The 144,179-nt window shown below is 40.3% G+C and overlaps 3 protein-coding genes and 1 pseudogene across 3 annotated transcripts; 1 reads left to right on the forward strand and 3 right to left on the reverse strand.

Annotated features, from left to right (window-relative positions):
- Positions 1-48,081: 48,081 nt before the first annotated feature.
- On the forward strand, positions 48,082-50,008 carry LOC121993652 (protein indeterminate-domain 16-like). Its single transcript, XM_042548017.1, has 3 exons — positions 48,082-48,497; positions 48,577-48,991; positions 49,098-50,008. The coding sequence occupies exons 1-3, from the start codon at positions 48,398-48,400 to the stop codon at positions 49,810-49,812; spliced, it is 1,230 nt and encodes a 409-aa protein (XP_042403951.1). The 5' UTR covers positions 48,082-48,397; the 3' UTR covers positions 49,813-50,008.
- A 2,046-nt stretch (positions 50,009-52,054) lies between these two features.
- Positions 52,055-67,185, reverse strand: LOC121995558 (formate--tetrahydrofolate ligase-like). The gene is made up of 5 exons (XM_042549279.1): positions 66,757-67,185; positions 66,517-66,666; positions 53,535-54,710; positions 52,757-52,903; positions 52,055-52,508 (listed from the first exon to the last, which is right to left on the reverse strand). The coding sequence occupies exons 1-5, from the start codon at positions 67,042-67,044 to the stop codon at positions 52,233-52,235; spliced, it is 2,037 nt and encodes a 678-aa protein (XP_042405213.1). The 5' UTR covers positions 67,045-67,185; the 3' UTR covers positions 52,055-52,232.
- Positions 67,186-78,831: 11,646 nt separating this feature from the next.
- On the reverse strand, positions 78,832-94,457 carry LOC121995559 (eukaryotic peptide chain release factor GTP-binding subunit ERF3A-like). The gene is made up of 16 exons (XM_042549280.1): positions 94,148-94,457; positions 92,879-92,932; positions 92,278-92,379; positions 92,039-92,150; positions 88,526-88,571; positions 88,278-88,349; positions 84,375-84,437; positions 84,138-84,292; positions 83,999-84,063; positions 82,191-82,341; positions 81,391-81,496; positions 81,169-81,304; positions 79,867-79,931; positions 79,600-79,788; positions 79,455-79,527; positions 78,832-79,375 (listed from the first exon to the last, which is right to left on the reverse strand). Exons 1-16 carry the CDS (start codon positions 94,302-94,304, stop codon positions 79,311-79,313), a joined length of 1,611 nt encoding a protein of 536 aa, XP_042405214.1. The 5' UTR covers positions 94,305-94,457; the 3' UTR covers positions 78,832-79,310.
- A 583-nt stretch (positions 94,458-95,040) lies between these two features.
- On the reverse strand, positions 95,041-97,963 carry LOC121995560 (annotated as a pseudogene).
- Between the last annotated feature and the right edge of the window lie 46,216 nt (positions 97,964-144,179).

Genomic DNA, 144,179 nt, shown 5'->3' on the forward strand with positions numbered 1-144,179 from the left:
TCCTGGTGAGTGAAGCCAGGCAGTGAGAAAGTCCTAACTGGGATGTTAGGCAGTGTGGAAAGTCCTGGTGAGTGAAGCCAGGCAGTCGGGAAATCCTGGTGAGTGAAGCCAGGTGAAAATCCTAGTGAGTGAAGCTAGGTGAAAGTGAAAGTCCTGGTGAGTGAAGCCAGGCAGTGATGGAAATCCTGGTGAGTGAAGCCAGGTGAAAACCCTAGTGAGTGAAGCTAGGTGAAAGTCCTGGTGAGTGAAGCCGGGCAAGGGAAAATCCAGATGGATCAAGGGTGATCGGACATCTGGTGTTGAGAAGGTCAAGTAGGTCAAGGGAGTGACCGGATACTTGACACGAAGAGAAAAGTCCAAGTGGGTCAAAGGGATTGACCGGACACTTGGTGGGAAGTCTTAGCAGGTCAATGGAGTGACCGGATGCTAAGTATGATATACCAACAGGTCAAGGTTGACCGGATGTTGGTTTGAAAGGTTTGGGACTTGGTTTGGGCAAAAACCAAGCTCTGGATCGATCGATGGATCGATCCTGATACATCGGTTATCTCGATCGGCCGGTGACCGATCAAGAACAAACAAGATGCTATCAGATGTTATCTCGATCGGCCCGCACCGATCGAATGTAAGGCAAAGAGAAGGAGAGGATCGGCGTGGACCGATCCATACCTCGATCGGTCCACACCGATCAGAGACAACAGAACTTGGGCGAGTTCTGCGTGAAGAGTGCCGATCGGTCCGGGACCGATCGAACAGTCCCGATCGGTCCGCATCGATCGAGGATTCGACCGATCACCGATCGGTCCACGCACCAGCCGACACAACGACTAGATTACGTGTCTTCTTTATCTTCTTCGCAGGTGCAGGTGGGTCCGGGGCTTCGTTGCTGGGACTTAATCTCTTCCTCTAGAACTTCTGTTCTTCTGCTGCTGAAGCTTCGCTTCAACCGAGCTTTGATTGAGCTCGCCTCCGAAGCTTCGTCAGTCGTCGACAAGCTGCTGCGTTTGGGTTGTGAAGTTGCTGCTTCACCTCCAGTCGACAAGAAAGCAAGAAATTGGTAGAGTGCTATTGTATTCATATTGTATTGCTTTTCTTACTGTTCTTGTACTCTTTGTTTGCTGTTGCAAACGTTTGTGGCGAGGTTTCTCCACCCACAAGGAGTATATTGTATTAGCCGGTTCTCCGGGGACTCATCCACCGACGGATTGACTGGACTCGTCCACCTTACGGACACGCCGAGGAGTAGGAGCCCTAATCTCCGAACCTCGTTACATCCTTGTGTTAAGGTTTGTCTTTCTTCTCCTGTTTTCTTTCTACGTTGTATTTCCGCTGCACTAACCTAATCGTAGGAAGAAACGCGAAAGATTGGGGTCGGCTATTCACACCCCCCCTCTCTAGCCGAGTACGAAGGATCCTAACAAGTGGTATCAGAGCAAGGTCGCTCTTCGCCGGATTAACACCCGAGGGAGCACAAGCTAGAGATGGATCAACTCGGAGAAGACATCACCATTCCACCCTTCTACGATCGCGACGACTTCGCGTATTGGAAGGTAAGGATGAAGTATTTCCTTATGACTAACATTGAAAATTGGAGTTGTGTACAATTAGGTTTCACTCCTCCGATGGATAAAGAAGGAAAACCTCTTGAGAAGAAGAAGTGGACGAAGGAGCAAATCCACCAATCCACAATCAACGACGAGGTAATGAAAATATTTGAATTCTCATTACCTAACGATATATTGTGTAGGATAGGTGGATACAACAATGCCAAGGAGTTGTGGAACAACTTGGCTAAGTTCCATGAGGGGAACTCCACTTCAAGCCATGAAGAGGAGTCAAGTGAGCCAAGTAGCTCACATCATGGAGAAGAGGAATTAGAAGTTGAGGGCTACTCAACATCTAAGGAAGAAGAGGAGGAGAGTTCTTCTTCAAGAATGGAGCAAGAGGAAGAAGCTTCTACCTCCGGAAGGGATGAAGAAGAAAGTCTTCATCTATCCTCAACCCTAGGTAACTCAAGCATTTCAATTTCAAATAAATTGCATATATTATGCTTTGAGTGTAGGGAATTTGGACATTACAAGAGTAAATGTCCAAAGAGGGTTAGGAAGACTCCACCGGCGCCAAAGATCAAGGAAGCCGGAGTCCCGATACGCAAGAGCAAGGAGCACGTGATGTGCTTCCAATGCAAGCGAAGGGGACATTATCGGAGCCAATGTCCGAGAGGGAGGCAATCTCACAAGGACAAGAGATCGAGCACATGTATAGGGGGAGCTAGGGCAAACCCTAAGGTAATCTCTAAGGCACACTCTTGCAATTCTAGTAGGATGCATGCTAGTAGCCTTATTGCTATTGTCAAGAATGATAAGCATGTTAATTATAGAAATCGATACACATGTTTAGGTGCCAAACATGTGAGCCTAGATAAGGATAACACTAGGAAAGTCAACCCTAGAATTAACTCATCTAAGGCTAAGGAAAATCTAGGTAGAAATCCCAAATCATCTAGACATATGCCTAGGAATACCTCAAAGAAAAATGATAAATCAAAACTTGAGGTGTTAGAGAAGGAGAATCAAGTCTTGAGGTCAAGACTTGATACTTTGGAAAAGGCTCTTAAGAACTTGGAGAAGTCATCTCTAGGGTTTAAGGGTCAAAAACCAATGTCCAAGGACAAGAAAGGTTTGGGTCACAAACCTAAGTCCCAAGTGGTCAAGCCCACTTACCACAATGTTCCATTCGATTATGGAACAAAACCTAGGGCTAGGAAGACCACCACCAAGGTCACAAGGGGAGTCATCCCTAGAGTTGATCTTGATGAGTCCCAAATGACCAAGGCTTCAAAGTCTAAGAGGGTCATTAGGAGGGTTGCTAGGGAAGTCATCCCTAGTGAATATTTAGTGAACCCAATGAGCTCACATAGATATTGGGTTCCTAGGAGCATCTTCTCTATCCCATAGATGGGTTAGAGAGTGTCAACTCCAATAAGAAGGGTAGTTAACCCAACTTTGAGGAAATTGACACTCAAGGAGCATTTTCAAGGTTTTGTGAACCTTTGAAAATGAAAAAGAATTATTATTTACTCCTTGAAGAGTAAATTGTGCCATATTTGAAAAATATCGATTTTAATCTTATTTGGCACAATTTAAGAAAACCTAGAGAAATACCATAATTGGGAGTTTGGTTTTCTCTTAGGGACATATGGGCAATCTAGGGTTAGATTTTAAGTTAGCCAAGGCTAAGGATACTTAGATAGGGAATTTAGGTATTTTATTTGTGCTAACTTGCCATGATTTGTTGCCATATGCCATGCCATGACATCATATTTATTTTATTATCATTTGAAATGTCATGATAATGCTTAGGTTATCTATATGTCATGTTTATTTAAGTTTTCAAACTTTATGCCATGACATCATGACATTGGCACATGTTTTTACTTATGATATCATTATATGCCATGTCATCATCTCTTGCATTATAATCAATGAAATTGATTTAAGGACAAACATATAATTTGATATTGAGATCAAATTGATGTTTAGAAAATGCATGAGAACTTAGCATAAGTTGACCTTAACCCATATCTCACATCAAATTGACTTGAATGTGGTTTGATACACCTTAGATGTGTGTGAGATATTAGGATCATGAGTTAGGATCAAGGTGCATAGTTTTTGTACCTAGATGAGCCTAATTCAAGAAATGGAGGATCATAGGGAAAACTTGTGTACAAGTCATGTACATATAGTCCTAAGATTATGGTCCTAAATTCAAATGGTTTTAAAAGCATTTTAAAATTGATTTGAAAAACATTGATGAAGTCATCTTAGTGATTGCATTCATCATTGAACATTGTGATACAAAGTTGGTTTAAACTTAAACTATTTCAAAGTTTTTGAACTTTGTATCAAGATTGAAAAATGGAAACTATTTTCATAGAAAACTATTTTTCCATGATAGTGTATGATATGAGGAATGTATCCTCAAAGTTTCGTAATTTTTAGAATTTTCTTGAATTTATTAAGAGTTTCTGATTTTCCGGAAGGGAAAATCAGAAGTTCTGATTTCAGTGGCTGGATCGGTCCGAGGACCGATCCAGGGAAGATCTGATCGGTCTGCGGACCGATCCAGAGTATTGTGGATCGGTCTGCAGACCGATCCAGTGAGTTCCAGTAGCACGAGTGCGATCTGGTGAAGGCCTGATCGGTCCGGGGACCGATCAGGGCATGCTGGTTTTTCTGATTTTCAGCAGGTGTCTGAAATTTCAGTTTTTGGGAGTTGATTTTCGGATTTCTAAAGGTTTGAAACTCTCCAAGACATTGTTGGTGCAATGGTCAAGGGGGATTTGACCTTTAGGGGGAGTTTTAACTAATTGTCAAGGGGAAGTTGACTTTTAGGGGGAGTTTTTACTCCTTAAGACTTTCGAGGATTAGTGATATGGGATTATCACTAAGTTGATTGTTAAGTTTAGTATCAAGGGGGAAATTAAGAGTTTCAATGAAAGGTATGAGACTTTCATAAAAAAAAAAAAAAAAAAAACTCTTGACCTTGATACTCTCCTTTTTCTTTTTGATGTGTGTCAAAAAGGGGAGAGTGTTCATTGGAGAATTATTGGAGAACCCAAGTTAGGTTATCGGGTTAACCTAAGCTAGGGGAAGAATGTCAAGGAATGTTCGAGGAAGAACATTGGATTTCTTTTTGATGTGTGTCAAAAAGGGGGAGAATTATTGAGAACCCAAGTTAGGTTATTGGGTTAACCTAAGGGGAGAATGTCGAGAGAATGTTCAAGGAAAGAACATTGGACATTGGAAGATGGTTGGAAAACCTAAGTTAGGTTATCGGGTTAACCTAACTTGATTATGGGTTTTGTCAAACATCAAAAAGGGGGAGATTGTTGGTGCAACCTTAGGTCAAGGTTGACCTGGTTGACCCGACTCGAGTTGACTTGACTCGAGTTGTATTTTGATGTTTGACTTAGGAAGATTGTCGGTGCAACCTTAGGTCAAGGTTGACCTAGTTGAGTTGCATGTTGATGTTTGACGAAAAGAGAGTTCTATTCTTGATGTTTGACAAGAATAGATGTTTGGGAGATGGTTGGTGCAACCGTAGGTCAAGGTTGACCTGGTTGACCTGATTCGGGAAAAAGTCCAAGTATGGAGACTTGGCAACGGAAAAGTCCAAGCAGGGAGCTTGGCACCGGAAAAGTCCAAGTATGGAGACTTGGCACTGGAAAAGTCCAAACAGGGAGTTTGGCACGGGGAAAAGTCCTGGTGAATGAAGCCAGGCAGTCGGAGAAGTCCTGGTGAGTGAAGCCAGGCAGTCGGAAAGTCCTGGTGAGTGAAGCCAGGCAGTGGGGAAGTCCTAACTGGGATGTTAGGCAGTTGGAAAGTCCTGGTGAGTGAAGCCAGGCAGTGAGAAAGTCCTAACTGGGATGTTAGGCAGTGTGGAAAGTCCTGGTGAGTGAAGCCAGGCAGTCGGGAAATCTTGGTGAGTGAAGCCAGGTGAAAATCCTAGTGAGTGAAGCTAGGTGAAAGTGAAAGTCCTGGTGAGTGAAGCCAGGCAGTGATGGAAATCCTGGTGAGTGAAGCCAGGTGAAAACCCTAGTGAGTGAAGCTAGGTGAAAGTCCTGGTGAGTGAAGCCGGGCAAGGGAAAATCCAGATGGATCAAGGGTGATCGGACATCTGGTGTTGAGAAGGTCAAGTAGGTCAAGGGAGTGACCGGATACTTGACACGAAGAGAAAAGTCCAAGTGGGTCAAAGGGATTGACAGGACACTTGGTGGGAAGTCTTAGCAGGTCAATGGAGTGACCGGATGCTAAGTATGATATACCAACAGGTCAAGGTTGACCGGATGTTGGTTTGAAAGGTTTGGGACTTGGTTTGGGCAAAAACCAAGCTCTGGATCGATCAGTGGATCGATCCAGTGATACACTGGGTTATCTGATCGGTCCGGTGACCGATCGATGACTCAAAAAGGAATGCTATCTATCGGTGTTCAGGGCTCTCATCGCAAGGCAAAGAGAAGGAGAGGTGGACAACGCCGGCATCGACAACCCACGAGCAGCAGGCGTTGCCAGTTCGGATGGGCAGTGACAACACCAAAAGTCATGGGATAGGTAGTGGCTCTCGGCAAAGGAACAGGATCTGGACCGATCAGGCTTCAGCCTGATCGGTCCACGCACTAGCCGTTGCGACACAACGACTAGATTCTGTGTCTTCTTTATCTTCTTCGCAGGTGCAGGTATAAAGGGGTCCGGGGCTTCGTTGCTGGGACTTAATCTCTTCCTCTAGAACTTCTGTTCTTCTGCTGCTGAAGCTTCTGCTTCAACTGAGCTTTGATTGAGCTCGCGAAGCTTCGCGTAAGCTTCCTGTCGTCGACAAGCTGCTGCGTTTGGGTTGTGAAGTTGCTGCTTCACCTCCAGTCGACAAGAAAGCAAGAAATTGGTAGAGTGCTATTGTATTCATATTGTATTGCTTTTCTTACTGTTCTTGTACTCTTTGTTTGCTGTTGCAAACGTTTGTGGCGAGGTTTCTCCACCCACAAGGAGTATATTGTATTAACCGGTTCTCTGGGGACTCATCCACCGACGGATTGACTGGACTCGTCCACCTTACGGACACGCCGAGGAGTAGGAGCCCTAATCTCCGAACCTCGTTACATCCTTGTGTTAAGGTTTGTCTTTCTTCTCCTGTTTTCTTTCTACGTTGTATTTCCGCTGCACTAACCTAATCGTAGGAAGAAACGCGAAAGATTGTGGTCGGCTATTCACACCCCCCCTCTCTAGCCGAGTACGAAGGATCCCAACAAACAAAACTTCACCATCCAAAAATACTAAAAAAACAAGTGAGACGCACATATGACCACGTACACCAGTAACAACTTTATTTCAACAGAATAAGAATTATAGAGCACTCCTGAAACTTCTGGATAGTATCGTGTATCCATCAGGTCTCCTCGGCCACCCCGTCTGCGTTCCATCCATCCCATCCTGGGATACGTCCCCCTGCCATGTAAGTAGGCATCATGAATCTACAGCCCAATAATTACATAATGTTACACGGATATGTCATTCACGATCTATAACATTCAAACAGTTCCATACAAGTTATCCAATTTAATTAATGTATAATATGCAGTATATAAAGAGAAAGATCTTCACAGTCAACTAGGGTGTATATGTCACACTGTGCTGACCACAGTTAGAGCCAGTCTATCAGTCCATACCATAACCCTAGAGGTACCTCCTAGGTGAAAGTGCAGTTAAAGGGCCGAAGCCCACATGAGTTACAGTATCTGTCATAGCATACAATTCCAGTCACTTTTGGAAGGGCCCTCCCCGGAGTTCATCCCGGGACATCCAACCCGTACTGTCACCACATATGTACATATACATCCTGTTAACTCCTAACTTCCTTTACTGTACATAAATTCAAAGTACTACAAGATCCAAGAAAATTAAATATAGACAGGTAGTTTCAACTGTAAAAGAACTAAACTCCATAGTAATAGCTAACATAACATTGCACTTGATATTATAATAAATTCCTGCTGTAAGAGAACTAAAATGTTTTGATAGTGGTTAATATAGGATTGGAATCGATTCTAACACTGAATGGAAACGAAGTAAATGACTCCAACAGTAGCAAAACTATAGCATTTCATTTGATACCAATAAGGAGTAAAGATCGAGTAACAAATTTCCAATAATAACCAAAAGCTAACCTCGGTAACCATAACTAGCATATCATTCAAATTTGTTCACCACACCTGTGCTAACACAAATACTTCACGCCTTAAACCCTCACAGTAGCTCAGAAAGCTTTCTCACCTATCACCTAACTCTTCTATCTAAATCTTGTACCCAAGTAACGAAATGTACTTGCCTTTCCCGTCGACACCTCTATCAGACTGCAACGCACGATGTCTGGCCGAAGCTCGAATGCAGTGGTTCGCCGCTTCGTCACGATGGTGAAGCTAGAGAAACAAGGCAGCGGCTCCTTCGAGGAACAGCGGGTAAGGAGTAAAGGAAATGGGAATTGGCTCAGTAACCTAGGCTTTGGGTATTTTATACCCAGGAGATAACTTATACTTAGGTTTAATTTACATCAACTTAAGCTAATTACAATTAATCCACCCCTAACTTAAATATCCCTTCATGCTTCCCTTTGATTTCATATTTCAATTCATTTTAAAAGAATTCCGATCAGAAATTCCTTCCATTTCATGGAAATTATATAATTAAATCTCTTAATCTAGTGCTCCATTTCATGGAAATTATATAATTAAATCTCTTAATCTAGTACTCGTGTGTTCCTAAAAAAATTTCACCATTAAGTCCCTTAATTACGCTCGTGAGATCTTACAATTTTCTCCCCCTCCCCCCCCCCCCTCTTAAAAAAAATCGTCCTCGAAATTTGACTTACCAAATAACTTAGGGTAGCGATTGTGCATATCCAATTCAGATTCCCACGTTGCCTCCGTCGTCAACTGGTTTCCCCATAGAACCTTTACCATTCTGATCTCCTTGTTTCTTAACTTCCGGACCTGGTGATCAAGTATTTGCTTCGGTACTTTCTCATAGGACAGGTCAGGTGTCCACTGCACGGACGTATGACCAATCACGTGAGAGGGATTGGATACGTATCTTCGAAGCATGGATATGTGGAACACATTATGGACTCTGGACAGACTCGGTGGTAGAGCAAGCCGATAAGCCTGAGTTCCAATTCGTTCTAAGACCTCAAAAGGTCCAATATACCTTGGACTGAGTTTTCCCTTCTTGCCAAACCTAAATAATCCTTTTATCGGTGACACTTTGAGGAATACATGATCCTCTATTGCAAACTCCAAATCCCTCCGTTTCAGATCGACATAACTTTTCTGTCGGCTTTGTGCTGATAGCATCCTGTCCTGAATCTTAGCAACCAGATCCACTGTATTGACCACAATGTTTAGCCCCAACACAGCTCTCTCTCCTACTTCATCCCAATGGAATTGTGTCCTGCACTTCCGTCCATACAGCGCCTCATACGGGGTCATACCTATTGTAGCTTGATAACTGTTGTTGTATGTAAACTCTACCAGTGGTAACTTCGATTCTCAGTCTCCTTTGAAATCTATCATACAGGCTCGTAGCAGATCCTCTAGAACCTGAATCACCCGTTCAGATTGACCGTCGGTTTGAGGATGAAAGGCGGTACTAAAAGTGAGCTGTGTGCCTAACCCACGGTGCAAGCTTTCCCAGAATCCGGATGTAAATTTTGGATCCCTGTCCGTCACAATCCGAACTGGAATCCTATGTAACCATACTATCTCCCGTATGTACAACTCTGCATATTGCGTCATAGTGAACGTGGTTTTTACTGGTAGGAAATGCGCCGACTTCGTCAGTCGATCCACGATGACCCATACTGCATTAGACCCCCTAGGAGAGGTTAGTAACCCCATCACAAAGTCCATGGTCACCTCTTCCCACTTCCAGATGGGAATTGGAAGCGTTTCTAGTAGTCCCGCTGGGCTCTAATGTTATACCTTCACCTGCTGACAAGTAAAACACTCTTGGACTACTTTAACTATGTCCCTCTTCATGCCCGGCCACCAATAAAGCAATTGCATATCTGTTAGTTAGAGCCCTAGAGCCAATCATTTGATGATTGTATGGACTCATTGTATCATATTCTTGTATATTAATAAAGGCATTTGTTTGGTTATTATACTTATTTGTATTAGTGCCAAATAGACTAAGTATAATAGCATCCTTGAGTAGAAGGTTCATACCTATATCAATCGATTAGTTGAATCGATAGTGAGATGATATAGGGAACACTACTCTAAATCATTCCTAGTCGAGTATTAACATTCAGAGACAATGTTAATACAATAAGACTAGCATGTAGGTCAGCTCGATGACTTAATCTCACAAGTCATGGATATAGAGATATCAAGCTGACACATTGGTATGCATTAGAGAATGTATACTGAATGACCCGCCATGAGAAAGTATCATGGATCGTTATATGAGTGTCATATACTTTCTCATGTGGCTATTAGTATGACTATTAGTCCTTTGACCTGAAGTCACCATGGATCCCTACATAAGGAGTTATGTACTTTGGTTTCGTCAAACGTCACCCGTAACAGGGTGGACTATAAAGGTGATTACTGGGTATGTAACAAATTATGCAGAGGGATGTGAGTGATGTAGATGGGATCTATCCCTCCCATATGACGGGAGCGACATCAATATTCTTGATAGAGTTAGACCACGAAGTACATGGCCATGCCCAAATGAGTCAAGATTAGATGTTGAACTCATTTGATCGAGTGAGTCTACTTGGAGTTCAAGATTTAGATTGATTAGAGGATGACACGGTCTATGCCTCATATTGATCAATCTAGATGTCTAGGATAGAAGGACAATGTCACATATTGTGAGGAGTCACAATTAGTAGTCACAAGGTGATGTTGGATCTCAACATTCTTGTAACTTGGGTAGTAATGATGTGTTGCTAGATACCGCTCATTACTTATGCTCCTAAATGAGTTTAGGGGCATTGCCAACGTTACAAGAACCTATAGGGTCACACACTAAGGACAAGTAGATGGAGATTTGGTTCATACGATGAACCAAGAGGATTAGATTCTGATCCTGTCCGAATGCTGAACCAACGGACGCTGGGCACGTGGCGCTCCTCAGTTGCTGGTGTGGATCTTCGACTAGTTGCACGAAGCTCCGGCGAACCTGCACAGAAGTCGGGCCGGGGAGGGATTCCCGGCGGCGACCCTCCGACGCTCAAGTCAGGCAAGCAAGCAATGGCAAGTGGCTCTCGAAAAATCAGAATACCTATCTCCGGTGAAGGATGGGGGCCTTTATATAGGGCAGCGGAGAAGCAAGTGCACACACACCGAGGTGTACACGTGTCCGTAGCCCATACCCCAGTAAGGGCTTGTCAGTGAGCTTACCTGACCCATACTGCTACAGTCCCAGCATGTCTTCGATGGGACAGCGGAACCCTCTGTCGCGTGATTTGGAGTATAACCATATCACGAAGCATGCCAGTTGTCAGAAGATGTCCTTTGTCTGTTTCCCCGGACTCCTGCCGGGAACCCGACCGGCCCACGTCCGACTTCCGTCCGACCGGCCAAATATGATGGTCCACTTGGGAAGTTTTTGGTAATGTGTTTTGTGACGATCATTAGCAGTATGTTTCATGCCTTCGGCCGAGCGTGCCGTCCGCTCGGCCTACAATCTTGTTCAATGAGCGTCGGAACCCCGACTTCCATAGGGGTGCCTTTTGCCCTCGGCTAAACACCGAGCGGCCGCCCGGTCGGTCAGCCCCCTTTCTCCGGTCGGCCTAGCTGGTCCGACCTTCTCCGATGGGCCGTCCGGCTCTTTGACTTCCACATGGCGTTGACCCCTTACAACGAGGGTCCCCTGTTCTTATCGCCGAATCAGATTCATTTGATGAATCAAATTGGATTAAGAGTAATCCAAATTGGGCTAATTGAGTTAGACTCAAGTTGATTCATGTATTTAATTAGTCTAATTTAGATTATGACTCATTAGATCAATTTAATTTAATGAATTAAATTCATTATATTAAGTTGGCTTGAATCAAATGGTTAGATTAGATCAACCATGAGAGAGATTGAGTCAAGTTTAACTTGACTAGAGAGGAAGAGGAAGAGTCAAGTTTGACTTGACTCTTTGCCACATCATGAGTGAGGTGGCAAGATGTGGACCAATGGTGTTGCTCCACATCATCTTGCTTTGCCACCTCATGGAGGTTACAAGCCTCCATTGCATTTAATGTGAGTTGGCCACATTAAATGAGTGGAGGTTACTCATTTGCCACATCATTGTAAAGTGGCAAGATGTGGACAAATGGTAATGGTCCACATCTTCATGATGTGTCACATCATAGGAGTTACAAAACACCTCTTAATGGCTTCACATTAATTGTGATTAATGTGGAATGGGAGTTACACTCCATGGAGTGGTCGGCCACACAAAAGTGGTGAATGAAATTTGATTTTCATTCAAGGCATTACTTCTTCTTCTTCTTCCTCAAGAGAGCTCTCTCCCTTTCCTCCTCTTGCCGTGACCACACAAGGTGCTAGCACACCTTTTGTGTGTTTTCTCCACCTACGTGTTCGTGTGGATACTTCTAAAGGAGTATCTATTTTGATACTCTAGAGATCCGGCAATTCCTTGGACGAGCGGGAACACGAAAGGGCACGCTTCGAAGGTATAACTCTCATCTAGTGTAGATCTAGAGTCTTTGAAACTCGTACTCGTATTTTCATTCGGTTTTTATTTGCACGGATCTACGGCTTTGGGTGATTCGGGATTTCCGCGACGCGAAAAGCGATTTTCGCGGCCCGAAGAACCCAACAGTGGTATCAGAGCCACGTGCAAGGCGAGTACGAGTTTGTTTTTTGGTTTTATGAAAACTAAAGTTTCTGTAATTTTCTGTAAAATTATGATTTTTTTGGGTTTTTATGAGTATTTTTCTCGAGTTATCGAAGCACAAGTGTTTAGTCGCTTGTAGGCTTCGGCTACCGGAAAGATTTTTCCAAAACGGCTTCGTTTCGCCCCAAAATTTTTTGGGACAGCGGGCTTGGGTGCCATTAGATCGCTTAGGAGCAACTCCCGATGGTTAGATCGCGGGTAGGGGTACTGCCCCTAACCCCGCAAGGGGATTTGCTCCGCGATTGCACCCGAAATCGCTAAAAACGAACCCGCCGGGAAGATTTTTCCGAAACGGCAATGTCTCGGCCCAAATCTTTTTGGGACAGCGGGTTTAGGCGCTGTTGGATCGCAAAGGAACCCTCGCGATGGTTAGATCGCGGGTAGGGGCGCTGCCCCTGGCCCCGCAAGGGGATCCGTTCCGCGATTGCGCCCGAAACCGCTAAACGGGTCCGCCGGGAAATTTTACTCATAAAAATTGTAAAAATTAATTTTAAAATTACAGAAAATTATGAAAAATATATAATTTTGAATTATATATTAATTTTGTGATAGTCATGGCCCAAAAACCCAATGTGATTGGATTGTGTTGTAATTCATAATACGGCCTGCGTGCTGTTATGTGTTTGCGAGTGTTGTATTATATATTCGCGACCTGCACGTCGTGCCTTCTGTTATATTCTTGTTGTAAATTAGATTTAGACTTGAATGTAACTCGAGTTTCAAATTGTAATGTACAAATTGGAGCGGTGGAGGATCCACACGAGACGGAGTTCCGAGGCGGGCACGAGCAACACAAGGTGGTCAAAGGGAGGAGCTTGGAGAAGCTGTTGACCCTAGGTTGACCAATCGATCTTCTCATTGGCTTGAGAAGATCGTAGTAGGGCCATGACTAAATCACAAATAGATTAATTAATTGCTTGTGTATGTGATACATGTTTAATAAGTAATTAATTAATTAGTGCCTTACGATTAGATTAGATCTAAGTCGTGCACATGATGCACCCTTGCGATTAGATTAGATCTAAGTTGTGCACAAGATGCATCCTTTTTTGATTAGATTAGATCTCGATCGAACCAACTCTAATGCCTAACCGTGTCGTGATACCTATCACTACCTCGATCACATGTATTGTTGAATCTGCCAAACCAGAGCAATACATATTATCTTGGTAGGGTACGGAGGGACAATCTTGGTCCCGCCTATCAACGCATGGGTGAATACAAACTCAATTAGATTGAGTATTCCTAGTTGCTCGGTTAGATCGAGTCAACTATAGGCATTCTTCCAACGGTTGGAAAAGATAGGTCAAAATCACATCTATATTAACTCTCAGGCGTATTAGTCAAAGCTAACTCGAGTTTTAATATAAATGCGGATATTGATTTTATAAACAAGAGTTGCATAGAGATGTAATTGGTAATCGTTACCTACCGATCATACTAAGCCTTGGGCGTATTAGCCAAAGCTAACTCAAGGGTTAGTATGATGTGGATCTTGTCCCACAAGAATTATAGAATTCAGTGGGAGCATCATTTAATTAAAGGTCTAATTAAATGATTTTAAAATAATATGATATTTATTTCTGCAAATTTTCTGTTGTAGATAACCATGACGTCGAACACGAATTCCTTCTCCCTGCGATCTGTCCTTGAGAAGGACAAGCTCAACGGAGCAAATTTCCTGGACTGGTACAGGAACTTGAGAATAGTTCTCACCCAGGAACGTAAACTGTACGTTCTGGAGCAGCCCATTCCGGAGGCTCCTCCTGCCAATGCCCCGCGAGCAGACAAAGATGCTTACAAGAAGCATCAAGATGACGCATTAGATGTGTCCTGTCTAATGCTCGCGACCATGAACTCTGAGCTTCAGAAGCAACACGAGTTGATGGGCGCTTACGATATGGTTGAGCATCTTCGCCAACTATATCAGGGACAAGCGAGGCATGAGAGATTTGAGATCTCTAAGGCACCGTTTCAGTGCAAGATGTCAGATGGGGCTCCCGTAGGTCCTTATGTACTCAAGATGATTGGGTACATAGAGAACCTACAAAGACTGGGGTTCCCACTTGGCCAAGAGCTGGCCACTGACTTAATCTTGCAATCCTTGCCGGATAGCTATAGTCAATTCATTTTGAACTATAACATGAAGGAGATTGACAAGCCACTGCCCGAGCTCCTTAGTATGTTACGAACTGCTAAGGTTAACCTTAAGAAGGTTAAGCCCATTCTGATGGTCCAGAAGCATAAGGGCAAAGGCAAGCCCAAAGGCAAGGGAAAGTCCCAAGCCAAGGGCAAAGGCAAGGCACTGAAGCCTAAATGAGGGGTCGCCAAGGATGATACCTGCTTCCACTGCGGTCAGACCGGGCACTGGAAGAGGAACTGCAAGGTATACTTGGAGGATCTTAAGATGAAGCGAAGTGAGACTTCCACTTCAGGTATATATGTTATAGAAGTCAATCTATCTATTTCTACATCATGGGTATTAGATACTGGATGTGCTTCTCACATTTGTACTGATGTGCGGAGAAATAGCAGGGCATTGACAAAGGGCGAGGTGGACCTACGAGTAGGCAATGGAGCACGGTTTGCTGCTGTTGCTGTAGGGACTTATCTCTGCCCTCTGGGCTTGTACTAGAGTTAGTCGATTGTTGTTATGTGCCTACATTAACTAAGAACATTATATCAGTTTCTTGTTTGGACAAGAAAGGTTTCTCGTTTACTATAAAGAACAAATGTTGTTCCGTCTACTTAAACGATATGTTCTATTGTAGTGCACCTCTGATAAACGGACTCTATATTCTAGACCTTGAAAGCCCTATCTATAACGTAAATACCAAGAGGTTCAAGTCTAATGACATGAACCAAACCTACCTTTGGCACTGTCGCTTAGGTCATATAAATGACAAGCGCTTATCCCAACTCCATAAGGATGGTTTGTTGGACTCATTTGATTTTGAATCATATGAGATATACGAGTCATGCCTATGAGGCAAGATGACCAAGACTCCCTTTAGTGGGCACAGCGAGAGAGCAACTGATCTGTTAGGACTCATACATAGTGATGTATGTGGCCCTTTCAATATTGCTGCTAGAGGCGGTTATAGGTACTTCGTCACATTTACTGATGATTTCAATAGATATGGTTATGTGTACTTGATGACACATAAGTCTGAATCCTTTGAAAAGTTCAAAGAATTCAAGAATGAAGTACAGAACCAGCTTGGCAAGAGTATTAAAATACTTCGATCAGATCGAGGTGGTGAATACTTAAGCCATGAGTTTCGTGACTATTTAGCTGAGTGTGGGATTCTATCCCAACTCACTCCTCCTGGAACACCACAGTGGAATGGTGTATCCGAAAGGAGGAATCGTACCCTATTAGATATGGTACGATCTATGATGAGTCACACAGATCTTCCGACATACTTTTGGGGCTATGCTCTAGACACGGCAGCTTTCATTCTCAACCGAGTTCCATCTAAGGCCGTGATAAAGACACCATATAGGATATGGACTGGGAGAGATGCCCAGGTGTCTTTCATGAGGATTTGGGGTTGTGAGGCTTACGTACGACGTCAAGTCTCAGACAAATTAGGACCCAAATCCGACAAGTGCTATTTCATTGGATATCCCAAGGAAACTAAGGGATATTACTTCTACATTCCCAGTCAGCACAAGGTAGTTGTGGCAAAGACTGGGGTCTTTCTAGAAAGAGACTTTGTTTCTAGAAAGACTAGTGGGAGCACGTTCGATCTTGAAGAAGTTCAAGATGCGAACAATAGCACTGATGCCTCGATGGAAATTGAACTGGAACCACAAAGTGTTGTGGATGATGTTGTTCCACAAAGAGTTGAGGAACAACAACCAGTTCAAGTAGACATACCTCTTCGCAGGTCTGATAGGGTACGTCGTCAGCCTGAGAGATACTCATTTCTCTTGTCTGACCATGATGACGTTATGCTCATAGAGGATGAGCCTACCACCTATCAGGAAGCTGTGATGAGACCAGATTCCGAGAAATGGCTAGAAGCCATGAGATCCGAGATGGAATCCATGTACACCAACCAAGTATGGACTTTGGTTGATCCACCTGAAGGGGTAAAACCCATTGGGTGTAAGTGGGTCTTTTAGAGAAAGACTGACATGGATGGACTTATCTATGAGGGATTTCTGCCGATGTCACATGGAGTGAGTCTTTCGAAGACTCAAGGTCCCTCTTCTAGAGAGAAGAGAGACCGCATGGATCAGATCCCTTATGCCTCAGCCATAGAGTCTATCATGTACGCCATGCTATGTACTCGACCTGATGTCTCGTATGCTTTGAGCATGACGAGCAGATACCAGGTGAAAGTCACTGGATAGCGATCAAGAATATTCTTAAGTACTTATGAAGGACTAAAGAATATTTCTTGATATATGGAGGCAATGATGAGCTAACTGTAAAGGGTTACAGTGATGCCAGCTTCCAGACCGATCAGGATGATTAAAGATCACAGTCGAGGTTCGTGTTTTGCTTGAATGGTAGTGCTATGAGCTGGCAGTGTTCACAGCAGTTCTACAACGTTTCCATCTCATTCGAGAGATTATCGATAGAGGAGATGTGAAGATTTGCAGAGTATCTACAGAGGCTAACATCACAGATCCCTTGACCAAGGCTTTGGCACAGAGAAAGCATGATGGTCACACTAGGTCATTAGGCCTTAGAGCCTATACTGATTGGCACTAGTGCTAGTGGGAGATTGTTAGTTAGAGCCCTAGAGCCAATCATTTGGTGATTGTATGGACTCATTGTATCATATTCTTGTATGTTAATAAAGGCATTTGTTTGGTTATTATACTTATTTGTATTAGTGTCAAATAGACTAAGTATAATAGCGTCCTTGAGTAGAAGGTGCATACCTATATCAATCGATTAGTTGAATCGATAGTGAGATGATATAGGGAACACTACTCTAAATCATTCCTAGTCGAGTATTAACATTCAGGGACAATGTTAATACAATAAGACTAGAATGTAGGTCAGCTCGATGACTTGATCTCACAAGTCATGGATATCAAGCTGACACATGGGTATGCATTAGAGAATGTATACTGAATGACCCGCCATGAGAAAATATCATGGATCGTTATATGAGTGTCATATACTTTCTCATGTGGCTATTAGTATGACTATTAGTCCTTTGACCTGAAGTCACCATGGATCCCTACATAAGGAGTTATGTACTTTGGTTTCGTCAAACGTCACCCGTAACAGGGTGGACTATAAAGGCGATTACTGGGTATGTAACAAATTATGCAGAGGGATGTGAGTGATGTAGATGGGATATATCCCTCCCATATGACGGGAGCGACATCAATATTCTTGATAGATTTAGACCACGAAGTACATGGCCATGCCCAAATGAGTCAACATTAGATGTTGAACTCATTTGATCGAGTGAGTCTACTTGGAGTTCAAGATTTAGATTGATTAGAGGATGACACGGTCTATGCCTCATATTGATCAATCTAGATGTCTAGGATAGAAGGACAATGTCACATATTGTGAGGAGTCACAATTAGTAGTCACAAGGTAATGTTGGATCTCAACATTCTTGTAACTTGGGTAGTAATGATGTGTTGCTAGATACCGCTCATTACTTATGCTCCTAAATGAGTTTAGGGGCATTGCCAACGTTACAAGTGTTGGAGTGTATACTGAAAGCCTAAGCTTTGTAAACATTCATTATGAATAAAGAATCACATTTGGTCAAATTGTCTACATTTAGTTGTAGTTGTTCAATTAATTTATACTGTAGATAACATAGTATATGGTGTCACATGCAGAAGATGATGTTGTCAGTACCTTATAAATTATAAACAGTAGCTCACGACCAAACTGGAAAGGAACAAACCATTAGAAGGTCGTAATGTAATTAAGTATCAGTTTATCTTGACTGTATAATTACACTAGTACACTTAGAGTGTATTGAGTATGACCATTTGAGGTCGTTTCTTTTATACTGACTTTATAAAGAAACAAAGACCTCGGTTATTATGGAAGTGTGTGCTCTTAATCCTGATAAAATAACAAGTACATATATTTGATATTTATTTCTTTAATTTATCAATGGGTGAGATTTAGTTTGATGAATCAATAAGCCCGATAAGTTGGGAAATGGTATCACTTATAGTGTATGTTGTTGATTATAGAAGGAAATTGTGTCCTAGAGATACTAGGTTGATAATGTCCCCAAGAGAAGCTCATAAGGATTGTCATGTTAAACCCTGCAGGTGGACTTAGTCCGACATGACGATAAGGTTGAGTGGTACTACTCTTGGACTAAGATATTAATTAAATGAGTTGTCAGTAACTCACTTAATTAGTGGACATTCGATATCTTAAACACAGGGAGACTAACATGCTCATAATAAGAAGGAGCCCAAAAATGCAATTTGGGATTGGTGCGGTAGTTCAATAATAATTCTCTAGTGGAATGAATTATTATTGATAAAATTAAGTTGTGTGTTCGGGGCGAACACGGGATGCTTAATTTTATCGGGAGACCAAAACCAATTCCTCCTCTCGGTCCCTATCGTAGCCTCTTATTTATAGAGTTCTATACCCACCTATACCCACCATCTATATCCACCAATAAGGGGCCGGCCAAGCTAGCTTGGGAACCAAGCTAGGGCCGGCCTAGGTATAAATTGGTGGTCGGCCTAGCTTGAACCCAAGCTAGTGGGGCCGGCCAAATTAAATTAAAAAGGATTTTAATTTTAATTTTTATTATGTGGAAGAAATAATTTATTAAAGAGAATTAAAATTAAAATATCTCTTGTAAAGATCTACAAAGATTAAAGAAAGAGATTAAATCTCTTTCCTTATTTGTAGATTGGTGAGATATTTTATTTTCTCTTTAAAATTATCCACATGTTGATAAAATTAAAATTATAGAAATTTCCTTTTATCAACCATGAAGAGATTTTTAAAGAGAAATTTTATTTTTTAAAATTTCCGGAAACAAATTAGGAAGTTTTAATTTGTTGATTAAAACTTGTCTAATTTATTTCCTCTTGATGTGGCCGGCCATTAGAGATTAATTGGGGAAATTTTATTTTATTTTTCTCAATTAAATCATGTCAAGGGAATTAAGGAAATTTTATTGTAATTAAATTTCCTAATTTGCCTAGGCCAAGGAATATAAAAGAAGGGGTGAGGGTGCCTTCACAAGACACAACCTCTATTATTCTCCCTCTCCTATTCTTTGGTGTGGCAGGCCAACATCTTCTCCCTTTCTTCCTCTTTGTGGTGGCCGAAATTCTCTATTGCTTGGAGCTCTTGTGGAGGCCGGATACTACTTGGAGAAGAAGAAGAAGAAGGAGAGAAAGCTTGCATCTCTTGGAGCTTGGTTGGTGTTTTTCTTCTTCCTTGGTGAAGCTTTATTTTTTTTGTGGCCGAACCTAGCTAGGAGGAGAAGAAGGTGGTTGGTGGTTTCTCATCTCGGAAGATCGTTGCCCACACAACGTCCGAGGTTAGAAGAGGAATACGGTAGAAGATCAAGAGGTTTTTCTACAAGGTATAACTAGCAATTTTTCTTTCCGCATCATACTAGTTATTTATGGAAATAATACCAAATACAAGAGGCTTACGATTCTAGAATTTCGAATATGTTTTTCGATGTTGTGTTCTTTTATTTTTTCTTTTCCTTGTGATTTGATTGTTTTTTTCGGTTAACCTAAAGTTATTTTAGGAAATTAAACATTAGTTTTCTATAAAAGGTTTTGTCTAGTCGGTGGTGGTTGCTCCCATATCCAAGAAGGTCATGTGCCTCGCCACGTCAGTACTGGGAACCGATTATGGAAATTAATATTTAATGGAATTAATAACTTAAGGCGATTTGGGTCGAACGTGTTAAGTTCCGCAGGAGACCCAAGTCAAAACCTAAAAGAACGAATAGATTAAGTTTTGGATCAAACGTGTTAAGTTCCGCAGGCGATCCAAAATTTAATTTAAAAGAACACATGGTAGCTAGGAAAAGGTTCAGACCTTTGTCCAAAATTTTTGTACAGTGGAACCTCTAGGTTTTTCGAGTAGCAACCAACAATTGGTATCAGAGCTAGGGTTTTGCCTCTATGTATTTGGTATTAGTTTAATTATGCACATGTCATACATAATTTAGGCAGGTTAATAGTAGGATGTGCTAACTTTGTGGATGCAGGATCCAACTATTATGGCTTTTAGTTATTATGTGTGTGATTGGACCCTTGGACATGTCAAGGGCATTTATATGTGTGTGCATGATTGTATTAAAATACAGCAGGAGATGTATTTAGTTTTATTAGGATTTTATTTTTGATCTAGATACATGTACATTCCTTTTATGGAATATAGGATCAAAATTGTAAAATTCTATTTATGTCGCGGATCGAATCTTGCAAAGCGTGGAACCTTCTAAGGACCAGAGGCGCAGCGGAACTAGGAGCAAGATGGATGCGACAGCTAGACCCGGTGGCGGTGGCCAAATATGGCAGCAGCTTGGGATGACAACACACGGAGGACAACTAGAGATAAAAGCCATAATAGTTGAAAATTAGATTTTCTATTTATTGCTTTTATATTGTGCTGTGTGTACACGTTAGTTTACAAGTTTAGTATGCTAGCATAGTTAAAATTCCTCATTTATAAATAACTAAGTGGGAGAGGGATTTTTAAATAAATCCCATGGTCTCCATTACTGGTTTGTAAGTGATGCAAACAAGCTTGCGCGTTGGCTCTGAGTGCCTTCCTCCATAACGAATGAGCTTGTTTGTGGATCACTAGAACAGACTTCCATTTTTGGATGACTATAGGAAGTTAATTAAGAGCATGTGATCTTCCCCAACGGAAGGGGCATAATCTTATTAATGAACTTAGTGTCAAGTAATGGTATACACTTAGACACATCTAATAGTATCCTCCCCATCGGAGTCACTGCTATTATTTGTGTGACCAAAAGACACCAACTATTAATTTTATTTGTCAAAAAATTAGGTTGACAAGATAATAAAATTAATGGGATAAAACCCTCCTTTTACAAATATTGAATTTGTATACGTCCACACTAACGTGGCATACAAAATTCACGGTGTTTTGAGGTGTTGGTTAATTTAAAATAGTATTGTTTGAGGAATTAATATTATTCTAAATTTAGAGTTCTGACCAAAAGTTATTTGTGATTCTTAGGATGACTTTCAACCCACTGTCCATCATACTTCAACAGAATAGACTTACTGGACCAAACTACATAGATTGGAAAAGAAACCTAGACATTGTTCTTACTGCTGAAAGCTATAAATTTGTACTGACTGAGCAGTGCCCTGAAGCACCTACTGGTGAATCTACCCAAGAGGAGATTGAATATCATAGGAAATGGGTAAAAGCAGATGAGATGGCGCGGTGTTACATTTTGGCTTCAATGTCAAATGTATTGCAACATCAGCATCAAGATTTACCAACAGCCTATGATATTATGAACAATCTCAAGGAACTCTTTGGTCATCAGGATAGGGCTTCTAGGCAAGAAGCCATGAGAAAGATAATGACAGCCACCATGCAAGAGGGTACTCCTGTGAGGGATCATATCCTAAAGATGATGGCTTATCTAAACGAGATACAGATCCTTGGAGGAGAAATTGATGGGGAAACCCAGATCGATATGATCCTCCAAACGCTACCTAGAAGTTTTGAGCAGTTTCGCCTGAACTATAATATGAATAAGAGGGTTTATTCATTAGCGGAACTACTGACAGAACTTCAAGCGGAAGATTATTTCGTCACAATGCTCAAATTCACTATGTCGAAAATGGTTCTACTTCTAAACCGAAAGGAAAGAAGAAGAAGAAACAAGTGTTCAAAGAAAGAAAGTGAATAAATCTCAGTACGGATTTAAAGTGGAATAAAGAAGTCGAGGGCAAGTGTTTCATCCGTAAGGTGTGACATTGAAGGCGGATCCTCGTAGGAACCAAAACAAAGGTATATCTCATACTCTAGTTGTTGAAACATGTTTAGCGGTGTTATCTACCAGCACCTGGTGTGTAGATACGGGAGCCACTGATCATGCCTGCAATTCCTTGCAGGGGTTCCAGGAAACCCGACGACTATCTGAAGGAGAGATTACCGTCTGCATGGGCAATGCTACTAAGGTGGCAGCTGTTGCAGTGGGAGACGTCCACTTATCTTTTAGTAGAAATAGAAATTTGATTTTAAGAAATTGTCTTTATGTACCCAGTTTTAGAAAGAATTTAATTTCAGTTTCTAAACTGTTTTTAGATGGATATTCAGTTTCTTTCAGTAACGATGTAGTTATTAAAAGAAATAAAGTGATTATCTGTTCTGGTGCATTAGTTGGCAATTTGTATACTTTAAATCCAATTTCTTCCACAAAGCAAAACATGAAAATTTATAACTCGTCTTCTAACTCTAATAAGAGAAAAGAACCTTCGGAAATGAACCAAGCATATCTTTGGCATCTAAGGCTTGGTCATATTAACTTAAGTAGGATTCAGAGGCTTATAGCCGATGGACTTTTGAGTTCATTTGAGTTGGAAAATTTTCCAACTTGTGAATCTTGCTTAGAAGGTAAAATGACTAAGAGGTCGTTCAAGGCCAAGGGGTATAGAGCCAAAGAAGTGTTAGAGTTGGTTCACTCTGATTTGTGTGGTCCTATGTCTATCCAGGCAAGAGGAGGTTTTGAATATTTTGTCTCTTTCATAGACGATTATTCAAGATATGGATACATTTACCTAATGCGCCGCAAGTCTGAGTGCTTTGATAAGTTCAAAGAATACAAGGCTGATGTGGAGAAACGACTAGGTAAAAGTATCAAGACACTACGGTCAGATCGTGGTGGCGAATACCTCTTAGGAAAGTTTAGGAATTACTTATCAGAGGCCGGGATTCAATCCCAATTGTCTGCACCTGGAACACCCCAACAGAATGGTATAGCAAAACGAAGGAATAGGACTCTTATGGAGATGGTTAGATCAATGATGAGTTATTCAGAATTACCAAATTCGTTTTGGGGATATGCTCTGGAAACAGCAGTATACGTTCTGAACTTAGTACCTTCTAAATCAGTTTCTTCTACTTCCATAGAATTGTGGAATGGGCGAAAGCCCAGTCTAAGACATATTCGGATTTGGGGAAGTCCAGCACATGTGCTGAAACCAGATGCTAATAAGTTAGAATCTCGTACAGAAGTTTGCGTGTTTGTAGGATATCCCAAAGGAACGAAAGGTGGTTTATTTTATAGTCCTAAAGACCAGAAGGTCATTGTTAGCACCAATGCCCAGTTTTTAGAAGAAGACTATATAATGGATCACAAGCCCAGTAGTAAAGTTGTTTTAGAAGAACTAAGAGAGGACACGTCTACTTTAGTACCAACAGTACAAGATGAAGTACCACAAGAAACTGCAACACGTGTCACACATAATACACAACCACAGACAGTGCCTCGTCATAGTGGGAGGGTTGTAAGGCAACCTGAGAGATTCATGTTTTTGGGAGAGACTTCATACTTGATCCCGGGTAAACATGAACCTGATCCCCAGACATATGACGAAGCACTCCAAGATATAGATGCAGCATCTTGGAAAAAGGCGATGAATTTTGAAATAGAGTCTATGTACTCTAATGAGGTCTGAGAGCTTGTAGAACCACCTGATGGTGTAAAATCCGTTGGATGCAAGTGGATCTACAAAAGGAAAAGAGGGACAGACGGGAAGGTAGAAACCTTCAAAGCTAGGCTTGTTGCGAAAGGGTACACTCAGAAAGAGGGAATCGATTATGAGGAAACCTTTTCACCGGTAGCCATGCTTAAGTCTATCCGGATACTCTTATCCATTGCTGCTCATATGGATTATGAGATTTGGCAAATGGATGTCAAGACAGCTTTCCTTAATGGAAGTCTTGAAGAGAACATCCATATGAAGCAACCAGAAGGGTTCATTGAAAAGGGCAAAGAGCATCTAGTGTGTAAGCTCAATCGGTCCATTTATGGACTAAAGCAAGCTTCAAGATCTTGGAACATCCGGTTTAATGAAGTAATCCAGTCATATGGATTTATTCAAAGTCCGGATGAGTCTTGTGTATATAAGAAGTGTAACGGAAACGTGGTGGTATTTCTTGTATTATACGTAGATGATATTTTGTTAATTGGCAACAATGTCAAGGTATTATCAGACGTAAGGGTATGGTTGTCCAAACAATTTGAGATGAAGGACTTAGGAGATTGTGCACACATTCTTGGGATCAAGGTTATAAGGGATCGTAAGAAAAGAATGTTGTGTCTGTCCCAAGCTTCATATATAGATACAATCCTTGCTCGTTTTAGCATGCAGGATTCCAAGAAAGGTTTCTTACCTTTTAGACATGGAGTAGCTCTATCTAAAGAGATGTCTCCAAAGACATCAAAAGAGATAGAGGACATGAAAGCAGTTCCTTATGCTTCGACTGTAGGAAGCCTAATGTATGCAATGCTATGTACGAGACCTGATATCTGTTTTGCCGTGGGCATGGTCAGCAGATATCAAAGTAACCCTGGACAAGGACATTGGACTGTGGTAAAGCATATATTAAAGTACCTGAGAAGGACTAGAGATTATATGCTAGTTTACCAAGCAGACGATCTGCTCCCTGTGGATTACACGGATTCAGATTTCCAATCAGATAGGGACAATAGTAAGTCTACATCAGGCTATGTGTTTACTTTAGGAGGAGGAGTCATTTCATGGAGGAGTGTTAAGCAGAAATACGTATCGGACTCAACCATGGAAGCTGAGTATGTAGCAGCCTCTGAGGCAGCTAAAGAAGCAGTATGGCTCAGGAACTTTCTAATGGACTTAGATGTGATTCCTGGTTTGCCCAAAATTATCACAATTTATTGTGATAATAGCGGTGCAGTTGCAAACTCGAAGGAACCACGAGCTCATAAGGCAAGTAAACATATAGAGCGCAAGTACCACCTGATACGAGATATCGTGAAGCGAGGAGAAGTTGTCATCGCCAAGATTGCATCAGCAGATAACCTGGCAGATCCTTTCACTAAGACCCTTCCGGCGAAAGCTTTTGATCGGCATGTGGAGGGAATGCGAATCAAATGTATGGTAGAAGATATGGCAGCTTAGTCATTAGTATAAGTGGGAGATTGTTAGAGTGTATACTGAAAGCCTAAGCTTTGTAAACATTCATTATGAATAAAGAATCACATTTGGTCAAATTGTCTACATTTAGTTGTAGTTGTTCAATTAATTTATACTGTAGATAACATAATATGTGGTGTCACATGCAGAAGATGATGTTGTCAGTACCTTATAAATTATAAACAGTAGCTCACGACCAAAATGGAAAGGAACAAACCATTAGAAGGTCGTAGTGTAATTAAGTATCAGTTTATCTTGACTGTATAATTACACTAGGATACTTAGAGTGTATTGAGTAGGACCATTTGAGGTCGTTTCTTTTATACTGACTTTATAAAGAAACAAAGACCTCGGTTATTATGGAAGTGTGTGCTCTTAATCCTGATATAATAACAAGCACATATATTTGATATTTATTTCTTTAATTTATCAATGGATGAGATTTAGTTCGATGAATCAATAAGCCCGATAAGTTGGGAAATTGTATCGCTTATAGTGTATGTTGTTGATTATAGAAGGAAACTGTGTCCTAGAGATACTAGGTTGATAATGTCCCCAAGAGGAGCTCATAAGGATTGTCATGTTAAACCCTGCAGGTGGACTTAGTCCGACATGACGATAAGGTTGAGTGGTACTACTCTTGGACTAAGATATTAATTAAATGAGTTGTCAGTAACTCACCTAATTAGTGGACATTCGATATCTTAAACACAGGGAGACTAACATGCTCATAATAAGAAGGAGCCCAAAAATGTAATTTGGAATTGGTGTGGTAGTTCAATAATAGTTCTCTGGTGGAATGAATTATTATTGATAAAATTAAGTTGTGTGTTCGGGGCGAACACGGGATGCTTAATTTTATCGGGAGACCAAAATCAATTCCTCCTCTCGGTCCCTATCGTAGCCTCTTATTTATAGAGTTCTATACCCACCTATACCCACCATCTATACCCACTAATAAGGGGCCGGCCAAGCTAGCTTGGGAACCAAGCTAGGGCCGGCCTAGGTATAAAATTGGGTGGCCGGCCCTAGCTTGAACCCAAGCTAGTGGGGGCCGGCCAAATTAAATTAAAAAGGGATTTTAATTTTAATTTTTATTATGTGGAAGAAATAATTTATTAAAGAGAATTAAAATTAAAATATCTCTCTTGTAAAAGATCTACAAAAGATTAAAGAAAGAGATTAAATCTATTTCCTTATTTGTAGATTGGTGAGATATTTTATTTTCTCTTTAAAATTATCCACATGTTGATAAAATTAAAATTATAGAAATTTCCTTTTATCAACCATGAAGAGATTTTTAAAGAGAAATTTTATTTTTTAAAATTTTCGGAAACAAATTAGGAAGTTTTAATTTGTTGATTAAAACTTGTCTAATTTATTTCCTCTTGATGTGGCCGGCCATTAGAGATTAATTGGGGAAATATTATTTTATTTTTCTCAATTAAATCATGTCAAGGGAATTAAGGAAATTTTATTGTAATTAAATTTCCTAATTTGCCTAGGCCAAGGAATATAAAAGAAGGGGTGAGGGTGCCTTCACAAGACACAACCTCTATTATTCTCCCTCTCCTATTCTTTGGTGTGGCCGGCCAACATCTTCTCCCTTTCTTCCTCTTTGTGGTGGCCGAAATTCTCTATTGCTTGGAGCTCTTGTGGAGGCCGGATACTACTTGGAGAAGAAGAAGAAGAAGGAGAGAAAGCTTGCATCTCTTGGAGCTTGGTTGGTGTTTTTCTTCTTCCTTGGTGAAGCTTTATTTTTTGTGGCCGAACCTAGCTAGGAGGAGAAGAAGGTGGTTGGTGGTTTCTCATCTCGGAAGATCGTTGCCCACACAACGTCCGAGGTTAGAAGAGGAATACGGTAGAAGATCAAGAGGTTTTTCTACAAGGTATAACTAGTAATTTTTCTTTCCGCATCATACTAGTTATTTATGGAAATAATACCAAATACAAGAGGCTTACGATTCTAGAATTTCGAATATGTTTTTCGATGTTGTGTTCTTTTGTTTTTTCTTTTCCTTGTGATTTGATTGTTCTTTTCGGTTAATCTAAAGTTATTTTAGGAAATTAAATATTAGTTTTCTATAAAAGGTTTTGTCTAGTCGGTGGTGGTTGCTCCCATATCCAAGAAGGTCATGTGCCTCGCTACGTCAGTACTGGGAACCGATTATGGAAATTAATATTTAATGGAATTAATAACTTAAGGCGATTTGGGTCGAACGTGTTAAGTTCCGCAGGAGACCCAAGTCAAAACCTAAAAGAACGAATAGATTAAGTTTTGGATCAAACGTGTTAAGTTCCGCAGACGATCCAAAATTTAATTTAAAAGAACACATGGTAGCTAGGAAAAGCTTCAGACCTTTGTACAAAATTTTTGTACAGTGGAACCTCTAGGTTTTCCGAGTAGCAACCAACAACAAGAACCTATAGGGTCACACACTAAGGACAAGTAGATGGAGATTTGGTTCATACGATGAACCAAGAGGATTAGATTCATTTGATAAATCAAATTGGATTAAGAGTAATCCAAATTGGGCTAATTGAGTTAGACTCAAGTTGATTCATGTATTTAATGAGTCTAATTTAGATTATGACTCATTAGATCAATTTAATATAATGAATTAGATTCATTATATTAAGTTGGCTTGAATCAAATGGTTAGATTAGATCAATCATGAGAGAGATTGAGTCAAGTTTGACTTGACTAGAGAGGAAGAGGAAGAGTCAAGTTTGACTTGACTCTTTGCCACATCATGAGTGAGGTGGCAAGATGTGGATCAATGGTGTTGCTCCACATCATCTTGCTTTGCCACCTCATGGAGGTTACAAGCCTCCATTGCATTTAATGTGAGTTGGCCACATTAAATGAGTGGAGGTTACTCATTTGCCACATCATTGTGAAGTGGCAAGATGTGGACAAATGGTAATGGTCCACATCTTCATGATGTGCCACATCATAGGAGTTACAAAACACCTCTTAATGGCTTCACATTAATTGTGATTAATGTGGAATGGGAGTTACACTCCATGGAGTGGCCGGCCACACAAAAGTGGTGAATGAAATTTGATTTTCATTCAAGGCATTACTTCTTCTTCTTCTTCCTCAAGAGAGCTCTCTCCCTTTCCTCCTCTTGTCGTGACCACACAAGGTGCTAGCACACCTTTTGTGTGTTTTCTCCACCTACGTGTTCGTGTGGATACTTCTAGAGGAGTATCTATTTTGATACTCTAGAGATCCGGCAATTCCTTGGACGAGCGGGAACGCGAAAGGGCACGCTTCGAAGGTATAACTCTCATCTAGTGTAGATCTAGAGTCTTTGAAACTCGTACTCGTATTTTCGTTCGGTTTTTCTTTGCACGGATCTACGGCTTTGGGTAATTCGGGGTTTCCGCGACGCGAAAAGCGGTTTTCGCGGCCCGAAGAACCCAACAATATCCTTGTACATCTTCGTGCTCCCTGGGTGAGCAAAGTATGGAGCGGTGTGTGCTTCGATCATAAGGTCCTCTCTGAGTGAGTCAACCTTGGGCACCCATATGCGGCCCTTGTACCGCACAATTCCTTCAACCACTGAGTAGATGTTGCTACCCTTTGCTTCATCCCTGCACTTCCACTCCGTCATCTGCTGGTCCGAGGCTTGTCCGATCCGGATCCGCTCCAGCAAGTTTAATTTTATAGTCAATGTTGACAGATTATTCTGCTCATTTGGTGCTATCGCTTCTAATCTCATTTGCTAGAATTTTGCTATTAACCGTTGCTGAGTGGTTAACTGTGTCAACGTTGCAGACTTGCGACTTAAAGCATCTGCCACTATGTTGGTCTTACCTAGATGATAGTTGATGTTGCAGTCGTAATCCTTCACCAATTTCAACCATTGTCTCTGTCGCATATTCAATTCCTTCTGCGTGAAAAAATACTTCAAACTTTTGTGGTCCGTAAAAATCTCACAATGTTCCCCATACAAGTAATGCCTCCAAATCTTTAGTATGAAAACAACTGCTGCTAATTCCAGGTCATGTGTGGGATAGTTGTGCTCATGCATTTTTAACTGTTGTGAAGCATAAGCAATTACTTTCCCATCCTGCATCAGCACAGCCCCTAATCCATTCTTGGATGTGTCTATGTAAACCACAAACCATCCACTACCTCCTGGAAGTGTGAGTACTGGTGTTGTCGTCAGTCTTTCCTTCAGCTCTTCAAAACTCCTTTCACACTGATTCGTCCATTCATACATTACCCCCTTTTTGGTCAGCATGGTCAGGGGTAAAGCGATCAGGGAAAAATTCTGAATGAACCTCCGACAATAGCCAGCCAGCCCTAGGAAACTCTGAATTTCGGTAGCATTCCTCGGTGTAGCCCAATTCCTGACTGTCTCTACTTTAGCTAGATCCACCTCTACACATCTCTCTGAGATAATGTGCCCCAGAAACGGAACCTGCCCCAACCAGAAATCACATTTACTGTTTCATGTACAACCGTCTATCTTTAAGAATTTGCAACACGGTGGTCAGATGCAACTGATGCTCTTCATTATTCCGTGAGTAGATCAATATGTCATCAATGAAGACGATGACGAATTGGTCCAAATACGGCTGAAAAATCTGATTCATCAGATCCATGAAAACCACAGGTGCGTTAGTAAGTCTGAACGACATAACCAGAAACTCATAGTGTCCGTAACGAGTTCTGAATGTTATTTTATGGACATCCTCCTCTTTTACCTTTACTTGATGGTACCCTAATCTCAAGTCAATCTTTGAAAATACCGTTGCCCTCCTTAGTTGATCAAAAAGATCATCAATCCTAGGCAGAGAGTACTTGTTCTTTACTGTAACTCGATTTAGCTCTCTATAATCTATACACAGACGCATTGTCCCATCCTTCTTCCGTACGAACAACACTGGTGCTTCCCATGGTGATACGCTTGGTCGAATAAAACCTTTGTCTAGAAGCTCTTGCAATTGTTCTTTCAACTCTTTCATTTCTGTGGGTGTCAATCTGTATGGTGCCTTAAACACAGGAGTGGTTCTAGGTATCAATTATATCCCAAATTCCACCTCCCTAACTGGCATCAATCCTGTGATATCATCCGGAAATACCTCAGGAAAATCTTGTACCACCTCCACCTCCTCCAGCCTCGGTCTACATTTTTCAGATTGGACTATGATATTGACCAGGAAGCCATCACACCCCTTTCTCATCATCTGTTGCGCTTTGCACGCTGTAATGACGTGCAGACATCTCCGATCGGGACTTGCGTTAAAGACAAAATACTCTTCATTTGGTAGCTTTAATTTAACCACACGTTGCTTGCAATTGATGATGGCCTCATACCGTGTCAGCCAGTCCATCCCCAATATCACATCAAAGTTCGTCATTTTAACACGATGAGCTCAGCATACACTGCACGTTGTTGCATCATCATCCGAAAATTCCTTACTATTCTATTGCTATGCAATTCATCTCCCAAAGGTAAAGCAACACTGTATCCCAAAATCATTCGATCAGGTAATATGCCCAGTTTTGTGATGTACGTCTCGGATATAAAAGAGTGGGTAGCTCCAGAATAAATCAATGCATTTGCAGGTACATTGGCGACTGAAATCATACATGTGATGATAGTCGAATCCATATCCACCTGCTCCTGTGTCATAGCAAGCACTCGCCCTTTGGTTGGTTCCTTGAGCTGTGGGCATTCTCTAGCAAAATGTCTCGTATTCTTGCACATGAAACAAACATCTGAACCCATCAGACACTGTCCTGCATGTACTTTCTCACACTTGGGGTACTGAACTTTATCTTCGGTCTTGGGAATTGTACCATCTGTCGGTCGGGGTCCCCGGGGTCGCTGCCGTGTCTAGTTCTATTTCTGTAGCTGCTTGCCTTGAGTTTGAACTATAATAGGTTTCTTACCACTTGGTCCCTGTTGATCTCTTCCCGGATATCCTGCCCTCTTATTTTGTGCTTCCTTGATCATATCATTTCGATCTCTCTCGGACATCAGAGCCTGATCCACAGCCTCCCTATAAGTGGTAACTCGGCTTAATCTGACATCATGTCTAATTGCAGCTCTTAACCCCTCTATGAAATGCTTCAGTTCTTCAGCTGGTTGCCCTGCAAACATGGGCACAAAGTATCGTCCCCTTTCAAATTTCTTGACATACTCAGCCATTGACATGTCCTCTTGTCGGAGCTCCAGAAATTCCCTTGCTAATCGCGACCTGCTATCGATGGTGAAGTACTTTCCATAGAATATTTCTTTGAAGCCATCCCAAGTCATGACATTCAGATCTACTGAAGAGCGAGTACCTTCCCACCATATGTGTGCATCGCCACGCAACATGAATATGGCACACCGGACTTTATCAACATCTGTGAGTTGCATGAAGTCGTAGATTGTCTCCAGGGATAGTATCCACTCCTCAGCAACAAGTGGATCTGTAGCGCCCTTAAACTCCGTCAGCCCAAGCTCCTTAAACTGCCTATATACCGGGTTCGCAGTGACTGCTGGGCGACTAAGTGCATGTCCATCCTCTCTAGCTCTCAATAACTGCTGGATTTCTTCTCCATGAACGTGATTCTGCTCTTGTACAAGCGCTCTCAACCCTGTCAAGAACTGACTGTTCTAACCCCCCCCCCCCCCCCAACTCGCCATTGTTCCTTCTAGCTGCCATGACCTATATCACCCATCACAAATTCATAATTTTCTTTTATTTACCATTCATATTAGGGTCAGGTTTCCAATCAAATTTCAGAACTGTAGTATAATAAATCTTACAACTTGCGGCAGGAGTAGTTGAGTTCCTAACGAGATGACTTATGCACGCTGTCCTTCAGAAGTGATCAGGAATAACTGCTCTGATACCAACTGAAACATCCCTAAACTTAGGCAAATTTTTTTTTATGACCAGCATACAAAAGACATCAAATAAATCCATCACAGTAAAATAACATATTCCACATAAACAAAACTTCACCGTCCAAAAATACTAAAAAAAAAGTGAGACGCATATATGACCACGTACAGTAGTAACAACTTTATTTCAACAGAACAAGAACTATAGAGCACTCCTGAAACTTCTGGATAGTATCGTGTATCCATCAGGTCTCCTCGGCTACCCCGTCTGCGTTCCATCCATCCCATCCTGGGATAGGCCCCCCTCCCTGTAAGTAGGCATCATGATTCTACAGCCCAGCAATTACATAACATTACAAGGATATGTCATTCACGATCTATAACATTCAAGCAGTTCCATACAAGTTATCCAATTTAATTAATGTATAATATGCAGTATATAAAGAGAAAGATCTTCACAGTCAACTAGGGTGTATATGTCACACTGTGCTGACCACAGTTAGAGCCAGTCTATCAGTCCATACCATAACCCTAGAGGTACCTCCTAGGTGAAAGTGCAGTCATAGGGTCGAAGCCCACATGAGTTACAGTATCTGTCATAGCATACAATTCCAGTCATTTTTGGAAGGGCCCTCCCCGGAGCTCATTCCGGGACACCCAACCCGTACTGTCACCACATATGTACATATACATCCTGTTAACTCCTAACTTCCTTTACTGTACATAAATTCGAAGTACTACAAGATCCAAGAAAATTAAATATAAACAGGTAGTTTCAACTGTAAAAGAACTAAACTCCATAGTAATAGTTAACATAACATTGCACTTGATATTATAATAAATTCCTGCTGTAAGAGAACTAAAATCTGTTGATAGTGGTTAATATAGGATTGGAATCGATTCTAACACTGAATGGAAATGAAGTAAATGACTCCAACAGTAGCAAAACTATAGCATTTCATTTGATACCAATAAGGAGTAAAGATCGAGTAACAAATTTCCAATAATAACCAAAAGCTAACCTCGGTAACCATAACTAGCATATCATTCAAATTTGTTCACCACACCTGTGCTAACACAAATACTTCACGCCTTAAACCCTCACAGTAGCTCAGAAAGCTTTCTCACCTATCGGCTAACTCTTCTATCTGAATCTTGTACCCAAGAAACGAAATGTACTTGCCTTTCCCGTCGACACCTCTACCGGACCGCAACGCACGATGTCTGGCCGGAGCTCGAATGCAGTGGTTCGCTGCTTCGTCGCGATGGTGAAGCTAGAGAAACAAGGCAGCGGCTCCTTCGGGGAGCAGCGGGTAAGGAGTAAAGGAAATGGGAATTGGCACAGTAACCTAGGCTTTGGGTATTTTATACCTAGGAGATAACTTATACTTAGGTTTAATTTACATCAACTTAAGCTAATTACAATTAATCCACCCCTAACTTAAATATCCCTTCATGCTTCCCTTTGATTCCATATTTCAATTCATTTTAAAAGAATTCCGATCAGAAATTCCTTCCATTTCATGGAAATTATATAATTAAATCTCCTAATCTAGTGCTCCATTTCATGGAAATTATATAATTAAATCTCTTAATCTAGTACTCGCGTGTTCCTAAAAAAAATTCACCATTAAGTCCCTTAATTACGCTCGTGAGATCTTACAGGAATTACACTAACAATCTCCCCAATCGGACGATTACACTAACAATCTCCATATATTGTCAAATATCGAAACTCAAATATCAAGACTCAAGCTTGAACCAACTTAAATTTAATCAACTCGATCAACCTTTATTAGGGGATATTACACCAACACATAGGAGTTGTGTCACACCAAACTTTATCATGGTATTTTTTTCATATAAAAAAAAACAAGACTTTTTTTTTTTTTTTTTTTTTTGACAATTCTTACCTCATTGTCCTGTTTTATCCATGAGATTGCTAGGGGTGAGGATGTGGCACTAGTGAGAGTTTGAGCTTGTCCACCATTTCTTGAGAAACAAAATTCTCAAAATTGTCTCCATCAATGACTAGTGAACACACGTTTCCATTTGCCTTGCGCCTTGTTTTGAGATATTGCGTCGAAACCAATTTTGATCATTCTCTTATTTAGGAGCTATGAGTGCTCTTTGAATAACCAAACATTCAACATCCTCATGTTCAATCTCTTCTCTTGCATAGTTACTATAGTCATCATATTTTTGTGCTTCGTCTTCATGCTCATGCCCCTCATTTCCTTCATTTATATCTGCTGCACAAACATAGCTTCTTCGCCTTGGACACTCGTTCATGTAATGACCTATCTCGCCACACTTGAAACATGCATTGGCCTTATTCTTCTTAGATGTCATACTACTTCCATCTTTTTCTTCTCCTTTCTTTAGTGCACCCTTGCTGGAAGGTTCGACCTTTTGTGGATAAAATGTCCAAACATCAACAAACTTCCTTACTCATTGTGTTAGAAGTCTTGTTTTAACTTTCAAGGCCAATTGAAAAGCATCATTTAGCATCCATATCTATTATATTATACCTCAACTTCATCTTTGATAGATAGTTTAAGTCCATTAGTATACCTTGCTACAAGTTGGTCTTCATATTCTTGAATATCACATTTAGCCATAAATTTATAGAAATCTTTTATATAATCATCAGCCACATTTAGCCTTGCGGAAGAGTATTGAATTTCATAAATATGTTTTGAGTAAAATTTAAAGGAAATTTTCACGCATCCTTGCCTTCATTTTTTCCCCAAGAAGAAATTTTAGACTTGCCTTTCCGCATTCTCATCTCTTGTGTTTTATACCACCAAGTTGTAGGGTAGCCTCCAAGTCCTGTTGCAATTAATTTTTGACTTTCTGATTTTCTAGAACCTTCTTATATTCAAAAAACTTTTCTACAGCTCTAAGTCAATCTATAAATTCCTCGGGTTTAATACGGTCAAGAAACTCTGGGAGATCATAGCCTAATAGTTTTTGAATGCATGAACTCTCGTGCTTGTCCTTGAACAAAAGGATTCACATGCTCGGAGTCTCACTTGAATACCCCTAGCTTGAACCTCATTCACTCCGTTGCTCAAGGCGTAAGGTCAATTTCTCAACTTGTCTTCGAAGTGTCTAAATTTCAGCATTTCGTCTATCTTCCACATTTTCCATGCCTCTATCACGTCCACCCCTTCCTCGTCTTGCTGCCATCACAATAAGAAACAAAGGCCAGAGCAAAAATCTCAGGCTCTGATATCAGCAAGACAATTAGAAACAAAGGCCAGAGCAAAAATCTCAGGCTCTGATATCAATGATGGAGAAATTCTACTGTAGGGAAGTTGGACTGCAAAGAAATAAAATTTAACTTTACAAGTCGAGCATTCAAGAGAAAATAGACAATTCTATTTTCAATATTATCATTAATCTCCAAAAAACCTTCCTAACTCCTTCACACAAAAATTATTTAAAAACTTAAATTTAATGTAGTTTTTCCTGTTGAATTTGACAGGGTCCAATCCATGGTGTTAGCCTACAGATTATAATTAGTTGAGTTATTCCTTAATAATTTAGTTAATTAGCTCAATCACTAAAACTTTGATGGCCGGACTAGTGATTGTATTTCTTATTAGGTCGGTTCCACCTCTTGCTCTACCTATTAAGAATTATGATTTGTTATTATTATAAATAGACACTTAGGCCTAGCTTATTTAGATGCTTCTTACATACTCTTACACACGAAGGCTTACGGCAACTCTAAGAAGTACACACGGGAATCCATCTCTCCTCGTAGAGCGAATGAGGTGAAGATCGAGTCTTCAATTATGTCAACTTTCAACGCAGGTAATTCTTATTCTCTTAATTCGTTCATATACTTGATAAGATCTGCTTTACAGTAGAAATCTTGATTATGGGATCAAGTTTATGTCACATTTTACCGTCTTAAAATATATCTTACATTTGGTATCAGAGCGAAGTTGATTCAAGTATATGAATTGAGATAATACGTTATTACCTGTCGACATATTATATCTAGTCGTTTATGCCTTACAAGGAATTATGAAGGTAAATAATTTATATTCATAATGAATAATATATTTCAATCTCGTTTGTTTCAAAAAATATGGACTATGATGATATTTTATGAATTCGTCTTTCTTAAGTGTTTATTAATTATGATTTATATGCAATAATTTTCTTTTGTTAAACAGGAGCGTTTGTTTTAAATGGTAACGTAATTATGTCTCTAAAAATATTTTGATGGCAATTAATGACATAATTAATTGCTAAATATAATCAATGTTGCATAAGTTATTTCTATAGATGACTTATTCATGATATCAAGATAATTGCCATAATTATCAATATTGTTATAGTATATGTCATTAATAGCTATTATATTAATTATCATATTATTTATTAAGATAAATATCTTATGTGATTAATGTGCTTTCGATAAATTATTTACCATAATTATATTAGGAAATAATGTTCATATCATATTTATATGATTACATGAATTTATGCTTGATTGATGATTTAATTGTTGAATTTGTCATCTCATTATTTAAGGTATTAACGTGTTGCAATATCTTTAATTAATTTTAAATAATTATTATTATTTTCATGTATATAATTATGGTATGCATGATTGAAAGCATCACATAAATATATTAAATTTAACGTGGAACTCTTATTTATTTTCATGATAAGTCGACCCAATGGAAGATTTATCAATTAAATAAATAGGAATAACGAAACCACACTTATGTTACATTCATATATTAAAATTAATAATTAACCCAACTGAAAATTATTATTTTAATTATTGAATGGAATTTATTATAGTATGAATTTATCTTATCTTTTATTAAAAAGGGGGATTAGCAAGTTCTTTTTCCCACCTTGAGAAGATATTTATTCTTTACTTTAGTTCGAGTTCATTTTAAATTACTTCCAATGGTATGCATAAAAAATAGGCTAATTCAGCAGCTTTTTATTCAATTTCTCATGGAGTCAAATTCTCATCAGTACAAGTCAGGAGAATGGCTCCTTGGCACTAATCGTGGGGTGAATTCAACTATAATTATGCTAAAGTTTTTATGGAGAAAATTTATGTGCATTTATTACAGTCGGCCCAACGGAAGGTTGTAATATTTTGCTATTTCTCGATAGAAAACTTATGTTTAATTTTCTATCATACCTTAGCACTAACACACAATTTAATCATAATTCTAAATCAATTTTGTCTTAGGGTGATTTGAATTTAGTTCTATGATTAAGTCAAAAAAATCTAAAGGAGAAAATTTATGTGCATTTATTATAGTTGGCCCAACGAAAGGTTGTAATATTTGCTATTTTCGTGATGGATAACGTATGTCATTATCCTCTGTCATAATTTTTGGCACTAATGTAATGCTTAATTGTAGTATGATTTTATTTTCTGCCCAACGGTGATATAAATTCAATTCTATAATTATGTTAAAGTATAACAGAGAAATTTTATGTGTATTTACTGTAATCAGCACAATGAAAGCTTATGATATTTTGCTAATTTCTCAAAGGAGAAAAACTTAAATATATTATTTGTAGTCAACCCAACGGAAGGTTGCACGAATATATCCTTTCTCAGTGGAAATACTAATGTGTTTATTTTTCCCATTAATGTGTACTTTTTCAATCGCTTATGTCTTATGATTATGATTTATATTTTCCATTATTGTTAATGAGTATGATTTAACTCTGTCAACGCAGCTTCAATTACGAGCCAAATCACGTCCATTGAAACTCTGACAATTAACAATTTTAAGAAATGGAATAAACAGATTCACCTCGTTTTAGGCGTTATGGACCTTGATTATGCCTTACGGGTTGATAAACCTACCCCACTTTCAAACACTAGCACTCTAGATGAAAAATTTGCTTATGAAAAGTGGGAAAGGTCCAACCATTTGTCACTTATGATAATGAAAGGTTCCATATCATCGGATATTTGAGGAGACTTGCTTGATTCTGAAAACGCTAAGGACTTTCTTGATTCCGTTGAGGAGCAATTTCATAGCTCCTCTAATGCAGTTGCTACCACACTTATCATCAAAATGGTAACTTCTAAGTACAATGGCTTTGGTGGTGTTCGTGGGCATATCCTAAGAATGACTGATATGGCTACTCAGCTTAAGGCCATGGACATGGAGATCTCTGAGGGTTTTCTCGTTCATTTCATTATGACATCTCTTCCTTCTCAGTTTGGTACTTTCAAGATCAACTATGATACTTAGAAGAAAAAATGGAAAATGAGCGAATTGATCAGTATGTGTGATCAAGAAGAAGAAAGACTTAAGGCTGAGACACCTGATAATGCCCACTTTACCACTCAACGACAGGGCAAGAAACGGAAACTACATGGAAAAGACAAAAGACATGTGAAGAAAAATAATGACGGAAATAAGGAAAAGACTTCAGGTTCCAAGACTCGCAAATGCAACTTTGTCGGGAGCCTACTCATTTTCAGAAGGATTGTCCAAAATTCAAGGAGTGGTTAGCTAAAACGGGTAAAATGTCTAGTTATGTTTGTTATGAATCATTTGTTGCAAATGTTCCTATTGATACATGGTGGATTAATAGTGGTGCTTCTATACATATTACTTGTTCATCGTAGGGATTCCGTTTCGTGAGGAAACTAAATAAAGGAGAACGCAACGTTTTGGTTAGAAATGGAAATAAAGTTCCAGTTGAAGCCGTAGGAACTCTCCCTTTGATTTTGGAGAGTGGTTTCAAACTAGATTTATTTGATACTATTTATGTTCCCAGTATTACAAGAAACCTTATTTCAGTTTCTCGACTTGTCGCTCATGGTTATTCTTTCTTGTTCAAGAATAAAGGTTTTACCATTTCATTAAACAACAAAATTGTTGGTTCTAGTATTTTAGAGGGAGACCTCTTTTAATTATGTTTAAATGCTTCTTCTACGAACATATTGGAATCCATGCATGAAAATTGTACAACCCAAATCAGCAACAAAAGAAAATTAATGGATGGGAATTCTTCAATACTATGGTATGAAAGTTTGGTCCATATATCTCGAGAAAGAATGCAACGTCTCATTAAAGATGGAATACTTCATTCATTAGATTTTTCTAATTTTGACACATGTATTAAGTGTATTAAAGAAAAATTTGCACAAAAGAACAAACATGGCACCACCAGAAGTAATGGACTATTAGAACTGATTCATTTATATCAGTGGTCCTTGTACTCTTGGCATTCATGGGCATCGTTATTTCATCACCTTTATTGACGACCACTCTCATTATGGATATATTTATCTCCTTCATGAAAAAACTAAAGCACTTTAAGGATTATAAATTTGAAGTTGAAAACCAACTTGATCAAAAGATTAAAGTGGTTCGATCTGATAGAGGAGGAAAATATTATGGAAGATTCTTCGACTCAGGTCATAATCCTGGACCTTTTGCCTTATTTCTGAAAGAATGTGGCATTATTACTCAGGTTTCTATGTCGGGCACACCTCAGCAAAATGATGTCACTAAGAGACATAATCATACCCTTATGGATATGGTATGAAGTATAATATGCCAAGCTTCTTTACCTGAGTATCTTTGGGTTGAGACTCTTAAGATAGCTATGCATATACTAAATCATTTTCCTACTAAAGCTACACCTAAAACCCCTTATGAAATATGGGTGCAAAGGAAACCAAATATTGGGTATATGCGGGTATGAGGATGTCCTGCAAAGGCTAAAATTTGCAACCCAAATATACAAAAGCTTGATCCTAAGACAATAAGTTTATATTTCGTCAGTTACCCAAAACGTTCAAAGGGTTAGCGATTTTATTGTCCATCACATATCACAAGAATAATCGAAACTAGACATGCAATATTTTTGGAAGATGTTCGTAATTGTGTGTGATAGCACGTCTCACAAAAATATTCTTGAAGAGGAACGTGAATTTTTAAATGTTCCCATTATTTCAAGAGATTTGATTATCCCTGATTCTATGGAAGAATCATCAAATAATGAGACGATGTCTAACGTTTCAGACCATGTTGATGAACTTTCTCCTATTATTATTCATGACCCACCTTTATGAAAGTTAGAACGAGTGAGAAAGCCAACTACTCTTGATAACTTTATCTATTTCGATGGTTGTGACAATTCTATTGGGAATGATCCCGCATCATTTAATGATGTAATGACAGATGACCAAACACCTCAATGGTTTAAAGCCATGAATGCAGAGTTGAACCCAATGAAATTAAATAATGTGTGGGATCTTGTAGACTTACCTCAAGGATTCAAACTGATAGGTTGTAAGTGGGTTTTTAAAATCAAACTAAATCCTCAAGGAAATGTTGAACGGTACAAGGCCTGTTTGGTTGCTAAAGGATTTATGTAAAAATAAGGTATTGGTTACAATGAAACATTCTCACCTGTGTCTAAAAAGGATTCGTTCCGTATAATTATGGCCCTTGTAGCTCATTTTGACTTAGAGCTACATCAAATGGATGTCAAAAGTGCATTCCTTAATGGTGACTTACATGAAGATATTTATATGACACAACCAAAAGGATTTCTGGTTGAGGGCAAGGAACAAATGGTATGCAAACTTAAGAAATCCATTTACGGTCTTAAGCAGTCATCTCGACAGTGGTATTTGAAGTTTCTAGAGGTGATCAGTAAATTTGATTTCAAGGAGAACGTTGTCGACCAATGCATTTTTATGCGAATCTGTGGGAGCAAATTTATCATTCTCGTACTATATGTGGATGATATTTTACTTGCCTGTAATGATTTATGCATGTTACGAGAGACAAAAGATTTTCTATCAAGTAAATTTGATATGAAAGATCTCGGTGAAGCCTCTTATGTTATAGGCATTGAAATTTATCGGGATAGATCTCGTGGTATGTTTGGTCTATCTCAAATAGCCTATATAGCCTATATTGAAAAGGTTCTAATAAGATTCAACATGCATAATTGTTCTTCCACGGTTGCACCGGTCTATAAAGGTGACAGGTTTAGTTTATCACAGTGTCCTAGGACCCCCGTTGGCGCTTAATGAGATGGAGTAATTTCCTTACGCATCTGCTGTAGGAAGTATAATGTATGCTCAAGTGTATACACATCCAGATATCGCATATATTGTTGGCATGCTTGGTCGATACCAAATTAATCCAAGAGTGGATCATTGGAAGAATGCCAAGAAAGTTTTGTGATACTTACAGGGTACAAAAGATTTCATGCTCATTTACAAGAGATCAGATTTTCTTGAGGCCATTGAATATTCTGATTCTGACTTCACAAGATGCCTCGATACTAGAAAATCTACATCTGGATATGCTTTTATGTTATCTGGAGCACATGTTTCGTGGAAAAGTATAAAGTAGACTATTACAGCTTCTTCTACCATGGAAACAGAATTTGTAGCCTATTATGAAGTGTTGTGTCATGCTATATGGATTAAAAATTTTATCATGGGGCTTCAAGTGGTGAATATTATGTCCAGACCACTGAAAATATTCTGCGACAACTAAGTTGTCGTATTCTTTTCTAAGAACAATAAGTCAAGTAGTGCTTCCAAGCATATTGACATTAAGTACTTTGTTGCTAAGGAAAGGATCCAAAACGAGTTAATATCCATTGAGCACATTAATATTAGTGCTATGGTGGCGGACCCATTGACAAAAGTCTTGCCTCCCAAGATGTTTCGCGAGCATGTGCATAACTTGGGACTTTTTGCAAGCTTTAATTTAGAGAGAGCATTTATTTGATTTGGATATTGATTTGTGATCACATTTGTAATGTTTTGGATCCTATTTATGATCATGTGATTTATTGCTTTTATTTGTGCATTAACGTTAAGCATTATAAATAAATCACTGAAGGACCACTTATGTTTATTGAACCATAACATCGACAGTGTAAGATTGTGAGTTAGGAACGAATCTATTACATATGATTTTAGATCTCGGCCTATATCCGATCAAATATTTAGATGATGTGGATTATTAAGGATATAATGTTGCCAGTATATTAAATTCATTTTGAAGCTAATTATGTCCTTTGGCCAAGTGGGAGAATGTTGGATTCAACGGGGTCCAATCCATGATGTTGGCCTACAGATTATAATTAGTTGAGTTATTCCTTAATAATTTATTTAATTAACCCAATCACTAAAGTCTTGATGAACGGACTAGTGATTATATTTCTTATTGGGTCGGTCCCACCTCTTGCTCTATCTATTAAGAATTAGGGTTTGTTGTTATTATAAATAGGCACTTAGATCTAGCCTATTTGAATGCTTCTTACATACTCTTACACACGAAGGCTTACGACAACCCTAAGAAGTACACACGGGAATCCATCTCCCCTCGTAGAGCGAAAGAGGTGACGATCAAGTCTTCAATTATATCGGCGCTCAATGCAGGTAATTTTTATTCTCTAAATTCATTCATATACTTGATAAGATCCGTTTTACGGTAGAAATCTTGATTATGGGATCAAACTTATGTCACGTTCTACCGTCTTAAAATATATTTTACATTTCCAACATTGGCACAACTTTCTTTACAATCCTTTCAGTTCCCCAACTTTTGACTTCAACTCCCCCTTTGTAATTTACTAGCAGACTGCCTTTCAACTCCCCAATTCCTTTTGACTCCAACTCCTTAGTCTTTGGTGATCTGCCCTGCATCAATCCTCCATTCAAGTAAATGAATTATAAGAGGTTTGCAGATCCTTGCTCTTCTTGCATGGGACCTCCTCTCATTTGGTTATTGGAAGAAGACAAGTGAAGGAAGTCATGTTTGGTAGTGGCCTGCTGCTTCAATCACACTGCATTATATTGTTGCTCCACATGGTTGATCAGTGTTTGACAGTGCCTTACTGCCAAAGAATATATGTATTTGCTATATAACTACTGTTGCAGCCAGTGATCTGATATATATGTGTATATAAATTGAAATCTGATATACAAACAAATTCTACTTCACCAGTAGATGCTGTAATAATTATCATCTAATACTCCTGTTCTTCAGGAAATAGAAGTTAAAGCTGAAGCACTATTAATAGGACTGTTAAGTAGACAATTTTATTATTGTACGGCCTTGCTTTCTAATTCTGTCTACAAACTACAAACAGTTTGCGATAATTTGAAAAATAAATGTAAAAAAAATAATGCTCGTAGATTAAATGAGAATATTATAAGATCATATAATGAATAGAGATATTAGACAATAGAAAATAGACAAAACTATATATAAATGTGGCATGGATATTAATGTCGATGTTGGAATATTAATTATTAGTTCTCCACAAAAATTTTAGAAGCAGAGTATTTTGTTTGCCCTATACGTATCTCTGATCTCTACATTCCATCAAATGGGGAGCTTGATTTAGCTGCAGAGAATCACTGTTTTGTCCAACCACCAACAGTAGTACACTCATGTGACATTCCCTCTTAATTCATCAAACAACTCTTGATAAGAACATATACATGGTTATAATTCTATCGAGTATGCATGAGATTATAATAAACAAGGCATGATCCGATTCAGGAACATCATGATCTAGCTATATATATGGGACAGATGATTGCGAGGGACATGGTGCATGTGTTGAGATCCTCCTCCCACCTTCAGCCACCACAAAGGCCAACTTTTCAGTCATTATTAAATTCCAACTTTTCAGTCACTATTAAATTCAAACCCACTGCTTAAACTCATGGTGTTACTTTGTTTTTGACAAAGAGGACAGCCACCATGGGATTCATGACTGTTGGGACATCTCTCTTTTCCCTATGTGTTGTCTTTCAAATCCTTTCTATATATCTTCTTGTTGCAATCATGCGTTTAATAACTTACTTAAAATGCCACTTAGAGTTCTTGTGCAATCAAGAGCAAACTATTATAAATTTCTAGAAAAGATTGACAACTTCATTCAAAATATAGTTGAGTAAGTTATCACATCATCTGATAAAATTTTATTGAGAAACACAATTGTTTTAAATGAATGATTGATTTTGTATTTATGAACATATAGTCTAGTAAGATAAGTTGAGATTAATTCCAAATGTAATTGTAGTTTCATCCTCTTGTGTTATATTTTAAGACCTCGATAAAATAGTGACATAGTGACATATAATCACTTAAATCTTAAAAAAAAAAAAAAAAAAAAAAAAAAAAAAGAAGAAGTTGAGATACAATGATGTTAAATTTATATCTAATTAAGCTTTAGTTGATTGATTATGAGATGATTGATATTGGTACTTTTGTATCGTATTTTATTAATTAATAAAAGGTAAAGTTGGTTATTATATTTACTTTAGTTCAGTATCGAATGAATAAGTATAATAATATCCTAGAGTAATAGGTTCTAGTCTACAACATATTAATTGGTTGAATTGATAGTGGGATATTATAGATATATATAGAACACTACTTTTAACTATTCCTAGTCAAGTATTAATATACAAGAACAATATTAATGCATTGAGACTAGCATGTAAGTCAACGAATGTCTTAATCTCATAAGTCATTGATATGAGATATCAGGTTGATACATGGATATATATATTAGAAAATATGTACTGAATAACCGACTAAGAGAATATTTTATGGATCGTTATATGAGTATCATAAACATTCTCATAATGACTATTAGTATGAATAGTCTTTAAACCTGAATTCACTACGATTCTATAAATAAGGAGTAATATACTTTGATATCGACAAACATCATCTGTAACAGAGTGAACTATAAAGTCGATTACTGGGTATGCAATAAATTATGCAGAGGGATGTGAGTGATGCAGATAAAATCTATCTCTTCCATATGACGGAACTGATATATGTTGGCCCCTTGATTAGTAGAACACAAGAATGCATGACTATGTTCAAATTAGTCAATATGAGATATTGAGCTTATTTGATTGAGTGTATCTACTTAGAGATTAAAAAACACAAATAAAATTATGACACGATCTATGCCTCATTAATCAATCTAGATATTAAGAATAGAATAATTGAGTTATACAAGATAATAGACATCGAAATGTTAAGTCGGATCTCGACATTCTTGTCACTTGAGTAGCAATGATGTCTTGCTAGATGTCATACATTGCTTATAGATCTAAAATGATTTTAGAGACATTACCAATATTATGATAATCTATTAGGTCATATACAAAGAATATGTTAATTTGGAGATAGTTTCATACGATGGATCATTAGATTAAGTCTAATCCAAATTAGACTCATTAAATTAGACTCAATTGGATCCAACTATTGGATTGAGTCTAATTCGAATGAGACTCATTAAGTCAATTCGGATTGATGAGGATCAATGAGTTAGACTCATTGAGTGACGATGAATTCAAATTCACCAAGGAAGAGGAATGGTCAATTTTGAATTGATCATACATTAGTTGAACACCAAAAGACATATTGGATTAATGGAATATTAATATCAATTAAGGTAATTGATTGAATGAATACAAAAGGGGTTTTAATTCATTTTCGTGGATGAGATATACTCGTGTTCTTGCTTGTTTTCTCCTTTTCTTCCTCGGCCAAGACCCCTTAGTTGGTTGCTAACACAACCTTAGATGGTTCTTCTTCTCCAAGTTTGTAAGACAAACGGAACATATTCGTATGGATATCACAAGAGGCCCAGACACTTGATCATGCTAAGATCCATTGAGGATAAAATTACTGTCGGGAGTTCATATTTACGCAACAAAGGTAGAACTCTCAATTCAACTAGTATACGATTTCTTTTACATAGATCTTCTGGGAAAGATCTTGATAATATTCCATTGCGCTTATGTTGTTTTGCATTCAAGATCCTTACCATAATAGATTGGAATATTCGTTATGTTATTTAAATAAGAATAAATTTGAGAAGTCAAAAATTAAAAAAGGTAATTAATTTAAGAGTTTAAACCTATATATTAATATTAATGGAAAAAAGTTTGATAAACTTTATCACTTTAAATTAAAAGCAATCTCACACTTCATATTAAATGCAACATAGGGGTACAAATCATGGGTGCATGTTCATGATTGATTATAACAATTGTAATCTTTTTAGAGATTGTTTATCCACTCCACAAGAATATTCTTGATTCCAAAGTCTCCTAAACAAATCATAGTTGGGGAGAAAATAATGACTTGGTGTAGTACCATTCCATCATAAGTCTGTTGTTGATCAATGATGATACACATCCAATCATGTCAAATAATAAATGTTACTACCTAAAGAGATAAAACAAAATGTCCCATATAGAAAGTTCCTAGTAAATTTCAATTCTATGAATTCATAGTTTTCATATCACATTATACATTGAGTGTTATTGATAAGAAAAAAAAGAAAAGAGGAAGGACTTCAAATCAAGATGTACTTGAGCAAGGACATTTACCATTTGCTCAATGAGTATTAAAAAAAGGAAAATTAATATATTAAACTCTTTATCCATAGTTTTGAATTTTTAATTTAAATATTTAGTTAATCAATTTTTAATAAATATTCACCAAATGAGGTGACTCTGTGCAAAAGAACACAAATGAATTTGTATATTGATCCATCTTGATCTCCTACAGCATATAAGTTTGAATCCTTTTAGTGAACTTAGGATAAGTTAATTACATTTATGGTCGTAAACGAGCTAAGTCAAGTTTTATGATATTCAAGCTTATTTGATAAGGCAATTGAGTTGAGTCAAGTCTAAAATAAACTAAAAATTATTATTTAAGTTTGGCTTAATTTTATTTTTATAAACTTGAGTTTGATTCATTTATATATTATTGAGCTTTCAATTAAATTTATTTAATTATTTAAAACCTTTTAAGTTTTTAAATTTATTTGATTAATTATTGAATTTGTTTGTTCATTTTAAAATTATTTTTTATTTACTATGTTGATAAAAGTTTTATTGATGAACATGATTTACAAAAATTATTCGTAAACATTATTTATGAATAATTCACAATCTATCTTTATCAATATTAACAAGTTGAAGAATATTCAAGCTTGTTTATTAAGTATAACGAGTTGTTACTTTTGTGTGGAAGTACATAAAAAAGTTTGTATCATATTCGAACACCAAATTTGATCATGAAAATATGATTCATTTTTATGACCCTAATTATATTATACACCTTGCTTGTCATCATGTAGATCCTGCATCATCAAATATTCTTTTCAGCTAAACAAAACAAAACTCATGATTTTGTTGACAAAGCAAAAAAAAAAACAGAAAACAAAAAACAAAAAAAAACAAAAAAACAGGAAAGGAAAATTTGAAGGCGAAAGAGATCTCAGGTGCATTTTGGAGTTAGGCCTGCATTAATACATGGGACATCAAAAAACGATTCGCTTGTCCTAAGACTTCTACCAATTCATCTCTAGTTCAATTCGAAAGAAATAAATCATAAATAACTATTAATTATTAACATAAATAGCCAAGATATAAGAGACAATTTTGATCTAATACCTTAATTATGTGATAACATCCAATATCTCAACTACCGCAGTCTCTTGAAAGGACCAGCTTCCATTAATGCATGCAATTTGTATTGTAGGAATTAGGTAGCGATGAAATTATGATCACTAGCTTTAAAATTTTGTTTCTTTGCGAGGATGTTCGTTCGTTCGTTCGTTCGTTCTCCCAATGCGCCCTCGTCGCAGTGGGTGGGCCTCTTTATCTTTCTCCCTCTCTCTCTCTCTCTCTCAGCGATTACCAGTCGATCGATCGCCTCTCTCTCAAGAGGCCAATTCCATATCCCTTCACCAAATATCAGTGTAGATCGGCCTGTCCTCCCCTCCCAAGACACACAACAAGATTAATCTTTTAATTTTCTTCTTCTTAGATCGACCAGTGCGTACTCTATTTCGATCGATCCATCGTCAATGTTAGGCTCTCCGTCGTCGCCGGCTCCTCCGCCTCCTGTCGGTGCATGCAATGCAGCCAACGGGGGCAAGAAAAAGCGACGGCCGGCGGGAACTCCGGGTTAGTGTCTATATGTGTAAATGTTTAACTTGTTCGGGAATTGATGATGATGATGATGCTGATGATGATGATCGACTAGATCCGGATGCGGAGGTGGTATCACTGTCGCCGAGAACGCTGCTGGAGTCTGACCGGTACGTGTGCGAGATCTGCAACCAGGGGTTCCAGCGGGAGCAGAACCTGCAGATGCACCGGCGGCGGCACAAGGTGCCGTGGAAGCTGCTGAAGCGGGAGGCTTCGTCGTCGTCGGAGGTGCAGGTGCGCAAGCGGGTGTTCGTCTGCCCGGAGCAGAGCTGCCTGCACCACGACCCCTGCCACGCCCTCGGCGACTTGGTCGGCATCAAGAAGCACTTCAGGCGGAAGCACAGCACCCACCGCCAGTGGGCCTGCGCCAAGTGCTCCAAGGCCTACGCCGTCCACTCCGACTACAAGGCGCACCTCAAGACCTGCGGCACCCGCGGCCACTCCTGCGACTGCGGCCGCGTCTTCTCCCGGTAGCTAGCTCCGAGGATCGTCGGAGACCTTAAATCTATCTCGCAAATTAAATTAATTTTTTTTTTTTTAATGTCGCGGGTTGGCCGACCGGCCGTCAACGTGCAGAGTGGAGAGCTTCATCGAGCACCAAGACAGCTGCACCGCCGGAGGAGCTCGGACGCAGCTCCGCTTACCGGTGCCGCCGGCGTGTTTATCACGGACGACGGCGTCCAGTCCTAGCCCCTCTAGCGACGCCGACTTCACCCCCGCCGCGTCGCCTGCCGGACCCGCCGTCTTCAATCTCGGAGCCGACCGGCCTTCCTCCTCTCGGCCAGTAATTCATCCGCACCAGTACTACCGCAGCGAGCTCCAGCTCCTCCCTCCATCCTCCCCTTGGTTGCTATCTCCGGCGACCGACGGGAGGGCGGACGCAGCAAAATTACAGCTTTCAATCGGCCCGCCGGCCGACGAGGAGGAGATGAAGCGGGTGATGGCGGAAAAGTCGCTGGCCAACGAGGCGTGGCAGAAGGCCAGGAGGCAGTTGGAGCTGGCCAAGCTCGAGCTGGAGAACGCGCGGCGGATGAGGCAGCAGGCGCGGGCGGAGCTGAGCCGGGCGCACGCCATCCGCGACCGCGCCGTGAGGCAGGTCAACGCCACCCTGATGCAGGTCACGTGCTACGCGTGCCGGCAGCAGTTCAGAGCGCCGGCGGCCGGTGCCTCCGAGGAGAACAACTCCGTCATCGTCAGCCACATCTCGTCGGCGGCGACCGAGGGCGAGGAAGACATGGCCAACGACCACCATAACAAACATCGAGAAAAGATCTCCCGACTATTGCCATAACTCAAATTACTACAAATCCCATTCATTCTCTGAATGATCCATCCTTTTCTTTTTTTATTATGGGAGTGATGCATGATTTCGGGAAGACTTGTTGGAAAATTGTGAATGAAAACATTAGTCTCATATTAGAAGTTGAGTGACATTAAAACTTGAACAAAGTTGTCGATATGCAAATATATAACCCGGATTGCACAAACTCACTTATGTGTGAATGAATTAATTTCAGGTAGATCAGATAGTGTTTGTCACATGTCTCTTTGTTGCTCAAGTCTTTGATCAAGACTTATTGCTCGAGAAAACGACAAGATTTATTACTCAAGTCTTGACTAGTTGCTCAAGAAGGCTTCCTTGTTCGTTGCTTGTGTTTCTGATTATTCAAAAAAGATTGCATTAAGACATGTGTTTTTTTGTTGTTCAAGCAAGTTTGCTGGTTGCTCAAGAAAAAGCTCTCCATATAAGGATGGTTGAGCTTGAACAAGAATTCATTCTCAAGCAAGTGGTTGAGGAACAAAGCATTCTTGAAAGAGAGAGAGAGAGAGAGAGATTCCAAGAAGAGTTGTTCTTGTGCAAGGAGAGATTTCAAAGATAAGAGATTCTTCTACCTTGATTCTCTCATTTCGCATTTTGCTCAGTAGATATCCATGATAGTATTTAGATACATATTCAGTTTGACATGATAACCTATGTTAATTTAAGATCGGATTTTGCCGTTTTATTCTGGAAAACAGATGTTCAATATAATCTCGTAACACCACCGAAAGGGACGAATCTATTTTAAGAACATTGCATCATTGCAGGACTTGGCATCTTCTTCCGACTCGACCCTGATGGTATGAGGTTTCTCACTCGGAAAGTCCACTTGGAGCTTAGGCAGACAGTTTAAAATTATCTGTTCAAGTCATCTCGACAAATAAATCTGAATTGTGTGTATTGTAATTTTAAGTCGGACTATACTCCCTGAATCTCCGACAACTTAATTATGAAATAAACTTCCAACAAGAACGTCATGTTATTGTGATATTCAATTTGGTTATCATATATATTTTATGCCCAATCTTCACTAAGACAATCTTGTATGTTCAATCTAGTATTCTAAATGATCAGTATGAACAATCTTAAAACATTGTGATCTCTAAGTATAATTTTATTTTTCTATTAATTTGCAGCTGTTATTACTGAGCTGTAACATATAATTTTAATTAATTAGTTCAGTTATGTCAGTACTTAATTTAAACAAGTGGCACTCATTTCATATATATGTAACTTTTATAATTAATTTTTTATTTAGTTAATAATTTTCTTGATGATGCAGTTACAAGGATAGATTAAGACAGTATCTTGTCCCTTAACAGCCTCATTGCAAAAATAGTCTAAAATTATAAAATTAACTGTCCTTTAAATAGAGAGATGAATTAAGGAAAAGACGGTATAAACACACATAGCTTCTAATTAAGGTAGAGTGTGGGGGCAGCTAGCTGATAAAGCTAGACAGGGAGGAAGGCAAGGCAACAAGACTGGGCCAATGCTGACCCAAATCCACTGTCCAGATCGCAAGAGACATTTAAATGTCAAGAGTCAATTAGACTGTGCAACTGCTGCTATTGTCTCGCTGGGCTACAGAAGGAGGCAGAAAGAGAGAGCTGGTGAATGTGTCAATGTGTTGGTGATGAATGTGCCTGTGTATTAATGGTGTGGTGGTCAGAGCTGCTTGAGTTTACCATGGTACTTTTCATTGCTGTTGGTCCCTACGCCATTCAATAGGCAGCGTACCAACACACTACAAGCAAACACAGTCCAGCATCATTCATGACGAGAACATCAAATGTCATGCCATAGATTTCAGTGCCACTCACTCACTCTCTCTCTTTTTGTTCGCTCATGTACGTAACTCTGAAAAGGAATAGCAGCATGAACAGCGAGGAGGAGAAAGGTTTAGGTAAATAATTAAAAGCACCTCTTTCTTTCTTTCTTTCTTTTTGACCTTTGCATCTGGCCTTTTTCACTTGGGTGAATGCCTCGCGGTTATGTGAGTTGAAGCTTGGCAGGGAGTGGCGCATTGGCTTTGACGCTTTGTGCAGGTGGTGGCAGAGACGGTCAGGCGATGGCAGCGAGTGGTGGGGGGTGGCTGCATGGCTCATCGCCTTTTGCTTTGTTTTGCTTCATCTCCTTCCTTTGTCTCACTGAACTTGAGTACAGTGGTGAGGATTGTCAGTGCTCTTCCTTTCCTAATGACTCATATGTCTTTCTTAACCAATTCAAATAACAGTTGATGCCTGAATTCAAATTTCAGATGAGTACTTGGCTTGTTTAAACCGGCCACATTGAAGCAGTTCTTAAACACAAATAAAACATGCAATTCTAATCCTAAAATTTGAAAGGGGAGTTGCAAAGCTTATTAAATTTTCGAACAAGAGAAGTTTCTAGGAGAGTCCGCGGACTTTCCCTGTCGCGACATCAACGTCGATCTCGTAAAAGCAAGGTCTAGTTGGAAGACCAGGCATTGTGCTCATTGTTCCAACCAGAGGATAAATGAAACCAGCCCCAATGCTGGCCCTCACGTCTCTAATTGGAAGAACAAATCCATTTGGGCAACCCTTTTGAGATGGGATATGCGAGAACGAGTATTGTGTTTTTGCCATGCAAATCGGTAGACCAGAGAAACCTTGCTTGGTGTACATCTCAATCTTCTTCTCCGCCTTGAGAAAAGCAATAATCAAGTTAGTAAAAGTCATCCAAAAACTTTATAAGAATACATTGCCAAATTATAGCAACAACATATTGAAAAGGTGTAATACAAGCATATTCTAAATCATAGAAGACATATCTTTATGTGGTTTATCAGAACAATGGACTGAAAATTCAGGAATAGGGACACAATTATGTTTTGATTCTGAAGTTGTTTCACCATCTTATAATTGAATCTGATAGCGGAAGAATGAATTACCTGTTCTGAGTACTCAACAGCACTGGCACCATATGACTTAGCAATGGCCTCAATTTTTTCTTTAATACCAATGTCAAGAGGGTACAAAAAGTTCAACCTCTGTGACTGGCTCTCACATGCTCTTTGAACCGCAAAGCCAAGATCAACCTAGATATTTAGCAAATAATAAGATTCAAACAATGAAAACTTGAGTAAACATATATTAGTCATTGGCTATGCTGATGCCTATAGGGGCAAAATGAGACAGTAGAAACTATCATCCAGACAATCATCGATTTTCCTTTAACCAACTGCACAAGATGACATGAACAATCACATCGGAAAATAAATTTGCAGTGGCATATATCCATCTAGTGAGATGGCAAGAAATGCATAAAGGATGATATAATAGAATTTAGTACTTACGAACTAAAGGTTCATGAGGTAGAATTGCTTACCCAAATTTGGCCAGACAAGTCTGGAGGCATTCAGAAAAGGAATTACATGAGCAATTACAGAGTGAAATGCAGTAAACTATGCAGGAAATATGTGATCTTAATTGAATCTAGATAGCTTAAAGCAAGTTTCGTCATCAAAAAGCAAAAAAAAAAAAAAAAGAGCATGCTTTATGTGGCTTCTTCTGGGATTCAAATAGCACCAGTAAATTTCAGGAAGCCACTAAAACATCTTGTTAGCAAATTAATCCTTGGAATTATGCTTGTATATTGCTTCATAACTAGTTTCAATTTTACCAGTAGAAATACCAAGTTTGAAAATAAGATGGTTTAGTAGTACAAACCGCCCCTTTTCCACCATGTGCATGATTTGTACAAACAACTGCTTCAAAAGCACCAGCTGCTAAAGCAGCTGTTCTTACAGCGTTCACCTCAGCATCAGTATCAGTGGCAAACTTGTTGATGGCAACTATAACATTCACTCCATACGCCTTGGTATTTGTAATATGTCTAGCAAGATTTACACAACCAGCCTCAACAAGAGCCAAATTTTCAGTCAAGTAAGCATGGGGAAGAGGCTTCCCAGCAACAACATCAGGTCCACCCCCATGCATTTTAAGAGCTCTTATAGTTGCCACAATAACAGCACAATGTGGAACCAGACCACTGTATCTGCACTTTATATTTATGAACTTTTCTATTCCAATATCAGCACCAAAACCTGCTTCTGTAACTACAAAACCACCCTTTCCAGCCAGCTTAAGGGCGACCTTGTCAGCTACTATCGAAGAATTTCCATGAGCAATATTGGCGAATGGTCCAGCATGAACAAGGACGGGAGTTCCCTCAAGAGTCTGCATCAGGGTAGGGTTAATGGCATCTTTCATTAGAACAGTTAGAGCTCCCCCAACTCCAAGATCATCTGCAGTAATTGGATCGCCATTTCTGCTGTTTCCTATCACCATTCTTCCAAGCCTTTCCCTCATGTCTGCAAGAGAGGTCATGAGAGCTAACACAGCCATGATTTCACTCGCTACTGATATATCAAAGCCAGTGTCTCTGATCATTCCTTTCTCCTCAGTACCTTCTCCCACGGTAATTTTCCTCAGGAACCGGTCATTAACATCCATAACTCTTCTCCAGGTAATGGAATCGGGATCGATGTCAAGCCTAACAAATCTTTTAATTTCATCAGATGTTAGCTCATCTGGACTACTCTTTGAAATGCCAAGCTTTTGGAGACGCCTGAACATAACATCTGCAAAAGTTCGCTTCCCTTCTTTATTTGGTGGGCATAATCTATTAAATAATGCTTTGTCGGACTGAGATGCCTCATGGAACATCCTACTGTCTATAGCAGCAGCAAGGAGATTATTTGCAGCTGTAATTGCATGAATGTCTCCTGTCAGATGAAGATTGAATTCATCCATTGGGATAACTTGACTGTAACCTCCTCCAGCAGCACCTCCTTTTATTCCAAATGTGGGTCCTTGGGAAGGTTGACGGAGACAAGTGACAACCTGATTAGAGATAGAATAAGATGAATTATTTTGACAAAGTAAATGACTTTGAATAACACAATAAAACATGGAGGTATCTTATATGAAGCAACATTGTAACCGACATGTTCAACAAGTATAACTAGTTTATGGAATAAAATCTATCAAAAAAGGCAACATTAACCACAAATTGAGAATATAACAAATAACATATGTCTTTAATAATCCCTAATACGTCTTTTATGGTATAAGCTACACCAATATTTGCAGTAAAAAAAAAATGAACAACTCGAAATTCCTTTGTGCTTCTAATAGGAAATTGCATATTTCATATAGATAATGATTACTCACTGGGTTTATAGGAAGAATCCATTTTTTGATCGATATCAGATAACAAAGTAAAGGATTTATATCCAAGACAATTCATTAGATAATAATATTAAAGTAAATTCTCAAAATGCTGGAGCATAGAAATACAGAGACACCTTCTAGAGAAGCTGTATAATTCAATGCACATATTTCACAGATTGCACGGCATGTGGATCATTGGAGTACCCTTTATTTAATTCTTTTTTATTTTACTGATGGGTTGTATCTAGTAAATCATTTGATCCTATCCGAAAATCGTGAAGAATGTTGGCTGGGGATGTGGCTCCTCGGTTGACCGTGTGAAGACTTTGCTCCGATCTACAACAAAAAAAATGTCAGTGTCGGTAAAGGGTCCTCGGTGTTGGCCCTCTGACGCTCAAGTTAGTCACCGGAACAATAGAAGAAGCCAGAGCAAAGTAGTAGCAGTGAAAGCACAAGCGTGAATAATGAATAGCACATGCCTCCGCCGGTGCATGAACCCCCCCTTTATATAGTGCTACAATAGGCAACATACACACTCCCCAAGACGCGGGCACGCTTTACTAACGTCCTATGAAAAGACATGTCTGGAAAGTATTTCTGACACCATATATTAATAGGGCATGCAAATCCCTGACAAGACAGTAGAAGCTTCAGTCGTACGATTTACCTGTTGACCATGCCTTGTTGTCAGCGACATTACCTCCCAGAGAGATATTAAGAAATAGGGGAGGGGTCCCACTATTTGGCCGAGCGGGGTAGCCGCTCGGCCGGGATTCCCTGCCCAATCGACCTCAGTTGCTTTTCTTCGTAATGACTCGATTCGGCAGATGGTTTCTGGTCCGACCGGACATGAGCCCCGGTTGACTTGGCACTCGCTTAGTCAATTGCAAGCATCTAATGTTCTGGTTGTACTAATCTCATTCGGACGAGCAACTTGCCCCATGAACCTGCTGGCTGATCGGACACTTCTAGACAGATCGACAGTTGGCGTCGAATATCGCTCAGCCCATTTTTGGTGAATCCGTTGGTCCTCTGGCTTTGACTTCCCTGACTTTGACCTCCACGTCGACTGCTGTCTTCGCCCTTGACTCATGTTCGGTGGGCCATCCTTTATCGTCGCATCATAAGTCTTCCCCTCAAGTCTAGTCGAAGGAGACTGTAAGTCCAACTGACTGAACGAGCAGTGTCTTCAGTGACGTCCCCATGATCGAACATTCTCTATTATAGAGCTACCGATTGCTCACCCCATCTTCATAGTTGCCATTCTACTTTACCTTACTGACTTGAGTTTAGAACTGCGCTCGACTTTCAATTACGAACCTGGGTTTAGAGTCGCTGCTCAGCTTTCAATTACTGACCTAGGTATAGAGCCGCCGCTCGGCTTTCAATTACTGACCTGGGTTTAGAGGCGCCACTCGGCTATCCCGAATGTTAACAATGTCTTCGCTCGACCACTTCTCAATCGAGGATCCTTGCCGGTAGGGATGGTTGGCGACGACACTTAGCAAATTTTCCACTTCTTGTCGCTTCCTCGGACGAATGCTTTATAATGCTTGCTGATGTCATCCCCTTTTCTAGAAGACTGTGCAAATCTTTGGTCATTATTGTCGAGCCCGTCGTCCATGCCTTTTAATTAAACCTCATTAATGCACCCCTATCGTTAACCGCCACGTGTCCCGATCTCTGTCGTCGCACGCTTGATGTGACAGGCGGATATCCGCAGTTGATGTAACAGGCGTCGTTTCGAATTTCATGGCCAGATCTTGACTTCATTTTCTGTAACCCTCGATCCGACGGCTCGGAGCGACCGTCCACTGGGTTTATAAGCCCTTACTCATTGTCATTCCCCTACTTCGTCGTCTTTCTCCTTCGCGCATGTGCTTTGCCGCTTTTCTTCTTCCTCTTCATCGTCGACGATATTTTCTCAGTAAGCTATCTTTTTCCTTCTCTTGTCGCATCGTTGATCTTCTTCCCTTTCTGTTTTCTATGGCCGCGTCTCCTCAACCTCCTGTGTCCGTCCCTGGGTTGTGTGTCCGTCCCTGGGTTGTGGTTTACTTTGACTGAGACTAAGTTCAACGGCGATGAAATTGACTAAATGAAACTTACATATCGTTTCCCCTCCGATTATCTTATGACTGACCCCATTTGCCTCCCGCTGACTTTTTGTCTTTCTTTAAGGATCAATTCTACGTCGGTCTCTGTTTTTTCCATTCACCCTTTCTTCTCCGTCGTATGTAAATATTTCCATATATCTCTGCACCAACTGGTGCCCAGCTCTTTTAGGTTGCTATGAGGGGTGGTCGTGCTATTCCGTCTGCATGGCATCCCTTTAGTCCCTCGGGTGTTCCACTACCTTTATTAACCAAATTATCCGAGCCAGGGACCTTTCTGTTCCAAGCCCAAGTGCGTGCTGTCTTTTTTGACAAAATGTCGCCCTCCAATAAGCATTGGAGAGAGCATTATTTTTTCTTTCGTTTTCCCACTCAGCCTAACTTTTCGACCGGCAAACAAATGGAAGTGATGAAGCCTCCATCACTCAGGAGATATCGAAGCCGATCGGACTACCTCCAAGCAGCCTCCAATTTGGCCGGTCAGAAACATCATATCCACCGGCTGCTATTGGAGAGTGTCCTATATGTGTTCGGATTGAGCCCGATCCGCACGCGGCTGCCCCTTACCCTAGACATGCTCTTTCTTCCCCCTATCTTTGAATCTAACTTATTTCTCTTCTTTTCTTGCAGTTCAAATTATGCTGAGGTCACGACTGAGCGACAAAAGTAGGCTCGTTGACGCGGCAATTAACACCACGGGCCTTGCCGAGCTGAAGAGTTGTGGCTTACAGCCAGTCGACTAATCTAATGATCCGATCGGCGACGTTGCGATTAGCGAGGCTGGAGGAAGCTAGAAGGCGGCTAGCAACGCCACGACAGCAGTTGAACTCCTTCCCGAACGGCCTTCACTATTGCCAATCGTTGTGCCCTCGGAATCGGCAACCTCGGGCAAGCCTTTAATCCAAAGACGCAAGAGGCATCGAGGGGAAGGTTCGTCCTGTTCAGTGACTTCTGCCCTACAGACCCCCGCCCATACTGCCTCGCGTCTGTCATCTGAGCAAGGTGAGACTTCATCTCCCGCCTTTCCCGAACAGAGGATTGTCGCAGATCCCACTCCTCTGTCGTCTGATTGAACACCTTCACTGTCCTCGTTGCCGTCGGGGACCATATGCGCACCGCCCGTCGCATATGTGACAGTCTTCCTTGCAAGCCACCCAAGTGTCCACCATCTACTCCTCCCTATTACCTAAGTCTACATGCCAGGCCACCTCCGAGTCATCAAGTCCGAGTGACCGGAGACACATAACGGTCATCATTCGCCTACCAACGGACGAGTGGTGCCATCCTGACGACGCCGAGCCACGCTCCCCCGAACACCAAATCAAAATTCAAGGACCGCTGGCACAAGTCTAGGCTAATGCTCGGGCCAATGCGGCGACTATCTCTCCTGGCGAGCTCACGAACGGCTATTCTCAGAAGTCCACTGGGGTATGTATATTATCCTTATTTTTACTTGTGTATTTCCCGATCGGCTGTCCTTAATCTATTTTTAATGCAATTTTGGATCGAAAGTCTGGTCATGTGCCAGAGGCTAGTCTTTTTGGAGCACGATGTGCAACAGCTACGCGCCTCGAGCAGCCCCTCAGAAACCTCCCGAGCTCACCTAGAGCAATTGACGATCGAGGTGGCACGGTTGAAGGCCAAACTAGATAGAAGCTCCAAGCAGCTAATTGGCTCCGAATGGGCACTCAATGCAGAGAGGAGAAAGAATAATGATCAAGCCCTACAAATTGAGCGGCTCACCAAGCAGGCCAATAGTTTTGAATCTAAGATCAACTCCGCTAACGCTAGAAAGCTTCGAGCCATCAAGGACTTAGACATCAAAAATAAAGAGGCTCGAGTCTTGGCCCAAAATCTCAAGGAGGTGGAGGTTGCTCTCGCAACCGAACAGGCTAGCCGCTCTGCAGAGCAAGCGGCCGCACAGCTCCAGCTTGAAGACAAAGATGTCGAGCTGCCTTCGCTCTGAATTGGAGGCATCTCGAGCGGCCTTCAAAATGTACCAAGAGGAAGAGCCTGAATGGCTTGAAGTTTTCAAGCGCAACTGTCTCCGATCTGACCCTTTCAATGACAGACTCACCAATCGAGCTCTTCGCCTCTTCAACTAGGCATTGATGGAACTTTTCAATAGCTGAAGGACCGCGGCTATCTCTCTCCCGTGCTGACCAACAAGATCATAAACAGGGAGAAACTCACCGAGTCGCTGTCGGACGATGTACTTAACTATCTTGAATAACCTTCTCTTTTAGTTTTCAGGCCGCTTTTTGTACTCCCTTTGCTAGTTTGTAAAATTTTCTATATGTCAACGAACGCGCGCTCATTCGACGCTTTTCAGCTTATGTTAAATGTTACGAGTGTTCTGCCATGCATCCCTGCTTGGCTCCATAAGACTGTCTAGTTTCCAATCTTACAATCTTGTAATACTTGCAGAAATATTCTAAGTGTGAATCCTTGTATTTTCGCTCTTCTGTGCAACTAGTCGGTAAGACGTCCGACTGATCATTTCAACGTAGGTCGAACAGCCTCTTTGCCTTTCTAATCGAAAATCTTATCAGCCAATCGGGAGTAGCACAGGGGTTTGCAGTCACCGCTAGATTGTCCCATAACTTTCTTCTTGAGTTTATAGCCGTCGTTCAGCTGTTGTCGTCGACTCTCGGGTTTATAGCCGTCGCTCGGCTTTCTGACATAAACACTTTCGTATCCAGGGTTTATAGTCGCCGCTCGACTTTAATTGGTGTAGACTCTCGAGTTTATAGCCACCGCTCGGTTGTTGATCCGGGGTTTATATTCACTGCTCGACTATTGATCCGGGGTTTATAGTCACCGTTCGACTGTTAATCCAGGGTTTATAGTTGCCGCTAGACTGTTGATTCATCGACTCCCGAGTTTATAGTTGTCGCTTTGCTTTTGTTTGCGTAGACTCTCGGTTTTATAGCCACCGCTCGACTTTTAACTTGGTCGATCGACGCAAGAGTATGAGACACTTAGGATTTTCATTCATTGTTCCTCTGCAATTACAAAATAGACTTTCTTACAATTGTTGTGGTATTCGATTACGCACCTATCGCTCGGCCCTGTAGGGCTGGAGATGGTTCGCACTCCAGAGTCGCTCAAGATCTCTTCCATTCTCATCTTGTAAATAATAAGCTCCCGAGCAGAGCTTTCGAATAATTTTATAAGGTCCTCCTCACGGGGCTTCTAATTTAGTGGCATCGCCTACTAGCTTAACTCTTTTCCATAACAAGTCGTCGACTTGGAATGATCTTAGGATCACCCTTCGATTGTAGCTATGTTTCATGCGCTATCGGTATGCCATAAGCGCGGCCTTATCTCGTACTTCATCTACTAAGTCAAGCTCCATAAGCCTCCAATCGGCCTTTCCTTCGTCGTAGAGTTGCACCAGTCCTACTCTACTCCAACATCCACCGGAACCACTGCTTCACCCCTGTACACTAGATGGGACGGGGTTATGCCAGTCGACTCTCGGGGTGTGGTGCGATAAGCCCACAATACGCTCAAGAGTTCGTCTGTAAGGAAATATATTGCTAAACACGCAAACGTGCAGCGGAAAAACATATTTCCTCCAGAAGATCCATGCGAAGGGAAAGAGAAATTCCTACATATACTAAGTTTTTTAACATAGCATGAGATTATACCTTTGTAGCGTGCTCACGGACTCCCGACAGCTCGGATCACAGCACGATCTCGCGTTCACGCCTCTACGGTATCCACACGAACAAGCGTTCGTTTGTCTCACAAACTCACAAAAGGAGAAAGGTTGTGCTAGGAACCTTGAAAGTGGATTTCGGCCAAGAGGAGAGGAGCAAGGAGAATGAATAGAAATAATTCCAAAATGAAGAGTAAAAAGCTTAAGTATTTTCATCCAATGAAAATACTTAATTAGCATTAATAGCCTTAATGAGCATTTACACTCCATTAAGGACCAAACTTGTAACTCCTCATTTCAAATAAGTGTAACTCTTCATTTCAAATTCAATTTCGAAAATTGAATGATATTAAATCTCACTTGAGTCTAACTCAAGTCTAATTCAATCGAGTCTTACTCAATTAATCCTCATGCAATTCAAATTCAATGAATCACTATTTCATTAATTCAAATTGACTCCTTGAGTCTAATTTGAATTAGACTTAATCCAACAATTAGATCCAATTGAGTTCAACTCAATAAGTTCAATTCGGATTAGACTTAATCCAATGATTCAACATATGAACTTATCTCCAAATCTATTTGTTCTTTGTGTGTGACCCAATAGGTTCTCGTAACGTTGGCAATATACCCAAATCAACATTTAGATACATAAGCAATGAGTGGCATCTAGCAAGGCATCATTGCTACTCAAGTGACGAGAAGGTCAAGATCCGACCTAACCTGTCCGTGGCTATTATCTTGTATGACTTTGTTCCTCTATCCTTGATATCTAGGTTGATCAATGAGACATAGATCATGTCATTCTTTTATCAACTTTTGTGTTTTTTGATCTCTAAGTAGACATACTCAATCAAATAAGCTCAATATCTCATATTGACTCATTTGTGCATGGTCATACTTTCTTGTGTCCTACTAATCAAAGGACCCACAGATATCGCTTCCGTCATATGGAAGGGATAGATTCCATCTACATCACTCACATCCCTCCGCATAATTCATTGCATACCCAGTAATCGACTTTATTGTCCACCTTGTTACAGGTGACGCTTGCCGATACCAAAGTACACAACTCCTTATGTAGGGAACCGTAGCGACTTCAGGTCTAAGGACTATTCATACCAATAGTCACATGAGAATGTTTATGACACTCATATAACAATCCATGAAACATTCTCATGGCGGGTCATTCAGTATATATTCTTTAATATATACCCATGTGTCAACCTGATATCTTATATCCATGACTTGTGAGATCAAGTCATCCGTTGACCTACATGCTAGTCTCAACACATTAATATTGTCCTTGTATATTAATGCTCGACTAGGAACAGTTAAGAGTAGTGTTCTCTACAATATCTCACTATCAATTCAACCAATTGATATACTGTAGATAAGAACCTACTAACCAAGGACATTATTATACTTATTCAATTGGCACTGAACTGAAATAAATATAATAACCAACTTTGCCTTTTATTAATAATGATATATGATTTAAAATGAACCTTTTACAATCATCTCATAATTGATATTAGGGTCAATACTAACATCCTGCCCCCGGCTTGATCGAGCCAAACCCGTAACCCTCTGAGGGTCTCCCTATTGGTGACTTCCACCTAGCCATTACTTTAGGGGTAGACCACTGAGGTGAAGGCCTGCAGTATGCCATAGTCCTCACACCACTCCTTGAGCTTCCGCCCTGCGAATTGCCTTCCCTTTGTTAGTGCAATATCCCCTGGGTCAAGGTTGACCAGGTTGGCTAAGCTTGAGTTAGTTCAAGCTTGAATCTTGATGTTTGGGTTTTGATGTTTGACAATACATGAAGATTGCGGACTCTGGTCAAGGTTGACCAGGTTGATGTGATGAAGAGTCAAATAAGTCAAGGTTGACCGGATACTTAACTGGGAAAGTCCTAACTGGAGGTTAGGCAAGGGAAAATCCTGGTGAATGAAGCAAAGACCTAGTGAGTGAAGTTAGGCAGTTGGAAAGTCCTAGCGAGTGAAGTCAGGTAGTTGGAAAAATCCTAGTGAGTGAAGCCAGGTGAAAGCCCTAGTGAGTGAAGCTAGGTGAAAGTCCTGATGAGTGAAGTCGGGCAAGATCCGCACAAGATGAAGGTTGGTGAGGGCAATCCGCCCGTCAACAACACCGGCCCGATGCATGGCGACCGGACCAAGGGCGCGTGAAAAGTCAGGCATGAGGAAATCCAGATGGGTCAAGGGTGACCGGACATCTGGTGGAAGGAAGTCCAAGTGGGTCATGGAGGACCGGACACTTGCCACGAGAGGAGAAAAAGTCCATATGGGTTAAAAGTTGATCGAACACTTAGCGCTCGTAAGTCCAATAGGGAGTTGGCATGGAACTAGGAAGTTCGGAGGTAGTGAACTTCCGAAGGCCATAACTTTTGACTTGGATATCGGAATGAGGTGATTTCGGATGCGAAATGTAGCTCATTTCAAGCTCTAACAGTTTTCTGCTTGCCGATCGATTGCCCAATCGATTGGGGGGTTCAAACAATTCGTTGACGCGATTTTGTGCAGAAAAGGTCTGGATCAATTGGGTAATTGATCAAAACTTTTCCAATCGATTGGTCAGTCGATTGGGAGAGTTTCTGAGCAAACAGTGACCTTCTGAATCGATCAGTTGATCGATTGAAACCTCCAATCGATCGGCCAATCGATTGAGAGGCTGAAAAATCGCACGATAGCCCTGGAAATCGCGTGAGACATGTTGAATCGATTGGGCAATCGATTCAAGCAATTTCCAAGAGCACAGAGGCGCTCTGGATCGATTAAGCGATCGATCCAAAGTCTCCCCAATCTATTGAGAGCAATTCAATCGATTGGGATCCGACCGTTGGCGCTGGATAAAGTCGTTGCAAGCGTTTTCTTCAGCACGACTTCACTTCTCTTCTCCAGGCGATCATTGTGATATCTCCAGAGCTCACCGCCAGTTCTTGAAGTTTGTTGGAGCAAGGTGTTTTTGCACTTCCAAGGTCAAGAGGCGTTCCAAACAAGAAGGAAAAGCTAGCTAGGGTTCATTGTATAAAATCTTGTAAGATTTACTTGTATTTGCTTCTTCTTTTCTTCTTGTTGTTGTGTGAGTTTGTACAAGGCTTCTCCGCTTTCGGTAGTTACCGTAAAGGAGTGTTTTTCATAGTGGAGAGTGCTCGTGTGTGTGGATCCTTGGATTAGTCACCTCTTCTTGAGGTGGATACCAAGTAAATCCTAGTGTTAGCGTTGTATTTGTGTTTCTTGTTCTTTCCGCTGCGTATCATCACCAAGAAGCAAGCAAAGACGAGCGCGACGAGCTATTCCCCCCCCCCCCCCCCCCTCTAGCTATATTTCGACCCTAACACCCTTGTCCGAGACGAACCAACGAGGGATGTCGAACCGACATAAGATGTTTTGCCATATAAACTTAATAACAATATGCTCGGTTATCTTAGCAAGCGGCTCGACCTCCATCCATTTTGAGAAATAATCTACCGTGACGAGTAGAAATCTTCTTTGTCCTGTCGCCATAAGAAATGATCCAACAATGTCCATTCCCGACTAGTCGAACAGACAGGACACGGTGGATGCTTTCAACTCTTCAATAGGTCAATGCAGAATATTCTGGTACTTTTGGTTGGCTGGGGATGTGGCTCCTCGGTTTACCGTGTGAAGACTTTACTCCAATCTACAACACAAGAAATGTCAGTGCCAGGCCAGGAAAGGGGCCCGACATTGGTCCTCCGACGCCCAAATCAGTCACCGGAACAATAGAAGAAGGCGGAGCAACATAGTAGCAGTGAGAACACAGGTGTAAATAATGAATAGCACATACCTCCGCCGATGCATGGACCCTCCCTTTATATAGTGCTACAGTAGGCGACGTGCACACTCCCCAAGGTGCGGGCACGCTTTCCTAACGTCCTATGAAAAGGCATGTCAGGAAAGTCTCTCACGTCATACCTTAACAGGGCATGCAAATCCCTGACAGACAGTAGAAGCTTCCATCGTACGATTTGTCTATTAACAATGTCTTGTTGTCAATAGCATTATCTCCCAAAAGGATATTAAGAGATAGGGGAGGGGTCTCACTATTTGGCCGAGTAGGGTAGCCGCTCGGCCGAGATTCCCCGCCCGGTCGACCTCAGCTGCTTTTCTTCGTAATGACTCGATTCGACAGATGATTTCTGGTCTGACCGGACATGAGCTCGGGTCGGCCCGGCACTCGCGTAGTCAATTGCGAGCATCTGATGCTCTGGCTGTAATGATCCCGTTCGGACGAGCAATCTGCCCCATGAATCTGCTAGCCGATCGGACACTTCTAGACCAATCGACAGTTGGCGTCGAATACCGCTCGGCACACTTTTGGTGAACCCGTTGGTCCTCTAGCTTTGACTTCCCTGACTTTGACCTCCACATCGGCTGTTGTCTTCTCCCTTGACTCATGCTCAGTAGGCTCTCCTTTATCGCCGCATCATCATTCATCCTAGTTATTTAAGTTGTTCGCCGTTGTTGAAGTTGGGTTGTTCAACACCCATTAGTCTCACATGGGCAAGTGTGGAGGTCAAACATATAAAAACATAAAATTGTTTTTTTTCCTAACAGCTTGGGATAAGTAGTTAGCCAATGATTTTCAATAAACCATCATAGAAAATTTATAGATATGGTCCTGAATAACACTATTAGTTCCTTGCTTCTTCTATTGGTAGTTGATTATATGAGGTTAGTTATAGAATAAGAGGCTGCTGATCCCAAATTAACCCTAAGGAGTGAGAATAAAAATTATTCAAGCTCCGTATAATGTTTAGCTCACACTGGAGCTTTGAAATCCAGATGTATTCATGTCAGGGTTTAGCAAAGAAGATTTTGATCGCATCTATTCAAGGTTTGCTCTACTCTATCTAGTTAGCATGAAGTGATCTCATCTTCAGCGGGAAAGCTTTCTCTTCCCCAACCTTGTTTGGTGTGCAGACTTTCTTCTTTTTTGGTGGGTGTAACTGAAGCCCTCCGACTTTCTGCAGTACTTTGTCATGTCTCGCACTTGCTCATGGAAACTCATGGTCAGCAGTTTTTGACATTTTGCTTTTATAGTTGTTGCTTTGTTGATACCTTTGGCTGTGAATTTTGGTCTTGGGTTACTTTCTTTGAGAGCTTCCTTGTTGTTTTGCTGAAATTGTTTTGCATGCTGCCAAACATCAACACTTTTAAGCTCTGTTTCTTTCTTCCCTCTTAATGCTATTCTCAAGTGGAAGTAAGACTCACTCATGTTGTTTTTCCCAAAAGAAATTTAAAAAATATGTAATACTATTAAATGATGCATCCTTTTTAGATTCTTTCAATTGTACTGACAGGTTATTTCTGGGAAATCCATCATCCTAGTTATTAAGTTGTTCGCTGTCACATAAAATTTCTAGTTATGATCGTGAACAACACTACTAGATCATTTTCTTTCCTCCATCAGTAACTGATTATATCATGTTAGTCGTGGAATAAGAGGCCGCTAGCCTAAATTAATTCATGAGGATTGAGAATAAGAATTATTCAAGCTCTGTCGAATCAGTTCAGTTCAGAACGGATAGTTTAGTAGATGGAATAGCAGAAACTCTAAACGCTTAATCAATTGAAGAATAATCATTAAATTAAAACCCGGACCTTCAGCCTAGAAAACACAAGATAAATCCAGAATGTTGTAGCCTGCAAAGCTGTACCTTTTTATCCAGAAAAGCTCCCAGCGCTTGGCAGAGTCCTACCGTGGCGGTCGACTTGCCTTCTCCGAGTGGCGTCGGGGTAATCCCGCCGACCACCACGTAGTGCCCATCCTCACACCGCTGCAGCTCGTCGAGCACCGATAGCAGCACCTAGATAAAGCCCACACACACACATATGACCGATCTAATAAAAGGGGGGAAAAAGATAAAGAAGTGTTTGGGGGGGAAGAAAAAAAAAACCTTGGCCTTGTACTTGCCATAGAGATCGTAATCGTTAGGTCGCAGGTTGAGGCTCTCGGCGATGTCGGTGATGGGAAGGGGCTCGACGGAGTTGGCGATGTCGATATCGGCCGGAACCGGGGAGCGCACCTCCAGATCCAGACGCCGTGTGGTCTTCAACGAACTCATCCCCCGATTATCCTTGCCGATATACTCCAATTTCGTCTTCTCTGTGATTGGATGGATAGTAATGGAGATTGGTGGAGGCGGCACCGACATCGTGAAGCAGCACCTAACCGGACAGTACATCGCTGGAGCTGAGGGTGCTGGAGGAGAATGTCGACCGTCGTCGGTTCCCAGTGCCCTCCGGCGGCCTCCCGATGGTCGATCTGGGCCTGTGCGTCACGGCAACTGCATGGAATGGACTCTTAAATAGATAGATGGAAGAGCCGAGGGAGCGTGTCACTTTTTCGGCTGATGCAGCAAAATATCTCACCGGAACGCGACTGCTGGTGGCCCGGCTCGGGCCGTTGGTCAGGATTCGGCCCGGTCTGATTCGACCCGTGCGCCATTTGCACGGCTTTGGTTCATCCAGGTCAGCCTGACGAGTCAAAGGCATATTAATTAATACCAATTTAAAAATCTAATATTATTATAAAATGTAGTAGAAAATTTGAACGGTTACCAAAATTTGTTTTTATTTTTCTTATTTATGAATGTCCTATATTAATCCCCATTTATGAGAAGTCTCAATTAAGCTAATCTGGTAAGTTTTAAAAATATTGGATAGTGTTGGGTAGGAGTACTAAATAATTCCACGTGTATATTTTGATGGGAAATGATATCGGCAACGATGTTTTACCACGACACAGCATCGCGACCCCGTTGGCAGTCTCCGTGGCATCCTCCACTTCAGCCCTCTCTCTCCTCATGACACAGCATTCGCGTCAAAATTTTCGGTCGCATCCCCTTCGTGCCCTAACTCCCTCCTTTGGCCAAAAAAGTCTCCAATCTCGCAAAGCCCTTCCATTCTCCACCCTCGCGTTCTCCCTTCCGTTCTCCACCCTTGCGTTCTCGAAGAGAGGCACGAAGCCCTAACTTCTGCGGCGACTCAATCTTCCCTACAAGTTGAGCAAGCGGGCGGCTCGCCTTCTCGAATATTGGAGCGAAGCAGCAACCCAGTTCTCCCCCCTCGCGTTCTCGAACAAGGAGTGAAGCTATAACTTCTTCGGCCGCAACCAGCCCTAACTGCCTCCTTATTCTTCTTCTCTCTCCCTTCCAAGGAATCGAAGCACATCAAGTTATAGCAGCAAGGAGCAGTGACTTTGAGTTTAGGTACATTTTAAGGTAATCAATTTCTTCTCCTTCTTCTTTAATATTCAAGTTTTAGGTGGGATTAAAATATTTTGACGCGAACTTGTCTTTTGTATCCAATCTTATGTATATTAACCAATCAATCTGTATACTATTGTTTTCTAAATTTTTTGGAATCTTAATGGCTGTAGACTTTCATAGTAGTTAGATTTGAACTCAAATTATATTGAGCTATTATTTCTGCTTCCAGTTCATGTTTTTTCATAGAGCTTGGCTCAGCATCTAGCATGATATTCTAAATCATAGCTTATGTCATGTTTAATCTCGTGTCATTCCCCTATTTGTTCGTATAGGCATGGAAAATTCACTTGTTCTTTTGGTCGATTTTTAATAAATGTAGGTGAAGAAAGTGTAATGGAAGAAGGAAAAATTGATTCCTCTGAGATAAAGGATAAGAATGACCATGTGGATCAAGACTCATCTACATCTAATGTAAATGAAGTCAAGCTTCCTAAAATTGGAATGACATTTTCATCTGAAGAAGAAGTTCGTATCTTTTATAATTCCTTGCTCAGAATGTTGGTTTTGGTATTTGCAAATTAGGTGGTAGAAATGGAGATGATGGAAAGCAAAAATATTTCTCTATTGGGTATGCCAAAAATTGTAGGAAAGTATCTCAAGCAAAAAATATGTTATACCCTCGACATTCTACTAAGACGAATTGCAAAGCTAAGATTAATGTTGCTATCCGAAATGATCAGAACTTTGTGATAACTAGTGTATGCCTTGATCATAATCATATCTTAAGCCCTGGAAAGTCACGACATTTTAGATGTAATAAAGTATTGGATTCAGCTACAAAGAGAAAATTGGTATTAAATGATCAAGTTGGAATGACCTTAAGCAAAAGTTTTCAATCTTTTGTAGTTGAGGCTGGAGGCTATGAGAATTTGGTATTTGATGAGAGAAAGTGTAGAAATTATGATTCAGAAGCTAGAAGGTTGAGGTTAGGGAATGGAGATGCCGAAGCTTTGAGTAATTATTTTTGTCGCATGCAAAGTAGGAACTCAAACTTTTTTTATGTGCTTGATTTAGATGGTGAATCTCGAATAAAAAATATTTTTTGGGTAGATGCAAAATGTAGAGCTGCATATGATTACTTTTCTGATGTCGTGACTTTTGATAAACCTATTTGACTAATAGTTATGACATGTCATTTGCTTCATTTGTTGGGTTGAATCATCATGGTCAATCAATTTTGTTGGGATATGGATTATTATCAAGCGAAGACTCAACAAATTTCATATGGTTGTTCAAATCTTGGTTGACATGTATGCTTGGACGTGCTCCAAAGGCTATAATTACAGACCAATGTCGGGCCATGGCAATTGCAATTCAAGAGGTATTTTTGAATTCTCATCATCGTCTGTGTCTTTGACATATCATGAAGAAACTTCCAGCAAAATTAGGTGGTCATGCTCAATACAAAATGATAAAGAAACAATTGAAGAACATTGTTTATAACTCACTTACAATTAATGAGTGTGATGAGAATTGGTTGAAAATGATTGAGGAGTTTAATTTGGAGAATAATGATTGGTTGAAATCTTTATATAAAGAATGGAATACATTGATACATGTATATGTTAAAGATCAGTTTTGGGCAGGTATGTCTATATCTCAAAGAAGTGAAAGTATGAATGCATTTTTTTAATGACTACATCCATTCTAAAACATCCTTGAAGCAATTTGTTGAGCAGTATGATAGTGCTTTGAAGAAAAAAATTGAGAATGAAAAATATTTAGATTTTGTTTTTTTTAATTCTATCATGCCACTTATTCTTGGTCATCCTATTAAAAGATAATTTCAAAATACCTACACTAACAACTTATTTAAGTTGTCCCAAGATGAAATAAGAGGGTTGATGTTTTGCAATGCCTCTTTGTTGAAAGAAGAAGGGACAACTTTGATATTTGAAGTAGTAGAAACTATGTTGGGAAAAAATGGAGAATCTGTAAGAGAAGTTTCCTTTAGGGTTCATTATACGGAGTTAGATTGCCAATTGAAGTGTGTGTGTCATCTATTTGAGTTTCAGGGAATCTTATGTAGGCATGTGATCAAAGTATTGATAAGAATGAAGGTGATTAAGGTTCCTGAGAATTACATTATTGACCGATGGTGCAAAGATATTAAGCGTGGGCATCAAAGTATCAGTAACATCTATGATGATTATGGTTGTGGTGGAGAAAGACATCGGTATAATATTCTCACTCTCTTAATACAAGAGGTTCAACAACTTAGCGCAAAAAATGACTACAATTTTTCTGTTTTGGTGGAAATCTTGAAAGCCGCAAAGGAAAAACTGATTGCAGGTGATTTGAGCATTCAAGGGTTGAACAACTGAAAAAAAGTATCTACATCCGGTGCAAAAACGATACACTCTTCATTAAAAGTAAGATCTCGAGGTCGTCCACCCACAAAGAGGAAACAATCAAAGATTGAATAAATTGTAAAGAAATCAATTGCAAAGGCCTGAAAGAAGGTAAGTGATGCATATAATATATACTTAAATTAATTGTGTGGTCTTGGTTTAGCTAGTTTAAAATTATTTCTATAAATTAATTGTGTAGTCTAGGTTGAAATTGTTGTAGGGAGTTGCTGATTCTGTTCCAAATAATGTAGGCTTTAGTTACTAGAAGCAGCTAATGCTACTTGCAATGCTAGCTGTGAGTTCCATCTTTATCAAACCTCCTGCTGCATATCAAATTGATTCATATATTGGTTCTTTTGTTTTATTTATCATTTTTAAAACATGAAATCCTACAGATCAAATTCCTGCTTCTATAGATCATGCCATCTCTGATGACTTTTGGAAGAACATGTAATCCTATTTTGGAAGAACATGTAATCCTATTTTGAAAGAACATGTAATCCTATTTTAGCAGAGAGTTGAAATCTGACTTTTTTTCTCAACGTTATTGGTGGTTGTGCTTGTATTTGTTTTCTTCATTTTGTAATCTGAAGTTGAATTGGTGGTCGTGCTTGTATTCTTCACTTGATAATCTGAAGTTGAATTTGGCTTGTAGCACTTCCCTTTTGGATTTGAAAAAGTATTTAATTCTTCTGGAACATATGTTGGTTTTCTGCTCTGTCAACTCAATCTAGCATAGTGAACCTGTAGACCTGTTAAGGTGAGCACGGCTATTGAGGGCATAGGTGCCTATTTGTCATGCCACTTGAGGACATTTTTCTTTATAAAAATGTTGTTTTGTCAGGTATGTTTGGTAACAGATAAGGAAACAAATAAACCAAGAGGATATGGAGAGGTTAAGGTATGTTTCTTTATTCGTTGAATATGTGCATACACGTGACATGAAAAGTATGAAATTATTGTTCATTCGGAATTCTATTTTGAATCTATGATGTTTGTGACATTTATCTATGCGTCAAGCAGCTGCATACTGTTAGGACCTTCGGACGCGGCTAGAGAGGGGGGGTGTGAATAGCCGACCCTAAATTCTCGTTTCTTCCTACAATTTGAGTTAGCGCAGCGGAAATAAAAAGTAGAAACGAAAATGGAGAAGATCAAACATCAAACATGACGATATAACGAGGTTCAGAGATGATACTCCTACTCCTCGGTGTGTCCGTAAGGTGGACGAATCCTATCAATCCGTCGGTGGATGAGACCCCGGAAAACCGGCTAATGAAAACTCCTTCTGGGTGGAGAAACCTCGCCACAATTTCTCTTGCAACAGCAAGATCAAAGTATAAGAAATACAGCAAGAAGCCAAGAACAATATGAATGTAAAAACATTGGTTTGCTTGTCTTCTCATCGACTGTTGATGAAGCAGCAACTTCATGGATGCCAACAACAGCAACAACTGATCAGTTAGAGTCCAGCCGAGGGAAGCTCACACGAAGCTTCAGCAGTGGAGAGCTCAACAAAGCTCAGATCGCAGGAGCAAGAAGAAGAAGAAGATCCCTGTAGAGGCCCTCCACCTCGTTATATAACTTGAACCTGCGAAGAAGACAGAAATCTAGCCGTTGTGTCTCAACGGCTAGGCCTGGACCGATCAGGCTCCACCCTGATCGGTCCAGGACGGATCTGATCGGTCAGGGGACCGATCAGGCCCTAGGCTGACCGATCCCCAGACCGATCCCAACTCTCACAGAGAGTTGGTTGCCGAGCCCTGATCGGTCTGTGGACCGATCAGGCCATAGGTGGATCGATCCACAGACCGATCCCTCCTCTTCCTTCTTCCAATCTGTTTGGTTACTGATCGGTCACCAGACCGATCAGATGACCCAAGGTGAGAATCAGTGTATCACTGGATCGGTCAGCAGACCGATCCAGATACCCATAGTATCACTGGATCGGTCAGCAGACCAATCTAATTTTCTAGCCTTAAACCCTAAAGCCTTCCTGATCTAGAGAACGAGCTACCGAGCCCTCTCTGACCTAGTCCGGAGAACGAGCTACCGAGCCCTCTCCGACTTCCACGTCTGGTCCAGAGAACGAGCTACCGAGCCCTCTCTAACCTAGTCCAGAGAACGAGCTACCGAGCCCTCTCCAACTTCGTCCGGTCCAGAGAACGAGCTATCGAGCCCTCTCTGACCTAGTCTGGAGAACGAGCTACCGAACCCTCTCCGACTCTATCCATTCCAGAGAACGAGCTACCGAACCCTCTTTGACCTAGTCCGGAGAACGAGCTACCGAGCCCTCTCCGACTTCCATGTCTGATCCAGAGAACGAGCTACCGAGCCCTCTCTGACCTAGTCCGGAGAACGAGCTACCGAGCTCTCTCCGACTTCCACGTCCGGTCCAGAGAACGAGCTACCGAGCCCTCTCTGACCTAGTCCGGAGAACGAGCTACCGAGCCCTCTCCGACTCCATCCAGTCCAGAGAACGAGCTACCGAGCCCTCTCCGACCTCCCATGCCAAGCTTCCTGCTTGGACTTTTCCGTGTGCCAAGCTCCCTGCTTGGACTTTTCCTGTGCCAAGCTCCCTGCTTGGACTTTTCCGTGCCAAGTCTCCATACTTGGACTTTTCCCGTGCCAAGCTCCCTGCTTGGACTTTTCCGTGCCAAGTCTCCATACTTGGACTTTTCCGTGCCAAGTCTCCATACTTGGACTTTTCCCGTGCCAAGCTCCCTGCTTGGACCTTTCCGTGCCAAATCTCCATACTTGGACTTTTCCCGAATCAGGTCAACTCAAGTCGGGTCAACCAGGTCAACCTTGACCAAAGGTTGCACCCACAATCCCCCAAGTTCCTATTCTTGTCAAACATCAAAATATAACTTCTCTATTCTTGTCAAACATCAAAATATACCTCGAGTCAGGTCAACTCGAGTCAGGTCACCCAGATCAACCTTGACCTAAGGTTGCACCAACACATACAAGCAATCTGATGGAAAGAAGCTTGATAACAGACGAGTTCTTGTGGATGTTGAGCGTGGAAGAACTGTGCCAAATTGGAGGCTTCGAAGGTTGGGTGGTGGACTTGGTACAACTAGGACTGGAAGTGAAGAATTTACCCAGAAGCATTCTGTCAGGTAAATGAATTATTTTCATATTTCATACATTCATAGATTTTCTTAACAAATACAGTCTCCTGAATTGATAGATTAAGCTGGTTGATTTTTACCTGGTTATATAAATTGATTGACTAGTGACTTTGTAAAGACTGTTGATTAGTTTGCATATCTTATACAAACACTCTAGAGCTGTTTTTCACTTGAGCATTATTGCTCTTGTGAAATATTGGGTAGCACAACTTGTTGAGCTTTTGAGCAGCAGGTAAGCATCATCCACCAATTGCTTGATAGGATAGATTAAAATTGATTTATATCATCGTTGCAAATCATTAACTAACAAAGATAATTATTCATTTTAAGATTGTGTGGCCTGCTTGATCCACCTGACTCTGAAATTTTTTTATTGTGAGTCTAGATGAATTTAGTCAATTTGCTTGCTCTCTAATTTTGTATTGATAAAAGGATATCACTAACTTTTCCCTAATTTTGTATTGACAAAAGGACTGCTTTTGGCGGTCTACTTTTGGCGGTCGAGAAATGGTAGGGACTCAGGCAGATCCATCTTGTACCCGAGCTGTAGAATTGAGTCCGATGACCTACCACAAGGTTTCAACTGCTCAGAGAGGTTCTCTAATTGTTTCTACCTCATCTAGAAGGAGAATCAGCCGTGCTCAAGAACTACGAGACCACACTGAAAGGCATTGAGGGTCTCAATTTGGATAGCGAGAAGAACTAGTTCAAGTTGCTGCCTGTTCTTCATTTGTGTGCATTTTGCAGTGGAAATCTGCACAAGTTGGGATAAACAGCTAGATTCTTGTACTGCCCATGGATTATCTGTTGTATTTTATTGTTCTTTGGATTCACATTAGGATTAGTGAGGCTTAATGATGATGATTAAGAACACAAGATATTTTCTTCATTTTGTAACCTGAAGTTGAATTGGTTTGTATTTGTTTTCTTCAAGGAATTGGACTTGAAATCTGACTTTTTTTGTGTGTGCCTGTATTTGATTTCCCAAGTATCTGACTCTTGAATGGTTCCCATCCATTCTCTATCGGTTGCAGTTTTGTGTATTACAAACTGCAAGCTTTGGGTCTAAGAGCTATTTGAGTATTTGTAAGTACTTTTTTTTATCTTGTTTAATTTAACAACAAAACTTGTTTGTAAACTCTCAACAAAAGAAAATTTATTGCAAGAAATCTCAACAGAAGAAATCTTACTGCAGGAAATCTCAACAGAGGAATTTGTTTCTCTCAAGAATTCAACATTTCAATTAAACAGTGTTTGTATTTGAACACTCACCCAAACACACAGAAACATTTCAATTAAACAATGCTTGTATTCAAACATTTATTCAAATACTTAGAAACATTTCAATTAAACACTTAGAAATTTCTATTGGAATAGTGTTTCATGATATAAACTAATAAACCAAGTTCACGTCCAAAATTACAAACACTTAGCTAATTACATTACAACACCAACATTACTTAATACTAACTAATCAGATGAACTAACAACACAATCAGGATTACAGCTAAGAGAATCAAGTTCACCATCACTATTATCCAAATGAATTTCGGTACATCTATTTTTCCCGAATTATGTTCATGAGAAGCATTATATTCACTTTCAATTTTGCCAAATGAACAAGTATCAGTCGTCATCTACTTTTGTCATCCATGTTAGGCACATCTGTAATAGTATCTTCCAAGATTCTTGGCTGATCTAGAAACACACACCGATATTCTTTAACCGCAATCCCTACACGTTACAAGTTGGAATCTCGTATTGTTGATGCTGCTATAACTTGATGATGCCATGAAATAGCAACCTACTAATCAAAATTTCATTATTAGATTAAAAAAATTATAACATTCATAGATTAAAGTTTACAACATTCAAATAAGGTTCAATATATCTAAACTATCACATTCCATACCACTAAGAGGAACTATAATACAACATATAAAGACTAGTAGTAGACTAGCAACCATGAAAGATTTACTTTGATGAATCTGAAGGATTTTATATGGAGACTACTAAAGGTTAATTTCATTATTACCTTTCAAACAACCATAGAATAATTTTAAATAAGAATTTTCAAACAAAAATATAACAAGGCTTATACGTTTGACTGAAAAGCATAATCAACTTGAAAATTAAATATCATTTTAAGATTGATTCTTGGGTTGAGTTTTGGAATGTGTTTGCAAATGTGAAAAATATTGGTCTGATCAGACATTTTAGCTCACATAAGCTTCTTTGGAGATGCAAGTTTAAATTACCCTTAAAAGAAATCTTAAAATCCATTACCAATGCCCTTTCATTTTGATATTGAGATGTTTCTTTGGTTTGATTAGAAAACGTGAGAACTACTTGTGCATTGGTGTCTATCTGATATCTGATGTACCATATGTATGTGACCATTTTTGCAAATTCTTGAATAATATAAATTGTTTTATTCTGCAGGCTGAGGTACTTGTCAAAGCACAGCAGGATGGATATTAGAGACACATTGGGTGAACTAGGCTTGACATTCGTCAAGATTGCAAAATTTGAAACAGAAAATGCCATTGATTTATCACAGAGAAGAAGAGCTGCTGAAATCAAACAGTTTGCAACTGCAGCTCTGAGAACAAGTAGATTCTATCGAGAATTAAATGGGCAAACAGTCAAACATCTGGTGTTGGTCCATATACACCTAAAATAAGAATTTTTCATGGTCTGTTTTATAGATCATATCAATCATACACAACAAGGCTATAGGTTTTCACCAAAAAAACACTCTAAAACCTTGAGAGACTCAGGATGAATGTTGAGGTATTGGGAGACTGAAAATCCTGCAGAGGGGTCAGTTCTTGCTTTCTCCAAATCTATTTGTGCTTTTACTCTAAAATTATAAATAGACTTAAATATACTTGAACTCACTTCATGGGATAGACTTAATGCTTGCCAAATCTAGGTGTGTTGGGCATGAAGATTTTTAGCCACTAAATCTTATTGAAATTGGCTATTAACCTGTGCCTTTTGGTGATGTAAATGCTAAAAATAAGTGCTAGACAGGCCTCAATTTCTGCTTCCCCAAAGGGACAAAAGGGGCACATAGCAGGAAAAAGAATTACTAGAGTGAAGTAGTCTAGGGCTCTGGAGCAATCCCCCTTGGCCTGGAGGTCAGGGGCGAGGTTGAGCAAGCGGACGGCGTCCGATATCCAGAGAGAGAGAGAGGCGCTCGCGTTCCTCTCGAGAAAAGTGAAAAGAGAACGCACTCAAGAAGCTTACCAGGGAAGAAGAAGAGGTTGCGGTCGAAGAAGTTAGGGCTTGACTCCTTGTTCGAGAACGCGAGGGGGGAGAACTGGGTCGCCACAGAAGTTAGGGCTTCACTCCTTGTTCGAGAACGCGAGGGGGGAGAACTGAGTCGCCGCAGAAGTTAGGGCTTCGCGCCTCTCTTCGAGAACGCGAGGGTGGAGAACAGAAGGGAGAACGAAAGGTTGGAGAATGGCACGAAAATTTTGATGCGAGGGTGGAGAACGGAAGGGAGAACGCAAGGGTGGAGAATGGAAGGGCTTCGCGAGGTTGGAGACTTTTTTAGCCGAAGGAGGGAGTTAGGGTACGAAGGGGATGTGGCCGAAAATTTTGACACGAAGGCTGTGTCGCGAGGAGAGAGAGGGCTGAAGTGGAGGATGCCACGGAGGCTGCCAACGAGGCCGCGATACTGTGTCGCAGTAAAACATCGCTGCCGATATCATTTCCCTATTTTGATATAAGGAAAGATTCAAAGTTAAATTAAATTATGATCAGATAACTTAATAAAAAAAAGTTTTAGTAAGTCATAAGTTATGAGACGGGCTAACCAGTGGCAAGCCAAGCCATGGCGGGTCAACCATTTGGCGAAATGGGATGGGGCGATCCGTCAACTTAGCGGGTTGGGAAATTTCTAACTCAACCCAATCTAAGGCAGGTTATGGATTTGACGGGTCAACCCATGGGCCCATCAAATTTTTTAAAAAAAATAAAAAAATATTTCATATCTTCAACATTTTACTTCGGAAAAATTTCATCAATCAAATATATTCATAAACATGTATTTTAAATATAAATGGACATAAACGAGTACTTATATGGGATGAAAAGTACTATTTTTATTTTTAAATTATAACAAAGAAAGATAATAAATTGGCATACATGTGTTTCTCAACCTGCGGGCCAATCCAAACCCGTCGCGGGTAGACCCGCGCGGGTCGCGGGCCTAGGCGGATCGGCCTGTGACGGGCCTGGGTTGATAAACTTCCAACTCAATCCGCTTAAATTATTTGACGGGGTGGACCAACCCGATAGACCCAACCTAAATTGACGGCTCTAGTAAGTCAAATTGACTAGATATTAGGCTTATTAAAGTTCTAATAGGTCAATTGGACCTGACACTAGGTAAGAAAATCTTAACAGATCAAGTACATCAGACGACGAAATTTAAATGGATCAGTGAACTGAATATCTAGTAGACGACTAAATCTAAATGGATCAGTGAACTAAATATCTAATAGAATGGACTTAATGACTTAGACTAGACCAGAGATCAAGACGACTAAATCTAAATGGATCGGTGAACTGAATATCTAATAGAATGGACTTAATGAATTAGAGTAGACCAAAGATCTAAGTCATGAATCTATGGACTTAATGACTTAGACTAGACCAGATCAAAACGACTAAATCTAAATGGATCGGTGAACTGAATATCTAATAGAATGGACTTAATGAATTAGAGTAGACTAGAGATCTAAGTCATGAAAAAGTCCTAAAGTCAAGTGATCGGCTGCTGAATAGAGAAAGCTCAAATGTATTTAGAGAACCAGAAATTTGGTCAACGATAAATTGAGGTAAGCTTCTGAAATGAAAAATGAATTAGGACGAGATCTCTCTATAGAGACAACCTTAGACACTGGTCCGACTATGTTACTTTTGTTTATATCATCTTTGTGCTTTATCTCATAAAGGAACGTAAACGTATGACCATTCCCTCTTTTTGAGAAAGAAACATGATGGATCATCCATATCACAAGGCCAAGTAAATATAAAAATGTTCTTTAATATCGCTGCTTACTTTGAAAAACCATAAAACAAATTTTAAACGAAGATTAGCACCACGCTGTTCACCCATTCTAGCACATACTTTGAACCATTTTTCTCCTTCGATCAATGCATTTCACTACAAGTATGCAATCCAAACATTTCAACAAAAAAAGGCCGAACAAAAATGAAATATATAAGTTCGTTATACTTAAAGTTTAGTTACACGAATTTATCTCATCAGTAACCATAATGTCGGTAGAACAAATGCTAATGTCGAAAAACAAAAAATAATTCATAACCATGATAGATGCAATCCTCCCCAGACATGAATGTCATGTCTTCCCAAGATAACCTTTGGTTCATCAACTGCATAACCTCTGACCATTTAAGATACATTAGAGTTCTTATTTCACTTGTCACTCAGGTTGCAGACACCTCGTTCATGAGTTGAAGGCGGCGCTTGTTCTATAGTCTACTGATCAGGAACAAAACTTTGTATGAACTCTCCTACTTTTCTTGCCATGAAAGAATCTAAAAATTTGATATGCGGAGTTTAAACTTCACAAATTAACTTGTATAGCAAAAAGATTCCATGTGAATGAACAAATGGCATAAGAAAAGCCTGGTGGAAAGATGGAGCCATGAGCAACTATGCAAATGTGACGCTTCCCGCTGGTGGAAGTGCAACTACTTTCCCAACTGCTACTGTTTTCCCTGTGAAGGACTTCGGCTATTAATACAATTTGCTTATAATTGAAGGATCTTATTGTTGTGGAGAAATTCTCGTAGTTACCTTCGGTACGGAGCGTGAACCTCCCAAGTTGAGCAAAATCAGAAAAGTTTTCAATACATATTAAGTTGGTAACCTACAAAGACAAAGTTAATATCCAAAATGTGCACAAACTTCCCCTTGTGATTTGAGTAATATATAGAAAGACCTGAATGCGGCAGACAACAACAGCACCATTCTTAACAAAAAGTGGCTTCCTCTTGGCCTTGGCCTTCTTTCTAGGATCTTCTTCTTTCCTTCTTTTTGTATCGATTTCCTCAAGAAGATCTATGACCTCACACTCCTCAACAATTGAATGAATGTGCAACACCGCCTTGTATCCAGCAGTAAAAATTGCCTGAAATAGTAATAGAATGTTTGGGAGATGTGCAACATTATCAAGCAGTCATTAATCATAATGCGGGGGGAAACTTACATTGTCAAGCAACTCAAGAATCTGCAACTGAGCATTAAATTCATAGAAAGCACCTATTGGCTTTGCTGCAAGAACAAATAGTGTCACCAATCTTGTCTAAAAAATCTACTGAAAGCCCTTTACTAAGGTTTGACAAACCAAAGAATCCGCCTAAACAAAGAAAAAATGATAACATGATGTTGTTGAAACATATGCATGCTATCATTCTTAATATTGGTTTCCTTAATAATGTCACCAGCCAAGCAAATGAAGTTGCAAGTTTATATTAATACAGTTTTCATCTCCTTTCAGAATGAATATAAGAATAGATTGGAAGTCAACAAAAGGTTTCAGAAGTTTAGGATTTTCAATATAACAGAAGTAAACTATATTATAGGAAAAAAAAATAACAGAAAAGGTCCTATATACATATATAGTATTCAATATCCAAACCATATGCTGGAACCAATGACCTCTAGGTGAGGCCATATGGCCTGTATCAATACTCATTAGTAATAACAGGTCACTAGATTTTGGATCGCTTCTTGGCAATCTATAAAAGGGCTAGCCCATCCTTTCCCAAAAATATGGGAATGATCAAGAAAATAAACGTATAAAAAATCATTAGGCATATGTTTTGACTTGTTAAGCTCAATCTATACTAGCATTAGGCATATGTTTAGGCATCTGTACTAGCAGATGTGATCTTCTATGTGTTACTTTAATTTTTATGCATATGCATTACTTGGAAAACACTGAAATTACAATATAATTCTATTAAACCATGATTTTTTTATATAAAAAATGGCAAATAGTTATATTAAGCCCCTTTATTATACAGTTATACAACATTACAACTTCGCCATGGCAATGATGGAGTTAGCGATTTTAATTACAGTTCTAACTAGATGGTAAACTCCAACTTTTAGACTTGTTATGTTTCATGCATAATTTGTTGCTTTTCTGTTAGAAACCCAACAAGTTTATGTTGTAGGGTCAATTTAACAATTTGCCCCAAAGATTTGTGTTCTTTTGCTAAAATGGCTGCATATTCTTCAACGCATACGCCATGAGAACTTCTTACCATGTGCATAGATATATATTCTTCACGGACTATTAGTGCAACTGATTCAAAAAAATATCTGATGCATGATAAAGAACATAAACAATCATATAGATTGCATAATGCAAACTTTGACAGCTTCGCAAATCTGAACTTCATATCTTCAATACTAAGTATCAGAGGTTTAGGACACCAAGTAAATAATTAAATTTTAACAAGAAATGGCAAAGGATAATTTTCCAGCATATAGAATTACATACCAACACTTGAAAGAACAAAGCCAGCTAAAATATCCTCTTCTTCAACACCTGCCAATTTCACTTTGACATTCTCACCAGGTCCAGCTCGTCTGACTTTCTTTTCATCACAGATTATAGAAAGTACTTTAACACTAGCCTGGAGAGGATCAACCAGATCATGGTATCAATTCAGTTCACAGAAATTTGATAACCAAAGAAGATTGTCAAAAAGGAAATCCGTACCTTATTTGGCATTACGAATAAGTTGTCTCCTTCATTGATGCTGCCTGACTCAAGTTTCCCCATCACTACAGTTCCCATGTCTTTGTATTTATCAATAATTGGCATCCTGTGTACACAGTATTTATATAAACAAAGAAAAAATCCATGAGATTTTATAAGGGAAAAGCAAAGATATGGACCTGGCTATGCATCCATATATCTTTTGGAGACAAAAAGAAAGTGGAATACAGCTACAGAAAGAAGATTGATGTTCTAACCTAATAAAGGTCGTAAAACTTAATGTTTCCACCATTGGGAGGATTCAGCCAAGGGTTCATCAACTAAGATCATATTGTTAGAACCTACAGCTCAAATTTACTAGAACCATGTACATACTATTCTGAGTAGTCTCCATATTATAAATCACTAGAAAGAAAAGTAATTTAAGTGGTACATATAATCAGGTATATATGCACAAAAAAAATAATCTTGTAATCTTTTCAGACTTCCTATCTTGACCGTAGACAATTGCCTGAATCTGAATAATATATCTAGTTAAATGTTGAGTACATTAAACAAAAACTTGAACGACTTAAGTCTCTTGAATGAGTTCCAATGAATAGAGCAACTACCAGTTACAAGGATAGCATGCTAAAATGTATGAGTCTGTATTTGTTAAAAACACTTGGTTACTGACATGTAACGAACCTAGTTGGTGGAATGATGTACCAAGCTTCACTTGATCCATCAGGTGTAGTCTACTTTATTAGGTACTGCCTAGAAAGTTAAATGAAAGAGGTGTAAATAAAGCAGCAGCATACCTAACAGGACCTTTAGGATCTCGAGGAGGAATTTCAATAGCATCAAGTACTTCAAAGAGACAAGGTCCAGACCACCAATCACAAATGCTTTTCTCCATTCTGATTTTCATGTTTGCACCAAGCAAAGCAGAGATAGGAAGAAACTGAACATCTGCAATGGGTTCATCCAGAAGGGAAGAAGCTTACATTATAAAGCTATAGTAACATTTGGTGGAAAGAAAATTGGGAAGAAAAACAAAGCCCAACTATTATGTCAGATCATCAAGTCTTCTACCATAAGATCATTTTATGTTAGTATATCAGTAGTGCCATGGTATGGTCAAAGAAACAATAGAAAAACAACAAAAAAAGGAGACGGTTAATTAGTTTCCTTTTTATTTTCAAATTGGGACAATCAGACACTTTAATTTAAAAACCAGTGCAAGCTAAGAGTTTAAACCATGGATGTTTAGCATAAAGCCAATAACCCTACTGCCATGTTGGCAGTGGTGCTAGAGTCAAGAAGCTGATTATGTTCATTGTGATGATTATTTTTGCTCATAACACAAGTTTCCAGTTGCAAACTGAGAAAGGTCGGGCGATTGGTATCATAATTTATAAACAAGCATCTGCTAAACCCGAACATAACTCCTGCCTAGAAAATTTTCCAGCAAAATATATAAAACAATGAATTTTTTTGAGCAAAAAATAAAAAATAAGTAGAGAATAGTATCCCTTTAAAGTGCATGGCAAGCTTTTTATAAAACTTATTCCTAATAAAAATAATTCAAATAACTTTCCTTTGTTTAAAGGTACAAACAACTCCCTTACTTCCAAGATTCAATCAAAAACCATGGATGATGAATCAAACAAGACACTTTTTATGAACCTGATAAGGATGCCATAAGAAAACAGTGTCAATGGGTCATGAAAGAACAAGTGGGCAAATAAATAAGCAACAAAATCCCAGACTGGCATCGATTTTATTACCACTAGTGTCCTCTGTTTAAATGGTTGTTAACATACCAAACTGAAAGATAATCAGGTGGTAAGAGAAGGAATTTTGTTTGTATTTTCTTAAAAGAAGTTAAAGGTACTTTTTGTGCTAATGTTCACCTAACCAATCCTTGATATCAATTGGATTAATATCTTGCTCCTTGATGATTAAAACAGGCAGTATAAACCATTCTTAGACACCCAGACAAGGAATGGTAGCGAAAGATTTGAAACGGCTGAATCAAATTGACAATGGCCAAACCAGGACTACCGGTATAGAGAAAGATTCTGACTTTGGATTGCAAAGGCCAGAAAGCTGATAAACTGTACAAATGTGTGATTTTGGAGATAAGCATGGAAGAGGTATTGGAAATTCCCACGTAGACTCAATTTTATGTGGTTAAGCATCTTCCACCTCTTCTTCTGCTAATTCACCCATTAAACTCAATAAGCAAAGTAATTATCCATACCCATTAACCTCAACCCTCTTTTTTAAACTGCTTTCTTCGATTAATTACCTTTCCTTCTACTCTCTTCTTTTCTATTCTACTTATCCTTCCTCTTCATTCACTAAGTGGACTTGGCTATTTTATGTGGATCAGTCTAAAAGTAACCAGTACCATTGAGACTTCAAGCCTTCATATCAATACTCTACAAAATTACCAATCCAATATTTCAAACCTTTCCCAAGTAAGTTTTCTTGCATAGAAATAAAGGAAAGAAAGGATCTCTATTGTCTCAAGTCTCAACAGAGGTAACAATAATCAATAGAACAAACTTGAGAAACATATTTCACTAAAAACAAGAATGGATTAAAAGTTAAGCTGATTTACCTTTCTTTACATTATAACCAGAGGATTTGAGAAAAGGTACCATCTTGGACTCTATTTCATCAAACCTAAATAGCAAAGAAAATAAATCATGAACCTGGCTAGAGAATTAAATTTTATAAAAAATATATATATGTCGAACCTTTCTTTTGACCATCTCACGGTTGGATCGTCCATTTTGTTGACAACGATAACCAATTTAGAAACACCTAATGTCTTTGCAAGCTGGACATGTTCACGAGTTTGTCCACCTTTCTCATACCCAGTTTCAAATTCGCCTTTCCGAGCAGATATTACCTATCACAAAACAGAACAAAATGTGATTATTGTAGTTGAATATGACTTATCTTAAACAAACTCAGTCTAGTTATAGAAGTACCAAAACACCAACATCAGCTTGAGATGCACCACTTATCATGTTGGGAACATAACTTTTATGGCCCTGCATGGAAGGAAAATAAATATAGCATATAGACTTGACAGTTAACAGTAATTTAAGCTGAGGAGAAAAAAGGCATCAAGAAGCATTCATGAGATGTCAAAATTTAGACCCACTGATAAAAGCAATTTAGCATTTGCCTACTTCCTAACAAGAAAAAATATTTATACTAATAGGATGTCTACTTCATCCACCCAAAAGTTCCAAGGAAATGCAATTGCAAATTGAGACAAGAACTGCACAATGACTCATGATTAATCCAATAGCTTTGAAGAACTTCAAAATTTTGTCTTTCCCTTTCGTCGGTTTTAAGAAAGACATCACCAATTTTTTTTTGTTGATCCTTTTCAAGTGAGATATATGGATCCATGTTGCTACATCAGCATAGTTAATGATGGATTAAAATGTACAAAAGCTCTATGTACTTTTGTCATTCTAATTCTACCCATCCTTGTATAGCACCGCCACCCTCTTCTTGAACATTGACCATAGGTATTAAAAGTGCTTGTCTGGCTGCGCCTAGGCTCAAGGCGCAGCTAGGTGAGCCTCTTGCACCTTAAGCATGCGCCTTGTGAGAGGCAACAAGCCTGCTTGAGGCACAATTTTTTTTTGTCTTATTGAAATGAGACATATAGATGCAAATCGTGTCCAAAAAACTTTTTCAAACGACACTTATTTCTCTGCTTGTTAATGAAACTGGAGTATTTTTGAACATGTAAGTATAAATATTTAAGGAAATATTAAATAAATTTATTATAAAAAATAAAATTAAAATAATTTTTGTTTTGTGTGAAGCTACATTCCAAAAGAAGAAACAGGTTGAAGCAAAAAAAACTAAATAATTTAGCTTTTATTAAGTATAATAGGGCTTTGCGTCGTCGATATGATATGCGTGACACTATCAATCCTATTTCTTTGGATGAGATATATGATACTAATGAATGGTTGATGAGGGGATTTGACTTGGAGTGAAGTTGCACGAACTTCTGGAGTTGGTGAAGATGCCTATAGTTTTAGATCTCGAATTTCATCTTCTTCATAAGAAGGGCAACTATATCAAAAAGAACTAAGAGAAGATCTTCTACAACTCAACTTATTGATGAAGAGGAAGAAGAAATCGGTCTTGAGAAAACCAATGAAGATTCAGCTATACAAATCTAAAACATTTGATGATGACGATTGACGATAATGATATGATTGAGGAAGATAATGAAGATTTTGATAATTTTAGATATTTGAAGTTTTCTTAAATTTGAATTATACGCCTAACGTATTCATTTGCTAGTGAATTTTATATTTACATTACTGGTTAATATTTTATGAACTGTAGTTTTATTAGTAAAATATTTTGACAGAAATTGTCTATATATGATTGAATTGTAAAAATTTAAAGTAAGGAGTATGCCTCACCTTGCGTAGTACGCCTCAGGTCCCATAGCACCTATACCTTAGGTCCCATAGCACCTATACACTTTTGAGTGTCTCACGCTTTAAATAACTACGACATTGACTAACTTGGAACTTAATTTTAAAGCTATTTCGACCCGGACATTTTGATAATGCCCCAACAGCAAACATGCTTAATCCGACAAGATTCATCCATACATCCTCTTAAAAGATAATAATAATCAACTAAAAAGAAGTAATTCATTTTACACTTATATTCATACAAGTGGTTGTGGCAAAATTTTACTAAACATCAAGGAGTGTATGTTCTCAAACACCATTTGATGCACGTATTGCAAAAATTTCAGCCCACTATCGAGCTAGTCTTTTTACAATAAAAAGAGTCAAAAGAAAATGCTGAAATAGTTGACACCAAAATTTTTGCAAATTTGGAAAGTATCAGGAATTATGAGTTAATCTGACTTAAACTGGGGACAATGAGAGGAATAAACCTACCCTCACAAGTAGTGACGCGATTTTATCACAATTCAATTTATAAGTTACTTGTCGCAAATGCGCAGCTTGTGTTGTCTTGTGCAAGCAGAGTTGATTTTTGAAATTGATTGCAAATTTGAAATTATTTTGGAACTGAAAAAATCTCAAATTCAGTTTCTAAATTTATTTGAAAATAATTCAAAACTAATTTTTGAATAATATTTATTGATTTTTGAGACCTGAAATTAATTTTTCAAAACTACTTGAAAACTCCAAATTAATTCTTGACATCATTCATGTGATTAAATTAATTTTTTATATGAAAATTGTCTCCGGCAGTCATCCAGTCCACATGCCGTATTGTCAATGTTTCTAGCAGAAACATCAAAGTATTGACCGATTTTGAGCAAATAGGACTTAGGAACTTCACCTTAGCTAAAGATGAGCTAAGATGGTCCTCAGGAAGAACTCTTTGGTATGGAAAGATGGGAAGAACGCTGCCCCTAGATCACCAGACATTGATGAGATCATAGCAGTGCTCGAGGATGCTCCACATCGATCACCAGCTCCTCCGACTCCTCCCGCCCCTCCTCCGACTTTGACTTTAGAGGAGCAAGTGACCCTACTTGAGGAAACAATTACACGTGAGTCTCAAGATACGAGGGTCTTGATATGAGAGATGATGGACATGATGAGGACCCGGTACTCGAGCCACCATCTCCTCCTCCTCCTCCTCCGGATTAGACTTATCTTATGGTGGCAAAAGGCGAATACGCTCGTCCCCAGCGTGATTAGACTTGTCTTAAAACATCTGCTTGGTGGACTTATTTGGACTTATTTTGCTATGATTGACTTGTTTTGGACTTGTAGTATCTGACTTGTGCTACTTCTGTTAATTTAAATTTAACTTTCAACTTAACATGAATTTAAAATTGATTGAAGAGGAAGGTTAAAAATTCATTCACCATAATCAAACCCCAAATTAAAAAGCATAATCCAATTTCCACACTCTTATTGGGTTCGGATCCAACCCTATGTTAAACCCACATCCAACAAATAAATCAAAAAAAATTAAATAAAAATACATATATTAAAAAAAAAATCCCAACTCCCCACTTTGACAACACACCATACCACACCCAAAACTCATTCACAACTCCCTCGCAAAGCCCCACACATGAATGTACAATACCTTTCACTCTCTCCAAATCTCAACACAAGAGAGGAGCCCACCTCAGTTCTCACACAACACCTAGTGAATGCAGCCACCACCTCCTTCATCCTCCTCTGTTTGAGGGCATAGCACCATCTCTTTTGCTGCTTCTCCACTTCATCCTCTTCGCTATCTTCACTGTTGCCAAACTAACAAGCAAAAACCACAAGTAAGGATCCTCAAGAGCCCACTACAATTCTCTCACAACACCTAGTGAATGTAGCCATCTCCTTTATAGTTCCCTGTTCGAGGGCATAACCACCATCTCTTTTGCTCCCTCTCTATGTCACCATCCTGTTCACAGTCTTCACTGTTGCCAAACAAACAAGTAAAAAACCACAGGTAAGGATCCTCAAATCTTTCTATTTCCCCTCCCTTCATGGCACTGCATCACATCATTTGCATCTTCTTGCCGGAAAACCATTGCATCATTTGCATCACACCATTTGTAAAAGAAAATTCTAACTCTTTTTCTTGCTTTTGAGGAAAAATGGCAAGGTGGATTTTCTCAACCGCCTAAAATTTGAATTACTACATTATTAGTGTTATAAAACCAAATGACTGTATAAGTAACTTGTTGTTCATAAGTTCTTTTAATGCCAATTTAATCTATAATATTAAAGAGGCAAAACAATAGAGCTTGTAGCACATAAAAGTTGAGCTGCCCACCATATACATTTGAAACTACTTGCTAAATATTGACACTTGTTAAGGGCATATATGAGGTAAGGGATGAAATTTAAATTTACCGGGGCATCCAAAACTGTAAACCTTGTATTCTCTGTTTCAAAATGTGCTCTACCAACCTCCACAGTTATTCCCTGGGAAAGATATAAAGAAATGAGTAAAAAAAATGTTTTAGTATCAGACTAGCTATTCCATAAGTTATTGGCATATAAAGTTATCAGTTATCATTAACAAATTATTTCTTGTGGTTCATTGCCAATCCGGAAGGTGTAATAATATGAGAAAGGGAAATAACAATATAGAAACAGACCTTTACACGCTCCTCCTCATTGGTGTCCATGATATAAGCCATATACCTAGAACACAAAGTGGTTAATTAATATCTTATTGTATATGATATGAATTTGTTCTGCACATAGGATATTTAAAGTACAATTTTCATATGGCCTGGTCCAATTGACAATGAGAAATCATTAAATTATTATTTTTTTCTCCCACTACAGAGTCAAAGTAGCTTGTTCATCAGCAATCGAACTCACACAAAGCCGTATCAGCCTAACTCACAGAACATAAGACAAAAGATGCTAAAATTAATTTGAATGTGATAGAATAAGGAGATTTAGCCTAAACAGTGCACGGAGATCTAGTTAAGACTAAAAACAAAAATTACGAAACAAGATTTTCAATGTCATCTCAAGTAGACTTTAACAACAAATTCAGTTAAAATTTCATGAATTCTAACAAATAGTTATCCCTCAATCGGGTTACAAAATGAACCTCAAATACCAAGTTTTGATAGAATTGTAATTCTTTCTTCATTCTTCTTAGTTATTGCATTTATCCACCCTAAAAAATTAAAATATTTTAGAGCCAGTCTGTACTAAAATAAGAAAGTAGTGCGAGGGATGTTCTGGTCTAGTGGAAATTAATACCTTGCCTATTATTTACAAAATTCTGCGAACCACAAATAGAAATGAGAATGAAGCATTCAATTCATTGCTTGAACCAAACTAAGAAATATATATATTCCTATATTACTCTGTTTCCAAAACTTCAATTGAGTTTGTTGGGCTAAACAAAACACAATAATGCAGGAGTTCGCATACCTACTTAGAATCTTGAAAGAGAGAAGGAGATTATGAAAATACATATATATTAAATTTTGAATGAATGAAACAATGTCGGAGGTCTCTTTTATAGACCCTACAAGTTCACTAATTTTTCAAGAATCACTGAGAAATAAAATAATAAGTATTAAAAATCTAAAAAGTCTACAATAGTGTACAAAATAGCTGCATGTGAAGGAGCATAATCTGTTCTTTGTTTCTAAAAGGCAACCACCCCACCTAGGCAGTTTCAACAAGGAATGTTTTCGCCCCACCTAGGCAGTTTCAACAAGGAATGCTTTCGCCTAGTTTCTGGGTGATCCATGTTAGGCAGCTGGTGCAGCACCAAAATCAAACCCCAAATCACACAGAAGTTTAAGACGAAATTGGCAAAGCAAAGGATAACTATGTAAAGAAAAAAACATGTTCAAAAATAGAATATTTTACTAATCAAAGTTGAATTTTACATGAGACAATTAGACACTTAATAGATTCAATCCTAGAAACTCTAGAAAATAAATAAACTAATCCTTATTAATTGACTACCCAAATTAAAATAAAACCAAAATAAGCTAATTAACAAATAACTTTACTAATTAACGAACAACTATATTTCAAATTCAAAATTTTGGATCTTATTCCATATCTACATTGGCAACACTTTTAAAATGCAACAATCGCAAACCGCTTAGGCATCCAAGAGGGGAAAAATTAGATTTAAAAAAAAATTGTTAGTTCATTAGATATTAGAAAATAATCCTAATTCATCCCATGAGCCCACCCAACAAAATTTATTCGTCTAGGCCTCTAATTCCAAGTGACTTCTACCTCCCCCTTTTCATCTAATGTTGGCAGTTCGCACCAATTTCCAGCCTTCTCTTCCATAGGTGTGGTCTCTCACTTTTCATATTTTTTCCCCTTCATTCATTATTAAATTTTTGAAGGGGAGCCTTGACACAACAATAAAGTTGTTGTCATATGACCTTGTGCTCATGGATTGCAAAAACAGCCTCTTGCAACATAAGATATGGCTGCGTACAATAGACCCAAAGTGATCTGACCTTCCCTAGAACCCCGCATTGGCAGGAGCTTCATGCACCGAGCTGCCCTCATTCATTATTAAATTTTTCATCGTTAAAGCTCTACACACTTGGAATGTTTTTTCACAAATTCAGTCTATCATAGTTGTAATGTAAAGTATGAAATGTCCTTCCATTGTTACATGTTTAGTGATTACTTATTATGACCAATATATTTATGATTATAAAGTTGTTTTGATTGATTAAAGATACAACTATAATACATACACACACATTGAGATATCAATGTTAGTCGTTCTAAATTTAATATACTTCTCTTCCTGTTTTATTATTATTGTCATGTCGACCTCTAGGCCGTGCCTAGAACTTGGTGGCTACAATTGACCCATTGCATAGCACCTATGCGGAAGGTAGGGTCCTGGGCAATTGACATTAGATGATGTTAAAATTAAATATAGAAGAACAAGTAGAAATGGCCTATATATCAACAAGCACCCTATCAAATATTTTTTTTCCTTTGTAAGGTTTTAGATACACTAAATTTGATGATTTCACAAATTTAATTCAAAGTTGAAAATATAGTGAGGGAATGAACTCAATGTGACTAATCACAGTATTCTCTATGATACATGTGCTATACTCAGGCAAGTCTACAATAGTTAGAGAAGACAATGAGATATATTGAGTAAATTATAACAAATAACGTGCATTAAATTTTCAACCAAAAATAAACAAGTGCTAATTAACTAAGTAAACATGTAACAGCTACAAATAACATCATATTTCTCATTATAACACATGATACAATTAGATAAATATATAATTCAACAAAGGAGTTGTGATAGGGTAGGATAATTAAGGTTTTATTCAAGTGACTTCATTAGATGAATAAATCATTATCAAACCTGAATCAGAATTATGTGAAATTTAATGACATGTCTTTGAAATCCAATAAGTCATCTCATCAATGAGGTGTGATGATTAGAATGATTCAATCACGATATGAATACACTAAGAAACTCAGATCTTGTTTGCATTTTTTTTTATTCATAGTGTGGTAGGCATAACTACTTTAATTGATTATTTACATTGATTATGTTCCCAACACAACAATTATTTTATAGCTAACAATCTAGATTGTATTGAATGGTCCAACCAATGCCCACGTACACTTTTTAAAACTTTGACAATTATTTTATAATTAATGCTAATAAAATTATAATCATGAAAACAACCACATCTAGATTGTATTGAATGGTTCAACCAATACCCACATATGCTTTTTAAACTTTGATCTAAGTCAATCAATCAAGACCAACTAAATGTGAATTTAATTATATTTGGCACTGACTGGATAATACATGCCAATCAGACTAGAAATGGATTGACCAAGCACCAACTAGGTCTGGTTCTTGGGAAGCAAGATTAAGTTATTTCCAAGGATTAGTAAACCAACTTGAAAATAGTAGTAGATTGTCAAAACAATTTCATACAACTTCAAGAAATTGCAAAAGAAAACTTATAGCAATATTTGACCGAATGATAGATCAACATGATGAATATTTATCATACCACTGCAGTAATTGTTCTGGTGTATTGAAGATGTTACTACATATGTATCATAACAGTATCTCAAAATTAAATAGTAAATGGTGATTTAGAGAGTCATTCACATACCAACTGTCTCGATTTTTATCCTTGGCCTCTTTTTCATACTTCTGAATTGCTCGTTCATCAACTTGACCACTGAGTAAAAGAATTTGACCACCAGCTGTTGATTTACCAGCATCTGAATTCATTGATAAAGAATTTGGGAGAAAACAACATAAATAATTAGCATTGTTATTAAATCATGATAACTTTATGTATCTTATACTCAACTTACAAGAGGACTAATGCAACTTATGTAAACATACCAACATGACCAATGAACACGACATTTAAGTGTCTCTTCTTGTTTTCTTCTTTGTCGTCAAGTTCTTCAGCTTCCTCATCTGTAGTCGCCTTCTTATCTTTCACTGTCATTCAGGAAATAATAAGCTGGGAGTTAAAATAAACAGTACAATAAAATGGTACCATTGTTAAGGTGCAATGAATATCAGAATAATAGTTAGTCGAAGGGCTAAGAAGAATACGAAAAAAATAATTAACAGATTAATTAAAACAATTACTGTGACGGCAAACTTAGACATCAAGTAAAGATATAAGGAAGATTTTTTTTTCTAAAGCAAACAAAAAAGAGGATAACTTAGGCCTTCACTATAGATCACTATAAAGATAACTTATACAAAATAAATAATTTTCATTGACGAATTTGAAGTCTTGTTTGTGGCTCGTCTACAATGCAACCTAACTTGTATACAATAGAATAAAGCAAACCTACCCTCCCACGTGGTAACCTGCTTAATTTCCTGATTTACCTCTCTACGAATGGCTATCGGCCAGCCGTGTGGGGGCACCCGGGTCAGCGTATGACCTTTTGCAAAATAGAATAAAACAAATCATGAAACACTTTACCTCCCGTTTCCAGCTGTAATGATTGAATAACAGTCTGAATTTCTGCTGTTGTGTCTATGAAAACAAAAAAAATCTGATATCAGAAAATGCGCAAGTTTGCAGGAATACAAGCACAAGCAATGCAGTTTGAAAAGATTACACAAGTTGTGCTGCTTAAAGTCAAATCATAACTGCCTTATACTCTAATTGAAAAGCGGATGAAAATAAAAGTATAAACCAGTTCTTGTATATATGTAACAAAAATTAGTCACCAAACAAAAAACTAATCGGCATGCATAACTACTCTAAATCATTTGAAAAGGGCATTTACATAAGACTGGAGAACATTAAATTAGGTAAATATAACAACTTCGGATAGGTTTTCAGTCAACAATCTATTTACCTTCATTACTATGTATTTTATCAACCACTTAAAACATACAAGTCCAACCTATGAACTATAGATTCTTAAGATGCTCCGCATGCACATATGATTTAATCAAAAAGTGATGCCACAGTTTAGTTCCACATGAGACTTGACAGAAAACGAAAAGACTACAAAATCAGGTAAGAGGGGCAATCGTTAAGTAGGCATAATTGGACCTTCTGATGTCACTTAATATGTTATCAAGTTTAGGTGCGTCTTTTGGTGGTTGACTATAAGCTACACTAGTGATTTATCTCCTTTCACATAACCTAGGAACGGGACTATTAGGGGCACCTAGGTGAGTGTAATCACCTTTTGCTACAATAGTCTAGGTGCCTCTTTTCATTAGGGACTATAAGCTGTTTCATGACTTCTGTACTTCAAACACAAATTACGCACTGCTTGTATATTTCATTAACCAAGCGGTAGTTTAAATCTAGAGTTGTTTATATTTGAGAAATCTATTATCCACTTGCAACTCAAATTAATTTGTCACTTCAAACCAGCAAACAGGAGTAGCAACAAACTACTTCTGTCTCAATTCTCTTATTTCTCTCTTCCTTTCAGCTCATTTCCCTGATCTTCGTCTCCATGTTTTATGAATATTTTCGTCCGTTTCGAACTAAATAAAAACGAACCTTTGCATAGATCCTAGCACCAAGTTGCCAGAACAATGTTTTAAAAAGACCCGTCTTTATTTACAAAATTGTTAATTCCTGTACTCCCAACATATTTCAGAAGAATTCTGCTGGCACGTCAGAGTGCGAGAAACCAAAACATCGGGTGGAAGCCGTGCGAGATCCAATATATTGAGGAATTTGATGTCAGACTTAAGATTCAGGATGTAGAGCAAAAGAAGGCACCTTCAGATTGAGGATCTGCCAGGTCAGTGGCGGCAGCTGAGGGAGGGTGGTCCTCTGCCACAGGATCATCCTCCTCCTTACTCCAATCCTCGGTGACACCGTCGTCAACGACGGAAGGCTGGTGAGGAAGGTCCTCCACACGCGATTCGTCCTCCATCGCTTCTGGGTAACTTCTTCGTCTGCGCCGCTCCGATCGCTAGGGTTTTTTCTACAGGGAAAGAGTCGGAGGGAGTAAAACGTGATATTGCGGCGCTGGAGCAAGATAAAAAACCAAGGGGTCGCTTTGCGACAGAACAACCGTGGCATTTGGTACGAGTATCAACAAGTTTCATTTTTTTTCTATAAAAAATAAGGAAAAAAATATTAACCGTTAAATTTCTCTTATTTGACTTAAAAATATTAGGTTAATTAGTCATTCGCACCCGGATTGAGTACTTTTTGATTTATTCAAAAAAAAAAAAAACTTATGTGACATCGAGATTAATCAAGATAAACTGAATATTTGACATCAATTTAAAAAAATAAATGTATAAATGATTTATAAATTATGTTTCACCTCATAAATATTAAAAGGAAACAACACGAAACTTCACCATTTTTCTCATCAATTGAATTATTACTTGGCCATTTTCCTTATCGAATGAATCAGTGTTAATGGAAAGTTCACCTTGTTAAACTAATTGGCATCATTGTTAATGGAAAGCTCACCTTGTTATACTAGTTGGCACAGACTCTAATTCCTCTTCAGTGGTCTGGTAAACCATTTTGAAACTCCCCGTGTATTGACAAGATCTTGGTCCTTGGATGACTCTTGACTATTGTCAAGATCAAAAATCTGTGCTTGAAGGAATCGAATAAATACACAAACATCCATGAATCATGACTCATCCATATGTAAGCTTGTAATACTTGTCAATCCAATCCAATCCAATCCAATCTCAAAAAATATGCCAATAAGTTTGAGTCAAAAATACAAGTAAAGTCACACATAGGATACAAACTACTATGATGAAAGTCTTCATGCCACAGGTATCTCTGGAGCCAACGCAAGTGATGGCTTAGCATATTCTTCTTCATCCTTAGGGGGATGAATGGTAACAAGATCTGGAAGAGGTGTGGTAGGACCTTGCTTTCCCTTTGGATCCCAATCCAGCATAATCTTCACCTTGATTCCAAGAACACCCTAGGCAGGGAAGAAAATTTCAGCATATCTTTGACATACCTGAGAAGGATGTGAAGAAATTTAGAATGAACTTCAAAATAACCAAATGTCATGGTTAAGCAAAAGCAGGGAGAAGATAACCTGTTGAAGGAGAACATGCCTAACCGCCAAGTCGATATACTCCTTGACTGGCTGCCCAGAAGAAATCATGTACCCATCCTTGAATTTCATAGATTTAGCATGCTGTGCCCAAAGTTTTCAACTTACAATGACCTGCAATAGATCTCGATATCAATTAAAATTTCCATAGAGTATATAGCTGAGACACCCCTTTGCGCCACTTTCCATGACAAACCCCAGGACACCATAGCAGGCCCTGAATCAAAAGAAAAGGAAACATAAGACAGATATCTAATTGCTGAAGTACATGATACAACTAATTGTCTCAAGTTAAAAAGTAGAGAACCCATATTCATAGTTCAATGTCATGAAGAACAAAATAGGGAAGTTATGGTAATTGAAAAATACTGAGAAATTAAGGAAATGATGTATAAAGATTAAAAAAAATTATAAAGTCATTTTTTATGGAAACTATGACATCAGCAAAGAACAGAGTCACAAGAACTGATGAGAGATAACAGTTGTAGTATCAGGTGCAGAACAACCAATGACCATAAATTTTTTTCATGATGACTCATCACCATTCAGCTGCAACTACAAATGCAAATTAACTTAAATCTAACTAGAAATTACTTCTTTCCTTGTTAGATTGACATGAGGATGGAAGGGAAATTAAAAGATAGAAAAGCCAGAACAAATATCTTCTTGAATGAATGATAACAATTGTCTTATAGATTAAGTTAGAGAGATGACCATTTCAAGAAAGAATACATCTTTGACCATAAACATTGGCAGAAAAAAATCTGTCAGTTAACTAGGAGCACAACTAACCACTCCATGAATGAGATAATGCGGTTAAGGTAACAAACTCAAAAACTAAATAAGTCAGACTAAAAAGAATCTAAGGGAATTTATTCGATAGCAGAACTACAGAAACACCATTACATTGTAATAAAATGTTGGAGCATATTCCAAACTCCGAGTATATATAATATCCAAGAAGCCTGACAAACTCCTAATTCATTGTATGAGCATAAAAACAAACCATTAGACAATATGATGCCTAGCAGCACTATAAGCAACAATGCTCAAGAACAAAATAATAAAATAAAGAAAAGGAGGCAAAACTCAAATAAATCAAGAAAACATAGTAGTGTTCATTGTTCAATCAATAAGAGAGAAAACATTATTTCATTTTGACATGGAGTAAATGTTTGAGTGACCACTTAACTCAAAAGCTTTTGCACTTAAGAGGAATGAGTTCATATCTTTATAAACTTCCTCTGATAGATGTATCAGGCTAGAATTTTCATCTTAATACAAAATGGAGGAGGAAAAAATACAACTAGGCTAGAACCAAAAAGTGTTACACTCTCAACAACCATTCATGGGTCATCTTACTACACAAAGTAGGTAAAGTAGCCTACTTCATTACCTTTGACGAGTCATCAGTGGTTACAAAGAAACAAATGCAGGTTTGCTCAATTGGAAATCAGTAACTCAGATAGAAGAAGCAAACATACAAAACATTAATTAGAAATAAATTTATAAGAATATACCAAGGAGGTTAAGCCATTAGATTTTAAAAAAAAACACACATAGCACCTAATTGCTCCAAGGAAAACTATATTTTGTCATCTTCCGACACAAATATGATACTGATTGGCCTATTTGTTTTATGGATGACAATATCATGCAAGGGGTGAGAATTTGCGAGGCTAAAACCATGATCATTATGAGCAAGCTATAAAATAATTAAATGAAATGGTCAAATTTTCTGTCAAATAAGTGAAATCACACCTCACACCATAACAAACCACAAAAAAATCCAGTGTAATATATCTATAAATATTCAAAAAATTAAGACTTGATAAATAAATTTGAAAGAATGAAATGGAATACAAGAATTAGCAAAATTGACCAAAAAAAAATGAAGCTTACTGTGACAAAAAAAAAAAGTGTGGAAATAACCCAAACCTCCTAACAGTAAGTCCTCCAAGAAGGTTGTAACGGAGTGACTCCGCCTGAGCAATGGCACAAAGCCCTCTATTGTTCACCTTCTCAGCATATAGCTCGACCCCATTCTCAGGAAACTTGAATCGTTTCTGCACAACAGTTCCCTAATTTTCCTACACTTTTCACCTATACCAGCCAAACAGACAGGCAAATAGCATTCAGAAAAAAACAAAACAGGAGAATTACATTTAAACTTATCTCACTACTAACCAAGAACATTCTGGGTACGAGTTGCCCGTATGATGATTTCAGTCGGCATTGGCGTAACTCTGACCTCCACGCCCGAACATCCATCCTCCGCCAGTTCTCTCGTCAGGACCTCGTTCAACTCCGCAAAGAACACCCCATCCGCCACAAACTGCGACACCGAAGAAACTGAGACACGACGAAAAAATCCGTTAGGAAAGGAGGCATCTTGGGTTAGACCTTTCTCTTCTTACTCCTCTGGGTCGCCATTTTTTGAGGAAATGGAAGTGATGAATTCGCCTCCGCTGTTCGTTCGTCGCAGTATGGGTTGGTTTATGTAACCCTAGAAACTGAGATCAGGAGCTCGATCGGGGACCTTAAATACCGGTTTACGGAAAGGATCGAGCGGTTGGAAAGGAGAGAGAGATAACGAAGCATTAAGATGGACGGTTGAGATATTGTGTGAATCCACTGCTCTTATGCGAGCGGTTTCATAGAATCATAGTCATCCTGTGAGTCAGAAAATCCCCAATCCATCACAAGGAGGCGGATTGTGGAGAACGTGACCCAGCTAACGTGCCCATTACAAAATAAATATGTACATCTAAAGGTATCCATATTAATTTTTCTATTATTATATCTAAAATTTAGGATAAATGATTCATTTTATTAAATTTAGATAATTATTTTTCACTACATATTACATCAAATACCCTAAAATTTTCATCATCCTTAATTTTTTATTATTTTCTTTTCTTTCTTCTATTTTTTATTTTTATATTTATGAAATGAGTGGAAGGAGAGAGATTGAGTGGAAGGAGAGAGATTAAAAAATATATTATTTTATTTTTAGGGTAGAGGTTTTATTTCCTAAATTTAGAGAATCACTATTCATCAAATCTAAATTTAGGGAATGAATAGGATAATTAATGCAGAGGATTTTTAGTTAATCTATTTAAAATTTAGGGTAAAATCTTTGAATTGGGTAATTAAAAATTTTAAATTTAGGTTATGGATTAGGTGAGTCAAATATTAATATCTCGTGATAATTTTAATGTGGTCAATCTAGTTAAATTCGATTTTATTTGTATTTGATCCTTGTGTTTAAGTATATAGGAGCTTAAGAATTCAAAAAGTCAAGTAGAAGACGTAGCTAACGAAAAGAATGACACGAGAAGAGAGTCGACAGGCTCGGTGCATCCGAGGAACGAGGTGCTACAGAAGAATATACTTGTGGATGAGAATGATGTGTACGATATTTGAGGGACAAGAAACCAAAGAGGAAGTCTACTCGAAGAGAAGGTCAGAGTCGAGTCCAGGTAAGTTCAACTCCTAACCGGAGCATCACTTATGCGAAAAATATCAGCTAAAAGACTGATATGCTTTATAGAATACGCCTCTAAGAGGCTTGGAGCCGCCCTCGCGCGTTTTGTATGTAAGGATGATCTGCTTTATGGGAGGTGCCTCCCATGAACAGTGTGAAGACACCTTCAAACTCATTAAAGATGCCTTCAATCAAGCAAATCCGTTAGCAACGATCGTTTAGTTGAGGATAAAACTCTATTCTCTTGGAGGCACCCTAAAACTCTTTAGAAGCGCCTCCGAGCAATGGCTACTTGCTTTCAGGAGCAATAAAAAGCCCTATAGAGGTATGAATTCAACAGTAACTTTTGTATTCATTTGCTAGTATCTTTCTGAACTATCAAAGAGTGTAATAGGCTTTTTTATCTTCAACAAAGGAGAATTTTAGTGAACTTTCATCTGTCTTGGATTAACAACCACTTAAGTTTTAACTAACTAAATCCTCTCTCTTCTTTATTTTAGTTGTTCAATTTATTTTTTTATTTAATTGTGTTTACTAATCAAAGTCCAAAGAACTAGAAAGAGGTTGTTTTATTTCTGCAAGCAATTCACCCCCTATTGTCGATCTCCGCTGTGTTGGTTGATACTCGGAATATTGTACTGGTTCCTCTATATAAAAATTTTGTACAAGTCTTGAACCATTCCTAACAATCTATTGTGTTCTTTAGAAATTAAATTAGGAATCGCAAGCGGAACTTAACATTATTGATTCCAAATTTAACTTATCTGTTCTTAGAGGTTTAAACTTGGATTGCAAACGATACTTAACATTATTAATCCAAGTCCACTCATGTTACAAAGTTGATTAAATATTTATTTCTAAAATTGGCTTCCAGGTTAAACATGGCCAGACACTAGGCCTTCTTGGTTATGGGATCATCCACCACTTCCTTGACAAAGTCTTTTAAAGAAATTCAATATTCAATCTCCTTATAGTAACCTTAGGTTTAACCAATAAGAACAATCGAATCACAAGATCGAAAAAGAAAAGAAAAGAACACAAACTTGAATCACAAATCCGAAACCTAGAATCATATGCCTCTTGTGTTTGGCATTTCAAAATCTATACAAAAAAAACAGTATGATGCGGAATAGAATTACTAGTTATACTTTTCTTTGTAAGCAACAACCTCTTGATCTTCTATGGTATTCCTCTTCTTATCTCGGACGTCGTGTGGGCGACGATCTACTGAGACGAGAACCACCACCACCTTCCTCCTTCTCCAAGCAAGTTTCGGTCATTCCTAATTTCCAAGAGATGTAGAACTTTTGGCCACTAACCAAGCTCCAAGGGATGCAATAAACAAAGCCTTCTATCTCTCCTTCTTCCTCTAGCAAAATTTGGCCACCACCAAGCTTCTTGAGATGAAGATGTCGCCGGCCACAAGGGAAAAAGAATAGGAGAAGAGGAGGAAGAGAGGGGTCGACCACCAATCAAGGAATAGAAGAGATATTGTTGTGTTAAGATGAGGCACTTTTACCCTCCCTTTTATATTCCTTGGCCTTGGCAAATAAGAAAAGTTTAATAAATAAACTTCCTTATATTCTTTGGCAATGTTTAATAAGGAAAATTTTATTTAAAATTTCCTTTTTAAACTCTTAATGACCGGTCACCTTATCCCCTCCAAACAAGGAAAGTTTCAATCACAAAATTAAAACTTCCTAATTTGTTTCTGAAAATTTTTAAAATACAAATTTCTCTTTTAAAAATTCCCTTCATGGTTGGTTATAAAAGGAAACTTTTATAAATTAAAATTTGTTTATTAAAACATGTGGATGATTTCCAAAAAGGAAAGTTTTATTCAAAATTAAAATCTTTCTTTTAACTACAAATAAGGAAAGATATCAAACATTTCTTTTAATCCTTTATAGAAAGATATAAAAGAAAGATTTATAATTTTTAAAACTTTCTTTTAAATCATGAGCATGGTTACAAAAAAGAAAAGTTTTATCAAAAATTAAAATCTTCCTTTTAACTACAAATAAGGAAAGATATCAAACCTTCTCTTAATCTTTTGTAGAAAACTATAAAATAAAAGATTTAAATTTTAAACTATCTTTTAAAACCATGCTTCCACATAAGAAAAGATTTTAAAAATAAAATCCTTTTATTTTTCATTGTGGTCGACCACCACCTTAGCTTGGGTTCAAGCTAGGGCCGACCACCTAAGCAAACCAACTCACTTTGGTTTGGCCGACCCTAGCTTGGGCTCCAAGCTAGCTTGGTCGGCCACCTTAAGGTAGGTAAGAAGGTGGGTATGTGTGTGTATAATACTTTATAAATAAGAGGCTACGATAGGGACCGAGAGGAGAAATTGGTTTTGGTCTCCCAATGAAATTAAGCTTCCCGTGTTCGCCCCGAACACTCAACTTAATTTCATCAATAATAATTCATACCACTAAAGAATTATTATTGAACTACCACACCAATCTCAAATTACATTTTGGGCTCCTTCTTATCATGAATGTGTTAGTCTCCCTGTGTTTAAGATATATAATGTCTACTAATTAAATGAGTTACTGACAACTCACTTAATTAATATCTAGCTCCAAGAGTAGTTCCATTCAACCTTATGGTCATGTCAGACAAAGTCCACCTGCAGGGTTTACATGACAATACTTATGAGATCCTCTTGGGGGCATCATCAACCTAGATTACTAGGACACAGTTTCATTCTATAATCAACAATACACACTATAAATAATATCATTTTCCGACTTATTTGGCCTATTGATTTATTGAACTAAATCACACCCTTTGATAAGTCAAATAAATAAATACTAGATATATGTGCTTGTTATTATATCATAATTAAGAACACACACTTTCATAATAACAAAGTACTTGTTCTTTTATGCAGTCAGTAGAAAAAGAACTTACCTTCAAATGGTCTTGCTTAATACACTCAGAGTATACTAGTGTAATTTTATAGTTAAGATAAACTAATACCAAATTACACTACGACTATTCCAATGGTTTGTTCCTTTCCATCTTAGTCGTGAGCTACTGTTTATAATTTATAAGGAATTGATAACATGATCTTTTGTGTGTAACACCATACATCATGTTATGTACAATATAAATTAATTGAACAACAACACTTAGCATATAAATATAGACATTTGACCAATGTGATTCTTTATTTCAAAATAAATGTTTACAAAAAGCTAGGCTTTTAGTATACACTCTAACACGCTGCACCAACAACAAACTCATGAGCTCATTGAATTTTCCACTTTAGTTTTAAGTCTCAGAGAAAAAAAATTCTCAACCCGCAGGCCAACCCAAACTCGTCACATGCCAACTCATGCGAGTCACGAAGGCGAGTAGGTCAGTCTGCCTAGATGCACATTTAAATGGATTGATAAAATTTCAACCCAACCTACTTAAATTATTTAGTGGCGGAGGCAGGCCAGCCCACGGCGGGGCAAGCCGACCCGTCCGTCATCCTAGTGAGTTGGAAAATTCCCAACTCATCCCAAAGCAAGTTGCGGGTAATGTGACTCAACTATATAAAAGATTAAAAACTTTAAGTTTGAGTTACTGATTAAGTGGATCAAACTCATAAGCCCATTGAAATTTTCATTTTAGTTTTAAGGTTTTGGAAAAAAAAAATTCTCAACCCACAAGCCAACCAAAACTCATTGCAAGCTAACCCATGTGAGTCGCAGACTTAGGCATGTCAGTCCCCCTGGCCTGCCTTTAAATGGATTGATAAAATTTTAACTCAACCTACTTAAATTATTTAGCCGATAGGCCAACTCGACGGACTCAATCTAAATTTACGACTCTACTACTAGTTCTATTATGCTGTTTAATATAGAAATTATTTATCTATAGATGGACATATCCTAGTTCATCAACATTTAAAATATAAGTTTATAGAATTGAGTAAGGGTTGAATTTCAATAAAATTGCTTTAAATATCCTCTCATGTAATGGCTTGCTTCGATTTCTTGATTTACTCTCTCTCATTAGTGTAGAACATTTTTTAGGGGCGCTAGGGTGGGATTTAATATAATAGTAAGAGATATGATGTATTTCTCAAATAATTACGATTTATTTTTACGCAAAACACATCTACGATAATTGAATTACTAATAAAGTTAAACTTAACATCAAGAGTTACCATGCTTTATGAATTTACTTAGTAATGTATGACTGAATCGTCCGCTTTAGATTAATCAATGATCCTGTCTGAACAGCTGACTCAATGGACGCTGGGCACGTGACGCTCTCCGATTGCTGATGTGGGTCTTCGACTGGTCGTACGAAGCTCCGGCGACCCTGCACAGAAGTCGGGCCGGGAAGGGGTTCCCGGCGGCAACCCTCCGACGCTCAAGTCAGGCAAGCAAGTGGTAAAGAAAGTGGCTCCAAAGCTTGTAGAATGCGTACCTCCGGCGAAGTCTACGACTCTTTATATAGAGCGGTGAAAGAGCTACTACACGCCCACCGAGGTGCGTACATGTCCGCAGTCCATACCTCGGCACGTGCTTGTCAGAGAGCTTACCTGACGCGATACTGCTACAGTCCAATCACGTCTTCGATGGGACAACAGAACACCTCGTTGTCAGACTTGGAGTATGGCCTAGCCCTAGGACTTGACGGCTGTCAGAAGATGTTCCGGTCCTTTACCCACCGCCCGGCTGGGACGTCTGTCCGACCGGCCGGCTCGAAGAGCGTCGTCCGGACGGCCTCCCTCTCCTGCGCCGGTCGGGCGGCACGCCCGTCATGGACTTCCTCCTACTGGGGAGACTTCCGGGCGAGTACTACGTAAGGACTGTTAGTAGTATGTTATCTTCTCTGAGGCCTTCCGCTCGGCTCTTAGCTATTGTTTCCACTGAGCGTCGGAACCCCGGCCCCTGTCAGGGCACCTCTTACTGTTGGATGCTCATCGGTGGTCCGATCGGTCTTTTCTCCCAAGTCCGATCGGCTCACCCTTCGCCGATGGGCCCCCCGGCCTTTTGATCTCCACGTGGCGTTGACCCCTCGCAATGGGGTCCTCTGCCTTGACCACCGGATCACTTGCCTCCCCCTCAAGTCTAGTCGAAGGAGGCGAAGTCCGACTGACTGGACTGCCGATCTGCCTGAGCAACGATCACTGCATTGGGCCGCTCGGCCAGGCCTAAGGATGCTCGTCCGTTCGGCGGTATCTGGTTCGTGCCTTGTGATCTCTGGGAATCCATGTCCGATGATCTCCCCTACTATTCATCACGTGCGCTGCACACGGTAAGGGGAGCTCATTAAATGCGACCAGTATCCCGCTGACACATGGCGATCGTGCGTTTGTCAGCGTATGGCGGTGGCGTCACTTCCGATGGGACAGCCGCCGTTTGAAATGAACGGCCGAATGACGACCTTGATATCAGTGACCTGGATCGGACGGTGGAAATTGATGGCAGCCGCCCATATAAAGCTCTCGACCCTTGCTCCTCGCCGCATTTCAACCTCCTCGTTTCCAGACATCCCGCTGCTCCTTCTTTCGCCGGCGACCTTGCGTTTCGGCTTTCCGGTGACCCTACAGCTTCTTCAGACCATCTTCCTTGCTCGTAAAACCCTTTTTCTCGCTCCCAATGTTTTCTTCTTTCTGTTAATCGTCTCCTTCGGTCGGTTTCCATCCATTCCTTGCTTGAACCTTCCCCTTTTGTCCCGCATTCTTATTTTTCGATCATGACTAGTACTTCGCAGTCGACCAGCGGTGCTCCGGGTCTTTGGTATTCGACCATGGAAAGCCGGTTCGACGAGGAGGACGCCTTGCGCCTCACTCGAACCTATGACCTGCCTACCGACCACCAAATAGTGTTAGCCACACCGGCCGATCGGCCTCATGAACCGCCGCCCCGCACCGTTCTTTTCTTCCGAGACCAATTTCTGGCCGGACTGCGTTTTCCACCTCACAAATTTTTCTTACAAGTTTGCAATTATTTTCGCATTCCGCTCGGCCAGGTAGTTCCCAACTCTATCAGGCTGCTGAGCGGAGTGATAATTTTATTCAAACTGAACGACATCCCCCTAGACCCAAAAATTTTCCACTACTTCTACTATCCCAAGCAGGCCGAGTGGGGAACTTTTGTTTTTCAATCTAGGATAGGTTTCGTCCTCTTCGATAGCATGCCGAGCTCCAACAAACATTGGAAGGAGTATTTCTTCTATGTACGTTTTCCCGAGCCGCCGCCTTTCCGTACCAAGTGGCAGACGGCGATGCCAGCGCAGCCGGAGCTCGGCAAATTTAGAGGCGACGCGGCCTACCTTCATGCAGCCGAACGGCTGGTTGGTCAGCGTTATCATATTGACAAGCTGCTCCTTCCGGGAGTAATGCACATATTCGGCTTGTCTTCCACTCCAGCCGATCTGCCCTGCAGCATGAGTAAGTTCCCTTATCTTCCCGCTTATTTTGTTCTAACTGATTTATTTCTTGCTTCCGCAGCTGAAGTCATGTGGCGCGCCAAGGCAACCGAAAAGCTCAAGCTGAAAGCCGCTCAGATTAAGGCGGTGAAGAACAAGGAGGTCGCCGAGCGGGGCCTTGGATCCGCTGATTCGACCGGCGAAGCAAGTGAGGGGACTCAGGATGTCTCTGAAACCTTAGCAGCCACTACCTCTCAAGAGGCGGCGGGCGGCACAGATCCTTCTACCTAAGCTGAGGTGGAGGGCCGTTCAGCCGACGATGTTCCGCTAGTCACTCGGAAGCGCCGACGACCGGAATCTGCGTCTGCCTCCACTCCACTTGATGAACCACAGCCCGAGCGGGGCGCGGATGCTCCGGTGTTGTCCGGGATGGTTTCCCTCGAGAGCACTCCGACCCCACATGGCTCTCCGAGGGCCAGCTCTGAGGTGCCGCTATCCAGCCCTTCTAGAACTCTGCGCCGTATCAGGCGTTTGGGCGAGCTTCCCTCCTCGTCCACCGGTAAGGCTGATGCCTCTCAGAGCGAGTTGAGCGGCTCGAATTTAATTAAGACCGTTCTACGCCTCCCCTCAGAGGCATACATGGCTGCTGCTGATCGGTCAGTGGTCCCCGAGCAGCAGATTACCTTGACGGGCCCTCTTGCAAAGGCTTGAGAGGACGCTCGGCGTCGCATAAAAGCGATGACTCCCGGGCAGCTCGGCGACAGCAACCTCCAACAGGCTACCGGGGTATGCTCTTTTTTTTTTTTGTTCATATATTTGAACTAAGTTTTTAACCTATTCCCCTTTGCTTGTAGAACTGGGTGGAGCAAATCGCCATTAGCAATCGGTTGGCCGAACTGGAGGATGAACTGAAAAAACTTAAAGCCGCCGGGGACAACCAACAATCGACGGCCGCTCTGGAGAAGGCCAAAAAATCATTGGAAGCCGAACGGACAAGGGCTTTCGATTTGGCGAGCAAGGTCGTTCGGCTTGAGGCGATGATCAAGCAACGAGATAAAGAGATCAAGACGGCGACCACCCGGAAGCGCCAGGCCATCGATGATTTGGACCGGATGAAGGTGGAGGCTCGGCCGATCTCCAAAGATTTGATGGAGACTTGAAGGATCTCCAAGCCGCCAGCGACGCTGCCCACGCCGCGCTCAAAGAATATCAAGAGGGGGAGTCGGCCCGTTCTGACGAAGTGAGGAAGGCGTATCTCCGCTCGGAGGATTTCGGAGAGAAGTTCACCGATAAGATATCCCTCACTTTCGAAGAAGCGATCAAGGCGGCGGTGGATTATCTGAAGACCAAGGGCCACCTGCCCGCCGAGCTGGCCATCCCCTCCGAGGACCTCGCGACCGTGATGGGCGCCATCCCTGACACTCTTTTTGACTTTGACGCTTGATAAGCGTTTTTTCCTTTTATGAACTTTTTTTTTTTTTGTATTCAGGCCGTTCGGCCCAACTTACCTTTGTAGTAACTCTTTTGGTTCACCCAGTGCATAATAGATAATCTTTTCTGTTCCTTCAACTCCTGTTCTTGCAAGAAATTTTTCTCTCGTCACGACTAAGTGTTCTTTAAAACTCTTCTGCTCGACACCACGCTATGCCAGACAAGTCGATTGTCTTTAATGTCTTTTATCATGTGACTGAGCAGCCGCTCGGCGCGCGAACGTCGCTCGTTCACTTGCTTGCATTTTTAATTCCGATTAACCATCTTTTGCTTCGCGCCTCACCTCAAAGGGGTTTTCGCTAGATTTTCGCATGCGAGCCGCTCGGACGTTTATAGACGCCGGCTCGTCTCTCGATATTTAACGTCGGAGCTCGACGGTCTTCCGCTCGGACATTTATAGACGCCGGCTCGTCTCTCGATATTTAACGCCGAGCTCGGCGGTCTTCCGCTCGGACGTTTATAGCGCCGGCTCGTCTCTCGATATTTAACGTCGGAGCTCAGCGGTCTTCCGCTCGGACGTTAGACGCCGGCTCGTCTCGATATTTAACGCCGAGCTCGGCGGTCTTCCGCTTGGACGTTTATAGACGCCGGCTCGTCTCTCGATATTTAACGTCGGGCTCGACGGTCTTCCGCTGGACGTTTATAGGCGCGCGCTCGTCTCTCGATATTTAACGTCGGAGCTCGACGGTCTTCCGCTCGGACGTTTATAGACGCCGGCTCGTCTCTCGATATTTAACGTCGGAGCTCGACGGTCTTCCGCTCGGACGTTTATAGACGCCGGCTCGTCTCTCGATATTTAACGTCGGAGCTCGACGGTCTTCCGCTCGGACGTTTATAGACGCCGGCTCGTCTCTCGATATTTAACGTCGGAGCTCGACGGCCTTCAAGGCTAGTTTTAACGCTGCCGATCGGCGGATCCCTTGGCCATCCTTTGAATTAATTTTGCTTCCTACATTACAAGGACACGGGCGACTAACATATACAAAAATGATTTACATTCGTGCACCTTTCACCCCGCTCGATAAGGCTGGAGGTGATTTGCACTCCACGGTCGATCTAGCTACCGCCCGTCTTCATCCTCCAAGTAGTAAGCGCCCGAGTGGAGTTTTTCAATAACCTTGAAAGGACCCGCCCAAGGAGCTTCCAGTTTGCCGACGTCGCCGACCGGCTTGACTTTCTTCCAGACGAGATCGCCGACCTGGAATGATCTGGGGATTACACGGCGGTTGTAGCTTTGCTTCATCCGCTGCCGATATGCCATCAGCCGAATGGACGCCTTGGCTCGCTCCTCTTCGACCAAATCCAGCTCCATGTTCCTCCGTTCGGCGTTGTCATCATCATAACTCTGGATTCGGACGGACTCAACGCCGACTTCGACCGGAATGACTGCCTCGCCGCCATACACCAAATGGAACGGCGTGGCGCCCGTCCCTTCCTTCGGCGTCGTTCGGATGGCCCACAAGACGCCCGACACTTCATCCGGCCAACTTCCTCCCAAATGGTCGAGCCGAGCGCGTAGAATACGAAGAATCTCCCGATTGGCTACTTCGGCTTGACCGTTGCTTTAGGGATAAGCCACGGACGTGAAGTGTTGCTCGATGCCGTAACTTTTACGCCAATCCTCTAGCACCTTCCCTGTGAATTGCCGCCCATTGTCGGAGACCAATCGGCGAGGGATGCCGAACCGACAGATGATGTGTTGCCAGATAAATTTTTTGACCATCTGTTCGGTGATCTTGGCTAACGGCTCGGCCTCCACCCACTTGGAAAAATAATCGACCGCCACTAGCAAAAATTTCCGCTGCCCGGTCGCCATCGGAAATGGACCGACAATATCCATTCCCCATTGATCGAACGGACACGAAACTGTTGATGCCTTCATTTCCTCTGCCGGTCGGTGGTTGAAGTTATGGTACTTATGACATGAGAGGCACGTCGACACGGTCCAAGCGACGTCTGTTTGTAAAGTCGGCCAAAAGTACCCGACCAAGAGGATCTTCTTGGCCAACGATCGTCCGCCCGGATGCCCTCCGCACGATCCTTGATGTACTTCTTGGAGGATGTAAGCCGAGTCCTCCGCGCTCACGCATTTCAACAACGGGCGTGAGAAAGCCTTTTTGTAAAGCTGATCGCCGATGAGAGTAAACCGACCGGCCCTCCTTCTTAACAGCTGGGCTTTGTTCCGGTCGGATGGTGTGGCTCCCGAGCAGAGGAGCTCTACGATGGGTGTCCGCCAGTCGCTTGGAAATGTGAGGCCTTCCATCCGGTCGACGTGCGCCACCAGCAATACTTTTTCAATTAATTGCTGAATGGCGACCGGCGTTATTGAGCTCGCGAGTCTGGCTAACTCATCGGCTGCTTGATTTTCTGCTCTGGGTATCTTCTGGACAATAACTTCTCTAAAATCAGCTTTGAGCTTCTCGAAGGCTTCAGCGTAGAGCTTGAGCTGAGCGCTATTGATTTCGAAGGTACCAGAGAGCTGCTGAGCGGCCAACTGCGAATCCGAGTGGAGTGTTACCCGTCCGGCGCCTACATGCCGGGCGGCATGTAAGACAGCTATGAGGGCCTCATATTCTGCTTCGTTGTTGGTAGCTTTATAATCTAGCCGGACGGATAGGTGCATCTTTTCTTCTTGAGGGGAGAGCAACAATATTCCAATCCCGCTTCCAAGCCGAGTGGACGACCCATCCACATATATTCTCCACATAGCTTCTGGCTCCGACCTTTGCACCTCAATCACAAAATCGGCCAAGGATTGCGCTTTGATCGCCGAGCGGGGCTGGTATTGGATATCAAATTCACTTAACTCCGTATTCCATTTGATGAGTCATCCGGATGCCTCTGGATTTAGTAGCACACGTCCGAGCGGGCTATTGGTTTTGACAACGATCGTATGCGCCAGGAAGTATGGACGAAGGCGCCGAGCGGCGAGGACCAGAGCGAAGGCTAGCTTTTCGAGCCCAGTGTAGCGAGATTCAGCATCTTTTAAAATGTGACTAAGGAAATACACAGGCTCTTCTCCGCTCGACCTCACTAAAGCTGAGCCGATCACATGCTCGGTTGAAGACAAGTACATATGAAGTGGCTCACCCGCAGTCGGCTTGGCTAATACCGGGAGAGAGTTCAGATATGCCTTCAAATCTTCGAACGCCCGGTCGCATTCTTCGTCCCAATGAAATTTTGTAGCTTTGCGTAAGATCTTGAAAAAAGGAAGGCTCCGGTCGGCGGTTTTGATGATGAACCTGGACAGAGCAGTTATCCGACCGGTCAAACGCTGCACTTCCCTTGTATTTCTTGGAGGCGGCATATCTTGTAGAGCTTTCACCTTGCTGGGATTTTCTTCGATTCCCCGCTCGGTCACTATGTACCCCAGAAAACGCCCTCCTTTTGCTCCGAACAGGCACTTCTGGGGATTTAGCTTGACTCCATACTTGCGCAGCGTTCGGAAGGTTTCCTCCATGTCTTTGAAGAGATCGGCCGCTCGGACGGATTTGATGAGAATGTCGTCCACATAAACTTCTAGATTCCGCCCGATCTGCTCTCTGAATACTTTATTCATCAAGCGCTGATATGTGGCTCCCGCATTCTTTAGTCCGAACGTCATCACATTATAGCAATAAGTGTCGTCGGTCGTCACGAAGCTGACTTTTTCTTGATCTTCACGGGCGAGCGGCACTTGGTGATAGCCCTGGTAGGCGTCGAGCATACAGATTAATTCGCAGCCGGCCGTAGAGTCCACCAGCTGATCTATCCGGGGCAGAGGATAAAAATCTTTCGGGCAAGCTTTATTGAGATCCCGAAAATCTATGCACACTCTCCACTTGTTGCCCGGCTTGGAGACTAATACTACGTTAGCCAACCAGCTCGGGAACTGCACCTCGCGTATATGGCCGGCCTCCAGAAGTTTTTCCACCTCCGCTCGGATGATGGAATTCTGCTCGGCGCTGAAATCTCTTTTTCTCTGCTTTACTGGCCGTGCATCCGGTCAGACATGTAGCTCGTGCTGCGCTATGCTTGGAAAAATTCCGGGCAGCTCATGTGTCGACCAGACGAAGACATCATGATTTCTTCGGAGGCAGTGGATCAGTTCTTCTTTCTGCTTCTCCTCCAGATCGGACGCAATAAAGGTTGTGGCCTCCGATCGGGTTGGGTGAATCTGCACTTCCTCTTTTTCTTCATAAATTAAAGAGGGTGGCTTTTCGGTGATGCCGTTTACCTCGATCCGGGGCGCCTTCCGAGCGGAATTGGCCTCTGCTCGGACCATCTCGATGTAGCATCGCCGAGCTGCTAGTTGATCTCCCCGTACTTCTCCCACTTTGTCCTCCACGGGGAACTTGATCTTCTGATGGAAGGTTGAGACGACCGCTCGGAATTCGCTGAGAGCTGGTCGTCCCAAAATGACGTTGTAGGAAGAGGGAGAGTCGACCACCACGAAGTTTGTTGTCCTTGTCCTCTTGAGCGGCTCTTCTCCCAGCGATGTAGTCAGCCGGATCTGGCCGACCGGCTAAACTTCGTTACCCGTAAACCCGTAGAGCGGGGTTGTCATGGGCAACAGCTCGGCTCGATCAATTTGTAGCTGATCGAACGCCTTCTTGAATATGATGTTGACTGAGCTCCCTGTGTCAACAAATACGCGGTGAATAGTATAATTGGCTATTACCGCTTTGATGAGTAGAGTATCGTCGTGGGGTACTTCAACTCCTTCCAAGTCCCCGGGCCCAAAACTAATTTCGGGTCCTTCTGCTCGTTCTCGGCTACAGCCGACCGCATGAATCTGGAGCTGCCGGACACTCGCCTTTCTAGCTCGGTTGGAGTCTCCTCCGGTCGGCCCGCCAGCAATAACGTTGATCTCGCCTCGGGAAGTATTGCTTCTATTTTCCTCTTCCCGAGCGGACGGTCGGGACCGTTCTCTGGACGCTCGGCGATTCTCCTTCCTTGGAGAACGATGCCGATCGGGAGTCTGTTGCCGTGGACTATCAGCTCGCGTCCGATCGGCTTCATGAGTTCTCTGTCGCCTGTCAACTGAGGGAGACCGTCGTCCGGCATTCCGAGGCATAGGATGAGCCACAAAGGGAAGACTTCGACAATCCCTTGTGTTGTGCGTATCCGTCCGGTGGAAGGAGCAGAACATCGGGGTCCATCTCTTCTTTGGCAGCTACCTCTTGCACATGGGACATGGCGTGGGGGGATCGGATTGCTTTGGCCCTTGGTCCTCTAGGCGGCTGATGAGCGGCGTGTTGTTTCCGCTCGGCAGGAGGAGCCCGCTCGGTTGGAATTTCTTTTTTCCGGGCCGCTTGCGCTTCTTCCACGTTGATGTATTCATTCGCCCGGTGTAGCATGTGATCATAGTCTCGGGGCGGCTTTCGGATGAGCGATCGGAAGAAATCCCCATCCACTAGGCCTTGTGTGAAGGCATTCATCATGGTTTCCGAGGTGGCCGTTGGAATGTCCATCGCCACTTGGTTGAACCGCTGGATGTAAGCTCGAAGCGATTCCCGGGCTTCTTGCTTGATGGCGAACAGGCTCACGCTCGTTTTTTGATAGCGCTGACTGCTTGCAAAATGATGGAGGAAAGCCGTTCGGAAGTCCTTGAAGCTTGTGATGGATCCGTCCGGCAGCCTCCGGAACCACCGTTGAGCCGATCCCGAGAAAGTGGTAAGAAAAACTCGGCACTTTACTCCATCTATGTACTGATGGAGGGTTGCCGTGTTATTAAACTTACCCAGATGATCATCTAGGTCGGTTGTCCCATTATACTCGCCGATCGTCGGAGGCACGTAATGCTTGGGCAGAGGGTCTCGTAGAATAGCCTCTGAAAATTGGCGATTGATCCGCTCGGGCGATGCATCCGCTCGGGGGGCTTTCCCCTTCCTATCATCTCGTCTAGGCATTTCATCCGAAGAAGATCCCCTATCTCGGTGGGCTGCCACGGCTTCAGGGGTGCGGAACAGAGCCCGATGAAACGCGACAGTGGCAGGTGGTGGTGCTTCCGCTCGGCCGCTAGACGCTGACGTTGCTTGCTGCTCTGGCCGCTCGGCTGCTACCTTCTGTTTTTGCTCCACAAGCTTGGCGGCCCTTATCTCGATCAGAGCGTCGAGTTCCTCAATCGAAAGTGTCACCGCGTGTTGTCGTCCAGCCTCGTCCATTGTTTCCGTTCGGATGCAGGAGCGTTCCCACAGACGGCGCCAAATTGATCCTGTCCGAACAGCTGACTCAACGGACGCTGGGCACGTGACACTCTCCGATTTCTGATGTGGGTCTTCGACTGGTCGTACGAAGCTCCGGCGACCCTGCACAGAAGTCGGGCCGGGAAGGGGTTCCCGGCGGCGACCCTCCGACGCTCAAGTCAGGCAAGCAAGTGGTAAAGAAAGTGGCTCCAAAGCTTGTAGAATGCGTACCTCCGGCGAAGTCTACGATTCTTTATATAGAGCGGTGAAAGAGCTACTACACGTCCACCGAGGTGCGTATATGTCCGCAGCCCATACCTCGGCACGTGCTTGTCAGAGAGCTTACCTGACGCCATACTGCTATAGTCCAATCACGTCTTCGATGGGACAACAGAACACCTCGTTGTCAGACTTGGAGTATGGCCTAGCCCTAGGACTTGACGACTGTCAGAAGATGTTCCGGTCCTTTACCCACCGCCCGGCTGGGACGTCTGTCCGACCGGCCGGCTCGAAGAGCGTCGTCCGGACGGCTTCCCTCTCCTGCGCCGGCCGGGCGGCACGCCCGTCATGGCCTTCCTCCTGCTGGGGAGACTTCCGGGCGAGTACTACGTAAGGACTGTTAGTAGTATGTGTTAGGACCAAAAGTAGCTAGAGGGGGGGTGAATAGCTCGTCGCGTTCGCTCGTTGCTCGGCGTTGCTTGTTCCTTCAAAGATGTGCAGCGGAAATACAAAGAAACAATCACACAACGCTAACACGGTTGGTTTACTTGGTATCCACCTCACAAGAGGTGACTAATCCAAGGATCCACACCAACACACACACCCTCCACTAAATAAAACTCTCCTTTATGGTAACTACTAAGGGCGGAGAAGCCCTACAAGACTCAATACAAGAAGAGAGGGAAAGGATACAAGAAATACAAGCTTACAAGCTTACAATGAGTATAAACCCTAACCCTAGCTTCTCTTCTTGGCTTTGATCCGCCTCTTGACTTGGAAAACTTCCAAGATCCTTGAGCTAGCGATCCGAGCTTTGTGAGTGCTGTGGAGGAGCTGGGAAATCTGGAGTGAATCGGAGAAGAGATGCGAAGGAAATGAGCGCTGCGACCTTTATCGACGCCCAACGTCGGATCCCGATCGATTCGAATATTCTCAATCGATTGGGAGGCTTTGGATCGATCACGGATCGATCCAGAGCGCTTGCGCGAAAAGCGCTGGATCGATCCACGGATCGATCCGGTAGCTGTCAATCGTGGAGTGCCTCAATCGATCAGCGATCGATTGGAACATCTGGATCGATCCACGGATCGATCGAGAGGCTGTTCGCTCCAGGAGCACGGATCGATCCAGCGATCGATCCGGCTCTACATGATCCGATCCAACACTTGGTTTTGCCCCAAAACTAAGTCCCAAGCCTCTCAAACCAACATCCGGTCAACCTTAACTGTTGATACATCATGCCTAGCATCGGTCACTCCTTTGACTGCTAGGACTTCCCACCAAGTGTCGGTCAATCCCTTTGACCCACTTGGACTTTACTCGTCGTGCAGTATCCGGTCACTCTCTTGTCCTACTTGGACTTCCACGGATGTCGATCATCCTTGATCCATCTGGATTTTCCTTGCCCGGCTTCACTCACGGGACTTTCACCGGCTTCACTCACTAGCCTTTCGCTAGCTTCACTCACTAGGACTTTCACTGGCTTCACTCACCAGATTTCCAATCGCCTAGCTTCACTCACTAGGACTTTCACCCGGCTTCCCAGGATTTCCAATCGCCTAGCTTCACTCACTAGGACTTTCACTGGTTTACTCACCGGGACTTTCACTAGCTTCACTCACTGGGTTTTCCTTCTACTGGCTTCACTCACCGGACTCTGTCAAGTATCCGGTCAACCTTGACCTACTTGACTCTTCTTCAATCAATTTCTTGTTGTCAAACATCTAAACTCAAACCAAGACTCGGCTTGGTCACCCAGGTCAACCTTGACCGAGGGATGTGCACCAACAATCTCCCCCTTTTTGATGTTTGACAATACCACAATAACACTTACAATACCACATGTAAGTTAGGCTAATCCTATAGCCTCAATCTTCATGCCACTAGGTAATGAACATATAAATTAAGCTCTTCATTCTCCCCCTACGAGGGCACACTCCCTCTAGGTAATGAAAGCCTAACTTACACCCATTCATAGGTCCTTTCATTCTCCCCCTATTGGCACACATCAACCCATCTTTGGGCACACATCAACCCATGCCCCAATTTTGGGTACACATCAACAAATCCATTTGTTGACGACTCTCCCCCTGAAGAGTTACTCATCATTGTTCACAACATCACTCGTTGTGATCAACACGATAATGAAGGTCTCATACCCTTCATTTATCCTTAACTTCTCCCTCAATGTAGACAAATACCCAACCTTGAGCATTATCTAACCACTTGAGTTCCCACTTGAAATAATGAGGATATCCACTCCCCATTTCAAGTTCAAAAACTCATACATGAGCATTTTCTTTAAAGAAGGTTAACCACCTTCCAAGGTTCATGAAAAGTAATTTTTCATGTCTTTAAAGAGTCCCTCCCCCTAAAGACATGGTGGTAACTTCTGTCATTGCACCAACAATGACTTGGAATCCCTAAACCTTTAGGAAACCCAAATTTAGAAGTTTTGAGGTTCAAATACTCAAAATTTGAAACAAACCTCAACCTAAACTTCAATGAAGCCTTCCTTAACCAATCCATCCTTGTTTTCACATGAAAACACCCTTTGTATGTATACAAATATATTTTAGGGGTTTGGAATGGTTACCTAGACTCAAAGAGGTTCAAAGATGCTGAAATCAAGCCTTCCCAGCCAAAATCAGCAACTTGGATCGATTGGAGTTGGGTTCCAATCGATTGAACCTTTCTGAATCGATCCACTGATCGATTCAGACTACCTGGATCGATCGGCTGCTCGCGGGACTTGCCGTTTGAATCGATCCACGGATCGATTCGGGCACTCCAATCGATCCATGGATCGATCGGAGCTCTGATAGTTGCTGAAATTCCATTTCAGTCAACTTCAGAAACCCCTAGAAAATTCTACAAAAATCCAAAAATCATGAAATTTCGTGTAGACATTATTTAGGGCATACTTAATCATGGAAAAATAGCTTTCTATGAAAATACATCATATTTTCAAAGATTGACACAAACTTGAAAACTTGTAAAAACTTTAGTGTTTTCTTCAAGTTTGTGTCTAACTATTCAATGGTGATTACTATCAAAAGATAGCCTTCACCAAGGTTTTCCAAAAACATTTTAAAAACATTTTCAAAACCAATATCCCATCATGTTCCTTGGGCATAATGCACATGACTTGTACATTAGCTTTCCCAATGATGGGAAAACACATAACTATGTGTTTTGATGAACCTAAAACTCAAAAGAATGCACTAAATCAACATCTTGAGTTTTGTTCATCTTCCTAACATCTCACTTGTATCTAATGTGCACTAATCACATACAAGTCACCTTATAGTCTTTGTGAGATGTAGATTTTGGTTTTTGCCCTAATCTAGGGATCATGCATATCTATCTAGGCATTCTAGAGATATTAGACATCCACCTAGGATGTCACTTGTCAATAATTGTTGTTAAATGTCATTCATCCTTAATTACAAGGAATTAAACTTAATGCATGATTATGTTATGGCATACATCAAAAGAAAATAATTTTCAAAAGAAAATATCCTATTACTACATGATGTATGAATGTCATGACATGGTATTTTTGGAGTTTTCATACTAAAATAATGAATTCAAAAATAGACATGATGTCATGGCATATGATGGGCAAACAATCATGGCAAGATTTAGCATAAGTAAAATATACCTAGATTAACTATCTAAGTATCCTTAAAGTCTTAGCTAAACTTACAACTTAAACCTAGATTGCCCTAAAGTGCTACAAGAGAATGCCAAAGCCTAAATTGGCATTTCTAATTTCCTTGATTTAATGTATGCCAATTGAAAATAAACATGTCCTCAAATGTTGGCATATTCCATTTTTCCTCAAGAGTGATTACATAAATCAAGGCCCGGATTGCCTTAAATTTCCAAGAGAATACCAAAATCCCAACTTGGTATTTCTCAAGGTTTTCCCAATTTATGCCATTTTAAGATAAAATCAATTTTTCACCATTAGACACATTTTACTCTTTCAAAGAGTAATCAATAGGTCCATTTCATTTTCAAAGGTTAACTAAAACCTTGAAAATGCTCCTTGAGTGTCAATTTCCTCAAAGTTGGGTTAACTACCCTTCTAATCGGAGTTGACACTCTCTAACCCATCTATGGGGTAGAGAAGATGCTCCTAGGAACCCAACACCTATTGGTGCTCCTTGGATGCTCTAGGTACTCACTAGGGATAACTTCCCTAGATACCTTCCTAGTGACCTTGTTGGGCTTCTTAGAAGCCTTGGTCACATTTTCTAGGTCAACTCTAGGGATAGCCTCCCTTGTGACCTTGTTAGTGACTTTCTTAGACTTCTTAGAAGTCTTAGTCACTGTGGTTGCAAAGATACTTCTAGGGATATCTTCAATTGTATCTTTGACTTGACCTCTAGACTTAGGGTTTGTTCCATAGCTATATGGAACCCTATGATAACTAGGCACATCCTTTTTAGCTTTGGGTTTGTATCCCAAACCTCTATAGCCATTGGATGACCTTTGTGCTCCTAGCCCTAGGTATTGCTCATTTTGCCCTTTAAGGATATTCTCCATCTTTTTTAGGGTCTTTTCTAGTTTGTCAAGTCTTGACCTCAAAACTTGATTTTCTATCATTAAATCCTTAGGTTTTGGTCCATGAGCATTTTTTATCTTGGGCATGTGTCTATTTTCCTTAGTGTTCCCGCCCATATGTCTATCTACCTTCCTAACCTTAGGTTGGGTAGTTTTGGCATGTAGGGCCACATGTTTTTCCTTAAGGCCCTCATGCTTTCTATTCTTATGGTAAATTGCATTAAAATGATAAAAGTTAGAACTATCATGCTTTTCACCATAATGTAAGGGGGTAGGCTCAATAAAAGATACCTTCTTCTTTACCTTGGCTCCGGCGTATCCTGAACCCCTTGAGGATTCTTCCCTTTGGGGAGTGAAAGGCCTTTTGATTGCGAAAAAGGATAAGCTCCTTGCTCTTCTTTGTGTTGGGGATGATCTCCTTGGGCTTCGCCTTGCCCTTTTGTGCCACTTGGCCCTTCTTCTTGGCCAATTTAGGACACTTGCTCTTATAGTGCCCATGTTCCCTACACTCAAAGCATATAATATGATTTTTATTTTTAATTGAAATATTTATACCTTTGCTTGTAAGGGTGGCATCTTTTCCTTTGGATCCGGAGGTAGAAGCTTCCTCTTGATCCGATCTTGATTCTCCTCCATTTGATTTTTCTTGACTCGTGGAGGTAGAAGCTTCTTCAATCTCTTCATCTCTTGACCCGGATGTAGAAGCTTCTCCTTCTTCTTGATCCGGCGTCACCAAGGATTGCTCCCCCTCAATCCTAGAGGTGGAGGCTTCATCATCTTGAATATGAAACAAGGAGTATGCTCCCTCCTTGTTCCCTTCGTTGCATTCCCTTGAGGATGAAGCTTCTTGGATTTCTTCTTCTTCGGAGGTTGAGCATCTCTCAACCTCGGAGCCCTCCTCTTGGTCTTGCTCCAAAGAGTCACCCTCTCTGGATACTTCTTGCTCTTGTACAGTGGAGGGGATCTCTTCATGAAGCTTGGCCAATTTGCTCCATAATTCCTTTGCATCTTCAAATTCTCCAATTTTGCAAAGGATGGTGCTTGGCAATAAATTTACCAAAAGCTTGGTCACTTTATCATTTGCCTCGCACCTTTGGACTTGCTCTTGGCTCCACTTGCTCCTCTTGAGAACTTTGCCCTTTGAATTTCTTGGAGCCTCGAAGCCTTCCATTAGAGCAAACCATTGCTCTATCTCCATCATAAGAAAATTTTCAATTCTTGATTTCCAAGAATCAAAACTCGTGGAAGTGTATGGTGGAGCCACCCTTGTGTCAAATCCAAGTCCATCTTGGAATTGCATCTTGAAGTTGAGCTTTTTGATATCTTTGACTTTGACAATTTTTGCTTCAACTTCTTCACCCTCTAGCTTTTCTTGTTATGCTTGACCCTTCCGGCGATGATTCCGGTGAAGAGCGGCCTCGCTCTGATACCACTTGTTAGGACCAAAAGTAGCTAGAGGGGGGGGGTGAATAGCTCGTTGCGTTCGCTCGTTGCTCGGCGTTGCTTGTTCCTTCAAAGATGTGCAGCGGAAATACAAAGAAACAATCACACAACGCTAACACGGTTGGTTTACTTGGTATCCACCTCACAAGAGGTGACTAATCCAAGGATCCACACCAACACACACCCTCCACTAAATAAAACTCTCCTTTATGGTAACTACCAAGGGCGGAGAAGCCCTACAAGACTCAATACAAGAAGAAGAAAGGGTAGTAAAGAAATACAAGCTTACAATGAGTATAAACCCTAACCCTAGCTTCTCTTCTTGGCTTTGATCCGCCTCTTGACTTGGAAAACTTCCAAGATCCTTCAAGAACTGGCGATCTGAGCTTTGTGAGTGCTGTGGAGGAGCTGGCGAGAAATCTGGAGTGAATCGGAGAAGAGATGCCGAAGGAAATGAACGCCTGCGGCCTTTATCGACGCCAACGGTCGGATCCCGATCGATTCGAATATTCCCAATCGATCGGGAGGCTTTGGATCGATCACGGATCGATCCGAGCGCCTCTGCTCGAAAGCGCTGGATCGATCCACGGATCGATCCGGCGCTTAGAAGCGGCCGCGTCCCAATCGATCAGCGATCGATTGGAACATCTGAATCGATCCACGGATCGATCCGAGGCTCTGACCGCTTAGGAGGCTGGATCGATCGCGATCGATCCGGCTCTGAATCGATCCAGCGATCGATCCGGCGCAGTTTTGCCCCAAAACTAAGTCCCAAGCCTCTCAAACCAACATCCGGTCAACCTTAACCTGTTGATACATCATGCCTAGCATCTGGTCACTCCTTTGACCTGCTAGGACTTCCCACCAAGTGTCTGGTCAATCCCTTTGACCCACTTGGACTTTACTCGTCGTGCCAAGTATCCGGTCACTCTCTTGTCCTACTTGGACTTCCACCAGATGTCTGATCATCCTTGATCCATCTGGATTTTCCCTTGCCTGGCTTCACTCACCAGGACTTTCACTCACCAGGATTTCCTTCTGCCTAGCTTCACTCACTAGGACTTTCACCTGGCTTCACTCACCAGGATTTCCAATCTGCCTAGCTTCACTCACTAGGACTTTCACCTGGCTTCACTCACCAGGATTTCCAATCTGCCTAGCTTCACTCACTAGGACTTTCACCTGGCTTTACTCACCAGGACTTTCACCTAGCTTCACTCACTAGGGTTTTCCTTCTGCCTGGCTTCACTCACCAAGACTTCCCTGTCAAGTATCCGGTCAACCTTGACCTACTTGACTCTTCTTCAATCAATTTCTTATTGTCAAACATCTAAACTCAAACCAAGACTCAGCTTGGTCACCCAGGTCAACCTTGACCTGAGGGATGTTGCACCAACAGTATGTTATCTTCTCTGAGGCCTTCCGCTCGGCTCTTAGCTATTGTTTCCACTGAGCGTCGGAACCCCGGCCCCTGTCAGGGCACCTCTTACTGTTGGATGCTCATCGGTGGTCCGATCGGTCTTTTCTCCCAAGTCCGATCGGCTCACCCTTCGCCGATGGGCCCCCCGGCCTTTTGATCTCCACGTGGCATTGACCCCTCGCAATGGGGTCCTCTGCCTTGACCACCGGATCAATCAAGTCATAAGATCTCAATACCTAGTATTAAAAAAATCTCAAAATATAACTATATGACTTGATTATAGATAAATCTTCATAATTTATTGGAGTTAGGCCTTTTGAAAAAATCATAATTCATCTCCACCTCTATCGCATCGCTATTGTCACACGGGTAATTTCTGCCTTAGAAATTTCTTGCGCGCCGACCAAGCACCCCACTTAATTCAGCTTCCGAGTTGCACCACCAATGTGCTAGAGAATGCACAAGACAAACACCAACAAAACAAACCAACGTACAGGAAAACTCCCAATTTTTTTGTATTAACGCTCAAAGGATTACAAGTGACTCTCTTGGCAGAATGCTCATACAATCTCTCTTGTGTCTTGCATTTGCCACACCCATGCCTATTTATAATCCATAGGCAGGGTTGGTTTAGCAGTTTACAAGCAGTTGCATGGTAGTTGCCTCAACTACCATGCCATATATCCCAAACCACCAGCCACCTCGTTGCTGCCTTGGCGCCATGTCAAAGGTTAGCACGCACCCCTGTGCTTGGCCCATGGTTATGCTTCATGGGCTTGGGCTGAAGTAGCCCCTTTGCTGCATATTTCTTCATGTTGCATTGCATGCATCCGCTGCATGTCATGGCTCACGAATTCTGCAAGCCATGCTTGGGTCAAATGCTCTGATTCCGTGCGTCCGCTCTTTGCATCTGTTTGCCACCGTCAAGTCGACCTCTCGCTCGACTTGTGCTTGGACAGCACCCGCGCACTGCCACAAATCCACCCACTGCTTGGCATGTCTTGCGCACATGCCCACAATGCTGGATCCAAGGAGCAACGAGCTAATTTTTGCACCCAGCCATGTCATCGAGTCTAAGGGGCTAACAAACCACCCCCACCAGAAGAAGTTGACGCCCTCGTCGATTGCTTCTGTAAGTATGCTTGAATCTGCTTTTCAAATTGCCATAAAGTAACATCTCTTTCCCATGTAGCCTCAGACTTGGGTTTTCCCTTCTACTGAACCAAGAATTCTGTTCTTCTATTCTTTTTGCTCATCCCAAATGTTTTATGATTCAGGATCTTCGCAACATCATCACTAAATTGTTTCCTTATAATCGGCGGAGCTCTCTTGGCACAGCTTCTTAATGGATTCATGTCATCTGCATGAAATTTCTTCAAGAAACTTACATGGAATGTAGGATGTACCTTTAGTCTTTCAGGCAAGTTTAGCTTGTAAGCTACATTCCCAACCTTCTCCACAATTTCGAAGGGTCCGTCATACTTGGCAATTAGCCCCCGGTGCGCAGTCTTACTGCTTATTCTCTTCCAAATTTGAGGAGTAAGTTTCAGTAATACCTCATCCCCAACAGAGAATTCCAAGGGTATTTTTTTTCTTGTCAGCATACTTCTTCATCCTTCTAGCTGCTTTTCTTAGACTGTCTTGGGCTTCTTCGAGCGACTCCTGTTTTTCCCTTGCATATCTATAAGTTGTAGGGCACGTTCCTCCAGACTTTTGCTTGGTTATCTCCATAGGAGTTGTTGGCTACTCACCCAATACTATTTCAAATAGACTCTTTTTCGTGGCTGAGGACTTGTGCAAATTGTAGCATAATTGTGCACTGTCCAGCAACCCCAACCAGTTCTTTTGACTTGCTGTCACATAATGCCGCAAGTATTCTTTGAGAACATGGTTGATTCTTTCAGTCTGCCCGTCCGTCTGTGGATGATTTGCTGTAGAAAATTTTAGATCGATCCCTATCATATTGATAAGGTCGTCCAAAATCTTCCTGTAAACCGAGTGTCCCTGTCACTCACAATGTCATTAGGCAAGCTAATAAACTTTACCACATGACAATAAAACAATTCCGTAGCAACATCCGAGGGGCAAGCCGAATGAGCCACAATGAATATAGCATACTTTGAGAATCTGTCCACCACCACCATGATGGAAGACATGTCATCAACCTTCGGGAAGCCACTGATGAAGTCCATAGAGACTGAAACCCAGGGTTCCTCTAGAATAGGCAACGGTTGAAGTAGTCTTGCTTCCTTTTTTCTTTTTGTCTTGTCTTGTTGGCACACAAGACAAGTTTTGACGTAAGCTTCTACGTCATTCTCCATCTTTGGCCATATGTAAGAGTGGGCCAAAAGGGCAAGCATCCGCTCCACGTCTGGATGTCCAGCCCATTGTGGATCGTGAGTTTCTTTGAGCAACTCTTTCCCCAGGCCACCCGCTGCAGGTACAAAGACTCTCCCCCTTGTAAATTAGGAGATCGTCCTCGATCCAGTACCACCGTATGATCCCGTCTCTTACTTGCTGCACCAACTTCCCATAAGTTGTGTCACTTGCAGCAATAGCCTTAATTCTGCCCATCATATCAGATTCTACTCTTGAGATAGAGTAGAAAGTAGCAAAAACTTCCTTCCGACTCAATGCATCAGCCGCTTGATTATGCCTTTCAGGTTTGTGCTCCCAAGCAAAGTCATATTCAACAAAGAATTCTTGCCAACAGGCCTGCTTAGGAGACAATTTCTTTTGGGTTGCAAAGAAAGTGTTAGCAGCATTATTAGTTCTGACCAGAAATCTTGTTCCCAGCAAGTATACCCTCCAACCTGTAGGCAATGAACCACCGCCACCATCTCTTTTTCATGGATAGAATACTTTTGTTCCGCCGCATTGAGTTCTCTGCTTTCAAAGGCAACAAGATGGTCTTCCTACACCAACACGTCGCCAATAGCTCTATCGGAAGCATCAATATGTACTTTGAAAGACAATTAGAAGTCTGGTAAGCGCAACACTGGTTTAGATGCTATTGTCATCTTCAATTTTTCGAATGCTTCCTTGCATGCATTTGACCATTCCCATCGCATGTTCTTCTTTAATAGATCTGTCAATGGGGCAACCTTCTTTGAGAATCCAGCAGTGACTTTGCGGTAATAGTTTGCCACGCCCAAGAAAGATCGTAGTTCCAGAATAGTTGAAGAAGGTTGCCACTCAACAATGGCGAGCACCTTCTTTGGATCCATCCGCACATAGCACTTGCTGACCATGTGTCCCAAGAACATGACTTTTTGGCTAGCCAATTCGCACTTCTCTTTCTTTACAAAGAGTTGATGCTCTTAGCCGCTAAAGCACCATCCCCAAGTGCTCCAAGTGCTCTTCCAAGGACTTGCTGTAGATAACAATATCATCCAAGTAAACTACAATAAAGTTGTCAAGGAAGTCGTACAACACCTCATTCATCAAGTTGCAGAAGGTGGCAGGAGCATTTGTTAAGCCAAAGGGCATGACCAAAAACTCATAAGAGCCATAACAAGTCACACATGTTGTTTTTGCCTCGTCTCCTTCCGCAATTCTAACTTTCCAATATCCCGATCGCAAGTCAAGTTTCGAAAATCATGATGTCTTGCTCAACCTGTCCAACAAATCTTGCACTAGTGGAACATGGTACTTGTTTTTCACCGTCACCTTGTTCAGGGCCCTGTAGTCCACGCACATCCTCAAGCCATCATCCTTTTTCTTTTGGAACAACACCGGTGCACCAAAAGAGCCTTTGATGGTCACACATATCCTGCCTCCAGTAATTCGTTCAATTGCTTACGTAATTCTGCAAGTTCCAGGGGGGCATGCAGTATGGCCAACTTTGCAGGAGGGATAATTGTTGGGTTCTTCGGGCCGCGAAAATCGCTTTTCCGCGTCGCGGAAACCCCGAGTAACCCAAAGCCATGGATCTCGTGCAAAGATTCGGAAACAAAACTTTTCGAAAAACCTTTTTCTTGTACGAGTTTATAAAAACTTTAGATCTACACTAAAGTTAAGATTATACCTTTGATGCGCGCCCCACGCGAATCCCGCTCGTCCAAATGATGCCGGATCTCAAGACCGTCAAGTGTCGGTCCTCTAGAAGTATCCACACGGACACACTAGATGGAGATGACCAAAAACCAAGGTGTGCTAGCACCTATGTGGTTCGGCCAAGGAAGGAGGAGAGGGAGAGGGAGAGCTTGAGAGGAAGAAGAAGAAGATACACAACTTGAATGAAAATGAATTCTCATTCAAAACCCAAAGTGGCCGGCCACTCTCATCTAGTGTAACTCCCACATTAATTCCAATTAATATGGAGACCATTAAGAGTTGTAACCCCCATGAGGTGGCACTTTAGGATGATGTGGATCAACACTATTGGTCCACATCTTGCCACCTCACTAAATGACATGGCAACAAGTGTAACCTCCTCATTTAATATGGGTCGGCCACATTAAATGCTATGGAGGCTTGTAACCTCCATGAGGTGGCACACATTGATGATATGGAGCAATCCTATTGGTCCACATCTTGCCAACTCACTAGTGATGTGGCAAAAAGTCAAGTCAAACATGACTTTTTCTCTTCCTCTCAAATCAAGTCAAACTTGATCAAATCTCTCTCATGGTTGATCTAATCCAACCATATGATTCAAGCCAACTTAATATAATGAATCTAATTCATTAAATTAAGTTGATTTAATGAGTCATAATCTAAGTTAGACTCATTGAATACATGAATCAACTTGAGTCCAACTCAATTAGCCCAATTTGGATTATTCTTAATCCAATATGATTCATCAAATGAATCTAATCCTCTTGGTTCATCATATGAACCAAATCTCCATCTAATTATCCTTAGTGTGTGACCCTATAGGTTTTTGTAACGTTGGCAATGCCCTAAACCCATTTAGGAGCATAAGTAATGAGCGGTATCTAGCAACACATCATTACTACCCAAGTTACAAGAATGTCGAGATCCGACATCACCTTGTGACTACCAATTGTGACTCCTCACAAAATATGTGACATTGTCCTTCTATCCTTGACATCTAGATTGATCAATATGAGGCATAGACCGTGTCATCCTCTAATCAATCTAAATCTTGAACTCCAAGTAGACTCACTCGATCAAATGAGCTCAACATCTAATGTTGACTCATTTGGGCATGGTCGTACACTTCGTGGTCTAACTCTATCAAGAATATTGATGTCGCTCCCGTCATATGGGAGGGATAGATCCTATCTACATCACTCACATCCCTCTGCATAATTTGTTACATACCCAGTAATCGCCTTTATAGTCCACCCTGTTACGGGTGACGTTTGACGAAACCAAAGTACATAACTCCTTATGTAGGGATCCATGATGACTTCAGGTCTAAGGACTAATAGTCATACTAATAGCCACATGAGAAAGTATATGACACTCATAAAACGATCCATGATACTTTCTCATGGCGGGTCATTCAGTATACATTCTCCAATGTATACCCATGTGTCAGCTTGATATCTCTATATCCATGACTTGTGAGATCAAGTCATCGAGCTGACCTATATGCTAGTCTTATTGCATTAACATTGTCCCTGAATGTTAATACTCGACTAGGAATGATTTAGAGTAGTGTTCCCTATATCATCTCACAATCGATTCAACTAATCGATTGATATAGGTATGAACCTTCTACTCAAGGACGCTATTATACTTAGTCTATTTGGCACTAATACAAATAAGTATAATAACCAAACAAATGCCTTTATTAATATACAAGAATATAATACAATGAGTCCATACAATCATCAAATGATTGGCTCTAGGGCTCTAACTAACAATCTCCCACTAGCACTAGTGTCAATCAGTATAGGCTCTAAGGCCTAATGACCTAGTGTGACCATCATGCTTTCTCTGTGCCAAAGCCTTGGTCAAGGGATCTGCGATGTTAGCCTCTGTAGGTACTCTGCAAATCTTCACGTCTCCTCTATCGATAATCTCTCGAATGAGATGGAAACGTTGTAGAACTGCTGTGAACTCTGCCAGCTCATAGCACTACCATTCAAGCAAAACACGAACCTCGACTGTGATCTTTAATCATCCTGATCGGTCTGGAAGCTAGCATCACTGTAACCCTTTACAGCTAGCTTATCATTGCCTCCATATATCAAGAAATATTCTTTAGTCCTTCTTAAGTACTTAAGAATATTCTTGACCGCTATCCAGTGACTTTCACCTAGATCTGACTGGTATCTGCTCGTCATGCTCAAAGCATACGAGACATCAGGTCGAGTACATAGCATGGCGTACATGATCGATCCTATGGCTGAGGCATAAAGGATCTGATCCATGCGGTCTCTCTCCTCTCTAGAAGAGGGACCTTGAGTCTTCGAAAGACTCACGCCATGTGACATCGAGAAATCCCTTCTTGGAGTTTTGAGGAGTACCTCGTCAATGTATGCACTCTGACTTAGGTCAAGCAATCTCTTAGATCTATCTCTATAGATCTGTATCCCAAGAATGTGGGATGCCTCACCTAAGTCCTTCATTGAGAAGCAACTCCCTAGCCAGGTCTTGACAGACTGAAGCATAGGGATGTCCTTCCCAATGAGTAGTATGTCATCCACATACAATATGAGGAAGACAACTATGTTTTCTACAACCTTCTTGTAGACACAAGGCTCATCTTCGTTCTTGATGAAACCAAACTGTTTGATCGCATCATCGAATCGAAGATTCCAGCTCCGAGAATGGCCTCTAGCCATTTCTCGGAATCTGGTCTCATCACAGCTTCCTGATAGGTGGTAGGCTCATCCTCTATGAGCACAATGTCATCATGGTCAGACAAGAGAAATGAGTATCTCTCAGGCTGACGACGTACCCTATCAGACCTGCGAAGAGGTATGTCTACTTGAACTGGTTGTTGTTCCTCAACTCTTTGTGGAACAACATCATCCACAACACTTTGTGGTTCCAGTTCAATTTCCATCGAGGCATCAGTGCTATTGTTCGCATCTTGAACTTCTTCAAGATCGAACGCGCTCCCACTAGTCTTTCTAGAAACAAAGTCCCTTTCTAGAAAGATCCCAGTCTTTGCCACAACTACCTTGTGCTGACTGGGAATGTAGAAGTAATATCCCTTAGTTTCCTTGGGATATCCGATGAAATAGCACTTGTCGGATTTGGGTCCTAATTTGTCTGAGACTTGACGTCGTACGTGAGCCTCACAACCCCAAATCCTCATGAAAGACACCTGGGCATCTCTCCCAGTCCATATCCTATATGGTGTCTTTATCACGGCCTTGGATGGAACTCGGTTGAGAATGAAAGCTGCCGTGTCTAGAGCATACCCCCAGAGGTATGTCGGAAGATCTGTGTGACTCATCATAGACCGTACCATATCTAATAAGGTACGATTCCTCCTTTCGGACACACCATTCCACTGTGGTGTTCGAGGAGGAGTGAGTTGAGATAAAATCCCACACTCAGCTAAGTAGTCACGAAACTCATGGCTTAAGTATTCACCACCTCGATCTGATCGAAGTATTTTAATACTCTTGCCAAGCTGGTTCTGTACTTCATTCTTGAATTCTTTGAACTTCTCAAAGGATTCAGATTTATGTGTCATCAGGTACACATAACCGTATCTACTGAAGTCATCAGTAAATGTGATGAAGTATCTATAACCGCCTCTAGCAGTGACATTGAAAGGGCCACATACATCTCTATGTATGAGTCCTAACAAATCAGTCGCTCTCTCGCTGTGCCCACTAAAGGGAGTCTTGGTCATCTTGCCTCGTAGGCATGACTCGCATATCTCATATGATTCAAAATCAAATGAGTCCAGCAAACCATCCTTATGGAGCTGGGATAAGCGCTTGTCATTTATATGACCTAAGCGACAGTGCCAGAGATAAGTGTGGTTCATATCGTTCGATTTGAACCTCTTGGTACTAATGTTATAGATAGGGCTCTCAAGGTCTAGAATATAGAGTCCGTTTATCAGAGGTGCACTAGAACATATCTTTTAAATAAACAGAACAACATTTGTCTTTTATTATAAAGAGTATCCTTTCTTGTCTAAACAAGAAACTGAAACTATGTTCTTAGTTAATGCAGGCACATAACAACAATCGACTAACTCTCTAGGGCTGGAAATAAAATCTCCCAGTAGAACTAGTGACAATCCGTGCTCCATTGCCTACTCGTAGGTCCACCTCGCCCTTTGTCAATGTCCTGCTATTTCTCAACGCCTGCATATCAATACAAATGTGAGAAGCACATCAAAGATCTAATACCCAAGATGTAGAAATAGATAGATTGACTTCTATAACATATATACCTGAAGTGGAAGTCTCACTTCGCTTCTTCTTAAGATCCTCCAAGTATACCTTGCAGTTCCTCTTCCAGTGCCCGGTCTGACCGCAGTGGAAGCAGGTAGCATCCTTAGCGACCCCTCCTTTAGGCTTCAGTGCCTTGCCTTTGCCCTTGGTTTGGGACTTTCCCTTACCTTTGGGCTTGCCCTTGCCCTTGTGTACGGACCATCAGAATGGGCTTAACCTTCTTAAGGTTAATCTCAGCAGTTCGTAACATACTAAGTAGCTCGGGCAGTGGCTTGTCAATCTCGTTCATGTTGTAGTTGAGAACGAATTGACTATAGCTATCCGGCAAGGACTGCAAGATCAAGTCAGTGGCCAGCTCTTGGCCAAGTGGGAACCCCAGTCTTTGTAGGTTCTCTATGTACCCAATCATCTTGAGTACATAAGGACCTACAGGGGCCCCGTCTGATATCTTGCACTGAAATAGTGCCTTAGAGATCTCAAATCTCTCATGCCTCCCTTGTCCTTGATATAGTTGGCGAAGATGCTCAACCATATCGTAAGCGCCCATCAACTCGTGTTGCTTCTGAAGCTCAGAGTTCATGGCCGCGAGCATTAGACAAGACACATCTAATGCGTCATCTTGATGCTTCTTGTAAGCATCTTTGTTTGCTCGCGGGGCTTTGGCAGGAGGAGCCTCCGGAATGGGCTGCTCCAGAATGTACAGTTTACGTTCCTGGGTGAGAACTATTCTCAGGTTCCTGTACCAGTCCAGGAAGTTTGCTCCGTTGAGCTTGTCCTTCTCAAGGACAGATCGCAGGGAGAAGAAATTCGTGTTTGACGTCATGGTTATCTACAACAGAAAATTTGCAGAAATAAATATCATATTCTTTTAAAATCATTTTATTAGGCCTTTAATTAAATGATGCTCCCACTGAATTCTATAATTCTTGTGGGACAAGATCCACATCATACTAACCATTGAGTTAGCTTTGGCTAATACGCCCAAAGCTTAGTATGATCGGTAGGTAACGTTTACCAATTACATCTCTATGCAACTCTTGTTTATAAAAGCAATATCCGCATTTATATTAAAACTCGAGTTAGCTTTGGCTAATACGCCCGAGAGTTAATATAGATGTGATTTTGACCTATCTTTTCCAACCGTTGGAAGAATGCCTATAGTTGACTCGATCCAACCGAGTAACTAGGAATACTCAATCTAATTGAGTTTGTATTCACCCATGCGTTGATAGGCGGGACCAAAATTGTCCCTCCGTACCCTACCAAGATAATATGTATTGCTCTGCTTTGGCAGATTCAACAATACATGTGATCTAGGTAGTGATAGGTATCACCGCACGGTTAGGCATTTTAGAGTTGGTTCGATCTAGATCTAATCTAATCGAGAATGATGCATCTTGTGCACGACTTAGATCTAATCTAATCACAAGGGTGCATCATGTGCACGACTTAGATCTAATCTAATCGTTAAGGCACTAATTAATTAATTAATTATTAAACATGCATCAGATACATAACAATTAATTAATTAATCTATTTGTGATTTAGTCATGGCCCTACTACGATCTTCTCAAGCCAATGAGAAGATCGAATGGTCAACCTAGGGTCAACAGCTTCTCCAAGCTCCTCCCTTTGACCACCTTGTGTTGCTCGTGCCCGCCTCGGAACTCCGTCTCGTGTGGACCCTCCACCGCTCCAATTTGTACATTACAATTTGAAACTTGAGTTACATTCGAGTCTAAATCTAATTTACAACCAGAATAAGAGAAAGGCACGACGCGCAGGCCGTGAAAAAAAAAAATCACAATCATATGACGGCACGCAGGCCGTATTATGAATTACAACACAAATCCAATCTTATTGGGTATTTTGGGTCATGACTATCACAAATTAATATATAATTCAAAATTATATATTTTTCATAATTTTTCTGTAATTTAAAAAATAATTTTTACAATTTTTATGAGTGAAATTTCCCAGCGGTCCCGTTTAGCGGTTTCGGGTGCAATCGCGGAACGGATCCCCTTGCGGGGCCCAGGGGCAGCGCCCCTACCCGCGATCTAACCATCGCGAGGGTTCCTTTGCGATCCAACAGCGCCTAAACCTGCTGTCCCAAAACGATTTGGGTCGAGACATTGCCGTTTCAGAAAAATCTTCCCGGCGGGTTCGTTTTTAGCGATTTCGGGTGCAATCACGAAGCAAATTCCCTTGCGGGGTTAGGGGCACGATCTAACCATCGTGAGTTGCTCCTTTGCGATCTAATGGCACCCGACCCAGCTGCCTAAATGAATTTGGGGCAAAACGAAGCCGTTTAAAAGAAAACTTTCCGGTAGCCGAAGCCTACAAGTGCCGAGACACTTGTGCTTCGCTTCTACGGAAAAATTACTCATAAAAACTCTAAAAACTCAATTTTTACAGAAAATCACAGAAGGTATATTTTTCATAAAAATACAAACGAACTCGTACAAGTCTTTGCACGTTGGCTCTGATACCACTGTTGGGTTCTTCGGGCCGCGAAAACCGCTTTTCCGCGTCGCGGAAACCCCGAGTAACCCAAAGCCATGGATCTCGTGCAAAGATTCAGAAACAAAACTTTTCGAAAAACCTTTTTCTTGTACGAGTTTGTAAAAACTTTAGATCTACACTAAAGTTAAGATTATACCTTTGATGCGCGCCCCACGCGAATCCCGCTCGTCCAAATGATGCCGGATCTCAAGACCGTCAAGTGTCGGTCCTCTAGAAGTATCCACACGGACACACTAGATGGAGGTGACCAAAAACCAAGGTGTGCTAGCACCTATGTGGTTCGGCCAAGGAAGGAGGAGAGGGAGAGGGAGAGCTTGAGAGGAAGAAGAAGAAGATACACAACTTGAATGAAAATGAATTCTCATTCAAAACCCAAAGTGGCCGGCCACTCTCATCTAGTGTAACTCCCACATTAATTCCAATTAATGTGGAGACCATTAAGAGTTGTAACCCCCATGAGGTGGCACTTTAGGATGATGTGGATCAACACTATTGGTCCACATCTTGCCACCTCACTAAATGACATGGCAACAAGTGTAACCTCCTCATGTAATGTGGGCCGGCCACATTAAATGCTATGGAGGCTTGTAACCTCCATGAGGTGGCACACATTGATGATGTGGAGCAATCCTATTGGTCCACATCTTGCCAACTCACTAGTGATGTGGCAAAAAGTCAAGTCAAACATGACTTTTTCTCTTCATCTCAAATCAAGTCAAACTTGATCAAATCTCTCTCATGGTTGATCTAATCCAACCATATGATTCAAGCCAACTTAATATAATGAATCTAATTCATTAAATTAAGTTGATTTAATGAGTCATAATCTAAGTTAGACTCATTGAATACATGAATCAACTTGAGTCCAACTCAATTAGCCCAATTTGGATTACTCTTAATCCAATATGATTCATCAAATGAATCTAATCCTCTTGGTTCATCATATGAACCAAATCTCCATCTAATTGTCCTTAGTGTGTGACCCTATAGGTTCTTGTAACGTTGGCAATGCCCTAAACCCATTTAGGAGCATAAGTAATGAGCGGTATCTAGCAACACATCATTACTACCCAAGTTACAAGAATGTCGAGATCCGACATCACCTTGTGACTACCAATTGTGACTCCTCACAAAATATGTGACATTGTCCTTCTATCCTTGACATCTAGATTGATCAATATGAGGCATAGACCGTGTCATCCTCTAATCAATCTAAATCTTGAACTCCAAGTAGACTCACTCGATCAAATGAGCTCAACATCTAATGTTGACTCATTTGGGCATGGCCATGCACTTCGTGGTCTAACTCTATCAAGAATATTGATGTCGCTCCCGTCATATGGGAGGGATAGATCCCATCTACATCACTCACATCCCTCTGCATAATTTGTTACATACCCAGTAATCGCCTTTATAGTCCACCCTGTTACGGGTGACGTTTGACGAAACCAAAGTACATAACTCCTTATGTAGGGATCCATGGTGACTTCAGGTCTAAGGACTAATAGTCATACTAATAGCCACATGAGAAAGTATATGACACTCATATAACGATCCATGATACTTTCTCATGGTGGGTCATTCAGTATACATTCTCCAATGTATACCCATGTGTCAGCTTGATATCTCTATATCCATGACTTGTGAGATCAAGTCATCGAGCTGACCTACATGCTAGTCTTATTGCATTAACATTGTCCCTGAATGTTAATACTCGACTAGGAATGATTTAGAGTAGTGTTCCCTATATCATCTCACTATCGATTCAACTAATCGATTGATATAGGTATGAACCTTCTACTCAAGGACGCTATTATACTTAGTCTATTTGACACTAATACAAATAAGTATAATAACCAAACAAATGCCTTTATTAATATACAAGAATATGATACAATGAGTCCATACAATCATCAAATGATTGGCTCTAGGGCTCTAACTAACAATAACACCAAGGCTCAACTCGATTTGGTGATCGACATTTCTCCTTGGTGGTAAGTATTTCGGCAACTCCGAAGGCATCACGTCTTCAAATTGTGACAGAATGTCTTGAACACCCACTGACAATTCAACATTCTGGTCTGGTTTCGCATCGATCAAGGCAGCCAAATAAGTTGTTTCGCCCTGCCTCAAGCCTTTCTCCAATGATATGGCATATATGATGTTGGTCTTCCCCTTTTTCTGGTCCTTTCTGTAAGGATGCACAACAGGTATGAAGCATAGATTGGACTCTTGCATTACCATCACTCCATCTAAGTGAGGCGTGGGCACCACCTTCGTTTTTCGTAAGAAATTCATACCAAGTATGATTTGGAAATCTTCAAGTGGAATCACCATCATATTTACTTTCCCCACCCAAGTGCCAACAGTTAAAGGTACATTATAGGTCATACCAACAACTACTTACGCCTTGGCATTCACCGACTTGATGTATTTTGGGCATTTTCTTATTGACAGTCCATAGTCTTACACCAGTTTGGCAGATACAAAGGTATGAGTAGCCCCTGTATCCACCATAGCATATGCACTTTTCCCGTTCAACATCACAGAAATGTGCAGGAGTAGAGAATGAGCCCGCACCATGTCCTCTGACATATTGATTAGTAATTCAATGGACTCATAATCAACAAGTGTATTGAGCAATTGTAAGGGGTTGACAAGAGTAGCAACTTCCTGTTCATAGTCTTCCCCTTTATCACCCAATAGGAGGCGTTTAGCTTCTCGCGTTTCGGACAATCCTTGGCAAAATGAGGGTCATTGCATAAGAAACAACCCTGATTCTTCAAGTTGTCTTTCCCTCGAGCAGCCGAATATTCCGTTTTTCCTTTGCCATGGTTGTTCCTCGAATCCTTCTTTTTGGCATCCTTCTTGACTTCCTTCTTCCAATCTCCTTTCTTATCCTTGTGGATAAAATTTGACTTGGAAGATGAAGAAGTGTTCAGATTTTCCTTGCCCACGCGAAGGTCCACCAAGGCATCGGCAACAACAATTGCACTAGGCAAATCCTTCACGTTTTGCCTACGAAGTTCAACTTGCGCCCAAGGTTGTAAATCATACAAGAAGTTATACAGTTTATCCTCTTCGGACATAGTCTGAATGTCTAACATCAAAGAATTAAATTCTTTGACATAGTCTCGCACAGAATCGCTCTGTTTGAGACGTTTCAAGTCGTCGCGCACAATCCAGGAAGTGTTGCCTGGAAGGAATTGGTCATTCATTTCCTTTTTCAACCGATCCCACATATCAATCTTCTGTCGGCCCGCATTTGCATCATCCACCATGCGAGTCCGCCACCAGAGTTTTGCATCACCTATAAGGTACATGCTAGCGATTGTTACTTTCTCGGTTTCAGGCACTTTGGCAGCAACAAAGTATTGCTCCATGTCCCACAGAAAATTTTCGAGTTCCTTGGCACTCTACGTGCCTCCAAAAGACTTTGGTTCAGGAACTCTTACAAATCGACGTTGAGGCCCCGTTTCAACACTAGAAGTCATTGCTCTTCGCAGAACAATGATTTCATAGCGAAGATCCTCATTATTCTTCCGTATTTGCGTCATCTCCTCTATAAGAGATTCTTGGATTTGCTCCAGATTTGCTTCCAAGTTGAGGATCCTTGCAACCAGATTGCAAACATCCTCTCCATCCGGTACCACACCAAGCAAGGCTTCCACAGAAGAAAGCCTTTCTCTAATCTCGTGGTTGCCACCAGCCATGAATTTGTGCTCTGATACCAATTGTCACAGGGGTAATTTCTGCCTTAGAAATTTCCTGCGAGGTGACCAAGCACCCCACTTGATTCAGCCTCCGAGTTGCACCACCAATGTGCTAGAGAATGCACAAGACAAACACTAACAAGACAAACCAACGTACAGGAAAACTCCCAACCTTTTTGTATTAACACTCAAAGGATTACAAGTGACTCTCTTGGCAGAATGCTAATACAATCTCTCTTGTGTCTTGCCTTTGCCACACCCATGCCTATTTATAATCCATAGGCAGGGTTGGTTTGGCAGTTTACAAGCAGTTGCATGGTAGTTGCTTCAACTACCATGCCACATGTCCCAAACCGCCAGCCACCTCATTGTTACCTTGGCGCCATGTCAAAGGCCAGCACGCACCCCTGTGCTTGGCCCATGGTTATGCCTCATGGGCTTGGCCCGAAGTAGCCCATTTGCTGCATCTTTCCTCTCATATTGCATTACATGCATCCGCTCTATGCCATGGCTCACGAATTCTGCAAGCCATGCTTGGGCCAAATGCTCTGATTCCGCGCGTTCGTTCTTCGCATCTGTTTGCCACTGTCAAGTCGACCTCCCACTCGACTTGTGCTTGGACAACGCCCGCGCACTGCCACAAATTCACCCGCTGCTTGGCATGTCTTGCGCACATGCCCACTATGCTGGATGTAAGGAGCAACGAGCCAATCCTTGCACCCAGCCATGCCGTTAAGTCTAAGGGGCTAACAGCTATCCTGTACAAATCGACATGCTAGTCATTATTCGAAAAATTAATAGTAATATGTGATTTACTTTCTGTGTATGTTAATATAAAATAATATGACAAAAGGTATTTTTAGATGAACACAAAAGAGGTAAATCTTAGGTGGCTACTGACCATTAGTATAAGTGGCAAGGCATATGGGTAAGGTATGTTCAAACACGTCAAGTTTTGACCCCAGATCCTCATATGACAACCTCTCATACTTTAACCACCATATCACCTTAAGGGGGCACAAAATTATTATATAAATGATCTACTGTATCTATATGAGGGTGCTGGTTAAGTTCAGATATTAATTGTCGAATGATTCATTATGAATATATATATAGTCGTAGAAATAGAATTAAAATTATATTTTATATTTAATTCATAATTTCATATTGGTAAAATGAAGATATTCAATTCGTGTAACATTTTAAAGAAGATGCATATAAATTTAAACTCAGAAGAGAGTTAAGTGTGAGGTAAACTAGGAATTAAGTTATCATGTTTTTAAAGTGTTTCAAGTTTTAAAATTCTTTTTTCCACTAAATGATACAAATCAAAGGTTAAGTAATTATCTTTTCTATATAGTTTTTTTATCAATCACTTTCCAAACGATTTTACCGAGCTAATTAAAAAACTTATATAGATGATAAAAAAAAATTGTAATATGAAAAATATATAATTTTATTCTATTAGACTTTAAAATCATCATATTATAGTATTTAACAATATAAATAATTAAAATCAGCTTAATAAAATCCTTCAAGGTACATTTTTTATAAAGTAAAAAATGTAAAGAAAATATCCTCTTTTCCTTATCTTCGAAGGACACTCCTATTTTAAAATTTATCAAAATAATGATTTATTTATAATTTATTGTCTAAAATATTTTGTATAAAATCATACCATTTTAGAGCAACTCCAAGGTGATACTATTTTAATCTAAATTTAATCAAAATGATTCTAAATTAAAATTGTCTTGGAGTAATTTTGATAGCTAAATCAAAATAACTTAAAAGTTAGAATAATTTTGGTCTAAATAATTGTAAAGTAGTTTGGGTCAAAATAGCTTTAAGGTAATGCAATTTTAATCAAAACAATAATTTTAATTAATTTATAGATGAAGTTTTGTTTTGATAGTTTGTAAAAGTGTTTTTTAATATAATAATAATAAATTGCATTTTTTTTTATTTTCTGATTTGTATAATTTTAAAACTACAGGTGCAGTGACGATTCGGATTTTTATAGAACATTCTCCTATTTTATTAGTATTCGGATAGTACGATATAATTTCATTAACAAAATAAATAATTATACAGATTTGTCCAATCCGAAGACCTATTGTATTTAAAGATTTTTTCACCCCTAATTTAGTCACTCTCAATTCCAACTCTCCACGGTAATTTTCTAAAAGATGCATCTAAAATCTGAAAATATCTAAAATGTACATTTAATTTCAATTTTACCTCTAGATAATTATTGATTTTTTTTCTCTTTCCTTTCGGTAATTTACCAGAGGCCGTATTCAAATTTTTAAATTTATCAAAAGACACATGTTATTTTATTATTTATTTAAGGATGTACTTTTTTATATGTTTTCCCCATTCTACTCTCTTGATTATTTTTTTTTTATTTTTTCTGTCATTTCTCTCTCTTTTCTTTCCTCCTACGTAGACAATATTTTTCTCTTTCCTCTTTTTTTTTTCTCTTTTACACGTCGATTCTTTAAAAATATTTTAACATCTCTAAGAAGCCGAAACAAACAATGGATAACATATTGAACTTGTTGCAACCTCATAAATCTACAGGAATTGAAATGGATATAATCGGAGCTCTCTAGGTCTATCAGTGGGTTTTGCCCATTGATAGACCTATAGAACTCTGATTGCATCCATTTTCAGTTCCTGTAGATTTTTGAGGTTGCAAGAAGTTCAAATATGCTATCCATTATTTATTTCTATTTTTTTAGAGGTGTTAAAATATAATAAAGAATAATCACTCAAATTCTCCACATTGAGGCTGATATAGAATGATATCAGACCCACATTAGGCTTGATATCATTCGATATTAGGCCTAACGTGAAGAATTTTGGTGATTCTTTCTTATTACATTTTAACACCGCTGAGAAGTTGAAATAAATAATGGATAACATATTTGAACTCATTACAACCCCAGAAATCCACAAGAACTGAAATGAGTACAATCGGAGCTCTGTAGGTCCATCAGTGTATTTTGGTAAAAATTCACTTATGGACCTATAGAGCTCCGATTGTACCCATTTCAGTTCTTATGGATTTTTGAGATTGCAAGGAGTTTAAATATGTTATCTATTATTTATTTCGGCTTCTCAGAAATGTTAAAATGTAATAAAGAAGAATCACCAAAATTCTCTACGTTGGGCCTGATATGGAATCATATCAGACCCAATGTGGTCCTGATATAAAATAATATCAGGCCCAACGTAAAGAATTTTGGCGATTTTTCCTTATTACATTTCAACACCTCTAAGAAGCCAAAATAAACAATGGATAGCATATTTGAATTTCTTGCAACTCCAGAAATTCACAGGAACTGAAATGGATACAATCGAAGCTCTCTATGCCCATTAGTAGATTTCGACCAAAACCCACTAATGGACCTAGAGAGCTCCGATTGCATCTATTTCAGTTCCTGTGGATTTCTGGAGTTATAAGGAGTTGAAATATGCTATCCATTATTTATTTCGGCTTCTCAGAAGTGTTTAAATATTTTTATAAGAATCGACATGCAAAAGAGAGGAAAAAAGAGGAGAGGAAACAAAAGAAACGTTGCATGTATGGGAGGAAAGAGAAGAGATAGAAAGATGACAGAGAAAATAAAAAAAAGTAATCAAGAGGGTAGAATGGGAAAAGTACTGTAAAAAGATACATCCTTTGGTAAATAACAACGTAGCATGCGCCTTTTAGTAGATTTAAAATCTTGGATACACCTTTTGGAAATTACCGTTAGGGTTGTAAATGAACCAAGCGTTCATGAAAAAGCTTGGCGTTTGGCTTAGTAAGAGTTTGTTTATGTTCGTTCAATATACATAAGATTAATTAAACAAATAAGCTTGAACAACTCGTTAAGCTAAAGAAACAAGCTTGAACACATATGTGCTCAGCTCGTTAACGTTCGTGAACAACGCTCGTGAATCATGTTCACAAACCATATTCATTAATAAAATTCTTTTCAATATGTTAAATAAACAATAAAATAAAATAAAAAAAATAATTTTAAATTATCAAGCTCAATAACCAATCAAACAACTAAAAGTTTCAAACAAACTTGAATTGAGAATTTGATAACATCTAAACGAACTAAACTCGAACCAAGCTCAAGCCAAGCTTGAATTGAGAGCTTGATTACATCTAAACGAACCAAGCTCAAGCTCAGCTTCAAACAAGCTCAAGCTCATAAAAAATAAACTAAGCCAAGCTTGAACACTCATTTCAAAAGCTTGGTTCATTTTAAACTCGGCTCGGCTCGACTTGGTTATCTTATCAAATAAGCTTGAATATCTCAAAGCTCGATTCGACTCGACTTATTTACAGCCCTAATTACCGTTCCTTTCTTTCTTTTACATGTAATAATCTTTTTCTTCTATTTTTTCTCTTTATTTACATGGTAACACTTATTCTCTTCTATTTCTTATCTCCATGATGTATACTATCTTTTATTTCTCTATTTTCTTTTAAATTATATTATTCTCTAAATTTATTTATTTTGAGGTTAATAAAATATTAAAATTATTTTTTCTATTTTTTAATATCTAATTATAAAAGCATATAAATTAAAATTAAAATGAATAACATGAACTAATTTTATTAATAAAAAATAATTAAAAATAAAATAAAAATTACTTTAGTACTGGTTTCACTTATTATGGTGTTAATTTTTAAAGATCAACACCACAATGTAAGTTCTGATCATACATTGTGATACTAGTTTCCGAAGACTAGCAACATAATGGTGCTAGTCTTTAGAAATCAACATTACAGTGATGCAAGGACTTTTGTGAGGGATTTAAAAGAGTATACAAGGACTTATTTGGATTCAGGTTCACCTAATAAATTCATAGGAGTTATAATGAGTTTGATTAGTGCTTTCTAGGTCCATCAATAAATTTTGACCGAAACTTATTTATGGACCTAGAGGACTTAAATTTCTAAAATTTTACAATGAGATAGAAGTATAGAGTATGTAGAAGGAATATAGGTGAGAAATCCTAGTCTTGAGTGTCCTACACGAAGTTATAGGCCCGTGTCAATTGACACAAAAGTTTGAAACTTTCTAAACCTTTTGACCAATGTTGGAAATCCTTTACAATGATAATTGATGGCATATTTGAGCTCCTAGACATTGCATAAAACTACATAAGTTGGAATGAGCCCGATCAGAGTTCTCTAAGTTCATTAATGAGTTTTGATCGAAACCTATTGATGAACCTAGGGAACTTGGATTTCTGAATATTTGCAATGAAATGGAAGTGTGTGTTGGTTCAGCGGGACCGGCAAGAGGGGGGTGAATTGTCTGTCACTCAAAAAGTATACCCTCCTCAAAGAACTTTAACTCAAAATAAAAGCAACAAGAGTATTATAGATTAAATGACAGAAACAAAAAGAGAGACGACTCAGCTATTTTACTTGGTTACACCGAGATGGTTGTTAATCAAAGGCGGTTGGAAAGCTCACTAGAAACGTCTCATTCTTTGAAGGCGGAGAAGCCTTTTACACTTTGAGAGCACAGAAGTTGCTAAGAATGAAAGTGTTGGACCGTGAGATTCGATAGAGGGGGGGTGAATATCGATAAACAAAATCGTTCGAAAAGAGTTACGCGCGGCGGAAATAAAAGGACAATGCTAACACAAGCTGGTTTTACTTGGTTCGGAGCCTATGTCAACTCTTACTCCAAGGCCCGCACACAAGGGTGCTTTTGGTGGACAATCACTAGCAGTTCGAAAATTGTTACAAATTAAAGTACAGGAATGCTAATGGAAATAAAGCAAATACCGACAAGAATTTAACCAAAAAGGGAAGGAGCGTGTTGTCGGAGCTTTGTTAGTGTCGCAAGAGCGCAGAGCAGCAGAGCAAGCAGTAGAAGACTTTCTTTTAGTTGTTGTTTTGAAGCTCCCCTCTGACCCTCCTTTTATATGAGGCTCGGGGCACCCCGGATCCCTTCCGGGCGCCCTGGTGAGACGTGACAGGTCCAACCAACGAGCTCCACGTGGCGACGCGCGATCTAGATAAAATTCACCTCCCGGGCGCCCGGACCACCTTTCTCCAGAAGATAGCTTTCCTGCAAGACAAGGTTAGTCCGAGGCAAATAGATAAGGTATATCCTGTAAAACAAAGTGTTAGCACAGTTTATAGGTTTAATATAAAAAGTATGACTTAGATTCCGTCTTTCCGAGACCGGAATCTAGTCACGATCTCGACTTAGATATCCGAAATGGATCTAAGCCGGATCGACGCTTAATGTTCCCTTCCTGGGAACGCGTCCTCACAGTCACTCCCCTCTAGTGACTTACCTTACTTACATGCCAGACGTCCGGTCAGCTCTTTGACCCGTCTGGACTTCTCGCCAAGCGTCCGGTCAGCCCGTCGACCCGCTTGGACTTCTCGCCAGCTATCCGATTAGCCCTTTGACCTAGTTGGACTTCTCGCCAAGTGTCCGGTTAGCCCGTCGACCCGCTTGGACTTCGTCTGCACACTCGGTCAGAGTGTTAGATCACAACAAACCTAACTTAACCTGATTTGTCATTCATCAAAACTTGAGTTAGACCGTTAGTGCTAATCGCACCAACAATCTCCTCCTTTTTGATGGAATGACAACCTGGTTAAGTTAGTAAAAATATGCGAGAAAAAGATTAAACATTTTGTTCTAGCATGAGGTTTAAGTTAGTTTTTAATTTTATTTTTCTAACTTAACCACCTATCCCTCCCCCTTTGGCATTCATCAAATAAGGAAGACAAATTAACCATTCAACAGTACAGGATAAAAAACTGTAGGAAATGATGTTAGGTTAACTTGGGGGAGTTTAAATAGTAACTTAGCTTTTGTTTCTTAACTTTTGTAAAATAACTAAGTTTTGAAAATAGCTAATTTAGCAACATAACTTAGCATTTTAGTACATTTTGAATAATTTTAAGATTAAATTTTCAAAGTAAGTTTCTGTTTAAAATCAAAATTTCAAGGTTTAAAATTTTCAAAAATCAGTTTTCAAAACCTTAGTTTGTAAAATCTAATTTAAAAATTTACTTTATAGAAGCTAGTATTCAAAAGTAGATTAGCAAAACGTAAGTTTCCAGATAAAAAATTTCAAATCTAATTCTATTTTTCAAAACTGATTAAGATTTTTCAGCACTAAGTTTGTTAAATTTACTTTTCGAAACTAATTAAAATTTATTTTTCAAGTCTAAGTTTGCAAAATCCAGATTTTCAAAATGAGGTGAAGTTTAATTTTCAAATCAAACTTTAAGGCTAGATTCAATTATTGTAATTTACGACAATAAGCTTGTAAAGTTAAAACACCGTTTTAAACATAAGCTTTATAAAGATTATTTTTCAAAAGTAAGATTTTCAAAACCAAACATAAATATGAGACTAAATAATTCTCCCTCTAAGCCTGACATCTAAAATAACTGTCTAACCAATTAGTTACTTACTGACTATCAGAAGATGGCAGCTTTCACTTGGTTAGTCAAGTTAAGTTTATTGTGATCAGTTAGTGGTTGACTAAGCTGAATATCTTAACTTGATTAATGTTGGTTTTGTATTTAACGCCCAGACTTATATCGATGCACTGACATAAGCATCTTAAGTCCAGACAATTGGCCTATACATCTCACCCCTTTCTAAGTTTGTCAATCACAAGCAAGGTAATCCTAGGGTGTTGGTGAGATGTTCAAATGCTAGTCCTAGGGGAACATGATTTCTAAGGGAATTTTTCTAGTCTAAGGCTAAAGTTGTTTTGAAATTCTAAAAGTTGGAAGGTTTTAAAACAAATGAAAACAAATTTAACCTAGAATTTTAAAGCAGTCAATTTGAAAACAATGTTGAATTTTAAAAATCCTAGTCTATTAAACACATTCCTAACTGTCTACGCAGATTGCTAAATTCACTTTCAGAGAGTGGTTTTGTGAATATGTCAGCTAAATTGGATTTGGACTCAATGTATTTGAGTTCAATGTCCCCTTTAGTAACATGATCCCTGATGAAGTTATGTCTAATTTCAATATGTTTAGTTCTGGAATGATGCACTGGATTTTTTTGTTAGTTGTCAGCTAATGTTGTCAATTAAAACTTTGACATTTGTGAGGTTCAAGTTGAAGTCTTTTAGGGTGTGCATCATCCATAATAATTATGCGACACACTCTCCTATTGCTATATATTCTGACTCAGTTGTAGACAGGGCAACACAATGTTGCTTTCTACTAAACCAGCTGACAAGTGATGGACCTAATAATTGACATCCGTCACTTGTGCTTTTGCGGTCTAACTTGCATCCAGCATAAACTGAGTCAGAGTACCCTATTAATTCAAAGTTATTAGTCCTAGGATACCAAATGCCTACATTTGTTGTTTTTTTAAGGTATCTAAAGATTCTTTTGACTTGAGTCAGATGGGATTCTTGAGCACAGGTTTGGTATCTCGCACACATACTTACTGTAAATAAGATATCTGGTCGACTTGCAGTTAAGTATAGTAAGCTACCTATGACACTCCTATAATATTTTAGATCAATTGGTTTTCCATTGGGATCATCATCTAGGATTGTGTTTACTGCCATAGGTGTTTTCATCTCTTTGGTGTTTTCCATTTCAAATTTCTTAAGTAATTCCTTAGTATATTTTTGTTGATAAATGTAATTACCTTCATTTGTTTGTTTGATTTGTAACCCTAAAAATTTCAAAAGCTTTGTCCTTATTTTTTAAGAATTTTACCCAGTGAACCTAGAGTAGTCATCTATTATCACTAAACAGTATAGGCTTCCATTTATTGATTTGACTCCATGGGAGTCAAATAAGTCTAAGTATAATAGTTCTAGTATTGAGTTGGTTTGTGATTGATTAGTTGGTTTGTGGGTGGATTTTGTCTGTTTTGACAAGTATTACATATGGTCGAGTCTAAGTTAGGTAATTTTGGTAGACCTCTAA

Source organism: Zingiber officinale, chromosome 6A, assembly GCF_018446385.1.
Source record: "Zingiber officinale cultivar Zhangliang chromosome 6A, Zo_v1.1, whole genome shotgun sequence".
NCBI classification, from domain to species: Eukaryota; Viridiplantae; Streptophyta; class Magnoliopsida; order Zingiberales; family Zingiberaceae; genus Zingiber; species Zingiber officinale.

Bases quoted from the DNA above. Each gene is read 5' to 3' on its own strand.
- LOC121995559 (XM_042549280.1), bottom strand. From the start codon at position 94,304: ATGGAGGACGAATCGCGTGTGGAGGACCTTCCTCACCAGCCTTCCGTC. The intron at 82,342-83,998 runs GTAAATCAGCTT...AACCCATTGCAG, and splicing joins TGGTTATAATGTAAAGAAAG to ATGTTCAGTTTCTTCCTATC. The intron at 81,497-82,190 runs GTATGCTGCTGC...CTGTGTACACAG, and splicing joins GATCCTAAAGGTCCTGTTAG to GATGCCAATTATTGATAAAT.
- LOC121995558 (XM_042549279.1), bottom strand. From the start codon at position 67,044: ATGTACTGTCCGGTTAGGTGCTGCTTCACGATGTCGGTGCCGCCTCCA. The intron at 66,667-66,756 runs GTTTTTTTTTTC...GGCTTTATCTAG, and splicing joins ATGGCAAGTACAAGGCCAAG to GTGCTGCTATCGGTGCTCGA. The intron at 54,711-66,516 runs GTACAGCTTTGC...ATCTCTAATCAG, and splicing joins GAGCTTTTCTGGATAAAAAG to GTTGTCACTTGTCTCCGTCA.
- LOC121993652 (XM_042548017.1), top strand. From the start codon at position 48,398: ATGTTAGGCTCTCCGTCGTCGCCGGCTCCTCCGCCTCCTGTCGGTGCA. The intron at 48,498-48,576 runs GTTAGTGTCTAT...ATGATCGACTAG, and splicing joins ACGGCCGGCGGGAACTCCGG to ATCCGGATGCGGAGGTGGTA. The intron at 48,992-49,097 runs GTAGCTAGCTCC...GTCAACGTGCAG, and splicing joins TGCGGCCGCGTCTTCTCCCG to AGTGGAGAGCTTCATCGAGC.